At 44.4% G+C, this 136394-nt stretch overlaps 5 protein-coding genes and 1 pseudogene across 9 annotated transcripts in view; 3 read left to right on the forward strand and 3 right to left on the reverse strand.

Annotated features, from left to right (window-relative positions):
• LOC106612595 (eukaryotic translation initiation factor 3 subunit A) overlaps window positions 1-10532 on the reverse strand; it is a 17194-nt gene extending 6662 nt beyond the window's left edge. For 2 of the 3 annotated variants that reach the window (XM_045724445.1, XM_045724443.1), the window contains exons 1-13: window positions 10427-10532; window positions 9822-9879; window positions 9350-9454; window positions 6588-6749; window positions 4501-5355; window positions 4123-4206; window positions 3836-4003; window positions 3425-3609; window positions 2477-2541; window positions 1301-1421; window positions 1076-1220; window positions 409-946; window positions 1-200 (exon numbers count right to left, since the gene is read on the reverse strand). The exon at window positions 1-200 is cut by the window's left edge and continues 352 nt beyond it. In XM_045724445.1, the coding sequence (XP_045580401.1) occupies window positions 1-200; window positions 409-946; window positions 1076-1220; window positions 1301-1421; window positions 2477-2541; window positions 3425-3609; window positions 3836-4003; window positions 4123-4206; window positions 4501-5355; window positions 6588-6749; window positions 9350-9454; window positions 9822-9824 (2631 nt within the window). In that variant the 5' untranslated portion in view covers window positions 9825-9879; window positions 10427-10532. Of the gene's footprint in view, window positions 201-408; window positions 947-1075; window positions 1221-1300; window positions 1422-2476; window positions 2542-3424; window positions 3610-3835; window positions 4004-4122; window positions 4207-4500; window positions 5356-6587; window positions 6750-9349; window positions 9455-9821; window positions 9902-10426 lie in introns of all 3 variants that reach the window. The other variant, XM_045724444.1, reaches the window with a different exon arrangement.
• A 26727-nt stretch (window positions 10533-37259) lies between these two features.
• On the reverse strand, window positions 37260-59669 carry LOC106612594 (SUMO-activating enzyme subunit 1). Of its 2 annotated transcripts, none has more exons than XM_045724448.1 (9): window positions 59533-59669; window positions 50301-50412; window positions 49732-49905; window positions 42604-42749; window positions 42402-42501; window positions 42194-42299; window positions 40364-40508; window positions 38445-38514; window positions 37260-37702 (listed from the first exon to the last, which is right to left on the reverse strand). In XM_045724448.1, exons 1-9 carry the CDS (start codon window positions 59556-59558, stop codon window positions 37610-37612), a joined length of 972 nt encoding a protein of 323 aa, XP_045580404.1. In that variant the 5' UTR covers window positions 59559-59669; the 3' UTR covers window positions 37260-37609. The 2 variants fall into 2 exon arrangements, with proteins under 2 accessions (XP_045580404.1, XP_014069363.1); XM_014213888.2 differs by lacking the exon at window positions 59533-59669 and adding an exon at window positions 50640-50920.
• LOC106612521 (zinc finger CCCH domain-containing protein 4) lies at window positions 57854-75367 on the forward strand. Of its 2 annotated transcripts, none has more exons than XM_045724446.1 (14): window positions 57854-58154; window positions 63038-63329; window positions 63556-63663; window positions 63777-64056; window positions 64156-64325; window positions 64481-64565; window positions 64771-64916; window positions 65035-65136; window positions 65300-65411; window positions 65612-65721; window positions 67229-67659; window positions 67758-68038; window positions 68209-68457; window positions 72272-75367. In XM_045724446.1, exons 1-14 carry the CDS (start codon window positions 58075-58077, stop codon window positions 73945-73947), a joined length of 4122 nt encoding a protein of 1373 aa, XP_045580402.1. In that variant the 5' UTR covers window positions 57854-58074; the 3' UTR covers window positions 73948-75367. The 2 variants fall into 2 exon arrangements, with proteins under 2 accessions (XP_045580402.1, XP_045580403.1); XM_045724447.1 differs by having other exon boundaries at window positions 63777-64035.
• An 8540-nt stretch (window positions 75368-83907) lies between these two features.
• Window positions 83908-94687, forward strand: LOC106612592 (cdc42 effector protein 2). Its single transcript, XM_014213887.2, has 2 exons — window positions 83908-84084; window positions 92637-94687. The coding sequence occupies exon 2, from the start codon at window positions 92990-92992 to the stop codon at window positions 93851-93853; it is 864 nt and encodes a 287-aa protein (XP_014069362.1). The 5' UTR covers window positions 83908-84084; window positions 92637-92989; the 3' UTR covers window positions 93854-94687.
• A 2544-nt stretch (window positions 94688-97231) lies between these two features.
• On the forward strand, window positions 97232-106358 carry LOC106612593 (general transcription and DNA repair factor IIH helicase subunit XPD-like; annotated as a pseudogene).
• Window positions 106359-106444: 86 nt separating this feature from the next.
• On the reverse strand, window positions 106445-120587 carry LOC106612590 (kinesin light chain 1). Its single transcript, XM_045724449.1, has 12 exons — window positions 120353-120587; window positions 115605-115835; window positions 115144-115374; window positions 114770-114845; window positions 114282-114510; window positions 114069-114156; window positions 113679-113780; window positions 111323-111496; window positions 111006-111105; window positions 108769-108949; window positions 108612-108678; window positions 106445-108409 (listed from the first exon to the last, which is right to left on the reverse strand). Exons 2-12 carry the CDS (start codon window positions 115812-115814, stop codon window positions 108317-108319), a joined length of 1551 nt encoding a protein of 516 aa, XP_045580405.1. The 5' UTR covers window positions 115815-115835; window positions 120353-120587; the 3' UTR covers window positions 106445-108316.
• Between the last annotated feature and the right edge of the window lie 15807 nt (window positions 120588-136394).

Consider the following 136394-nt stretch of genomic DNA (forward strand, 5'->3'; position numbering starts at 1 on the left):
CTCCTGGGCTGGTGGACTGGTGGTGGTCTCCTCTTTCTCTGGGAGGTCAGTGGGGGTAGCAGGTATCTCCTGGGCTGGTGGACTGGTGGTGGTCTCCTCTTTCTCTGGGAGGTCAGTGGGGGTAGAGACAACCTCTAATGATGATGAAGGAGTTTTTTCCTGGATCAGAGTCTCCTCCGGTGGAGCAGCAGTGACCACAACTGTGAGTTATAGAGAACAACAGGGGGGGGGCATGAGTGTGGATGAAGAAAACCCAGAACAGACAACTGACAGACTGCTGAGCATCAAAATACACATTCTTCTGATCAACTTTGCTGGTTTATCCGGAATTAAAATGATAGCACATTCACCAAATGTACGTTATGCTCTTGCAATACAATTGTTAAACCAGTATATAAATATCTGTACCTGTCCCTGTGTCCCTCTCCTTCTCTGGCTCTGCTGGCTTGCTGGGACTGGGGGTTGGGCTGGAGGTGCGGTTCTCTTCTTGGACCTTAACCTGGGCAGCGCTTCCCTCAGTGCTGGGCGGTTTCAGGTGGTTCTCCCCCATACTGCTCCGGGGGGACTGCATCTCCATCTCCTCCCCCCAGTCTGTGACCGGCTGGTGGCCGTCCAGGGGAGAGAAGGGGCTGAGGGGCTTGGGGCCAGCAGGGGAGTCCTGAGCCTCCTGTTGGGAAGGGATGTAGACCTTGGGCCTCTGGGTGCGCTGCTCTTTAGGACTGGCTGCGGAGGGGGGAGTGGAGGGAGGAGGTGAGGTGGCGGCGGACTTCACTGCTGTGGTTTCTGGGCGAGGTGCCTTCGTCGGGGACTGTCCGTCTTTCCCTTCCTCATCCCCCTCATGGTCTCCCTCCGAGTCATCAACTCCGTCCATATCATCGTCCTCTTCGTCGCTGGCATCCTCCCACTCATCCTCATCCTCCTCTGCGTCACCACTCTTCTCCTCCATCTAAGAGGGAAAGAAACAGGCAAGACACCTCTTAATGTGGATCATGGAAAGAGATCATGTTCAAAAAGAAAACAGGCATACATGTGCTAAAACACAGACCCCAGTGTAAGGTGGTGGGAGACGACATACCTTTTGTGATGAGGGAGCTTTGGTCTTCGGTTCCTCCTTCTGAGTCTTCTCCTCCTTCTTGGGTTTGTCTTCCTTCTCTTTCTCCTCATCCTTCTCTTTCTCCCAGTCCTCCTCCTTCTCCGCCTCCCAGCGGTTATCGTGCATGCTGTCAAAGAGATCCAGTCATTGGAATGGAGAGGAACCAAAACAACAGATGCAGTCAGAGCCTTAGAAGAGGAGCTGTACCTGTAGCTCTGTTTCTGTCCTCGTCCCCTCCCCCGCTCTCCACGGCCCCCCTCCCTGGGTCCTCTACCCTGCCCCAGGAAGTCTCCGAACGTGGGCGCCTTGGGAGGCGCCTTCACCTCGTCTGCGGAAGTAAAGGATGAGGGAGGAAGAGAGTTCAGTTTAGAGGGGTTGGGGTGGAAGAACAGGTTTCAAGACCTTGAAAACAAATTAATGGCAGCCCCAGTACTGACACAGCAGCGCTGCTCTGAAATGGCATCATATTCCCTTTATAGTGAACTACTTTTGACCAGGACCCACCGGGCTCTAATTAAAAGTAGTGCACTAATAAGGGAATAGGGTGCCATTTGGGGGACACACAAGAGCTGCTGGGTTTCGAGGAAGGGATGGAGAAAGACTGCAACACATAGCAGCTCAGACGCCACTGAGCGACAACTGTGAGACAAACACACACGGACACACAGCCAAAGCAAGTGCATTCAATGAGGGAGGCTAGTTCCATCCTCGGGAGAGCATCTGAGGGGCAAGGCATATATTCAGACTACAGACACACTGGTATTCCAGGCTAGGTTGTGCTTGATCAACCCCAGTGGCGGCATTCCATGGTTGTCTGGAAGTCAGTCTAGAATAGGACTCAGTCCCAAATAGCACCTCTATAACCGATTTAGTGCACTACTTGGGAATCGGATGCCGTTCGGGATTCAACCTAACACACACCAGAATGCAGGGGGGGGGACGACACACAGAACACACACCAACTCAGTCCCATGCCATTGGCTAACCTGAGGCCCCGCCGCGAGGCTGCGTGCGGGAGCCACGCCCCCTGGCTGTGGGGAGGACACACACAGTGACATCACTCACATCACTACACACAGGGCCACCACAACAACCCTATCTACCATATACACACATAATACACTATGTTAACGGGGCCTGGATAAAAGTGTTCTTCAAATGAGAGTGTTGCTCCGACAAAGCATCAACGTGTCTAAGGGAAAGGTTTGAAGTGTTGTTAGTGTGCGTGCACTTATCCGTGAATGGATGAACGTGTTTGTTAGGGATAGAGAGGGAGAAAAGGTTGAGTAAAGTCTGCCGTCCTTGTCCGTCAGTGATTGTGGAACAGTGGTAACTAACAACGCCTTGTCGTCGGAGTCTGGGGGGGGCGGGGGTGTGACTTGCCTCTCCTTCTGCCTCCCTGGTCTGGCACCATGGCCTCTGCAGCCACAGCTGGGTCCTCCTTAAACCTGTGAAAGCACCGCAGGGTCAGACCTTCTCACCCTGTCACACTGCATCACCACTGGACCTGTCAATCCCTACCTGCCACCACCCCCACACCTATCGCACCTTCACAATAAACAAAGACATGCCTAAAGGGCAATCGGACTTGTGAACATATTCCCTAGCTGGGTGTTGCCGCTTTCCATGTTGTCTGTCTGTCTGTCTGTCTGTCTGTCTGTCTGTCTGTCTGTCTGTCTGTCTGTCTGTCTGTCTGTCTGTCTGTCTGTCTGTCTGTCTGTCTGTCTGTCTGTCTGTCTGTCTGTCTGTCACGTGTAGTTTGTCCTATGCTGCTCTGCATGTGCTCGCAGCTCATCGTTTATCTGTAGTCTTAATAACCTGCCCAGGGACTTGTGGTTGAAAATGTGTCGGCTGGCTAAAACTGGCACTTTTACTGAAACGTTGATGAATGTGCACTGTCCCTGTAAAAATAAACTCAAACGCAACCCCTGCTCACGGCCAAGCCTCTGACCAGCCTCCCCAACATGCACCTGTACGGACCTCCTAATCTCACATGGCCTCATGCTCTCATGACTAAAGAAAGAGCTAGAAAGAGGATGTGTTGAATGTGATTCATATTATTTAAATATGTCCTAATCCAGTCATCTTGCTCCTGTGTTTCTCCCTTTCTGGGCTGCATCTCAGGATGTACAGTAAACTGAACACAACATCTAAAACATCAAGTGTGGCATCCGGTAATAATGAGAGATTTAGGAGCGGTGTTGTCATTCTTGGGCTTCAGTATACACTGTCTGGTTTGGTTCACTGAATGCCTGCTGTTGTGGTGTTTTTGTGAATAAAGCCCTGGCCGTCTCCGTGGTGTTAGCGGTCCTCCTCCAGTCAGTCACTCACAAGCCGTCAGTCTTCTGGGCGTCCCATTCCCGTCTCCACTGGCCCGTGGCGTTCCTGTGCCTGGCCAGACGCTCCTCGTCAATCTCCTCACGCTCCTTCTTCCAGCGGAGGTACTCGGCACGCTCCCGCCCCGTCATAGACATGGTCATATCCATAGAGCCCTTAGGGCCCCCTGGTCTCCGACTCTGTTGGATGGATGGGGGGGGGGGGCAGAGACAGAGGAAATGTAAAGTAGCAGGATGTAAGAGAGAAGGGAATTAATAGCACGATGCAGAGAAAAAGGAAAGACATTATAAACGGATAAATCAAACTTTGTTCTAATTTTGAATAAAGGAATCGTTTCAACAAAAGACAAACCACACAGAACATTTGACCGATCATGTCTTCTACAAAACAGAACAGAGCACTCACTGTCCACTCCTTCTCCAGCTCAGATCCCGTCTTCACGTTGTCAAAGTCTACTCCGCCCCAGTTTCGGACGTGTCGGCGGCTGCCCTCCTTGCGGTCCATGTCCGGGACTGGGCCGGAGCGCCGCGGGTCATCCAGGAAGTTACGGATGGGCTTGTCTCCCTCGGCAGGCTGCAGAAGGATTCCAAAGACAGCACCCTTACACCATCTATTTCAGGTCTTCAACGCTAAACTGTCATCAAATAATCTGATTGTAATCCGATTTTTACAAAATGGCTTCCTGTACATACCCTTTGACCTCTTTCATACTCGGCAATCTTCTCCATCTCCTCGTTCATCTTCTCAATGTTCTGCCTCCTTTTCTCCTCCCACTCCTACAGAGAGGCACAATATTTTAGAAAGAATAAAGAGAAGTATGCCGTTCCAATTCGCTAAATTTCACACCTATATCTTCCTTCTAAATCTTGTTCAGTCTTTTTCTTCAATTACTATAGTATGTAGTCATCTTCCCATTACTCATGTCATTGCAAAGTAACCAACATCATCATCACCAAGATATACAGTACAACCATCATTATGGAGACTATACCCCTGGTAAACCTCAACCTGGCACATCTTCAGCAACATTGCTTCGCTAGTTATTAGCTGATATGATTTTGCTCACAGACCTTAGACTTCCTGTCACCACCCTGTGGTCCTCCTTCTTCTCTTTCTCGTCCTCCTCGGCCTCCTCTTCCTCTCCGTCCTCCGCGTGGAGCACGTTCACTGCGGCCGGGGCCCTCTCCTGGCCCCTCCATGACTGGACCCCTCTCCTCTCGTGGTGGTCTCTCCTCTCGTGGACCCCTGTCCTCTCGTGGACCCCTGTCCTCTCGTGGTGGTCTCTCCTCTCGAGGACCCCTGTCCTCTCGTGGTGGTCTCTCCTCTCGTGGACCCCTGTCCTCTCGTGGTGGTCTCTCCTCTCGTGGACCCCTGTCCTCTCGTGGTGGTCTCTCCTCTCGTGGACCCCTGTCCTCTCGTGGACCCCTGTCCTCTCGTGGAGGTCTGTCCTCTCGTGGACCCCTGTCCTCTCGTGGACCCCTGTCCTCTCGTGGTGGTCTCTCCTCTCGTGGACCCCTGTCCTCTCGTGGTGGTCTCTCCTCTCGTGGACCCCTGTCCTCTCGTGGTGGTCTCTCCTCTCGTGGACCCCTGTCCTCTCGTGGAGGTCTGTCCTCTCGTGGACCCCTGTCCTCTCGTGGAGGTCTGTCCTCTCGTGGACCCCTGTCCTCTCGTGGAGGTCTGTCCTCTCGTGGAGGTCTGTCCTCTCGTGGAGGTCTGTCATGGGCCTGGCGTGGGTCTGCTAGGGGTCTGTCAGGGCGTTGCTCTCTCCTCTCCTGCCGTGGTCCTCCTCCTCTCTGTCCACCCCTGCTGAGCCGCCCGGACCTCCGCGGAGGGCTTTCACCTTGGGCTCTGGGGCCGTCTCCCTCTTCAGAGTCCCGCCTGCCTCGATTTGGCCCTTGTTTCCAGTCATTGATCACCCGTTTCTCCTGCAGGGAGAACACATGTTATGATTAGACCCGCTTCACCCACTAAAAGACCGGAATAACCCTTGCATACATACAGTGCTATGTTGTCACTCCAAATTCCCAGACACACAACAGATGTCTCTGGAAAAAAAAGGTCAAAGATATAATAAAAGGTGTCGGAACTTTTAACTCTAAAACATATCCATATCATAACCCATTTAGGGAAATACCACAGCACCCTCAACAAGTCCCTTCTTGTCTGAATGAGTGACCTTTAGTGTGAAGAGTGGGGTGGATCACAGCTGTAGGGGCCATCTGAGACCCGAAAAAAACTTAACAGGCTTTGATTAAAATGCACTCCAGCCTGTCTCTCCAGTCCACAGGAGGCTGATTAAAAAACATACTGTCTGACAGGAGGTACTAGAATTACATTCAAGAGCAGCAATGGCTTGAGAGCATCCACTTCAGGTAGAAATACAGGGTGCTACCCAAATGGCACCCTATTCCCCCATAATGCACTACTTTTGACCAGAGCCTATGGGGGAATAGGGTGCCATTTGGGACAACCATAGCCAGGGATTTGCATTCACCTCTACCTATGTAGAATGGAATTATATAACTTACCCATCTGAATATACAATAGATGTATAATCATCAAGCTGAAGCAGGGGTATGAAGTTGGAACCAGACAATTTCCATGAGTGGTTTCAAAACATCTCTCTGTTCATGGTGTACGTCATTACTTTCCTGTTCTGTGTCAGGTGTACCACTCAGCTAGCATCATTTCACCCAGCTGCAGTTAGATATATGGCCCTCAAGTCAACCTCATTTCAACATCGTCCATTAGGTATCACTAATCTCATCCAGCTGCCACAGCAGGGGAATATGAATAGTTTGACTGACAGGAAATTGGATGTGAGCAGGCAAATAGATGGGCACCTGTTAAAGTCTGAGACTTGTTCTGGTAGAGGCCATCTTTCAGAGGTCAGGGCGTAATCTCCAAGCAAAGGTTTGAGAGTGCACATTGTCATGTTTTTGGTCTTCTTAAATCATGTTTGTTCAGTTGGCACAAACTGAATAAATTGTTTTCAAATGGGAAATGTGTGTTCTTATTGGACAGGTTCAGGTAGTAACTAGTCCATATCTCATTTTTGTGCCTAATGAACATGACTGATTTGGTCATTAGTTAGCTTGGTCTGATATAGTCTGGTACTACAGTATGTGCGGAGACAGAGCCCTCATCCTGGCCTCACCCCTGCAGGTTTGGAGAGGTCTACGGTGACAGTGAAGTTCTCCTTCTCTGTCCTCCATCTGTCTCCCTCTGGCGGGCCATCGTGAGAGCGGCCCTTCCTAGGTGGGTGCGTCTTCACGGCAATCCCCTCCTGCTCCGCCTTCTTTTTGTCCTCTTCTATTTCCTGCAGATAAAACAAAGGTTGGCTGATGATAGACTCACAAAGGAGCATCAGTGTCTCTCCCTAACCTGATAAATCAAGCATGAATTCAGGGAGATTCAACAGAAAAGTGACAAATGACCATATGAATATCCGAACAGTCAGAAAGCTATTTTGCGACGTGGTCGTGCAATTTACAGTACCAGTCAAAAGTTCGGACACAGCTACTCATTCAAGAGTTTTTCTTTATTTTTACTATTTTCTACATTGCAGAATAATAGTGAAGATGTCAAAGCTATGAAATAACACATGGAATCATGTAGTAACCAAAAAAACTAAAAGTAAGTCAAAATATATTTTATATTATTCAAAGTAGCCACCCTTTGCTAGTGGCGGAAAAAGTACACAATTGTCATACTTGAGCAAAGGTATAGATACCTTAATAGAAAGTACAAGTAAAAGTCTGCCAGTAAAGTACTACTTGAGTAAAAGTCTAAAAGCATTTGGTTTTAAATATACTTAAGTATCAAAAGTAAAAGTTATTTAAAATTCTTAATATTACCCAAAGCAGACGGCATCATTTTCTGTTTTTTTTAAATGTATGGATTGCCAGGGGCACACTCCAACACTGAGACATTATTTACAAAAGATGCATTTGTGTTTGGTGAGTCGCCAGGCCAGAGACAGTAGGGATGACCACATGTTCTCTTGATAAGTGCGTCAATTTAACCATTTTCCTGTCCTGCTAAGCATTCAAAATTTAATGAGTACTTTGGTTGTCAGGGAAAATGTATGGAGTAAAAAGTACAATATTTTCTTTAGGAATGTAGTGAAGTAAAAGTAAAAGCAGTCAAAAATATGAATAGTAAAGTACAGATACCCCCAAAAACTACGTAAGTAGTACTTTATAGTATTTTTTACACCACTGCCCTTTGTCTTGATGACAGCTTTGCACACTCTTGGCATTCTCTCAGCTTCACCTGGAATGCTATTCCAACTGTCTTGAAGGAGTTCCTACATATGCTGAACACTTGTTGGCTGTTGGCTGCTTTTCCTTCACTCTGCAGTCCAACTCATTCTAAACCATCTCAATTGGGTTGAGGTCAGGTGATTGTGGAGGCCAGGTCATCTGATGCAGCACTCCATCACTCTCCTTCTTGGTCAAATAGCCCTTACACAGCCTGGAGGTGTTGAGTCATTGTCCTGTTGAAAAACAAATGATAGTCCCACTAAGCCCAAACCAGATGGGATGGTGTATCACTGCAGAATGCTGTGGTAGCCATGCTGGTGATGTGTGCCTTGAATTCTAAATAAATCACAGACTGTGTCACCAGTAAAGCCCCCCTACACCATCACACATCCTCCTCCATGCTTCACGGTGGGAACCACACATGCGGAGATCCGTTCACCTACTCTGCGTCTCACAAAGACACTGCGGTTGGAACCAAAAATCTCAAATTTGGACTCATCAGACCAAAGGACAGATTTCCACCTATCTAATGTCCATTGCTCATGTTTCTTGGCCAGAGGCATCTCTTCTTATTATTGCTGTCTTTTAGTAGTGGTTTCTTTGCAGCAATTCGACCTCACATAGCCTCCTCTGAACAGTTGATGTTGAGATGTGTCTGTTACTTGAACTCTGTGAAGCATTTATTTGGGCTGCAATTTCTGAGGCTGGTAACTCTAATGAACTTATCCTCTACAGCAGAGGTAACTCTGGGTCTTCCTTTCCTGTGGCGGTCGTCATGAGAGCCAGTTTCATCATAGCGCTTGATGGTTTTTGCGACCTTTTGACTGACCTTCATGTCTTAATGTAATGATGGACTGTCATTTCTCTTTGCTTATTTGAGCTCTTCTTGTCATAATATGGACTTGGTCTTTTACCAAACAGGGCTATCTTCTGTATAACCCCTACCTTCTCACAACACAACAGATTGGCTCAAACGCATTAAGGAAAGAAATTCCACAAATGAACTTTTAACAAGGCACACCTGTTAATTGAAATGCATTCCAGGTGACTACCTCATGAAGCTGGTTGAGATAATGCCAAGAGTGTGCATTACATTTACATTTTAGTCATTTAGCAGACGCTCTTATCCAGAGCGACTTATAGTAGTGAATGCATACATTTCATGCATTTTTTTATTTATTTTTGTCCTGGCCCCCCGTGGGAATCGAACCCACAACCCTGGCATTGCAAACACCATGCTCTACCAACTGAGCCACAGGGAAGACCAAAGCTGTCATCAAGGCAAAGGGTGGCTACTTTAAAGAATTGTTTATGTTGAACACCTTTTTGGTTACTACATGATTCCATAGTTTTAATGTCTTCACTATTATTCTACAATGTAGAAAATAGTAGACAAACCTTTGAATGAGTAGGTGTGTCCAAACTTTTGACTGGTACTGTAGCTGTTTGATATAAGCTAATACAATAGGATATATTATTTAGCAGACACTTATCTGAAGCAAGTTATAGTGCGTACATACATTTTCGAATGGCTGGCCACAATGGGAATCGAACCCATGATCCTGACATCGCAAGTGCCATGCTCTACCAACTATGCCACACAGATAATGCTGCTGCTACAACAGACTACATCTCTGATCCTGTGGGAGCTCACCTGGTACCTCCGGACCAGAGCTTCATTCTTCTTGCGCAGAGCCTCGATCCGTCTGTCAAGCTCTGCATCCTTCTCCTCCTTTGTCTTGAGATCCACCACTGTAGACTGAGAAATGTAATGTGTATATATATTTAGAATAAGATTCTACAACGGGTCGGTCAAAACAAGCACAGTGATTTGTGTTGATCTACGGTACTCGGCGGACCGCAGCACAGCCGTGCTAAAACAGTTGTTTGGCACGCCCTCTCACGTACAATTGCTTTAGTATTGCATGTCATAGTTAACCAGCTGATAGTAGTATCAGCACATTTGATTCCCATTAAGGTTTGGTTTGCATTATCACATATTCTCAGAGAAGCTAGTATGTATGATTATGCAATGTTTGAATTAAGACTACAATAATATACCAGCCTAAACTAGTCAATCTGCAAAATTACAACACATAATATATAATTGCATTTCAGAAGCTCACCATGGCCTCTAGCCCGTCCTGATGCGCAGGTGGTGGGCTGAAATCCTGCCTCTTCCAGCTGATGTGGGTTTAAAAAAGGTCTGTGAGAAATGCAGCCTGGAGGGTTGGTTACACAATAACCACTGCGGTGCATAGAAGGGGGGTGCAAATGTGAAACAGCCGTATGTACAGCGTGAACGGACTACCAGAATGGAATTGGCCACTTAAAGACTATTAGTAGCCAATAATTACACAAAGCGAAGGTGTTGTAGCCTACGTGAATCCATAAATCCTTCATGAGTCCAAGCTGCGTTCTGTGAGAAAGCCTTCTTAAGCGTATTAGTGAGTGCACATAACCTAGAAAGGGGCTTAAAATGACACGCAAACCACATGTTATAGCAAATACCTTACACATTAGCCTCTCTTTACAAATTAAACAAGTAACCTTGGTTTTAATAGTTTTCTTTAGACACATGTGAGGTATGCACACCACACCGGGCCATGTCAACGCTATCAATAAGGAGTTGAAGCCCCCTGTCGGAAGTAACTGGATTAAAAATATGCAACATTGTTTATGAGGTTGGCGTAAAGATATAAAGTATCACAATACAGTCGAACTAGATTACCTTTATCAAAGCGAGTTGTGTTTACCGACAGTGTGATCAATACAATGTATCAGATCCAGCTCCACGACAATGTGTCCCCATATTCATTTCCTGTAATACAAATTCAACTTCCTGCCAAATTTGGAACCTTCACAGTTTTTAAAGAGACAGTAAGCATAGCATGCTATTTCAAACCTCCCTCCACAATGTGGGCTATGTTAACAGATAAATAGCCTATATATCTTGGAAATAAATGAACGGATAGCAGTTTATGTTTGATAATGATTTACATGAGTGAAAATGCATATAGTTTGCCTGCATCTGCCAAATCCACAAGGGGGCGACAATGTCTTCCAAAAAAAAATACATCAATAATCCTGCATTGTCTAGTCTGGTAGTCTACATCTATCAGTTATTATGGTTATTAAAAGGGTTCGGTTATTAGAGTCAGTGGCCTTATAATTAAGCTACGTAACTGGGTCAGGGACAGGGCAATATAACATATCAAATAGATCCTATGAACATATGAGATCTTCTGGCCACATGTTGCCAAATATTAATTATGGAAACAAAATATGTAATTGTGGTGAAATGGGAATATAACATTTTAAAATAACAATAATGTGTAGGTTTATAACAACTGAAACAATTTGGACAATTAAAACAATTGGTCCTTCCTTATAAAGTTTAAAAATAGGTGCATGTGTCACTATCCCCTGAATAGGCAGGCAGACAAATGGAAAACGGATGATGTTAAAAGCGAGTGACACAAACACTTCATTGCGTTACTGACATCCTCTCAACAGCTTCATTGCCACGCACAGTACCAACCAATCGCTCATGCCCTGCCACTGCTGCCCCTACGCTGTTTCCGGGCAGAAGAGATTTATCAAAGGAAAACAATCCGTGACAGATATGGTATCGCTCTCTCGCAAGCACTCTCTGTTGTAGGGACGCATAATTCGAGATTACCAATCATCACGTGGTGCATTCAGCAGATTCTTTATGAAGTCTTTTCCAGGGGTGTCATGCACCCCTTAAATCTGAAGGGGCACAAAGTATGTGAGGATGCCTGGAGGCTGGTCTGGAAAGGTGCTGTGCCCATAAATTGGAGACTGTTGTATTTTTGAAACACCTGAAACAAAATCTGAGGGGGCACAAAGTACAGGAAGATGGCTGGTGGCAGGTCCGGAGGGGTGCTATGCCCAGTCCATAAATTGGAGACTTTTTCAAACACGTGAAACAGCTTTCTCCTGCAAATAAAAAAAAAGGGTTCCAAAAGGGTTATTCGGCTGTCCCCATAGGAGAACCCTTTTTGGTTCAGTTCCAGGTAGAACCGTTTTGAGCTCCACGTAGAACCCTCTGTAGAAAGGGTTCTACATGGAACCCAAAAGGTTCTTCAAAGTTGTATTTTTTTAAAAGAAACTACATATGCTTCTCTGCATTTCTTCTAAAATCTGTGTAAAAGATTGAAAGTAATGTTAGTCTTATTCAGTATATTTAGTTATTGCTTGCTTTACTAAAATCTATCAACCTTGTCAGCAGGCATGCCAGCTAAAATAGACAAACTAGCTACTCTAACTTGATTGATAGCCTGAAATGACTTCTTGGTAGCTAGTTATGAAGGTTGTGACATTGGGAACCTATCTGGGCTAGCTAAAGCCAACTTCATAAAATTGCTATGTGGCTAGTAGTATTACAGGACAAATCTGAGGGGGCACGTGCCCCTGTGCCCCCTTGGGAATGACGTCTCTCGTATTTTCTATGGCAGAAAGGATGATAAAGGTGCAACAGGTTAGTCAGAGAGTTGTGTCAAGAAAGTGTAGCCTACAAGGAATTGTCAAGAAAGTGTAGCCTACAAAGAAACCGATGAGGTAAAACCCTAAATAACAATAAATGAACTATCTTACTCTCCATGGCTCATGCACTGATGTATTGAACACCAGGATGTAGGCCTATATTTCATTTACATTTTAGTCATTTAGCAGACGCTCTTATCCAGAGAAATTTCCAGTAAGTGCATTCATCTTAAAACAGCTAGATGGGACAACCACATATCTGTCATAGTAAGTACATTTATCCTCAATAAAGTAGCTATCATCAAAGTCAGTGTAAAACAAAAGTGAGTTGATCATTTAATCCACTATGAATTTGAGTTTTGTGAGCCCTGCGTGGCACATACACACAATCCCATTGTTAAGCAAAACAAACAATGCATGCAAGATTTGTGTATCAATCATTTTATAAGGCCACCATGCAACTTGATCCTGGTATCACTGCATCAACACTTCAAGAGAGTGAAGAGGAGAGGAATCAGTTACAGGTTTGTATTGACCGATCTGTTGACACAGACAATGACGTGTGGTCGAATTCTGTTACAGACCGTACTATTGTTTTTCCACCCACGGTCCAAGACCCTGGACCTGTCACTGAGCGAAAAGGTGTCCTATTAATGCTGTGCAATGGCCACCACCTCTCTGAGATCTGTAAACAGAGCAACCCAACAGAGACCTGGTGATGACCTAATTGTTTTGACAGGCAAACAACGGACCCCTGAGAGCCCATATGGGAACCCATGAGTCTACAGAGGGAGGAAAAAGTGCACTGGTTTGCATTGCTGGGCTGCTGATGAGGAGTATCCAAGATGCCATTTTAATTTAGTTTCTATTGCTAATCCTGGGTTTCAGCCTCGCTAGCGCATGGGAAAGCAGTGTGTGGATCTCGTGGATTGCTGAAAATGCACATTCCTTCACATTGTGTTCCACAGCCTTATGATAACAAGGCATTGTAGGACTAAAAGGAGTCAGATGAGGGTACGATGGGAACAGCTGACACCCCTCAGCCATGAGCCATCTGTCCAGCCAGCCCTGGGTGATGATGATGAGGTAATGGTTGTTCCTGAAGCATCACACCTCTTTATCACTAAAGCCCTGTTCAAACAGGAGCATCTCTTCACATATTTCATGAATTATCCTACAATGCAACAGGCCCTGTGACCTCAACATAAAGTCATGTCTGGGTTGGCCTTCACAAACAGTCATAAAAAAGTCACAGTCAATGTTTTTTGTGACATACATGAGATGGATTCAGAGATACAGTATAGAGGAGGGGTGCAACACTAGAAGAGCACCTGGTAATTTTGCCACGATATATCACATTTTAAAGAGAGAAAATATATATTTGTATAATTGATAATCATGAGCTGTACTGAATTCACACAGAATTTCACAATCCATTTAGCTGTTTTGTTTCTGATAGGGCCTAACTGAATTTGGTGTTTGCTGTCAAGGGGGCCAAGGTTTCTTCAACCTTATCCAATATGATAAGACTTTGCTGAATTTACTGCAGAGACTGCCATATGCACCATTCATTTGGGATGAGAGAGGATGTCATTGGTCCTGTCGATCTTTCTGTTAGCCTACATGTTTCATTTGTTAAGGTGGTTTATGCATCTGTAAAACCAAAACATAGGCTATACATTTCGTACACACAATATGTAAGAGATAATCAACGAGGGGCTATGAGTTCTATGGAAAATAATGAATGACATGGAAGATGTGTTCCAGAGTGGAACTAACCTTCCATGAAGTTTCCAATATATATACACTACCGTTCAAAAGTTTGGGGTCACTTGTTTTTGAAAGAAAAGCACATTTCTGTCCATTAAAATAACATCAAATTGATCAGAAATACAGTGTAGACATTGTAATGTTGTAAATGACTATTGTAGTTGGAAACGGCAGATTTTTAATGGAATATCTACATAGGCGTTGTCACGGCTGTTTGAAAGAGCAGACCAAGATGCAGCGTTTTCGTAGTTCCACATGTTTTACTTCAATCAGTGAAACTGAATGCAACAATTAACACTTTAAGTAAATACAAAAACAACCAACTGTGACGCTGGAGGAACATAAACCTCACAAAGAACAATCACCCACAAACACCTGTGGGACAAACCTAACCTTAAAACAAATGATCCTAACCTGCAACTTTAATTATCCTAACCTGCTGCACAAATTCTGCAACGAAATGTCAATTCTGACATAAACTGTATACCATCTAGTCAAAACTCTGTAGGAGGGCCAGAGGTAAAAGGTGTCTTTATGCGTCTTTGGGTCTCTGAAAAGCGCTATTTAAATCCCATGTAATATTATTATTGTAGGTGTTACAGGTGCTGAGAAGAGGTCCCTTTCTCCGGTGGGTAGGAGGGTGTTGGGGGGCAGCCTACTTGAATACCTCAACCTGATCAAGTCTGCCAGCCTTGTGAGGTGTGTGTGTGTGTGTGTGTGTGTGTGTGTGTGTGTGTGTGTGTGTGTGTGTGTGTGTGTGTGTGTGTGTGTGTGTGTGTGTGTGTGTGTGTGTGTGTGTGTGTGTGTGTGTGTGTGTGTGTGTGTGTGTGTGTGTATTTGTATCAGTCTGGTAGTAGTAACCAAAACAGAAGGCCACAGCACGTCTCCTAACACATTGTAAGACGAGCCAATGTTTGGGTTGCCACAATGACATCATCCATTATCCACCCCCCCCCCCCTCCTATTTTTTTCAACTCAGATGGGAGACTGCAGAACCCTCCTCCCCTCCCCCCCACCTCAATTTCACAAATTACTTTTCATTGTTGCTGCCTTAATTGGCTGCCAAACAGGCATAGTTGGGCCCACTGAGGTGGCACTGGGCAAACAGCTGCCTCCACAAACAAGGTAATGGCAGGGTGCTGAGAGACAGACCTGAGACCTGAGCAAACCATCAGCAGGTAGCACCCCTACCATGGGGTACCGTAGCAGCCGTGGTCTACACTATTGTGTAAGAGATAGCGCGTGATAAACAGGCTTTCCCGTGAGTTCTGTCTACAGTCATTGGTCTCCATAGAGTGGAGGCTAAGACTGTACATACTGTGTATCTATAGCAGAGTCTGAAACTATACATGACAAACATATATAAACATTATATGGCTGTAGTTATTACTGTATACAACACAGATAACTATTTATCTTAGTGTTCCATATATCAAACAACGTGCAAAACACCAGTCTCAAAGTCAACAGTGAAGAGGCAACTCCGGGATGCTGGCCTTCTAGGCAGTGTTCCTCTGTCCGGTATCTGTGTTCTTTTGACCATCTTAATCTTTTCTTTTTATTAGCCAGTCTAAGATATGGCTTTTTCTTTGCAACTCTTTCTAGAAGGCCAGCATCCCGGAGTCGCCTCTCCACTGTTGACGTTGAGACTGGTGTTTTGCGGATTCTATTTAATGAAGCTGCCAGTTGAGGACTTGTGAGGCATCTGTTTCTCAAACTAGACACTCTAATGTACTTGTCCTCTTGCTCAGTTGTGCACCGGGGCCTCCCACTCCTCTTTCTATTCTGGTTAGAGCCAGGTAGCGCTGTACTGTGAATAGAGTAGTATACAGCGTTGTACGAGATCTTCAGTTTCTTGGCAATTTCTCGCATGGTATAGTCTTCATTTCTCAGAACAAGAATAGACTGACGAGTTTCAGAATACATTTCTTTGTTTCTGTACATTTTGAGCCTGTAATCATACCCACAAATGCTGATGCTCCAGATACTCTACTAGTCTAATCAGCACAACAGTTTTCAGCTGTGCTAACATAATTGCAAAAGGGCTTTCTAATGATCAATTAGCCTTTTAAAATTATAAACTTGGATTAGCTAACACAACGTGCCATTGGAACACAGGAGTGATGGTTGCTGACAATGGGCCTCTGTACGCCTGTCACGTCCTGACCATAGTGAGTGTTATTTTCTATGGTAGATTAGGTCAGGGCGTGACCGGGGGTGTTTGTCTGGTTTTTGTATGTCTATGTTTTGGTTCTAGGTTTGTATTTCTATGTTGGTGTTATTTGTCATGACCTCCAATTAGAGGCAGCAGGTTGTCGTTGACTCTAATTGGAGGTCCTATTTAAGGTTAGGAAAAGGGTTATGATTAGGGTTAGCTCAAGTGCAAAAAATGACAACTTTTGAAGTAAATTTGACATCATCTATATCTTGTCATTTCAGCGAGCAAGCCTTTCTAATCGACCTGGCCCGGGTATCCTGGAAGGATATTGACCTCATCCCGTCAGTAGACGATGCATGGTTATTTTAAAAAAATGCCTTCCTCTCCATCTTAAATAAGCATGCCCCATTCAAGAAATTTAGAACCAAGAACAGATATAGCCCTTGGTTCTCTCCAGACCTGACTGCCCTTAACCAACACAAAAACATCCTGTGGTGTTCTGCATTAGCATCGAACAGCCCCCGTGATATGCAACTTTTCAGGGAAGTTAGAAACCAATATACACAGGCAGTTAGAAAAGCCAAGGCTAGCTTTTTCAAGCAGAAATTTGCTTCCTGCAACACAAACTCAAAAAAGTTCTGGGACACTGTAAAGTCCATGGAGAATAAGAACACCTCCTCCCAGCTGCCCACTGCATTGAGGATAGGAAACTCTATCACCACCAATAAACCCACTATAATTGAGAATTTCAAAAAGCATTTTTCTACGGCTGGCCATGCTTTCCACCTGGCTACCCCTACCGCAGTCAACAGCACTGCACCCCCCACAGCTACTCGCCCAAGCCTTCCCCATTTCTCCTTCTCCCAAATCTATTCAGCTGATGTTCTGAAAGAGCTGCAAAATCTGGACCCCTACAAATCAGCCGGGCTAGACAATCTGGATCCTTTCTTTCTAAAATTATCTGCCGAAATTGTTGCAACCCCTATTACTAGCATGTTCAACCTCTCTTTCGTGTCGTCTGAGATTCCCAAAGATTGGAATGCAGCTGCTGTCATCCCCCTCTTCAAAGGAGGGGACACTCTTGACCCAAACTGCTACAGACCTATATCTATCCTACTCTGCCTTTCTAAGGTATTCTAAAGCCAAGTCAACAAACAGATTACCGGCCATTTCGAATCTCACCGCACCTTCTCCGCTATGCAATCTGGTTTCAGAGCTGGTCATGGGTGCACCTCAGCCACGCTCAAGGTCCTAAACGATATCGTAACCGCCATTGATAAGAAACAATACTGTGCTGCCGTATTCATTGACCTGGCCAAAGCTTTCGACTCGGTCAATCACCACATCCTCATCGGCAGACTCAATAGCCTTGGTTTCTCAGATGATTGCCTCGACTGGTTCACCAACTACTTCTCTGATAGAGTTCAGTGTGTCAAATCGGAGGGCCTGTTGTCCGGACCTCTGGCAGTCTCTATGGGGGTGCCACAGGGTTCAATTCTTGGGCCAACTCTTTTCTCTGTATACATCAATGATGTCGCTCTTGCTGCTGGTGAGTCTCTGATCCACCTCTACGCAGACGACACCATTCTGTATACTTCTGGCCCTTCTTTGGACACTGTGTTAACAACCCTCCAGACGAGATTCAATGCCATACAACTCTCCTTCCGTGGCCTCCAATTGCTCTTAAATACAAGTAAAACTAAATGCATGCTCTTCAACCGATCGCTGCCTGCACCTGCCTGCCCGTCCAGCATCACTACTCTGGACGGTTCTGACTTAGAATATGTGGACAACTACAAATACCTAGGTGTCTGGTTAGACTGTAAACTCTCCTTCCAGACTCACATCAAACATCTCCAATCTAAAGTTACATCTAGAATTGGCTTCCTATTTCGCAACAAAGCATCCTTCACTCATGCTGCCAAACATACCCTCGTAAAACTGACCATCCTACCGATCCTCGACTTCGGCGATGTCATTTACAAAATAGCCTCCAATACCCTACTCAACAAACTGGATGCAGTCTATCACAGTGCCATCCATTTTGTCACCAAAGCCCCATATACTACCCACCACTGCGACCTGTACGCTCTCGTTGGCTGGCCCTCGCTTCATACTCGTCGCCAAACCCACTGGCTCCAGGTCATCTACAAGACCCTGTTAGGTAAAGTCCCCCCTTATCTCCGCTCACTGGTCACCATAGCAGCACTCACCTGTTGCATGCGCTCCAGCAGGTATATCTCTCTGGTCACCCCCAAAGCCAATTCCTCCTTTGGCCGTCTCTCCTTCCAGTTCTCTGCTGCCAATGACTAGAACGAACTACAAAAATCTCTGAAACTGGAAACACTTATCTCCCTCACTAGCTTTAAGCACCAGCTGTCAGAGCAGCTCACAGATCACTGCACCTGTACATAGCCCATCTATACTTTAGCCCAAAAACTACCTCTTCCCCTACTGTATTTATTTATTTATTTTGCTGCTTTGCACCCCATTATTTCTATTTCTACTTTGCACTTTCTTCTACTGCAAATCTACCATTCCAGTGTTTTACTTGCTATATTGTATTTACTTTGCCACCATGGCCTTTTTGCCTTTACCTCCCTTATCTCACCTCATTTGCTCACATTGTATATAGACTTATTTTTCTACTGTATTATTGACTGTATGTTTGTTTTTACTCCATGTGTAACTCTGTGTGTTGTCGAACTGCTTTGCTTTATCTTGGCCAGGTCACGATTGTTAATGAGAACTTGTTCTCAACTTGCCTACCTGGTTAAATAAAGGTGAAATAAATAAATAAAATAAAACTGTATCTTGTCTAGACATGACCCTCCTACAGGGGGACCTGATGATGATGCACAGAACAGAGGGCATGGAGAAAACAATCTGGAGACAACTCAGTACAAAGCAAATGATCTCATTTGCATGCTTGTCACTACCACAGAGGTGTAAATGACCTATTAGGGAGTGTGTATGTGCAGGTAAACAGACAGGGCAGATAAATTAGTGCATGTGGTTGTGGCGCTATCATGCCCTCATTTGAGTTGCATGGCCTCACTCAAATGATGTGCCCTCGTTTAACGCATGATGCAGCCATGAATAGAACACCAATCACATGACCAAGGGCGTAACTTCATCATCCACCATTAACGGCATCGTCAGTGTGGCACCGCACAGCATACAGCAGCAGCATTATGTAGTCCTACAATGAAATTGTTTCCAGCTTGGTGTCACATTTGATTTTGAGGGCTCAGTTCCCGAAAAGCATTCGCTGTGCATCACAGTGAAAATGTTCACTTTGTGTTCTGTATCAGAGCAATAGAGCCCTAGAGCAGGATTCACTGATGTGTGAATACATTAATGATTATGACTGACCAAGTGAGTGGCAAAATTAATAAATCATTCAGCATGAAATTAAAATGCTAGGCCATTTGGCTGTTTCTTATCTAAATATCACACCAAAGACGTTTAATTACTAGAGATGAACTAAAATATGTATGTATTTCATTCCTAGATATGCATACAGATAATGTCTCAATTAATTTAACGAGCTGTATGGCAAGGTGGGGAGAGTTGGTCGAGATTCATGTATATTGTATAGACCTTCTGTTCTGGTCTCTCGTGAGTCGTGTAAACTCACATGACGCCAAGCAAATTTGCCCATGATGGGATGTTCGCCCGGACATGTACCTGCGAGGGGATTCCCCTTTTTAGCGAGGACAATCTGTCATTTCCAGCCGATTAGGCACCGCAACAAAACCCGCACAGCGAGCACTCCGCAGCTGAATGGTTGGGGTCAATGGTCGCACAGTCACATGTTTCACATCTGAGGTTAAAGGACAAGACAAGGGGATTTCCAATGCTCAGTTTGTGGTTCTTTTGACTGCGTGTATAGGCTACATTATCATAATTAAACGTTTTAAATTAATGCATATATAGGCTATAGAGACATAGGCTATGAAATTGAGCCTGCAATGTAACCTAGGCTACAAACCCCTAGATCCTAAATCTGCAAAATGTTTGCAAACAACCACACACACAAAAAGCAAAGGCCTTGGGGGGTGTCATTTGAAAAGCACTTAAAGACTACAATTTAATATCTCTAATCCAGTATCGGCAAACAGGTTGAATATCCCAGGATTAGGCGATTTGTCATAACTGGATTTCAGACAAAACATGTCCTAATCCCATATTATAATTTGTGCATGTTTTCGTTTACGTGGGAGGTCATTTAAGGATTTGATTTAAAACATCAAAGCATTAGCTGCATAGGCCTAGTCATCATTTTGCATTTGGTGTCTTTAATGTAAGTGATTACAAATACCATTTTCAATTGCATCATTGCAATTATCCAAATGAGAAATGGAAAAATATACATTTTAGGGGTAAATCTTACCCTAAAAGGTTGTTTTTTCCCCACACAAATGAGAAATAAACATGATTTTTTTTTACAAATATATTTTTCCCCTATGTGTGATCATAAAAATATCTGATCTCGAATAACAAGCATGCAAATGATAAAGAAAAGGGGTGCAATAAGCCAATGGGTGACCACCCCTAACAATGTGACAGGTTATGAGTGTCATTCAAGCAATGTGCAATTGGCCTACTCTACAATTGTTCATGTATGTGTCTGTGAGCTTGTATCCTACAGCCCATGGTTATAACGAGGCTATAACCAATGACGTCATATATTACGTGTTATAATATGCAATGCAGAGGCACTTTGAACCCTTGTCATAGGCAGTCAATTGTCCTCATACCCCATCTCAACTTCACAGCACATCAAAAGAGACAAACATGATTTTTATGGTCTGAAAAATGCATGCATTGATAATGACGCTGCTGCTGCTGATTTACTATGCTGTTGACCATTCAATGTACACATAGGACAGGCTTAAATATATTACAGATTTTTGCACCCAGAGGCTCGAGGGACCAGCTACTATCCAACCAGGCTTTGTTGACCGTTAATATAAAAGGTGCAACAGACGTGGTAAACTCACAGGAAAGCAAAAGGGGCGGTTGGGCAAAAAGGTGTTTTGTTTCTTCCTTGAAAGTCTTGTCCGGGGTATTTAAACAGAGTAGCAGCATGTATCTTCAGTCGATGTGCATGTCAGGACTTGTTGTAATGCACCGAGGAGAGGGCGTGGCGAAACAGCCAACCGCGGGAGTGAAAGCAGAGTAATACCACTATGAAACAGTCTCCCCTGTTATCAACATTTAGACCATAGCTCGGTGATAACGTGTTGGATAAGCATCGTTTTCCATGGAATAAAAGAAGACTATACGGTTTGAATGGGCTGACTGTTTTGAGAATCGCAGCGGGAAACGTGGAATGTCACAAACTGCAAGTGGACTTTCTTCAACATCCAACGCAAGGACAACCCGCGAGTCAAACAGCTTGTTGGACACATATTCTGATGTCAACAAGCCGTCGACAGTGCCTCAACTACAGACAGATTTACAGTCACGAATCATCAGATAAATCAAGTAAGTCTTAAAAGTTAGCAAATATTTCGATGATGCTGCAGGACTTGGCTACAGCTGTACTGTACAGCAGAGTTTTGACAGGCTGCTAACGTTAGCTTTCAAGGTCGAGTTGTTACATATAGCTAGCTACACTAAAAAAAGGTGCTATCTAAAACCTCAGAGGGTTTTTCATCTGTGGATTTAGCTAGCTGTCAAAATAACTTGACACGTCAAATTAGGCTATTATAGCTAGCATGTTACATTGTAATCGTATTGTAGTAGTTTCAGAAGATAGTTTTCGAGGCAATCAATGATGTAAGTTAGCTATTTAATATTATGAAAATAAAGGATTCACGTGGTAGGAGTCAGCGGCATGGATGGGTTTCCCTGTAATGCAGAAAGTGTGTTTGTGTGAAATTCAAGTGGCATCATCTTGTTGGTTGCTGCTTTAGAAAGCGTTTGTGGTGTCTTGTTTTACACACTTGGCTGTCATGAGTTTGATGTGGGAACTTTGGTGGTTGTGTGGAGAGGAACAGATAAGATAACATATGACAAGCAGCCCAGTGATGCATTTCCACGTTCAACTTCAAGATATGGAATTCACGTGTTTTATTCCATGTTGAGCGTTTTTGTTTTCATCTTCAATTACATGACAGTCACAGGCAGTATTTCAACAAGTTGGGACCGAGGCAGACCCCTATCGCGTGGAACGGTTTATCCTGCGCAATCACAATCCACCTTCAATGATTCTTTTCCATACTTCATCATTTCCGTGTGAAACGTTTTATGTGTTTTGAGTCGGATGGGAATGTTACGACCTGTGTGTTACAACGCAAATACATGTTTTGCTTGAGCAAAAAATAATATCAAGCTTTGCAATAGTTAATGGAATGACAAGCGTTTGACAAAAAAAAAAAATACAATTTTACAACTGACAGAGTTTGGCGCGCTCAGTGATGTGAATGAGCGCGTGTCAACCCGCCGATGTCTGTGGATTTGTTGATAAATAAAGATCGTACACACGAGGGCGTAGTGGCTGCCATCTAGCGGCCACATAACATATGGGTCGGTAGGTCAAACTGTCTGTCGAGAAGTCACTGTTTGAAAACATACATACACATGCTAAGACAACCTGTATTTCCCATGGAACAAGGTATTTTAAGCTTGTACCTTTAAACCCAATTTAATGTACAATTTTGCTTGATATTTGGTTCTGAGGAATTTCTAACTCTGCGTTATGAACGACCACAGCACAGAGACCCCTAGGACATAGTTGTTCCTGACATGGTGTATTACCCAATGATGTATATAAACCTTGGATTTCTGATGCTTTGTATTGGCCATTGAGAGGCTTTGAAGCCACCGGTCGGCCATATTGGATCTCCCAGTAGGAGCAGTCCTCCATCAGTAGCGGTGCATGGGTAAAATCAGTGGTGAAGCCAGAAAAAACAACATCATTTATTACAACCTATGTGTTGTGATAATTGTGTTGTTTGCTTTATAACATGGTAGTTCATATGCCTTGCGACTGTGATATATAGGTCTAAGGCCGCGACAATAAGGCACAGTGGCAGAATAATTTCAACTGCACCTTTGTTTAATCATAAAACCGGAGAGCAACCTCTGTCCGCTGAAGTCCACAAAGCATATTGCATGTAACAAACAGTTACATGACCTTCAGCATGGTCAAGCAAGTTAATGTTGCCAACATTTTCAGACTATTGATTTAGAACCAGAGAGAGTTACCTCAAGTCGGAAAGATGGCTTATCTTACGGCTTAATTGTTTGCATACCTTTACACACAAACACACACTGCTCATAGTAAAAAGTTCCCCAATATCCACCAGGTGACAACAGTTTGTAAAAGGGGTGATCAGTCATGGTCTATTACAATTTTGTTATGCATTTGTAAACATCAACAGACTGCACCTGGTATGGCCCGCCCCCAGACAGAGAGTGGAGTGGACCACCATGGTCGGGGCAGACAACACACCTGCAGCATGCAAGTCCAGCGGCCAGACGCCTGGCCTGGTGGCAGCAACAACCCTCTCCAGGCTGCATACCACCAGCCCTGCCAACTGCTCCCCAACATGGACACCCAGCCCAGGCAGGGCTCTCCACCCCTCCAGCCCCAGAGAGAAGCCTCCCCACCCCCCAGTGCCCATCCACTGGACACCCCCACAAGAGCAAGCACAGGTAGGTTATTACTACTAGTTGCTGGATACTCTGATGTTTCATATAGTCTGTGTTGCTGCTAATACAGAGTTCTTATGCATTGGCCTAAATGGTAAGCCACTGAGGCAGAAACCATGGTCATGTTAGAATAGGATTACAAGTGGTAGCTGTGAATAGCTTACTGCTATGAGGAAATACTAGCATCAAAGGACATGCCAGTGCAGTGGCATTGGATGGGAAAGTTCCCCCTCAACTGTGTTTCGGAATGTGTGAGTCGATCGAAAAGGAAAGTTGATGAAATAGAGATGCATTGAATATGAAGCAATAGACTTCAATGTGATTGTTATTATACTTGTAAGACTCGTTGATGTTTGTACATCTAAGTGAAGTTCCTCATCTGCTAATGTTCCACCAAGTAGAAATGGGTAGGCTAGTAGTCATAAAACCGTTGTCATCACGTGTAGGATGTAAATACAAGCAGTGCAGAAAATGTGCCCTTTAAGCATCCTCCCTTATATAGCCTAAACCTAATGATGCTTTACCTAGATTGCCTTTAGTATGAACTTGCTTACTAAGAAGTTTGCCCCTGTCAATGGCATGGACCCCAGATAGAAAGCTCTCAACCGAATGTTACACATTTGCTACTGTTTTATTCAACCAGTTTGATCTGATGTGTCCATGCTTGTGGAAAGAGTAAACAAACCGCTAGACAATTGAGATGGGAACCAATGAGGGGAGGGGCCTGGAAGAAGGCAGTCAGAGTATTGCATCTCAAATAGGAACTTCACAGTCATTGACAGGTGTGAAAAGTTTAGCCTATGTTTTGACGGACACAAGCTACAGCATGTGGGGTATTGTCACTGTCATTTACTGCAATGGTAAGTGTGGATTAGGCTATTTCTCTAAATCTTGTCAGAGAAGAGCTCAGGGTTGTACTGATGTGGTGTGGTATTGGTGTGCATGTGAGGATTTTCGGGCTGCCGGCTTTGGTCTTCGGGCTATGGAGTTACTTAGGAGGTGAGGGAAGCATTTTGAGCATGTGGCTATGTAACTGAAAGGAATAGTTTGGAATAGTATCTCTCTCTCTCTCTGGCGCTCTCTCTCTCTTTCTGGCTGTAAATCAAACACTGTGGCTGGGGGCATGTCGAGACTTGTCCCTTGCTCATGGCTTCCCATAAAGAGAAGTCTGCTCGACTTCCTTCAGCTGGAGTTAAGTTCAACAAGCCAGTCGACCATCCATCCTGTCAATGCCCTCCCTGGTTAGAGGCACAGCCTACCCTCTCTCTCCCCGTTACCTTCCGCAGGGACCGCCGCTGGTACTACTTGACCATTTCTGTTTCTAATCCCTCTTTCAACCGCTCCCCTCCCTTGTGTTTCCTACTTTTGCGCTCTCTGGCTCTCACTGCCTCTTCCCCAGTCCCCGGGCAGACTGGTCCTTCCCCGCCCCTCAGCCTGTCCACCCTATCCCAGCCTAGCCCCTGAATCCGTCCGCCAATGGCTCCATTCCAGTTTATAGTTACCCTGGCAACAAGCCAGAGTTCCTCTCCATTCTCTCTCTCTCTCTCTCTCTCTCTCTCTCTCTCTCTCTCTCTCTCTCGCTGTCTAGTCACCTGCATCTTAAGGATCAGAAAATACTCAGGACAGCGACACAAATCCCGCGGTTGCCAGGAGCCTTGCTTCCTGTGGAGCGTTCTGTCAGGGTTGTGCACAAACACAGTGGGGTTCGGGAGGAAATTGGACGGAAACCATCCATAGAATGCACAGAGCTTTTTTTCTTCCACTTAATTTGAAGTGTCTACGAATCTTGACACAGCGCAGCAGTTTATAAACGGTCACTAAAGCATTTCATTGTACTGTGCACACCCCGGGTAGCCTGTGCATATGACAAATAAAGTTGACGTGATTTGATTTAAAACGTATTTTCTTGACCACTGTCGGCAGTGGCAGTGATGCGCACAGTCATTTCAGTGTCGTCAGTTTGCGTTGCAGTATCAGAGGGTAATAACTAATAACAAATTGGCTTTCTTATCCTCTTCTGAATCTGTACAGAGTAGACAGCAGCTCCTCCTTTCAACAAACACTGTAACACACGTATTCTAGATTTATTAAGCAGATTAAGAGATTACATTCTAACTTTGAAGGGGAAAATACGGGGTCGACGGTGGCAACCCCCCAAGATTTCAAAAAGTCTTCAAGACTAGCCTGAACAGTCTGACAGGGGTGGTGGAGGGAGGTGGGGGGGGGGGGCATTGTGAGGGTTGACTTTCAAAAGAGGGTTGCTTTGGGGGGAAGGGGGGGCACATGTTTACCCAATAAACAATGGGTCTGTGTTGCTAAGCAGCCTAGCCACCATTAAGAGTGTAGCCTATAAGGTTTAGACCAGACAACATGCTTGTTTCTAGACACCTAAGACTCTTACGGAGCCAGAGAAGTGAGGGGGGGGGGTTAGGGCGATGAAGGGGATGTTTTAGATCATATTTTTGTTGCTATACAGACAACAATAGACAGGGGCAGCAGGTAGCCTAGTGGTTAGAGCGTTGGGCCAGTAACCGAAAGGTTGCTAGATTGAATCCCCGAACTAACGAGGTAAAAATCTGTCGTTCTGCCCCTGAAAAAGGTAGTTAACCCACTGTTCCTAGGCTGTCATTGTAAATAAGAATTTGTTCTTAACTGACTTGCCTGGTTAAGTAAAGGTTAAATAAAAAAATACAGGAGACATGTTTTATGTGCCGGCATGCTATCCACAATCTGCCTCCTACCGAAACTTGACCTGATTCCGCCTGGTCTGCGCTGCCGTTGATGTTGTGTTTCAGAGATGGTCGTGGTGGGCTATGGAGGTCCAGCTGTCTGCCGGAGGCAGTAATGGCACGTGTTGTTTTTTCTCCCCAGACCCAGACAGAGAGCTCCAGGACACCACAGCCAGGGATCCCCTCCCTGACCTGCTGCCCCAGAGAGAGCGCTCTCCCCAGGCTTCTCCCCAGCACAGAGCCCCTGGAGTAGCGGACCCGCGGTTGGACGACGAGGTGGTGGAATTAGTGGCCAACCAGCTCAAGAGAATCGGCGACGATTTGAACACTACGATCCACCAGAGAATGGTAAGGACGAATTATCTGTTTATGAGATGGTGTATTGTTTGGTCTGTTCTGATAAATGTGTAGCGGCGTTATCATTTTAAATGTGCATGTGTAAGTCAGTGTGTGTATGTGTGAGTGTGTGTGTATATGTGAGTGTGTGTATGTGTGTGTGTGTGTATGTGTGTGTGTGTATATGTGTGTATGTGTGTGTGTATATGTGAGTGTGTGTATGTGTGTGTGTGTGTGTGTGTGTGTGTGTGTGTGTGTGTGTGTGTGTGTATATATGTGAGTGTGTGCACATGATTGAGCATGTGTGCATGTGCCAGTGGTGTGAATGGATCAATCTGATATCCATGAGCTGGGAGTGTTGTGACTTTAGTTGAGTTTCCAGTTGTTGGAAGTTGATGCCCTTCCCCCTCCCTCCGTTGTCTCTTTACCTCCCTTCCCCCTCCCTCCGTTGTCTCTTTACCTCCCTCCCTCCCTCCGTTGTCTCTTTACCTCCCTCCCTCCCTCCGTTGTCTCTTTACCTCCCTCCCTCCCTCCGTTGTCTCTTTACCTCCCTTCCCCCTCCCTCCGTTGTCTCTTTACCTCCCTCCCTCCCTCCGTTGTCTCTTTACCTCCCTCCCTCCCTCCGTTGTCTCTTTACCTCCCTCCCTCCCTCCGTTGTCTCTTTACCTCCCTCCCTCCCTCCGTTGTCTCTTTACCTCCCTCCCTCCCTCCGTTGTCTCTTTACCTCCCTCCCTCCCTCCCTCCGTTGTCTCTTTACCTCCCTCCCTCCCTCCGTTGTCTCTTTACCTCCCCTTCCCCCTCCGTTGTCTCTTTACCTCCCTTCCCCCCTCCCTCCGTTGTCTCTTTACCTCCCTCCTTCCCTCCGTTGTCTCTTTACCTCCTTCCCTCCCTCCGTTGTCTCTTTACCTCCCTCCCTCCCTCCGTTGTCTCTTTACCTCCCTCCCTCCCTCCGTTGTCTCTTTACCTCCCTCCCTCCCTCCCTCCGTTGTCTCTTTACCTCCCTCCCTCCCTCCGTTGTCTCTTTACCTCCCTCCCTCCCTCCCTCCCTCCGTTGTCTCTTTACCTCCCCTTCCCCCTCCGTTGTCTCTTTACCTCCCTTCCCCCTCCCTCCGTTGTCTCTTTACCTCCCTCCTTCCCTCCGTTGTCTCTTTACCTCCTTCCCTCCCTCCGTTGTCTCTTTACCTCCCTCCCTCCCTCCGTTGTCTCTTTACCTCCCTTCCCCCTCCCTCCGTTGTCTCTTTACCTCCCTCCCTCCCTCCGTTGTCTCTTTACCTCCCTCCCTCCCTCCGTTGTCTCTTTACCTCCCTCCCTCCCTCCCTCCGTTGTCTCTTTACCTCCCTCCCTCCCTCCGTTGTCTCTTTACCTCCCTCCCTCCCTCCGTTGTCTCTTTACCTCCCCTTCCCCCTCCGTTGTCTCTTTACCTCCCTTCCCCCTACCTCCGTTGTCTCTTTACCTCCCTCCTTCCCTCCGTTGTCTCTTTACCTCCTTCCCTCCCTCCGTTGTCTCTTTACCTCCCTCCCTCCCTCCGTTGTCTCTTTACCTCCCTTCCCCCTCCCTCCGTTGTCTCTTTACCTCCCTCCCTCCCTCCCTCCCTCCGTTGTCTCTTTACCTCCCTCCTTCCCTCCGTTGTCTCTTTACCGCCCTCCCTCCATCCGTTGTCTCTTTACCTCCCTCCCTCCCTCCCTCCGTTGTCTCTTTACCTCCCTCCCTCCCTCCGTTGTCTCTTTACCTCCCTTCCCCCTCCGTTGTTTCTTTACCTCCCTCCCTCCCTCCGTTGTCTCTTTACCTCCCTTCCCCCTCCCTCCGTTGTCTCTTTACCTCCCCTTCCCCCTCCGTTGTCTCTTTACCTCCCTTCCCCCTCCCTCCGTTGTCTCTTTACCTCCTTCCCTCCCTCCGTTGTCTCTTTACCTCCCTTCCCCCTCCCTCCGTTGTCTCTTTACCTCCCTCCCTCCCTCCGTTGTCTCTTTACCTCCCTCCTTCCCTCCGTTGTCTCTTTACCTCCCTCCCTCCCTCCGTTGTCTCTTTACCTCCCTCCTTCCCTCCGTTGTCTCTTTACCTCCCTCCCTCCCTCCGTTGTCTCTTTACCTCCCTCCCTCCCTCCGTTGTCTCTTTACCTCCCTCCCTCCCTCCGTTGTCTCTTTACCTCCCTCCCTCCCTCCGTTGTCTCTTTACCTCCCTTCCTCCCTCCGTTGTCTCTTTACCTCCCTCCCTCCCTCCGTTGTCTCTTTACCTCCCTTCCCCCTCCCTCCGTTGTCTCTTTACCTCCCTCCCTCCCTCCGTTGTCTCTTTACCTCCCTCCTTCCCTCCGTTGTCTCTTTACCTCCCTCCCTCCCTCCCTCCATCCGTTGTCTCTTTACCTCCCTCCCTCCCTCCGTTGTCTCTTTACCTCCCTTCCCCCTCCGTTGTCTCTTTACCTCCCTTCCCCCTCCCTCCGTTGTCTCTTTACCTCCCTTCCCCCTCCCTCCGTTGTCTCTTTACCTCCCTCCCTCCCTCCGTTGTCTCTTTACCTCCTTCCCTCCCTCCGTTGTCTCTTTACCTCCCTTCCCCCTCCCTCCGTTGTCTCTTTACCTCCCTCCCTCCCTCCGTTGTCTCTTTACCTCCCTCCTTCCCTCCGTTGTCTCTTTACCTCCCTCCCTCCCTCCGTTGTCTCTTTACCTCCCTCCTTCCCTCCGTTGTCTCTTTACCTCCCTCCCTCCCTCCGTTGTCTCTTTACCTCCCTCCCTCCCTCCGTTGTCTCTTTACCTCCCTCCCTCCCTCCGTTGTCTCTTTACCTCCCTCCCTCCCTCCGTTGTCTCTTTACCTCCCTCCCTCCCTCTGTTGTCTCTTTACCTCCCTCCCTCCGTTGTCTCTTTCCTCCCTTCCTCCCTCCGTTGTCTCTTTACCTCCCTCCCTCCCTCCGTTGTCTCTTTACCTCCCTTCCCCTTCCCTCCGTTGTCTCTTTACCTCCCTCCCTCCCTCCGTTGTCTCTTTACCTCCTACCCTCCCTCCGTTGTCTCTTTACCTCCCTCCCACCCTCCGTTGTCTCTTTACCTCCCTCCCTCCCTCCGTTGTCTCTTTACCTCCCTCCCTCCCTCCGTTGTCTCTTTACCTCCCTCCCTCCCTCCGTTGTCTCTTTACCTCCCTTCCCCCTCCCTCCGTTGTCTCTTTACCTCCCTCCCTCTTTCCCCCTGGGGGCTCTGCTGGGCTGTATTGCGTGAGGAGCCAGTCAGTGAGGCAGCCGCAGGGGTAAACACAGGCTAATCCCTCCCCCCCGGCAACCTGCCTCCCCCTCTGCAGACAAACACAGCTGACGTCACCCTACTCCAGCGCTCGCTCGCTCGCTCACTCACTCACTCACTCACTCACTCACTCACTCACTCACTCACTCACTCACTCACACAGATTTACTACGCGCACTCGCGGACATAGACACAAATGCTCGCACACCCACGCAGACATAATAAACTGTCAAGTTTATTACAGTATAATAAAGCCCTTGGTCTGTGGAGCAGGTTGGCGATGTATTGTGTGCCCTGGTTAAACTGGATCTTGTCCTACTGTCTGGTATCAGTGGAAGGATAGGGGATTTTCAGAAACATGGTTTACAGTGAGGATACCTCAAAGAACAGGGGCTTCCTGAGCACGAGTAACAACAAAAGGGCACACACACACACACACACACACACACACACACACACACACACACACACACACACACACACACACACACACACACACACACCACTCTACTGTTTCTCTTGTTCAGAGTTATTTGTCCGTATCTTGTCTTGTGACCTCCCCTACTGTGCCCCTCTTTCTCTGCATGGTCAGTGGTTTTCTATCTTCTCTTACCCTGTATCCTCCCCTACTCTATTTTTCTCTCTCCCCACCTCTCAATCTCTCCTCTCTCTCTCCCTCCCTCTCTCTTTGAGTCTGAGCGGTAACTCTCTCACTCTCTTTCGTTGTGTATTATAAGCTTTCTGCTAGCATCTCTCTGTCTGTCAGTGTCTGGTTTTCACTACTTCTCTCTGTCTCTTTCCCACATTCTCTCACTCTCTCTCTCACTCTCTTTTTCACTTCTCTCTCTCTCTCACTAAGGAGCGGGGTTATTTTTAGTGGGTGACTCAAAGCAGCTGTTGACGGGCGATGTGCCGCCTCTCCTGGCTCTGTTTTGCAGCCAGTGTCTGTCTGGGACTTCCTAACTCCACCCAGTTGCACGGCATACACACACACACACACACACACACGCACACACACACACAGACTCACATGCGGTGAAAGCTCACCTGTTCCAGTAAGGGGATATTAAAGTCCATTAAAAAGTATAGAATCTAGAAGGTACGAGACTGTGTAGTAGTGGTTGCACAGAGCCTATGTCATAATGATAGGATGTTGTGAATTTCTCTTAAAGCAGGGAACAGTGGATGCTATCCTATGGCATTTCTAAATGAATCTCTTGGTGAAATTGTGGATGTTTGTAAAGACCCAAGCTATTCTAAATAGATCTTAAGAGCTAAGTCAATTCAGTGTTGTCCAGAATTAGGTCACTTACGTCCGTGTAGTCTTACACTGCAATCATCAACAATGTAACCTCTATCCCTTATTTACTGCTGCCGACTGTCAACAAGCGTTCATTTGAACGAGCATCAAGACTGAAAGGGCAACAGTAAAAGACACAATTGTTTTGGGGCTGACCACAAATTTTCCCTCTCTCTCCTTCTCTCCCTATTTCTCTCTCTCTGTCTCTCTCGCTCTCTCTCAGGGTGGCATCCCCCAACGGCAGGGCTGGAGAGGCCTGTGTCTAGGAGTCCTCCGTTTCCTCTCGGATACCCTCAGCACTCTGCACCGACTGAGATAAACTGACTCTGGATCGGGATTGGATGCGCCGGAGCTCCCTACTGGACGAATCACAGACTGCTTCAGAATGGACTCAGTCCGCTGGAACGGACGGACCCCTTTTCTTTTGTCTCTTTTGTACATCTATATTATTTTTGTTCAATCTCTCGTTGGGACAGCTATTGATGTAGCATTCTGACCCAGGTGGGTCTCCCAGACCGTGTGGACTTATGTGTGTGTGTGTGTTGCTATCCTTCCTTGTAAACTGTGAAGCACAGTGCTGGGTATGGTGGCCACACGAGGGCTTTACTTGGTGAAGAGGCTATGGCTCCTGTATGTGTGTGTACAACTTCTTCCAACTGAGGCTATGCTTGAATGAGCAATTTAACTGCCCTTGACAGTGTGGATTGATGCGGCTACTGAGGGGCCCGTGTAGAATCCCCTGTAAGTCACATTATGGCCTGAATAATAAGCTTACTTCTGCGATAAGTTATAGTGATATAGTATATGGGATCTGATGTAGAGACACACTTGCGCTATACAATCATTACTGTCTAGCACTAGGATTTCCTCACTCCAAGAGCTCGGCCTATAGTTTCAGACAAGACCAACTTGACTTGGTAAAAAATGCCAGTACACTCTTAGAAAAAAAGAGTTATTCAGTTGTCCCCATAGGAGAACCATTTTTGGTTTAAGGTTGAACCCTTTTTGGTTCCAAGTAGAACCCTTTCCACGGAGGGTTCAACCTGGAACCAAGAAGGGTTCTTCAAAAGGTTCTCCTACGGGGACAGCCGAAGAACCCTTTTAGTTTCTAGATTGCACTTAGTTTTTTTAAAGTGTAGTGGTATATATAAATTGATATGTTTGCTACTCTTCCCTTCAAACCTGAATACATTTCATTGACTTTTCTATCACTCCCTCCAGAATGGCCTACTCTATCACCGGGACAATCAGCACCGGGACCCTGGATAGAGCAGTGGTTGACACCCTCACACACACATTCCTTACGCACACACACCCACACTGGAACTGAACACTGTATGCGTCAGTTACCAGACCATCACCTCTATTGGAGGCGCTGAGTTGAGCAGTAGCACTGTCGGACAATCCCACTATTATTACCAGTGTTAAATTGTTTGTATATATTTGTTTTGGGAGATGATGGCATGGTTTGGAGGTTGATAGTAGGAGCCAGTAACAAGCCATCATGGTTATTTCGCTGTCTGAAGACCTGTTATTATTGGATGAGAGTCAATGAGCTTTAAAAGTACTTAAATTGTAAGTTCTCTGTGTTTGAAATCTGCCACGTGTGCAGGTGTTTTTGTCTTTGGACCGACAGTTGGAAGCAGTTAGTGTATTTAAATCCAGTGGATTTGAGATGGTATTTCTGGTTAAAACATGATTTGGATCTGTATCTTTTCATGATTACTAAAGGTGATCAAATGATGATCAAATTGCCCTTAATTGTATGATACATGTATTGTAGTTTTGGGAGAAGAAACTGAAGACCTTCATTTATCGTGACGGTAGCCACGTTCTGTAGCATTTTGTTTTGTTTTGAAAAAATGTGTGATAAAATTAAGTTATTTTTACTTTTCATTCCTAATAAAAGATGATTCCAAAATGTATTTAAAAGCCAAGAACCAATAAAATGAGGATTGAAAAAGCTGACAGATAAATATCTGACAATAGACTGAACTAACTGGACCCAAGTCAGTTCATCCCCAGTTACACGAAGGCTGAACCGTCAGCTGTGTTAGAGCATTGATATGTCTTTGCCAAGGCATTCCATTTAAAAGTGGCGTAGTATGACTTTTTCCATAATCAGTTTGTACATAAAGTTTTATTTCAAAGCGTCCAGGAAAGCAGGCCTTAAGAAACACATACAATTTCTGTAAACCAACTTACTCCCTATCATTCCAAAGCATTACAATGAGGAGCAAAGTTGGTCTAAATATCTAGAAAGAGGTCACAACAACAAGCAATGTAGTGATGGAAATGGGTTGAGAACGTTTGCATGTCAGTGGGAGAAACTGAGCCTTCAGTGTAGCCAGCAGTTTAACCTTGAACCCAAGAGGTTAACACAGTCCCAACTTGCCATGTAAACCTGAAATACACATTCTGATGGATACAACTGTGATCATCCTATTTTCTGTGTTGCCATACTGTATCACTTATATGGCCTTAACATTACTGCAGTCTGCTTTCTTTTCAGTTCAGGGCTTTTTTTTAAGAGCCCCTTTTTGCAGTGTTATTACACTTGTACGCAAAGAACCTGTGAGAATACCCAACCACTTTTTTCTGTGGGTGACTGGGCGTCCCCATAGCGTTCTGAGCATGTGTAGTTCATTTCCTGACTGGCTCACAACATCCTGTGGTGTGTGCTGTGGCGTGGTCCACTTCCTGTGGCGACTATGTGACTTCTAGTGGTTCCGTTCTCCAATGCACTCCCTCACAGAGGGACGGCTCTACTGAAGGTACTGTAAAGTAGCTCTGCATTTTTTTGTAATCTCAATCTGTTTCATGCAGTGTAGATGTGCTATTTTTTACTCTTTTTTTGTATTATGAACTTTCTACATGCATTTTTTGTACAGAGTTTTTCCTTTTTTACAATAAAGATTTGAAATCTATTCACTTGTTCTGACATGTATTTTTGAGTAAGATAATCAGAGGTTATGATTTTTATTAAAAGCCCAGTGCAGTCAAAAATGTGATTTTTATGTGTTTTATGTATATTTCCACACTATGAGGTTGGAATAATATGATAATGCCCTTCTAGTTTAAGAGCTGTTTAAAAAGACCGCCCAAAATGTCTGCCTGTTTTGGTGTGATGGATATTTTGCCTGCCAGGTGACATCACCAGATGGTTAATTAGTTAATAGATCAATAAGAAAAATAGTTCCAAACCTGCTTGCCAATAACACCTAGTTTTCAGCTGTCCCCTCCCGACTCAGAACACTCCCAGACAGTCCTAGCAAAACATTTCCTTGAGAAATTGCTCTTTGCTAAGACGTGATTTGTTTCTTTCTGACCATTTTAATTGAAAATAATTACAGTAAGGTACTCAATTGTTACCCAGAAGTGATTTGATATTGAGATAAAAAGAGCTGCGTTTGACCTTTAAAATAAAGATTCTAATAGAATAATATGATTGTCTGTGATAAAATTGAGTGAACCTTTACAGCGCAATATTAATATAATACAATTACTTTTGTTGGTTCACAAGTACTTTATCCTCATGGCCCTGGATTAAAGAACAATCTCAGGTTATGTTCTTTTACTCGTCTCCTGTTTCTGCTACTCTATTATACTGGTAAGATCTTATCACACCAATGACTCTTTGTAGTCAGTCACCTGATTCCTTGTGGTGGATGAATGGGGGACTGTGATTCAACTGTGGCTAGCGTGTGATGGTCAGTGTGGTGGTCTGGACTGGCGGTGCGTGACAAACAGAAACACTACATACAGTATATGGAGAACATGTCGGGGATTACCAGATAACATGAACACAGACATCTTGAGTAACTACACAGTAAGGCAAGCTTAAAAACATGTACGTGTGTGATGCTCTGATGTTGGCTGCTAATGATATTATGTGGGAATGTTTGGAGATTGTTGTACTGTAGGCAATGTCCTCTCTATTCAGGAAGGCTTTGTTGTTCTCAAAGTTCTAAACACGGCCTAGATTGCACATTGATTCCAAAACAAGAAGAATGACACCTACTTATAATGAATAAGACCCCCCGTTGAACACGCAGTCAAGACGTGTTGGAATGAGTCAACAGACAACATCTGGACCAGAGGACCTCACCTGCACTTTGTGCCACATATGAACCAATTGAATCCCTCCGTGTCAGTGGCAGAATGAGGTCCCCATTGTGATTGGTGTCTGGGATGACCGCTTGGTCCTTTGCTGCTCAGTCGGGGGTCTTTACAAAATGAATGACCACACCATAGTGCTGGAGGGGGTAGCTTTTTTTGAGAGTGGGGGTTGGGGGGGGCAGTCAGGGAGAGGAGATAAGAGATTTGCTTTAATTAAAAGGATGGGCTTAAAGCGATGTCAGTAATTAATCCTGCATTTTCCTAATCCCTGGAAAAGAGCAGTGACTCCTTATGGGGCTTAATCAGCCATGGTTTCATTTCAAGGCTCTGGCTGTTTTCCTTTTCATGAATCCCCACTGCAGGCGAAAAACAATACATTTATTTTCCACCAAGGTGCTTTTCCCCTCCCCGTTCTCTCTTTAATACGTCACAAACAGATACTCACACAAACATGATAAACTATGTGGAATTTCATGCTGTTTTGTGCCTCTGGCTTGAAAAGACTTCTCTGCATGTAGTTTTATGGTCAAGGACAAAAATACTTTTTGTGGAAGAAGCATAATTTACATTGACGTTTCACCATACAGGTTGTCATTTCTCGCAAGGTCGTTAAATGCAAAGAATAGTAGTCTACACAGCCAAGAAAACAGTGCCACGTTCAGCATGCCTAGAGATGTCCCATGTGGCTCAGTTGGTAGAGCATGGCGCTTGAGGTTGTGAGTTCGACTCCATACGGGGCACCAGTAAATGAGAAGTCAGTCACGTGTCAATGTCAAAAGCTCAACACTAATTTATCTGATGTACAGTACCAGTCAAACAAGTTGACACACCAAGTCATTTAAGGGTTTTTCTTTATCACTTTAAGACCATCATGTCATAAAGTAATGATGGACTGTTGTTTCTCAGCTTATTTGAGCTGTTCTTGCCATATTATGGACTTGGGTCTTTTACCAAATAGGACTATCTTCTGTATACCACCCTTACCTTGTCACAACACAACTGATTGGCTCAAACACATTAAGGAAAGAAATTCCACAAATTAACATTTAACAAGGCATCGCTGTTAATTGAAATGCATTTCAGGTGACTACCTCATGAAGCTGATTGAGAGAATGTCAACAGTGTGCAAAGCTGTCATCAAGGGCAAAGGGTGGCTACCTTGAAGAATCTCAAATATATTTTTATTTAAAACGTTTGGTTACTACATGATACTTTATTTAGTAAATATTTTAAATGTTTCTTGAACTGCATTGTGGGTTAAGGGCTTGTAAGCATTTCACAGTAATGTATTCAGCACATTTGATTCCATGTGTGTTATTTCATAGTTTTGATGTCTTCACTATTATTCTACAACGTAGAAAATAGTCAAAATAAAAACCCTTGAATGAGTAGGTGTCCAAACGTTTGACTGGTGCTGTACATACACTCAGTCTAGGGGGTTGCCCCTCCCTCTATATACACATACCTACAGACCAATTCTACAGGTCCAACCACCTAATGCTGATGAGGGAGAGATCCCCTGTTTGGGTGACTGAAGAGTAAACTATGATGCTCATGATTGGCCTGTTTGGCATGTCTTGGAAGCACCTGGAAAAAATCCCTGTATTTTGCTGCTGCGGGGAACCGATACCTGCTCTTTCACCCACATGCCGCCGGATATCCACTCATTTGAACATTTATGATCCACTGCTAAACAACCATTGAGTCATTCAAAATGTCACTACTTTTCATTTCCAAATAACCCCTCAAAAGGCAAATAATTTTGATCACAATATTTTTATTACAAAATGTAAAAATACCTCTGTGCTAGAAACATAAAATGGACAGTCTGACAACAGCAAACAAGAAAATAGAAATTCCAGAAGGTGTGCTGCAAACACCGTCTATTAGATGTGTTGTTGGTAGGTATAAAAGGAGAACATGTATAATGACAAATCCTTTTCGCCTATTGAAACACTTGTTGAACGTTCAGCTGGAGGTGAATGGTTACATTGATAAGTAGTCTGACTGGCAAAAAGAATGACAAAACTCAAAACGTATTGAGTATGTGAGTGTAGGCCTTAATGTACCATGCACACACCTCTCCCTCCTCTGGTGGGAATATGGTCGATCACTTTGGGCCAAAGTAGTCCACCACCCCACTGCCCTTCATACCGTCAAAGAAGAAGAAGTTCTTGTGCGGTGCGTCTCTCTGGGAAAGAGCCTGTAGAAACAAACAGAGACGTTAATACCAGCCAACAACACACACTCACTACCTGACCATCTCTCAAACTAAACCCACCATAGATAAGGATAGCTTTGCTGTGGGAGTTTCACCAGCTTTCCCTGCATTGCATACATGTGGTGTCCTCTAGTGTCCGCTTCATTGCGTGAGCGTCGGGTGCACTGTCCGTTGTGTGATCGCTTGACTTCACCCAGTGAGATGTCAGGCCGGTCGCAGGCCGTTTCATCCGGTTTCATCATTACATCATATCGTGGAGACAGACAGCCTGGCGCAGTGCCATCATCCTGCTGAGAGGGTTGTCGTCTGTACTGACTGACATTACCTCTTCTCACCTGGCTCCCTCAACTCTCAAACATAGGTAGGACTGTGACACTTCCCTTATTCTCCAATACTCAGGTCATATCCAAAACAGCCACACTGTCCGACTCAATCTCCCCAAAAGCCCCACAGGACTGAAACATATCACTGGGTATTTCTGGATTGGACCCAGAATCAAGTGGAGCGGCCTGCTGTCAAGTGTTTAGCTTTCTGCCTCCCCAAAATATAACATGGCATCTTTCTCCCCAGTGAAAGCTGCACAACAGTAACTGTGGTGCAGACAGTCTGTGATGTGTGGTGGTTGACATTAGTTTAGAGCCAGGATGGACAGTACAGTAAGAATGATTTAAAGTCACAGAAACTATTGAAAAGTCAATAATACAAAAACAAACTGACAACCAACCTTGACAACCTCCTGTCCCAGCACTCCTCCCACCACAGCACACACAGGGGCCATCTCAGAGAAGCAGTAGCTGATGACAACACAAAACAACAACGTGAGTGTCACCAACAGAAACAAACTCTCCAGTTCATAAGGATGAATTAACAACTGTCTTATCTCTGGAAAAACTGAAATAGCTCAGAATGGAGCAGCCAGTTACAGATGATCTTTGATACATCTAATAACTACCATCACTGGCAAATGCAAAACCCCTACAAACCTACAGTGCAGTTGGAAAGTATTCAGATCCCTTGACCTTTTTCCACATTTTGTTATGTTACAGCCTTATTCTGAAATTGAATAAATTGTTTTTTCCCCCCTCATCAAACTACACACAATACCCCATATTGAAAAAGAGAAAACAATTTATAAAAAACAGAAATACCTTATTTACATAAGTATTCAGACCCTTTGCTATGAGACGCAAAATTGAGCTCAGCTCCATTCTGTTTCCATTGTTCATCCATCAGATGTTTCTATAACTTGATTGGAGTCCACCTGTGGTAAATTCAATAGATTGGACATGATTTGGAAAGGCACACACCTGTCTATATAAGGTCCCACAGCTGACAGTGCACGTCAGAGCAAAAACCAAGCCATGAGGTCGAAGGAATTGTCCATAGAGCTCTGAGACAGGATTGTGTCAAGGTACAGATCTGGGGAAGGGTTCCAAAACATTTCTGCAGCATTGAAGGTCCCCAAGAATGCAGTGGCCTCAATCATTTTTAAATGGAAAAAGTTTGGAACCACCAAGACACTTCCTAGAGCTGGCCGCCCGGCCAAACTGTGCAATCGAAATCGGGGGAGAAGGGCTTTGGTCAGGGAGGTGACCAAGAACCCGATGGTCACTCTGACAGAGCCCGAGAGTTCCTCTGTGGAGATGGGAGAACCTTCCAGAAGGACAACCATCTCTGCAGCACTCCACCAAATCAGGCCTTTATGGTAGTGGCCAGACGGAAGCCACTCCTCAGTAAAAGGCACATGACAACCCACTTGGAGTTTGCCAAAAGGCACCTAAAGGACTCCATGAGAAACAAGATTCTCTGGTCTGATGAAACCAAGATTGAACTCTTTGGCCTGAATGCCAAGCGTCACGTCTGGAGGAAACCTGGCACCATCCCTACTGTGAAGCATGGTGGTGGCAGCATCATGCTGTGGGGATGTTTTTCAGCAGCAGGGACTGGAAGACTAGTCAGGATCAAGGGAAAGATTAACAGAGCAAAGTACAGAGAGGTCCTTGATGAAAACCTGCTCCAGAGTGCTCAGGTCCTCAGACTGGGGTGAAGGTTCACCTTGTAACAGGACAACAACCCTAAGCACACAGCCAAGACTACGCAGGAGTGGCTTCGGGACAAGACTCTGAATGTCCTTGAGTGGCCCAGCCAGAGCTGGACTTGAACCCGATCGAACATCTTTGGAGACCCAAAATTAACTGTGCAGCAACGCTCCCCATCCAACCTGACAGAGCTTGAGAGGATCTGCAGAGAAGAATGGGAGAAACTCCCCAAATACAGGTGTGCCAAGCTTGTAGCATCATACCTAAGAAGACTCCAGGCTGAAATCGCTGCCAAAGGTACTTTAACAAAGTACTGAGTAAAGGGTCTGAATACTTATGTAAATGTTATATTTAAGTTTTTTATTTTTAATACACTTGCAAAAATGTAAAATAAATCCGTTTTTGCTTTGTCATTATGGGGTATTGTGTGTAGATTGATTTATTCCATTTTAGAATAAGGCTGTAACGTAACAAAATGTGGAAAAAGTCAAAGGGTCTGAATACTTTCCTAATGCACTGTTTAACTAACAGTCCAGCTTAATATGTGAACGGATGTCAAGTGATGCACCATGTGGTGAAATCTGGGTTGAATTGAGCCAGTCACCTGACGAAGTCGTGAGGCAGCAGCTCGCTACTCAGCCCCATGGCCTCCAGGACATCATCCCGGATCTGTCTCAGGAGCATGGCGTCTGCCTCAAAGCTTTCTGGGTGGGGGTCGCGACCTTTGTCTGTACGGAACTTCAGCAGTACTGTGGGAAAGAAGAGAGGAACACACGGAGAGAGAACAATAGAACGAGTGGTGGAGAAGTGCTGGAAACCATAGACGACACAGAGGAAGCTCTGATTTTATGGGTTACATTGCTACATATACTGAGCTGCATTTCCATACAACACAGAATATGTTACAAAGGAAATGTTGGTGGAGTTGTGATTCTATCACTTGCTGGAATGACACCGGCTGGCAAAAAAAAAAAAAAGTTTAAAAAAATGGAAACACTTCCAATTACATACTGATCATCTTGTGGAAACAGTGTGCAATCAGATCTTTATCTGTGTTGTACCACAGATGATTGAAAGTGGCAATCAACGCGCCACAAGTGTTGCGCCAACAAACCTCTTCATCTGATAATGGCTTTGAATGAAGAGCAGTTTTTGATCAGTTTGACAGGGCCGTGATCAGACATCTATGACTCATGTCCTTGTTCTGTCAGCACGCGCCACTAGTACTACACCCATCCTGTGTGAGACCGTGGGCAGATGTGTCAATATGAGCAGGATGTGGTTTGGAGTCGGAATATTACTAAAAGGGAAATAATAAAAAAAGGGGAGATGGACGTACCGTTGCAACGGAGACGTTTTAGGTTGTAAACCCCCCTTTAAGCCTGGCAGCTCTACTCGCCCCCTCAGTGTTAAAACAGGTGTCATAACTTCCTCTCTTTAGCTGTCCATCAAACACATCATGGAGCCCAGTCCGCCCACGGCTATTTCCACTAGAATGACACCTCGCACGCTCGCAAAAATAAATAAATAAAAGAAAATCATAAATCACCATCATCACATGAATCATCACCCTCAACGAAATATTCTCTCACCAATTGAATTATCTCAACCTGGCACAATATGTAAGTGTACAAAGACATCTGTGCAAAGTAAACATTGTCTTAAGAGAGTAGTCTGGAACATTCTTGATTAGATTCAAACAGGGATGAACCAAAAACAAACACATTCAAATTACATTGACTAAATCAAAGTTGAGGGAAAACAGTCCTGTGCCCCCCCACCTGTGCTGCCTTCCATTCCTCCAGAGTTGTTATGGTGGCATACAGTAAGCTAACCCCCACCCCTGACACACAGAGGAGCTGTAACAGAGGAAGCACCACTTCCTCAAGAGCAGCTCAGTCGAGAGATACCACTACGTCTAGACATAATTATAGAAACCCAAATGCTGTAAGACACCTCTGAAAACGACAAAAACAAACAAATGAACAGCTTATTTTCCTTTCCGGCTGTAATTTTAATATTAGCCAACAACAAGGGCTAGAGTACGCAGCCCTGCAGGTGAAATGTCGTGGGTGGTGGCTAGCTGTTTGTTTCTCTGTTCTAAAGTCACACACGACTGGCCATGGAGAGCCTGTGATGGAAACAGAGCCACGTTAAGAAGGTCAATGAAACCAGGTGAAGGCTATTAAAGGGACCAAATCAGACTAGAAGGAACAGGGTGCAATGCTACAACAACCAAAACAGGAAGGGGGGGGTATGGTGGTGGGCGATATCATTGGAGCTGCAGACGTTCACGTGTAGAGGGCATCAACATATAGCTTCGCTGTTTCGTATGTCAGAAGAACAAAAGACGTGATGACAGCCAGTTAGTGATCTAACTCTCTTTTATCAGATAGATATTTATATCCAATGGCTTTGTGGAAGGAGCAGGTACCATGTAGCAGGAAGTAGTCCACGGGGGTGTGCTTCAGGCTGCTCTTGGCCTTCTCATTGGTCCAATCCACTTCCAGAGCCAGTTTTAAGGAGCAGAAGCAGGCCGTCTGTTCAGTTGGGATAGAGAGAGCGCCAAAGGGCAAGGAACATGACATCATTAGATGTGGAGGTGGATAACTCTAATTGAGATATTATAATACAACGCTCACCTTTTTGATCATGGTGGTCTCATTGGGGTCAATCTTTGTTTTTTTGGCCTCAGGTCCATCATTGGACTCTGTTTTGGGCTTGACTACTTTGGGCTTCTCCCTGGACGGGGGCATCAAAACAAGGGACAGATGAGCATAAGTATAACTGGTGAATAATCAAGACAAGTAATTTAGACACGACAATCACACACACAACACTTACTCAACATAGTTGTGCTCCTGGCCAAGGTCGGAGAACATGTATCCGTGGTAACCGAAGACGTCGCCACAGAAGACCTTGATGTTGTGCCGGACACAGAGTTGGTCCACGCGTACCATCAGATCTCTGGAGCAGCCGGTCAGACACACCTGAGAGAAACAAGGGAGGGCAGGACAAAGTCAGAGAGAGCAGCTAAAACTACAGCTCCCATTGCGCTAACTACACAACATGACCAGAAGTATGTCGACACCTGCTCGTCAAACTTCTCATTCCAAAATAATGGGCATTAATATGGAGTTGGTCCCCCCTTTGCTGTTATAACAGCCTCCACTCTTCTGGGAAGGCTTTCTATTAGATGCTGGAATATTGCTGTGGGGACTCCATTCAGCCACAAGTGCATTATTCAGGTCAGGCACTGAAGTTGGGCGATTAGGCCTGGCTCACATTCAGTGTTCCAATTCATCCCAAAGGTGTTTGAGGTCAGGGCTCTGTGCAGGCCAGTCAAGCTCTTCCACACCGATCTCAACAAACCATTTCTGTATGGACCTCGCTTTGTGCAAGGGGGCATTGTCATGCTGAAACAGGAAAGGTCCTTCCCCAAACTGTTGCCAAAAAAATTGGAAGCACAGAATCAACTAGAATGTCATTGTATGCTGTAGCCTTAAGATGTCCCTTCACTGGAACTAAGGGCCCTAGCCCAGATCATGAAAAACAACCCAAGACCATTATTCCTCTTCCACCAAACTTTACAGTAGGCACTATGCATTAGGGCAGGTAGCGTTCTCCTGGCATCTGCCAAACCCAGATTTGTCAGCGATTCATCACTCCAGAGTACGCATTTCCACTGCTCCAAAGTCCAATGGCGGCGAGCTTTGGAGCCGACGCTTGGCATTGCGCATGGTGATCTTAGACTTGTGTGTGTCTGCTCGGCCATGGAAACCCACTTCATGAAGCTCCCAACGAACAGTTCTTGTGCTAACATTGCTTCCAGAAGCAGTTTGGAACTCGGTAGAGCGCTGCAACTAAGGACAGACGATTTTTACGCGCTATGCTCTTCAGCGGTCACATTCTGTGAGCTTGTGTGGCCTACCACTTCACGGCTGAGCCGTTGTTGCTCCTAGACATGTCCACTTCACGATAACAGCACTTACAGTTGACCGGGGCAATTCTAGCAGGGCAGAAATTTGACGAACTGACTTGTTGGAAAGGTGGCATCCTTTGACGGTGCCACATTGAAAGTCACTGAGCTCTTCAGTAAGGCCATTCTATTGCTAATGTTTTTCTATGGAGATTGCATAGTTGTTTGCTCAATTTGATATACTTGTCAGCAACAGGTGTGGCTGAAATAGCTGAATCCACTAACTTGAAGGGGTGTCCACATATTTTTTTGAATTTATTTAACCAGGTAGGCTAGTTGAGAACAAGTTCTCATTTACAACTGCGACCTGGCCAAGATAAAGCAAAGCAGTTCGACACATACAACAACACAGTTACACATGGAATAACCAAACATACAGTCAATAATACAGTAGGGAAAAAAGTACATATACAGTGTGTGCAAATGAGGTAAGATAAGGGAGGTAAGGCAATAAAATAAGCCATAGCGGCGAGCTAATTACGATATAGCAATTAAACACTGGTGTGATAGATGTGCAGAAGACGAATGTGCAAGTAGAGATACTGGGATGCAAAGGAGCAAAATAAATACAGTATGGGGATGAGGTAGTTGGATGGGCTATGTACAGGTGCAGTGATCTGTGAGCTGCTCTGACAGCTGGTGCTTGAAGTTAGTGAAGGAGATAAGAGTCTCCAGCTTCAGCGATTTTTGCAGTTCGTCCCAGTCATTGGCAGCAGAGAACTGGAAGGAAAGGCGGCCAAAGGAGGAATTGGCTTTGGTGGTGATCAGTGAAATATACCTGCTGGAGCGTGTGCTGCGGGTGGGTGCTGCTATGGTGACCAGTGAGCTGAGATAAGGCGGGGCTTTACCTAGCAAAGACTTGTAGATGACCTGGAGCCAGTGGGTTTGGCGACGAGTATGAAGCGAGGGCCAGACAACGAGAGCGCACACGTCGCAGTGGTGGGTAGTATATGGGGCTTTGGTGACAAAACGGATGGCACTGTGATAGACTGCATCCAATTTGCTGAGTAGAGTGTTGGAGGCTATTTTGTAAATGACATCGCCGAAGTCGAGGATCGGTAGGATAGTCAGTTTTACGAGGGCATGTTTGGCAGCATGAGTGAAGGATGCTTTGTTGCGAAATAGGAAGCCGATTCTAGATTTAATTTTGGATTGGAGATGTTTGATGTGAGTCTGGAAGGAGAGTTTACAGTCTAACCAGACACCTAGGTATTTGTAGTTGTCCACATATTCTAGGTCAGAACCGTCCAGAGTAGTGATGCTGGACGGGCAGGCAGGTGCGGGCAGCGATCGGTTTAAGAGCATGCATTTAGTTTTACTTGCATTTAAGAGCAGTTGGAGGCCACGGAAGGAGAGTTTTATGGCATTGAAGCTCGTCTGGAGGTTAGTTAGCACAGTGTCCAAAGAAGGGCCAGAAGTGTACAGAATGGTGTTGTCTGCGTAGAGGTGGATCAGAGAATCACCAGCAGCAAGAGCAACATCATTGATGTATACAGAGAAGAGTCGGCCCAAGAATTGAACCCTGTGGCACCCCCATAGAGACTGCCAGAGGTCCGGACAACAGGCCCTCCGATTTGATACACTGAACTCTATCAGAGAAGTAGTTGGTGAACCAGGCAAGGCAGTCATTTGAGAAACCAAGGCTGTTAAGTCTGCCGATAAGAATGTGGTGATTAACAGAGTCGAAAACCTTGGCCAGGTCGATGAGTACGGCTGCACAGTCTTGTCTCTTATCGATGGCAGTTATGATATCGTTTAGGACCTTGAGCGTGGCTGAGGTGCACCCATGACCAGCTCTGAAACCAGATTGCATAGCGGAGAAGGTACGGTGGGGTTCGAAATGGTCGGTGATCTGTTAGTTAACTTGGCTTTCGAAGACCTTAGAAAGACAGGGTAGGATAGATATAGGTCTGTAGCAGTTTGGGTCTAGAGTGTCTCCTCCTTTGAAGAGGGGGATGACCGCAGCTGCTTTCCAATTTCAATTATACAGTGTACATGTTCATTGAGAGACCTTGAGGGGAATGTGATGACAAAGTACTTGATGATGAGCAAGTAGGCCTAACTCTGCATTTACACGCACACTTACACACCTTTTGGATAGATTCCACCATAGCCATTCTTAAACAACCTACTCCTTTAGTTAACCCCCTTGAACAACACACCCACCAGCTTCTATAACAGACACCCCGTCCTTCTGACACAAAACATGTTCAAGTAAACAAAATCTGTTATTCAGTCAAAGAATCAACTAGTTTGTTTTGGCCAGTTTGTTTTATCTGAACAGGGTGGGAAAAGAAAATTGGCCTTAATAAACAACTGACCCTTGGGCTGGGTCCATCTTATCCTTCAGACCAAACCCAGCACACTCCACACTTGGCTAGAGATAAGGGGCTGTCTGGCAGCTGACGGGCATCTGTCTGTGGCGTCGCTGACATGGGTGAGTGGTACACGCTGTTCCCTCCCAGAACACAAAGTACCACAATGTTGGGAGGTGCCAGCATCGAGTTGACTACACGCGCCAGTGTTTTTCCAAGGGAAGCTTATTGACGTGTGACTGTGTGTTTGAAGTTGTTTTAAATTGCTGTGCCCTCATCTAACGCAAAATGGCGCCGATAGAGATGGCAACTTCGCTTCAAGTCCTTCGGAAACTGTGCAGTATTTTTTTTAATGTATTATTTAGTACATTGTTAGCCCAGAAAACCGAAATGCTGAAATTCTCCACGCACACAGTGTGGTGAAGAAGGCACAGCAGCGCCTCTTCAACCTCAGGAGGCTGAAAAAATGTGGCTTGTAAACGAAAACCCTCAAACTTTTACAGGTGCACAATTGAGAGCATCCTGTCGGGCTGTATCACCGCCTTGTACAGCAACGGCACCGCCCACAACCGCAGGGCTCTCCAGAGGGTGGTGATGCACAATGCATCACCGGGTGCAAACTACCTGCCCTCCAGGACACCTACAACACCTAATGTCACAGGAAGGCCAAAAAGATCATCAAGGACAACAACCACCCGAACCACTGCCTGTTCACCCAGCTACCATCCAGAAGGCGAGGTCAGTACAGGTGCATGAAAGCTGGGACCGAGAGACTGAAAAACAGCTTCTATCTCAAGGCCATCAGACTGTTAAACAGCCATCACTAGCACAGAGAGGTTGCTGCCTACCTACAGACTAGTCACTTTAATAATGCCACTTTAAAAATGTTTACATATCTCGCATTACTCATCTCATATGTATATGCTGTATCCTTCACTATCTATTCTATACTATCTATTGCATCTTGGGTGCTCTGTCACTGCTCATCCATATATTTTATACTTACATATTCTCATCCCATTCCTTTACTAGATTGTGTGTATTAGGTGTTGTTGTGGAATTGTTAGATATTACCTGTTAGATACTGCTGCACTGTCGGATCTAGAAGCATAAGCATTTAGCTACACTCGCAATAACATCTGCTAACCATGTGTATGTGACCAATAACATTTGATTTGAAGATTGATAGACTAATCATCAATGCTGGGTGCATGCTTGATGATTGAAAAATGGACTGGAAATCTTCCTTAAACCACACCTCAACAGGAAGTAGGTCTTATGGGGGAAGGGGAACCCTTACAGACTACTATGGAAGTCCTATTCGCTTTAGTTGCCAGCTACTAAAAGGCAAGCCCTCTGTTGTGGCACTGGCAACAGATACTGAGAGAGACCCTGGCTGGACATGTTGGGCTACTGCTGCTGGTCTAGTTCATTAGAGGGGATTGGCAGTGGGAACTGAGATTGCTGGCACTGGCAGGCCGGAGGGGACAGGGCTTTTTAACAGCCTGGCCAGCCGTACTGTCTGTCTACAGAGCCTCCCACCCTTTGAAGGAGGCGTGCAACTCGGGCGCCTCCTCCTGATGGCCTCCGGCAAGGGCTTTGTGAAGAGGGACACTGAGCTGGATTGTTTGAGAGGTGAGGGAGAGAGTGAAAAGAAGGAAGCGAGGAAATGGGGGGGTGGGGGGGGGTTATATAGCTTATCTGTACAATGGAACCTAACAACAGAGAATTGGTCTGGTAGGAGGTGAAGGGAGAAGTGAAGTGATAGACATGCAGAGAATGAGTGGTTATGATTGACTCAATGAGAGTACATGAGTGAGAATTGGGAGAGTATACCAGTGTGCTGAGTGAAGTAAATGAGAGAGTGAGTTTGTTTGTTGTGGGTGAGAATTGTTGCCTCAAATGATCTCTATAAGACAAAAACACCTGCAAACACTCTCTCGGGATCAAAGTTATAATCTAGACATATCAATCCCTCAGTCCAAAACACAGTGACTAAAAAGAGCAGCCCCTTGTCATGTATTCCAGCGAATTTCAACCAGTTCCGGTTTCCCAGTGCTACACCACACAGACAAGACAGATCCGTAGCTAGCAGATAAGAGTCTACAGCACAGCCCAGTCCGCCTCCCCCTCCTCCTGAACTCCCATTAGCACTCCCCCTGGGACGCTTCCGCCGTTCCTCCACCACAGTCAGACTGGGGAAGCGGCTCGTTTACGCTTTGAAAATCCCTGAGCATCTGATGAGGAGCCTCTTCAAACCCCCGCCCCGCTACATGATTCAGAGCAGGGCACTTCAGACAGCTTGTGTTGCAGTGTGTCTGGAACCAAACGCCACAGGAAAGCTACGTTTCTACTTGTAAGCCGTGCAGACATAAGTTAGATAAACGCATTTATCTCCAAACTCGAGGGTCTTTAATGTTCATGCTATTCTTTTCCCACTACTGGCACCTGTCAATTCCCTCACTCTGTCAGTGTATAAATTATATTTATATGCATCATATTATGAAGCCCTTTATCTACTTTCAGTCAGATGAACTTGTGGATACCATTTTTATGTTTGAAGGAAGTTGCTAAATAGCATTAGCGCAATTACTGGAAGTCTGTGGTAACTTCTAGCATGCTAGGGAGGAGGTAATGCTAGTTAGCATTGGCTCATGAAACTACCTCGAACTTCCTTCATATTGGATGCAGAGACATAAAAGTTGATGAAGGGCTTAATTAATCTGACTCTGGGGAAGCAGATAAAGGGCTTAATTGCCAAAATCCCAAAGTACCCTTTTAACAGGGATATCCAATGAAAAACACTTGTTATCCCTAAGTTCTATGAAGATTCCTTTTGTGATCAAAGTGCAACTACATACAATGGAACTCATCAGTCAAAAACAGCTTAAATCTGCAGAAAATAAGAAAAAAACATATGTACAAAACAGGTGCTATACTGGCATTGGTCTGCTGCTGAGTGTGGTATGGTCTGCCCAACACATCACTGGGGGCGCACTGCCTGCCCTCCAGGACACCTACAGCACCCTATGTCACAGGAACTATCAAAAAGATCATCAAGGACATCAACCACCCGAGCCACGGCCTGTTCACCCCGCTGTCATCCAGAAGGCGAGGTCAGTACAGGTGCATCAAAGCCGGGACAGAGAGACTGAAAAACAGCTTCTATCTCAAGGCCATCAGACTGTTAAATAGCCATCACTAGCCAGCTACCACCAACCTACTCAACCCTGCACCTTAGAGGCTGCTGCCCTATATACATAAAATCGCTTGCCACTTTAATAATGGAACACTAGTCACTTTAATAATGTGTACATACTGCTTTACTCATCTCATATGTATATACTGTATTCTTTTCCACTGTATTTAATCAATGCCACTCCGAAATTGCTTGTCCTAATATTTATATTTTTTAATTCCATGATTTTACTTTTAGATTTGTGTATTGTTAGATACCACTGCACTGTTGGAGTTAGGAACACAAGCATTTCACTACACCCGCAATAACATCTGCTAAATATGTGTATGTGACAAAAAATGTTTTGATTTGATTTGCCCAGAGCAACTTGTGGTAAGAAGTATGGTGTAAATGCAACACCTAGTGGCCATTTAAGGTAACAGAAAATTATGCACAAAAGTAATCTTGATAATAGGCCGGTCCTGCACTACTGTACTCACTGCCTCAAATTGTAGGAAGAATTCATCTGGTTTGGTCTCCACCCTGTCTGTGTCTGCCTTCACCTCTACCATGGGGTTGAGGTACTGGGCCCGCTCCAGGGAGGCCTGGGCTCGATTCTGGCCCTGATTGCTCACTGGAATCAGGAACTGGGCTCGGCATGACTCCTCTGTCACCTGGGAAGCAAGAGAGCAGACATAGTTAGCAATTTGTAGCATTCATTTCTATTGTCCTGCAATTTTCTCAGTGTTTATCCAACCATTAGCCTACTTGGGAAGGTTCCCTCTCACCTAGCCTCTGCCGAGTCCCCAACAACGGAAAGAGCCTGTGACGCTACTTCCGCTATTAGACGTTAACAAGGCAAAACTCCATCTGAACTCCTCCTCCACATTTACTGGTTTGGTTGGACAGTGTAAAAGAGTACCTCCCCCAACAGTTTTTTTCCTTCTCGTCAAGACCAGTATATAGTGGATCTAGTTTCTGGTGTTTATTTTACACCTGATACTTTAGGTTACCTCTGTTCTGACCTAACTCTGTTACAACCCCCCCTCTTTGTGTTTGTGGTCTATACCAGTTCGTGGTCCAGCATGGTCAGCCCCTTCACTCCAGCCAGGATGAGATTTTTGGCCACCTCAGCCCCCAGGCCCCTGAGCCCCACCAGGAGCACACGAGAACCCCGCAGTCTGGAACAGAAGCAGATGGCAAAAACCTTAATTAGCTATGTGGCGCCATCATACAATAACGGGTAGAAAGTCTTAAAGACAAAATATGCATGCCTCGTGCAGATTGATAAATTATGTAAACATCAACATTTTCAGTGTTTTCCAATCCATTCTTGCTGTGGGACCCCATTTTATCCCAGAACGAACAGATCTGATTAAAGCTAGCTAGATGGTTAGCTAATAGCTACCTCTTTTGTGCATCCAGACCCCATAGTCGGATCTGCCGGTCATACTGAGCAGCTTCTTCCTCGCTAATGATAGAATCTTCCTTCTCAATCATGTCTATCATCTCAAACTGGTTTATTTGTCTAGTTTAACAGTAATGGGATTAATATGCCCTTTTTAAAATTCGGGTAGGGTACCGCTATCGCTGATTTGAACGGACGCTGGAAGATGACGTTTTCTTCTTCTTTGGTATTATGCGGTCCTCAAACAAATGTTACAGGTGCATGCCGCCATCTACTGTATTGGCTGTGTATCAGCCTACTATGCTGTAGTATCAATTCATTACACTTCGTGAAAAAATTATCCTAACAACTAACCCTACGCCCATCATCACTATTCCACTACTTTGGTCCCATCTGATCCTGCTCCTGGCCAGCAGCCTGGGAGTACGGGACACTGTCATTCAAAACACCTTGTAACTCTTCTGCAGTAAAATTTTGTACGCCAAGTACTTCTCTGCAGCTGCCACCACAACATCTATCCTCTGTGATTTACATTCTATTCCTGCGGTACAGTTGACCACCATGGCCATCTACGCCAAAAAAACAACCTTACCAAAGCACGTTATTCCTGTCACTCTCTATTGACCTCGTCCTACTCACAGGGATCCTCTTAGGATCTGTCACCCTTACAAAAAAGATTGCTGTTTTGAAACTGCAGTAAAAGTGTAGTAACTGCAGTCGACTGTAGTATTTTGGACGCAGTAATTGCAGAATAACTGCAGTGTATTGCAATTGAACTGCTGTTATACTACTGCAGTTAAAAAAAAGTGTTCTTTTGGACGCAGTATGTGCAGCATACTGCAGTCATAGATGCACAATTGAGAGCATCCTGTCGGGCTGTATCACTACCTGGTACGGAAACTGCACCGCCCACAACCACAGGGCTCTCCAGAGGGTGGTGCAGTCTGCCCAACACATCACCAGGGGCAAACTGCCTGCCCTCCAGGACACCTACAGCACCCGATGTCACAGGAAGGCCAAAAAGATCATCAAGGATAACAACCACTCGAGCCACTGCCTGTTCACCCACTACCATCCAGAAAGCGAGGTCAGTACTGCTGCATCAAAGCTGGGACAGAGAGATTGAAAAATAGCTTTGATCTCAAGGCCATCAGACTGTTAAACAGCCATCACTAACACAGAGAGGCTGCTGCCAACATACAGACTTCAAATCATTGGCCACTCTAACAAATGGATCACTTTATTAATGCCACTTTAATAATGATGTTCACATACCTTGCATTACTCATCCCATATGTATATACTGTATTTTATTCCATCTATTGCATCTTGCCTATGCCGCTCTGTCATTGCTCATCCATATATACTGCTCAAAAAAATAAAGGGAACACTTAAACAACACATCCTCGATCTGAATGAAAGAAATAATCTTATTAAATACTTTTTTCTTTACATAGTTGAATGTGCTGACAACAAAATCACACAAAAATAATCAATGGAAATCCAATTTATCAACCCATGGAGGTCTGGATTTGGAGTCAGACTCAAAATTAAAGTGGAAAACCACACTACAGGCTGATCCAACTTTGATGGAATGTCCTTAAAACAAGTCAAAATGAGGCTCAGTAGTGTGTGTGGCCTCCACGTGCCTGTATGACCTCCCTACAATGCCTGGGCATGCTCCTGATGAGGTGGCGGATGGTCTCCTGAGGGATCTCCTCCCAGACCTGGACTAAAGCATCCGCCAACTCCTGGACAGTCTGTGGTGCAACGTGGCGTTGGTGGATGGAGCGAGACATGATGTCCCAGATGTGCTCAATTGGATTCAGGTCTGGGGAACGGGTGGGCCAGTCCATAGCATCAATGCCTTCCTCTTGCAGGAACTGCTGACACACTCCAGCCACACGAGGTCTAGCATTGCCTTGCATTAGGAGGAACCCAGGGCCAACCGCACCAGCATATGGTCTCACAAGGGGTCTGAGGATCTCATCTCGGTACCTAATGGCAGTCAGGCTACCTCTGGCGAGCACATGGAGGGCTGTGCGGCCCCCCCAAAGAAATGCCACCCCACACCATGACTGACCCACCGCCAAACCGGTCATGCTGGAGGATGTTGCAGGCAGCAGAACGTTCTCCACGGCGTCTCCAGACTCTGTCACATCTGTCACGTGCTCAGTGTGAACCTGCTTTCATCTGTGAAGAGCACAGGGCGCCAGTGGCGAATTTGCCAATCTAGGTGTTCTCTGGCAAATGCCAAACGTCCTGCACGGTGTTGAGCTGTAAGCACAACCCCCACCTGTGGACGTCGGGCCCTCATACCACCCTCATGGAGTCTGTTTCTGACCGTTTGAGCAGACACATGCACATTTGTGGCCTGCTGGAGGTCATTTTGCAGGGCTATGGCAGTGCTCCTCCTTGCACAAAGGCAGAGGTAGCGGTCCTGCTGCTGGGTTGTTGCCCTCCTACGGCCTCCTCCACGTCTCCTGATGTACTGGCCTGTCTCCTGGTAGCGCCTCCATGCTCTGGACACTACGCTGACAGACACAACAAACCTTCTTGCCACAGCTCGCATTGATGTGCCATCCTGGATGAGCTGCGCTACCTGAGCCACTTGTGTGGGTTGTAGACTCTGTCTCATGCTACCACTAGAGTGAAAGCACCGCCAGCATTCAAAAGTGACCAAAACATCAGCCAGGAAGCATAGGAACTGAGAAGTGGTCTGTGGTCCCCACCTGCAGAACCACTCGTTTATTGGGGGTGTCTTGCTAATTGCCTATAATTTCTACCTGTTGTCTATTCCATTTGCACAACAGCATGTGAAATGTATTGTCAATCAGTGTTGCTTCCTAAGTGGACAGTTTGATTTCACAGAAGTATGATTGACTTGGAGTTACATTGTGTTGTTTAAGTGTTCCCTTTATTTTTTTGAGCAGTGTATTTATATGTACATATTCTTATTCCATCCCTTTACTTAGATTTGTGTGTATTAGGTAGTTGTTGTGGAATTGTTATATTACTTGTTAGCTATTGCTGCACTGTCTGAACTAGAAGCACAAGCACTTCACTACACTCGCAATAACATCTGCTAACCATGCATCTGTGACCAATACAATTTGATTTGATACGGTCGTTATACTGCACTTTGACAGCAATCTTTTTCCGTAAGGGTGTACTCATCTTCCTCTTCTACTCTCTTTAGTGCCTCAGCATATGACACCTCATTACTCTGATCCTGGCAACCTCAACCTGCATTTCTCTCACCAGACACGTCTGATCTCCAGCACCATGGGTACCCCTACTGTTTCCACACACAACCTTTTCCACCGATACTACACAATCCTTTGTCTTATGTCCTCCTGCACACTGCTCACGTCTAGGAATCTCCCTCCTACACACTACTGTCACATGACCATAAGCTTGAAACCTAAAACACCATAATGGGTTCTGTTCAAAAGCTCTCATGGTATAACCGACACATCCTAACTTGCCTTTATCTGGTAAAAACTCTGCATCAAAACTCAGAAGTACAGACAGTGTCATCTCTGTTTCACCACCCTCTCCACCGGGGGTCTGCGTTGCGCCAAATGGTGGGCGTCACAGACACCAGGAATCATAAACTTCAGTTGAGCCTCCTCAACACTAACGTCACTCCAGTTATCACTCCTTTCAATGGCACCCTGCTCTGGAGAGGTTAGCAAGTCACAGTTCTTCTCCCCAGTCAGGTGGTGCAGAGCGCATGTTCCTCTGGACAGCTGAAATATACAAAAATAAACAAGATTCCACTTTCACCGACCCACAATTACCCAAACTCTTCTCCACCCAACCTGACACCACATATGAATCACCCAGAAGGCAAGGATCCATTCTCTCCAAAAATCTCACTCCCACTGGGCAAAAACATCTATCACCATCTGGACGAGGCGCAAACTCTGCGTTCTTCACCGCACCTGCCAACGCAGTTAATTCATCCTCACTAGTCATGTTAAATTTTCTTCTGTTGCACTCAATATTTACTCTTAATATGTTCCACTTTCTTCCTTTTTCCCTGCCCACAGACGTCAGTTTCTTCTGTAGCGAACATAGAGTATCTTAAGAATTCCGTTTGATTCGTCAGGCAAACTTTCTGCATACACAGTCTGAATTAAAGCACTGGAAAAACTTGGAAAGTTTCCTTACAATCCAGAATGTAGAATAGAATTGCATTTGGACTTACTCTACCGGTTGTCTGTGTGATTGGTCCGTATTCGGGTCAAAATCTGAGAAAAAATATCCACAATATTATTCACCAGACCTTTTAGAGTAACGATACTGCCGTTGAGATTTTTCTATCACCTGGCACATGCACAAAACCTTGTAAACACCTGCAAGACTTTGGTTAGTATGCATGCATTGCATGAATGTACTTCCGTCTTGTGCACATCCCTTAGGTGATGAGCAAACAAATTGTGACAGCCATACAGAGACCCGCGTTTAGAAGTCGATTTAATAATACTTTCCTGTGGATATTTTGTCTCAAATTCTACCAGCAGAACGAAATCAGTGGACAACAGGTAAAGTTCAAATTAAGTTTATTCTACATTTTGACTTGTAAAGGGACTGTTTGGAATTGTTTCATCTATATGTGAAGAGAGTGGACCTATTTACACTCAGATTCGTAGAGGTATGTACTTTATCAAAGGAATAGCCATCTCGTGTTTTTTTTCTCCCCCTTCTCTCACTGTAAGACATACAGTGGCAAGAAAAAGTATGTGAACACTTTGGAAATACCTGGATTTCTGCATAAATTGGTCATAACATTTGATCTGATCTTCATCTAGGTCACAACAATAGACAAACACAGTCTGCTTAAACTAATAACACACAAACAATAATACGTTATCATGTCTTTATTGAACACACCGTGTAAACATTCACAGTGCAGGGTTGAAAAAGTATGTGAACCCAGCCATAACCTCAACCAAACGTTTTCTGTAGTTGCGGATCAGACCTGCACAACAGACAGGAGGAATTTTGGACCATTCCTCTTCACAAAACTGTTTCAGTTCAGCAATATTCTTGGGATGTCTGGTGTGAACTGCTCTCGAGGTCATGCCACATCTCAATCAGGTTGAGGTCAGGACTCTGACTTTTTTTTAAAAGTCAAGTCGATGAAGAACAAATTCTTATTTTCAATGATGGCCTAGGAACAGTGGGTTAACTGCCTTGTTCAGGGGCAGAACGACAGATTTGTACCTTGTCAGTTCAGGGATTTGAACTTGCAACCTTCCAGTTACTAGTCCAACACTCTAACCACTAGGCTACGCTGACTGAGCCACTCCATAAGGCACATTTTCTTCTGTTGAAGCCATTCTGTTGTTGATTTACTTCTGTGTTTTGAGTCACTGTCCTGTTGCATCACCAAACCTCTGTTGAGCTTCAATTGGTGGACAGATAGCCTAACATTCTCCTCCAAAATGTCTTGATGAACTTGGAAATAAATGTTTCTGCCGATGATAGCAAGCTGTCCAGGCCCTGAGGCAGCCCCAAACCACGATGTGCCCTCCACCATACTTTACAGTTGGGATGAGGTTTTGATGTTGGCGTGCTGTGCCTTTATTTCTCCACACAGTGTTGTGTGTTCCTTCCAAACAACTCAACTTTAGTTTCATCTCTCCACAGAATATTTGGCCAGTAGCACTGTGGAACATCCAGATGCACTTTTGTAAACTTCAGACGTGCAGCAATGTTTTCTTTGGACAGCAGGGGCTTCTTCCGTGGTGTCCTCCCATGAACACCATTCTTGTTCAGTGTTTCACATATCGTAGACTCGTCATCAGAGATGTTAGCATGTTCCAGATATTTCTGTAAGTCTTTAGCTGACGCGCTAGGATTCTTCTTAACCTCATTGAGAATTCTGCGCTGTGCTCTTGCAGTCATCTTTGTAGGACGGCCACTCCTAGAGTAGCAACGGTGCTGAACTTTCTACATTTATAGACAATTTATCTTACAGTGGACTGAGGAACATCAATGTTTTTAGAGATACTTTTGTAACCATTTTCAGCTTTATGCAAGCCAACAATTGTTAATCTTAGGTCTTTTGCAATCTCTTTAGTTCAAAGCATGGTTCACATCAGGCAATGTTTCTTGTGAATAGCAAACTCAAATTTTGTGAGTGTTTTTTATAGGTTAAGGCAGCTCTAACCAACATCTCCAATCTCATCTCATTGATTGGACTCCAGGTTAGCTGACACCTGACTCTAATTAGCTTTTGGAGAAGTCATTAGCCTAGGAGGTCACATACTTTTTCCAACCTACACTGTGAATGTTTAAATTATGTATTCAATATAGACAAGAAAAATACAATAATTTGTGTGTTATTATTTTAAGCACACTGTGTTTGTCTATTGATGTAACTTAGATGAAGATCAGATCAAATTTGATTACCAATTTATGTAGAAATCCAGGTAATTCCAAAGGGTTCACATATTTTTTCTTTCCACTGTATGCATACCATCATAGCACAGGCCTACCAACAAAAATGTAACAGTGGAATACTACTATTTTTTCAAATGCAGTGCTCAGACATTCTGTGAGAGGAAATTACTTTTAAAACATGATATGAAGCTATAAATCAAAGTTCCCCATGGCAACAAAAACAAAAAATGGAGCCTATACCTGGTCCTTGGTTTGTATTTTATTGTGATATTCCTTAATTATGTTATTTTTTTTCTTAACTGCATTGTTGGTTAAAGGGCTTGTAAGTAAGCATTTCACTGTACAGTTGGTTCACCTGTTGTATTCGGTGTATGTGACAAATACAATTTGATATGACAAAACAGTTGAACCAACCAATTAGTGAAATATATTTGGGGAGTTGAAATTTTACTGTGGCTATAATAGTAAATTATAATTAGTACAGGACAGGCTCCGACACACACGTCACCGTTCACAGCTACCACCAATATAGTCATTCCAAGGAGAGGGAACTGAGGGCCAACTAAGAGAAAAGTAAAGTGAACTTGTTCAAATTACTGAACAAGCAGCAGAATACCTCAACGTGCCCTAAAACCCAGTCCCCTAGGCTGCAGATATGCATATACACATGCCAAAGAATGATCTTTCACAACTGTTGAACGAAAAAATGTCGGGTACTTCGGTGACAAACGTATGAGAACGTAATGTTTATGTCGTCATATTCGGAATATCCCACCCCTTCTCTTTGGAGGAGACAGTCAGCCATTTTAAGTGGATGAGTTTCATTTTACAGCGCAACTGTAGGACGGAGAATCTCAGGACACAATTTCAACCTATTTCTCTAACAACTGTTAGTGGGGAATTGACTACTATGAACTGAAACTCTTCCTTAAACCATTAACAAGTACTGTAGATCCAAGTTAAGTGACGCATAAGCCAGTAGAGTTGTAATTTTTTTTGCACCTAAATGTAGCTAGAGGAAATGGCTGTGGAAAGCATGACTGTCCATCCAAACTCCCCAACAACAACCAACCACGAACACAGTCTTCTCACTGACGAAAGGTCGAGTAATTCTACAATCATATTTCTATCAAACTATTTATTTGTCCTGTGCTTTTTAGGTATAAAAAGCCCGGGTTTCTTTTTCAATTTTTTCTTTCAAAGGGATTAAAGTCGCCTTTTTCTGGGGAACAAGTACAGAGGTAACGAACGCCATCTTGAAACGTTGCTCAGCGCAAACTGGAAGGTCAAATATGAACCTGGGATCTGATCAGTTTGAATAAGTATTTCAAGGAGTTATTTTATGAAGAAAAAAGACCATCAGTTCAAATAACTGATCCATCAAAGTTGCATCCCCACCAAAGTAGAGTGAATGAAGAAAAATATTATTTTTGCTTGCTAATTGTCCACCATTAACTTAACTAGCAAAAATGTATTTCTGAATAGATTTCCAATTAGCTATATGTCCAAAACGTTTTTGAACACAAAAGCTTTGCAAAATTGCATCGCAAAGACAGGGCTAGCTAACGTTCCAACTCGCTAGCTAGCTGGCTGCCCTTCGTGGAAAAAAGACAGTTTGCTAACTATCCGCCAAGCCAATAGGGCGAATTTTAACAGTTTCATAATTAATCATTACATTCTAGGTTTTTCAGGTCAGACAAAGACTTGATTGCAATGGATTAATAGCCATTAGTTGGACATTGGAGGTATTTCCTTTATTAGCACTCATGCTAAGTAACGAAGTTGCTAGCTAGTTACGTTAGCTAACTACGCAGTTAATTTTTTGCTAGCTAGCTTGCCAGACCAATCTAGCTAGTAAGCAAAGGCCGCAATTGTGCCTGCCTTTTTTTTTTTTAGCAACTAGATAGTTGTGTTGAAAGCATTTGTCATTGGAATTGATGCAGCTGTTCACTTGTCACCCTATATATAGACAGAGCCCTCTTAAATCGGCGAATAAAATGAATTGGTTCGATTAGTTAACGCTGGCTACCTATGAAGTTAACTATTGGTCCACGGGTAATGGTAACTAAGCCAACTAGCTAGGGATTAATATAGCGTTTAATCACTAACAATTAACAAATTGATACATTTCCAAGGCGTGAAATTGATCATACTAACTAGTGAGCAAAAATGTAACAAACGTGATTGCGCAATTGTTTTAGCATGCTCATCCACTTTAATGTTTGTGCCACACTTGTTTTTTTTGGTTTTTTTTACAGTTTATACTAGATCTGTACATAAATGGATTTAACATTTTCTTCCTTTGCAAGTTCAGGAAAATTGCCAAATTTTGTACCCTTATAAAGTTTCTATCTTCTCAGGACAGACTGCTATATTACTTTAGATTGTTATCCCGAACACCCACCAAATCCCAGAACTGTGTTGAACGTTTGCAAAGCATTTCAGATGTCTAAAAAGTCAAGTAAACCACAAATGTTACCTGATTTCCCTGTCTGTCTTCAGCATCCCCCTCCCCAGACAACCCAAGTTATACCATTTCCACAAACCCTAATAATAAAGTGGGGAGACCACTATTATGTTCCGAAAACTTTTTTTTGGGGGGGGGGGCAATGGTCATACCAGTGTTTGAGTGCAGAATGTGAAGAAAACCTCTCACAGTAAGTACTTCCCATCATTTTGATTTAAGGCCCATTGTTTGTAGTTTTATTGATTATTCGGGAACTTTTTGACCTTTTTAATTAAGCTGTAATGTTGTTGTGATGATGCATGAATAGTATTGTAAAATGTATTTTTAAGCGAAAGCATAAGTTTACATGACTGATTGTACCTAGTACTTTCAGCATTAACTCAGTTTATGCTCTTGGAACTACATAGGTTGTGTCCAGTGCACACACACAACTTTATAGCAACTGTAAAGGTTGTCTTGTTTGAAGTGTGATTATCCTTAGACTCCAGATTATTTATTTTTATTAGGCTATATATTTGGATCCAAGTGTAACTTTTTTTCTGTTCATAGTTCCTTGGGGTAGAGTAGACTAGAGCCTTATCTAATTGGCTGTAGTGGGTGCTATCATTTCCTGACCCCTCTGTTATTGGAGTGATACATCATTTTTTTATGCAAAGTCTTTGTGATGTGGGCTATAAAACCCAGAGGAGGCTGTTGACAGGTGCTTTGCATTTGCCATTTAACACATTTGTCAGGACATCTAACCAGCCTGACAATATACTTTTTTTTACTGTAATGTTAATAAACCAAAACACCTGTAACCTCAGTTTGAAATAGGCTACTACATAATGTTGTAAGAGTAAGTTTTCATTCAGGGCAAGACAAGATAGGTTTGGCTAGACCCTAAGGTCTCTTTACACAGCTAAATGGTTTGGCAAACTCCCAGCCAATGGGAGTGGCACACCTCTGTAGAAGTATAGGTTGGCTTGACTGGCATCTGAACTGCGCAAAATCATGATTAAGTGTTTTGCTTGTCCGCAGAATCCTGAATACTTGTACCTGGCACCCCACTAGAGAAAGAGGCAGTGCTATGTCAGTAGAGCCTTTGTTCTGTGTACGTGCCCATGTCAGTCCATAGAACCCCCAGCAATGCAAAGTTCTGCGCTCATCAAGAAGGGCCTCATTGTGCCTCTTGAAGGACGTGAGTGATCTTGATTCAAGGGTTGGCTGTGCTGAGTTAAATTAGGTTGACTCGATTGTTTTATGCCAGGTGGTAATACCATGCCATTGACAATGAAGGAAAAAATGTATCAACTTGCAGTTTTAGATGAATTTGGTTTATTTAAGAGTGACTAGATCTATATCTCATTCATCCCTCTCTGGCTGAGAGTAGACTTAGGATAACTAAATGTAAGGAGGAGCAGGAGACTTTAGTAAGACCCAGCAACCCTCGGGCCCAGGAGGAAAGTCATGTCCTACATAGGAAGTTAGTATGTTGAGGATGTGGTGTGGACTGTGTTGGTGTGAGTATAAAGAGAGATCAGTCAACATTTATTTGTGTCAATTGACCTATAGGCCTATGTCCACAGATTGGGTCTGTATGCTCAGAGTAAAGTCTATTCTATAGCCTACATCGAACTCATTGTTTTACTACCGAAACCATTTCTGTGTACTTTGGCCAAAAGTCAGAATTCTAATCTGTATTTGAATAATCAAATAAAGGCCTAACCTGTACCATTTCGAAGTTAGGTTATACCAGACACTTAAAGCGAGACTGTTACTCAAGCCTGCTCTGATCAGTGTCAGCAAATATCCGTTCACTCTGTAGGCTGGACTCTGGCTATAGTGTCGCTTCAAATGGACATAGTGGTCATATCCTACTTATCACCCATAGGGCGGCGCACAATTGGCCCAGCGTCGTCCGGGTTAGGGTTTGGCTGAGGTAGGCCGTCAATTGTAAATACAAAATAGTTCTTAACTGACTTGCCTAGTTAAATAAAGGTTAAATAAATAAAAAATACAAATCACCACCACCACAGATGCCTTATTGTCACGCCAGTGTATTTCTGTAAATCATGTAATGCCTCTGTGAAACTACACCTTGAAAGCTGGCAGGGGGAAAAGGTATCTGTGTCTAATTTCTTGTTGTCTGTGTTCTCTAGCCACATTTAGGCCCAGCTATTCCAGTTTTAGTAGTTTTAACCATTGCAGTTTCCTGTGTAACGTTTGAGATTTGTATTGGTTGTTGGTTAAATATTTTCATCTTCTAAGCAAGCATATTGCATGCTGTTGAGGACTGTTGACAGATGAAATTCACTGATCTTCACTGATAAATAGCAGACTGTTTAAGATCATTTTTGTTATGTAAACACTGATCTCCCCGCACAGGAATGACTAGCTCGATTTAGTGATGGGCCTATTGCTTTCAAAATGTCCTTGAAATGAATGTTGATGTTGAATCCACCCTGTATAATGAAGGCCAACGGATTACGCATGTCCAGCAGTACTGAATCCCCCTCCCCCACCAGTTGCATCATCAGAGTTGCATCACTCTCAACTTTTCCCAGTCCAAAGAGACAAAACAATAAAGCTCAAAGTGTCCACATTACACACACATGGAAATGTCATACCTATAGCGAAATGCAGAGAAACTTGCTGTTACTGATTGCTGTCCCATATATTAACTGCCATATAATTTGTTTACCACAGAGGACACCCACCTTATCCCTGTCCTCCTCACGATAACTCCGCTTGTTTTGCCACAGAAATAACACACGGCCTTTACACCCTAGCAGTCCTATCCCCAGCATACAGTCAGTAGGCCTATGTGTTCAATCTAAGAAAAACATGATCTGGCCCTCTGACTCTCAGCAGACGCTAGGTCCTTTATGTCACCCACAATAACAGCCAATCGTCAACCCAGTCACCCAAACACTCATAACTCATCAGAATGTTACAGTAGAGCAGCCTACGTTGTGTCATGGTTTGTGGGTGAACGGTGGTGTGATTAATGTTTGACGAGTTCAGAGAAACGCAGCTCTCAGACATTATCACAGGATAGGATAACAACAGCTGATTGGCCCTGAGGATAACCGCATTATCTCCACTGTCAAAACAAATGTACAGAAACGCACAAGGAAACGCCGAAATTAGTGACTGAAACCCAGAAATTAAATTACTCACGTTAGAAAATGAGGGAAGTGACTCCCTCGGGCTATACAAGTCATCAATGTGTAGAACGGGTACACCTGAATTTTGCAATGTTACCTCGACCATGAAAAAGGAATTATCCAAATTCCCAACCTAGCAGTCGCAGTTGTTAATGCCATTTTATTCCACTTTACTTTTTCCCAGACAAAAAGCTTTGATCCCTTATTATTATAGTCTGGTGGTGGTGTCTAGGAATGTAATGTTCACCACCCAGGAACCATCCACCTGTCCCATACTGGGAGTCCAAACATGAACTACGCGTTTAAGACTGGAGTGTGGTTTGAACAGCATTTTGATGACCTGTCTATCTGTTCTCTGTTTGTCACAGATGTGAGGATGGTGAGCTGGAAGAGGGGGAGCTGGAGGATGATGGTGGAGAGGTGGAGATGGCTGAGGAGCCCAGCACCGGGGGAGGAGGAGAAGATGGAGGTGAAGGTGAAGAAGCAACAGCAGCAGAGGCGGCCCCCCCAGAGAAAATTCACCGTAGCAAAGAGCGCCACGCCAGCGGCGACGAGAAGGACGACGAGAAGGCCCGCCGCCACAAGAGGAAGAGGAAAAAAGAGAGGGAGCGGGAGAAGGAGAAGAGGAGAGCCAAGAAGAGACGCAAATCCAAGCACAAAGTAAGAGAGAGTGTGTGTGTGTGTGTGTGTGTGTGTGTGTGTGTGTGTGTGTGTGTGTGTGTGTGTGTGTGTGTGTGTGTGTTTCACATCCAGCTCAGCTCTGGCTTTCATCGTCCTATACAGACCCTTCAGATCAGGGATGTTATTGCTTTCCTACTGTTTAGTCTAAAGATGTTTCTTCGTACTTTGTTACTCAACCTCTCACTCTTTCTGTGTGGTGTTACAGCGTCATGCCTCCTCCAGTGATGACCACTCAGACTTTAGCGATGACTCTGACTACAGCCCAAGTGAGAAGAGGAAGTATCGGGACTATAGCCCTACGTACCCCCCTTCTGTAAGTTACCCCATGGTGGCACTCTAAATCACATGATACTTGCAGCGGAGTTGCTACTCTGTTTGTCACCTTGTAATTGCAGTGGTCTAACAATGATTTTGTTTCCTACCCAGTCCCTTGGAGGTTACCCACCAGCCCCGTCCTCTGGCCACGGGGGCCCCATGCCTAAGAAGGGCAGCTACGTAAAGATGGACAAGCAAAGCTACGGGGGCTACGGCGATTATGAAGAGGAGAACTACGAGGGGGAGGAGGATGAGGAGATGGGCGATGAAGACTACGATGACTTCACCAAGGAGCTCAACCAGTACCGCAAGGCCAAGGAGGGAGGCAGCGGCGATGGGGGTGGAAGGGGCAACTGTCGCGGGGGCAGAGGTAGAAAAAATGGGGTCAGAGGTGAATTGAACGACCCTTACTAGTTTGCTTGCAGGTCCCCGCATGCCGTGGAGATGCTGACACAAGGTGCTGACAGTGTTTATTTTTCTTTCTCCACAGGAGGTAAAGGTCGTATGAAGAACCAGAGAGGTCGAGGAGGCATGAGAGGAGGAGGGCGTGGAGGTAGAGGAAGAGGAGGGAGCAGGGGTCGGGGACGAGGGGGCAAGATGGGCGGAGACAATGAGGATGGAGAAGGGATGATGTATGGAGGAGGAGGAGACGAGATGGAGGTGAGTCAAAGACAGTCATCCTCTGGCCCCAGATGCACAGATCATTTCACATTGTTTATCAATGATACTGGTGTGCTTGCTAAATTATATTGTTTTGGGAAAGTATATTGTTTTGTTTCTGAATTGTTCCTCACCCAGTTGATGTTGTGTTCTAGTATGGAGATGATGACTATGACCACATGGGTGAAGATGACTATGATGAATACTCTCAGTACAGGAAGTCCAAAGACCGTGGAAGGGGTGAGTTGGCTGTCAGAATGTGAAGGATTACCACTATTATTCATACTACACAATACTTAGTCATGCTACAGTAATACAGACATGCTAGGTTAGCTGTTCTGATGTCCTTCCTAAGTAAACATTCTTTGCACCCGATCCAAAATGGTTGCCTGTCTTGTTCCATTGTAGCCCACTGATGAAGTGTCTCTCTCTCTGCTCCAACCAGGTGGTAAAGGTGGGCGTGGCCGGGGCCGGGGGAAACAGGGGCGTGGTATGAACCGGGGAGGCCGAGGGAGGAACCGGGGGAGAGGCCGAGGGGGCGGAGACCAGGGTCACGATGAGGACAACAATGGAGACAATGGGGACATGGGGGTGAGAATAAAACCAACTACAACACCTTACAGACCTGCTCGCTCATCTGAATGAATACTCAACCTGTACAAGTTTCTGATAATGCTCTGAAACTAGTAATGCTTGTGTTGTGGTGCAGGATGGAGGAGGAGGCCAGCACAACAAGCACCAGGGGGACAAGCATCAAGACAAGAAAGGGAAAGCCATCTGCAAGTACTACATGGAGGGCCGCTGTACTTGGGTAAGAAGGAAATCATGGAATTTGAGCGGAGATAATGTTCTTGCCAGGCATTCTCAATAGAATGTCAAATCATTCTTCTTCTAACATATGTTACCGTCAACTGCTTTTTAAAATCTTGTCCAAACGTGATTTTTATTGTTTTATTGCTTTGCCAACTTTCCAGGGGGAACATTGCAACTTCAGCCACGACATTGAGCTGCCCAAGAAGAAAGAACTCTGCAAGTTCTACATCACTGGCTTCTGCGCACGGGCTGAAAACTGCCCCTACATGCATGATATCCTTTACCTGCAGTCCACTTTGTATCAGATTGGACATTTCCTATAATTTCTTCAGTGTGTGTTTCCAGCTAGCATAGCTAGAACGGCCATACTAGTTGTCAAGTTTAGTATAGCCTATATCAGTGCTACCCCCGAGACAGTCTTTGAGTGAGTTCAGTCCATCCAGGCCTTCCATAGTTCCTTAACTCCCCAGCACGTGATTTCCCCTGCAAGTTGTTCCACACCACCGGGAGCTGTGTGAATGGAGACGAATGCATGTTCTCCCACGAGCCTCTCACCGACGACACCCAAGACCTGCTAAACAAGGTTAGCCATCCTCAAGTGGATTTAGACACCAATTCTCTCTGTTTCTTTAACCTCTCTGGGGTATGTGGGACGCTAGCGGGACACACTATTCAACAGCCAGTGAAATAGCAGGGCGGCAAATTCAAAACAACAAAATTCTCATAATTCAAATTTCTCAAACATACAACTATTATATCCCATTTTAAAGATAAAGTTCTCATTAATCCAACCACATTGTCCGATTTCAAAAAGGCTTTACGGCGAAAGCATAACATTAGATTATGTTAGGACAGCGCCGAGACAAGAAAAACCACACAGCCATTTTCCAAGCAAGGAGAGGCGTCACAAAAACCAGAAATACAGCTAAAATGAAACATTAACCTTTGATGATCTTCATCAGATGGCACTCATAGGACTTCATGTTACACAATACATGTATGTTTTGCTCGATAAAGTTCATATTTATATCCAAAAACCACATTTAACATTGGCGTGTAATGTTCAGAAATGTTTTGCCTCCCAAAACTCCCGGTGAATGAGCACATCAATTTACAGAAATACTGATCATAAACGTTGATCAAATATTCAACAGTTATTCAAAGAATTATAGATACACTTCTCCTTAATGCAACCGCTGTGTCAGATTTCAAAAAAGCTTTATGGCGAAAGCAAATTTTGCAATAATCTGATTACAGCACTCAGATATCAAAACAAGCCATACAGATACCCGCCATTTTGGAGTCAACAGAAATGACAAAAATGTCATTATAAATATTCACTTACCTTTGATGATCTTCATCGGAATGCACTCCCAGGAATCCCAGTTCCAGAATAAATGTTAGTTTTGTTCGATAAAGTTCATCGTTATGTCCAAATACCTCCATTTTGTTGGCGCGTTAGGTTCACTATTCCAAATGTAAAGCACGCGCTTACTAAGTCAAACGATGTATAGAATCAATCTTTAGGATGTTTTTATCATAAATCTTCCATAATATTCCAACCGGACGATTCCTTTGTCTTCAAAAAAAGAAAAGGAACAGCTAACTTTCACGTGAGTGCGCGCCACTGAGCTCATGTCATTTTCTCACTCATCTACTTCCAGGAGCTCTTATTCTCTCCCTATTCACAGTAGAAGCATGGAACAACGTTCTAAAGACTGTTGACATCTAGTGGAAGCCTTAGGAAGTGCAAAATGAACCCCAAGTCACTGTATACTGTATAGGCAATCACTTGAAAAACTACAAACCTCAGATTTCCACACTTCCTGGTTGGATTTTTCTCCGTTTTTTGCCTGCCATATGAGTTCTGTTATACTCACAGACATCATTCAAACAGTTTTAGAAACTTCAGAGTGTTTTCTATCCAAATCTACTAATAATATGCATATCCTACCTTCTGAGCCTGAGTAGCAGGCAGTTTACTACTTGGACGTCAAAATACTGCCCCCTACCCTAGAGAAGTTAACTCACTCACTCTCCTCTGTGTTAGTCTGTTAACCCCTTTTGACCACCTTTTCATCTGTTTGTAGATGCTGGCGGAGGATGCCGAGGCTGGAGCTGAGGATGAGAAGGAGGTGGAGGAGCTAAAGAAGCAGGGGATCAACCCCCTTCCCAAGCCTCCTCCTGGGGTGGGCCTGCTCCCGACACCGCCCAGACCAGGGCCGCCCGACAACTCTGGCCCTGGGGACTTTGGATCTCCTGGACCACCACAGGGCCCCATGTCCCCCAACGGCCTACCCGGCCCAGGGCCTAACCAAGGGCCCAGTCCCTGTCCTGGTCCCCTTCCCGCCTACCCAGACAGTGGCTCCTACCAGGGCCCTCCCAATCCCAATGGTCCCGCACCCCCATCCATGGGCCCCCCACCCCCTTGTCCTGGCAATGGAGGGAAGAAGATCCCCTCGTTGTTTGAGATCAAGGTGCAGCCTACGGGACAGCTAGCTCAGAAACTAGCTAATCACAGGTGAGCTTTTCACATCCATCCAAACCTATTTATGTGGCTTTTATAGTTTGAGTATGCACTAGGAACATGGTATAACTCAATGATCTTTCTCTCTACAGAGGTCAGACCCCAGGAACTGCCACAGGCCAAGCTGGTGCCACTGGCCCCCAAGGACACCCTGGTGGGCCTCCGCCTCGGTTCCCTCCACCTGGCATGATGCCCCCAGACATGTCCATGGGTCCTCCCCCACCCATGGGCCCTGGAGGACCGCCCATGATGCCAGGCTTTGGCCCAGAAGGGGGGCCTATGATGCCCCCCGGACCTCCTCCAGGGGGTAACTTCTTTGATAACTTCTTCAACCAGCAGCAAGACATGAATATGGATGGGGTGGTGGAGGAAGGTGAGCTGATATCGTATTGCATCATGAACGAAGCATACAATCACTGTTCGCATCAGAGACTAATGTTGGCCCCTCCAATATCATTTCAGATTGAATCTAAACCTGTGCTGTTATGTGTCTCTGAGAGTGTTGTATATTGTAGTTGTCAACCTTCCTCCTATACCTTTCAGGTGATCACTTCCAGGGCTTTGTAGGGATGGAGGTGAAAGAAGCAAGAGGATCGGGAGGAAACCAGAGCTCCGTGGGAGGCCCCGACGTCCCCGCAAACGGAGGCTCGGCCAATCAGCAGGCGGGGATGGGAGTGCCTGACTTTCTGCCGCCGGCCCAACGCATGCTGTTCATGAGAATTCAGCAGAAACAGCAGGAGGACGAGGAGAGGGCCAGACTTGCCAAGGGGGTAGGAGAGAGGGACGCGGAAGGTACGCTCTATATATACACACACACACACACACACACACACACACACACACACAGACTGTAGACCAGGGGTGGGCAACATGCGTTCAATGTTCTTCTTATACCTAAAGGGGTCCTAAAATTCTAAATCACATATCTAAATGATCCTTGGTATGACCATTTTAAAACAATTCTATATGTTAGCTTAGTAGACCCCCCCCAGGCATAGACACTCCAGGCCACTCTTTAAAAAAAAAAAAAAAAAATGTGATTGGATAGAGAGAGGGGGGAAAGGTAGAGGAGAGAGTTGCTGAAATAGCAGTGGGCCGGATTCGAATCCATGCTGCAGCAGTACACTGGAGGCAGCGACCTAGACCGTTACACCACTCTAGGCCACCCAGGCCACTCTTGAATGTCTAAAACTAGATAGAAAGTACACTACATGACCAAAAGTCTGTGGACACCTGCTCGTCGAACATCTCATTCCAAAATCATGGGCTTTAATATGGAGTTTGTACCCTTTTTGGTGCTATAACAGCCCCTACTCTTCTGGGAAGGCTTTCCACTAGATGTTGGAACATTGCTGCGGGACTTGCTTCCATTCAGCTACAAGAGCATTAGTGAGGTCTGACACAAAAGGTGTTCGATGGGGTTGAGGTCAGGGCTCTGTGCAGGCCAGTTAAGTTCTTCCACATCGATCTTGACAAATCATTTCTGTATGGACCTCACTTTGTGCAAGGGGGCATTGTCATGGTTAAACAGGAAAGGGCCTTCCCCAAACTGTTGCCAAAACTGTACAGTTGGCACTATGCATTGGGGCAGGCAGCGTTCTCCTGCCTGGCATCCGTCAAACCTTGATTTGTCCATCGGACTGCCAGATGGTGAAGCGTGATTCATCACTCTAGAGAATGCATTTCCACTGCTCCAGAGTCCAATGGCGGCGAGCTTTAAACACTCCAGCCGACGCTTGGCATTGCACATAGTGATCTTAGGCTTGTGTGAGGCTGATTGGCCATAGAATCTCCTTTCATGTAGCTCCCAATGAACAGTTATTGTGCTGATGTTGCTTCCAGAGGCAGTTTGGAACTTGGTAGTGAATGTTGCAACTGAGGACAGACGCTTCAACACTCGGCGGTTCCGTTCTGTGAGCTTGTGTGGCCTACCACTTCACGGCTGAGCCGTTGTTGCTCCTAGACATTTCCACTTCAAAATAACAGCACTTACAGTTGACCGGTGCAGCTCTCGCAGGTCAGAAATTTGACGAACTGACTTGTTGGAAAGGTGGCATCCTGTGACGATGCCACGTTGAGTGTGATGAAAGAAATTAAAGCTGAAATAAATCATTCTCTACTATTATTCTGACATTTCACATACTTAAAATAAAGTGGTGATCTTAACTGACCTAAAACAGGGAATTATTACTAGGATTAAATGTCAGGAATTGTGAAAAACTGAGTTCAAATGTGTTTGGCTAAGGTGTATGTAAACTTCCGACTTCAACTGTATGTTCCCAAGTATTCCCACGCATAATAGAGATACATGTGATCGTATACAAATGTAATCAAGGTTTGAAATTATTATGTTTTAGTTAAATATTATATGTTTGGTATTCTTGTGTTCCGGCCACCTGACCATCCGCTCAAGAAACAATCAGCCCGCGGCTAAATCTAGTTGATGATCCCTGATTTAGGTGGTTTTCATTAGGGATGTGAGAAATTGACAATTTTGCTTTACGTTTAACCTCTATGGGCTAGGTGGGACGCAAGCGTCCCACCCATGGTGCACTCCATCAACAGCAGGTGCATTTCAAGAGCGGCAAATTTGAATCCAAATAAATGTCAAAATTCAAATTTTTCAAACATACATATATTTTACACCCTTTGAAAGATAAACATCTCCTTAATCTAACCACGTTTTACGATTTCAAAAAGGTTTTACGGCGAAAGCATAAATTTAGAGTATGTTAGGACAGTACATTTACAAGAGTTGTGTGTAATGTTTTGTCAATTCAAAGACAGGGTCACCAAAACCATAAAACCAGCTAAAATGATGCACTAACCTTTTACAATCTCCATCACATGACACTCCTAGGACATTATGTTAGACAATGCATGCATTTTTAGTTCTATCAAGTTCATATTTATATCCAAAAACAGCGTTTTACTATGGCATTGATGTTGAGGAAATCGTTTCCCTCCAATAACCGGCAGTCAAGTCAGCACCACAAATTAAATAATTAAAATTAGAAAACATTGGTAAAATATTATATTGTCATTTAAAGAATTATAGATTTACATCTCTTGAACGCAATCAACTTGCCAGATTTAAAAATAACCTTACTGGGAAATCACACTTTGCAATAATCTGAGCACTGCGCCCAGAAAAATACGCGTTGCGATACAGACTAGCCGTCATGTTGGGGAGATCTAAAATCGAAAATACTATGTAAATAATCCATTACCTTTGATTCTCTTCATCCAAAAAAGCTCATCATTTATGTCCAAAAATCTCCGTCTTGTTAGCACATGATCTAAGCCCGCCGGACTTCACTTCATGAACGAGGGGAAAAAATATATTTACGTTCGTTCAAACATGTCAAACGTTGTATAGCATAAATCATTAGGGCCTTTTTAACCAGAACATGAATAATATTCAAGGTGGACGAATGCATTCTCTTTTATAACGTATTGGAACGAGGGTACCCAACATGAACTCGCGCGCCAGGTGTCTAATGGGCCATCATCGTTCCATGGCTCTTGTTCGGTCAGATCTCCCTCCAGAAGACTCAAAACACTTTGTAAAGGCTGGTGACATCTAGTGGAAGCAATAGGAAGTGCCAAAATATTCCTCAGCCCCTGTGTTTTTCAATGGCATAGGTTTAAAGGTAATACAACACATCAGGTATCCACTTCCTGTCAGAAAATGTCTCAGGGTTTTTCCTGCCAAATGAGTTCTGTTATACTCACTCACAGATACCATTCAAACAGTTTTAGAAACGTTAGGGTGTTTTCTATCCATATATAATAAGTATATGCATATTCTAGTTACTGGGTAGGATTAGTAACCAGATTAAATCGGGTACATTTTTTTATCCAGCCGTGCAAATACTGCCCCCTAGCCCTAACAGGTTAAATGGCTTTTTTTTAAATCGGTTTTCCATTAAAACGATTTTTTTTAAATCATACAATTCCACATCAATGCAGAATGATAGTCTTATTACCTTTGTATGGCCACTAGGGAATGGCAATGCAGTTACATCTACCGCAGTCATATACCCATGAAAGGGCCTCGGCTAAGGCTGTAAGGGGTCAGTCACCAGGCAGACCGTCAGAACCGTGCACTAGGCCTTTATACCAGCAATCAAAAGCTGTATCTCGCAATGGAATGCTGAATCTTGCAATTTCTTTGCTTGCAACATCTCGCAAAGTCAGTAAAGCAGGGCCTGTCATCAATGAAATAGGCTAGGATATTTTACACACTACAGACCGAAGACTGATTCTGGGTCAGAGTTTTGTGCGTAACAGAGCAGCGCACTGGCTGCGATCTATTGAAAGTCAGACTTCGATCCAAGCTTTTGTCGGGACGGAAGGCGTCTTCCTCCACCTCCCCCCTCAGTCTCATCATTAGCAAAGAGCAGGCGAGCCAGCTGCACTGTGATAAAAAAAAATTGTGGGGGGGAAACATTCTTCTCAATGTTAAGGATCCCAATTTGGTTTAAAAGTTTGAATGTTTAAATGTTCACACCCCTGGTTTTCACTGGTTGTGGTTCTACTTTATACCTTACAGACCATCAGTACGGTTGACTATGTCACTGATTCCTGTTGCTTTATCTCCTAGGTGACTCAGCTAACTGGTACTCCAGTGAGGATGAGGATGGAGGCGGCAGTGTCACATCTATCCTGAAGACGCTCCGCCAGCAGAGCCAGGGGCCCCCCAAACCTGAGGGTCCCCCCAGCGACCCCCGCCTCCAGAAAGGCTCCCCAGCGCACCCCTCCATCCGACCGGCGGACTCCCGTCCGGGGGACCCCCGGCTGGCTCGCGACCCCCGCCTCTCCCGGGCCACAGACTCTGCCCAGGCGTTGGACTCTCCCAACCCCTCCTTGGCCTCCACCGTCACCCCTGCAGACCCCCGCCTGGCACGGCTCGCTACCGCCACCCTCACCCCCAAACCAGACGCCCCCCTGGTGTACAAGCCCCCGCCCCTCACGGCTCCCCCTGCGGAGGAGGAGGAGACGGAGAGGGTTCTGAGGGACAAGCCTGTGCCCATCCCCCTGGACCCCCTGATGGGCATGGCCCTGAGGGACCCGCGCTCCCAGCTGAAGCAGTTCAGCCACATCAAGAAGGACATTCTCCTGCACATGCCCCCATACGCTAAGACAGTGACATGGAACCCTGAGGACCTCATCCCCATCCCAATCCCTAAACAGGACCTCCTCCCCCTCCCCCCAGGCATCCCCCCTGTCTCAGCCCTGGACCCCCGCCTCTCACGCAGCCAGCAGCGAATCCACACGGCCCTCCCCCCTACCCCACCCGTCCCCCCTCCCTCCTTAGAACCCCCCACCCCAGCCTCCTCCTCCTCCCTCCCAGACTTTGAACTGCTCTCTCGCATCCTCAAGACTGTTAACGCCTCATCCGGCCCTTCCCAGTCATCCCCTTCTCTCCCCCTTGTCCCTCCACCGGCCTTATTGCCGGCGCCTCCTGCTTTGTTGCCCACCCCTGTCGACAAGCCCGTCGATCCTCGAATGGCCCGCAAAGCTCCCGCTGACCCCCGGCTCCAGCCGCAGAAATCTGTTCTGAAGCAGCCTTCAGAGTCCCCAGTCCCCCCTCTGACGGTCACCCCGGCAGCCCCTCCACCCACCTCCGGCGCCTCCTCCCCCACCATCGCCCCCTACGACCCTCGGCTACTGTCTGCAGGTGGAGTGGGTCGTGGAGGGGGAGCGGGTGTAGCTGGTGGCAGCAGTGTGCTGAGTGGTATCAGTCTTTATGATCCCCGGACTCCTAGTGCAGGTAAACTTGAGGGCCCTGGTGCCGCCACAAACACTACCCCCAGCAGCGGCCCCACAGAGCCCAAACTCAGTGAGGCGGCACCAGCCAAGCCCAAGGCCAAGGAGCCCCTGTTTGTCCGTAAGTCTGCCCTGGACCAGCCGGAGCCAGAGAAGAGCAGCGAACAGTCCACTGACCGATACAACAGCTATAACCGGCCCAGGCCGAAGCCTGCACCCTCGCCCTCCACCGGGCCCCCCGGAGGTCCTGCTGCCTCTGGCTCCTCCACGGCCGGACAGGGCCCCCATGGTGGTGCTGAGCAGGCCCCGGCGGGCGTCCACAACCTGCCTGTGTCCTCGCTCTTCAGCATGGTGAAACAGGCCAGCAAGCCCAGCGGGTCCGGCAGCCCCTTTGGTGGGAACAGCCCTGCCCAGCCTGGCGACACCACCACCACCACAGAGCAGGACAATGCTTCTCTGAAGGAGGTTTTCAAAGGCTTTGACCCCACGGCATCACCCTTCTGCCAGTGATATCTGAGCCTATCCTGGTCGAACATTGTTTTAGAGACGAACACTGAACGCATCAGCAAGGAGCGCACTGAGGCAGAAGTTGGACTGGCCACAGACTGAACGTTTGAACGTGTTGCTCAGGCGTCACACCTGCAGTGTTTGCTAATCAGATTCTATAACAGACTTTGGGGCCAGGGAGGAAGGGTTTAGGGTGGGTATGTCGGAGTCTGGGAAAGAGCGAACTCTATTTTAAAACAAACAGATGTATAAATAAATCTATTCCCTTTACGAGAGTCCCTCCCTACTTTAAGAGAAAACAATTATAGGACAACAAAAACGAGTCCACAGATTTAAATGGGCTGTACTCCTAGTCCTGTTCATTTTCCTTTGCATTTGTTTGTAACTCCAGTCTCCAAGCTCTCCCTTTTATCATCCATTCTGTCCATATCCCACCAACCCTTTCACGTCACTAGCTTCCACTGTGTCGCCGTCAGAAGAATACTTGTCAATCATTGTAGCTTTTCTAGTACAATCACAGGCAACGATAACACATAGAGAACATTCACTGCCACTCCCTCTGCCTGTTGTGTTATAACAGTACAGTATATTATATATGAATACAACTCTTTTGTTGCTTGATTTGAAGTAATTTCTTTGCACTGTCCGTCTGTTATCTGCCAGTCTTTCCCCTCTGTTGGCTCTCTTCTTTTTTAATATTTGAGCCCTCTGCTCTGTCAGCACTGTTATCTCTAACCTATTCTGTCTGTCTGTTGTGTGTCGGGGTGAAGCCTATGACTATGTCGGCCATGTTGGTCCCACTACCCCACACACCGCTGCTTGAGGTTCCACTTACACCTCTCTGCCACTGAGTCAGAACTGTGAATTGAAAACCACATTGTCCATCTGTCACGTGAGATATGATCATTTTAATTTATTTTATATACTTGAGATATCTGCCTCTCCCTTCTCCTCCCTATGTCACATGACAGTTAATTCAAATCATTTGATATTGTGTGTGTGTGTGTGTGTGTATATATGTATATATGTATATATGTATGTATATATATGTATGTGTATATATATATATATATATTGTGTGTGTGTGTGTCTATATTATATATATATATAATTAGAAAGAAATACATTTATTTCCCCTGCATTTAAGTGGGATGCAGCCTGTAACCGTGAGAGGAGAAACAGACACTGACATTCTTGTTTTGTTGAAGGTTCAAACAAATAAAATAAACTCAATTCCATAGAGGTATGAAAGCCTGGCTACACAAGCATCTAGTTGTTTCTACTTTTGTTTTGCCCTTTGCAAAAAGTGACTGCTTTATAAATAGAACAGTGTCCTGTTTGACGAGAGGTAACATTTTGTAACCGTTCACTGTAGGGGAAGTTGTGAAGTATTTAATAAAGGCGATACGTGATCAACCAGTAACTGACCAGTGTTTCTCGTAGTTTGGTGGGCAGCCTAGACGGTAGGGCAGGCAAGCGTCTCTGTGGTAGTATGTCATCAACCTGTCATCCTAGTGTTTCCTGCTAACCATGATCCCTGTGTGACTCATTTCTTTACATCTCTTGGCTCCAGGAAGTCATGTCACCATCCATCACAGATCTCTTTAGCTAATGGTGGATGTCCACTGAGGATTTACCCTGGTGTTTTACCCAAAAGGCTCAGACTATTTTGTTTCCATCTATGCAGGCCGGAACCTGTGTCTCACTGGGCCATGGCTCCAGCGGACCTGCTCTGACTTGGAGCCAAGGCAAGTCCCTGGGTACTTTTTTAGCTTGCATTTACATACACAGTAACAATGGCTAACTGAACTTTAACACCTCACAAAGCAACCGTCTTGAATGATGCAGAGGTTGTTGATTCTGCCCGCCACAAGTCTTTAGCGTCACGCTACTGATGGAAACACATTGGGCTTGTTCGACGTTGCAGGCGACTGCCGACTGACTGATGTACGAAGAACCTTTCATTATAAATAACTACTCATTATTATTTGTACTGTAGATCAGTCAGTCACAATTTACCCATGATACATTACAGTTTTGATACTCAAACATGGCCAAACACTACGCCACGCCCACGAACGTTAGCTTCTTCTCTGCAATGAGTCTGGATCTGAGTACCTCTCTGACCCCTCACCGACTGCGAAAACATTCGAGGCCATCTGATTGGTCCAGAAACTTATGGCTTGGTCCAGAGCCAGTACACACATGGGTAAAGCGCGGTTTGAAAATTCGGCATTGGCTTTGATAGTCTGGTTAGAGACGATCCAATCGCTGATTTCTTTGTTTTGTTCTTTGTTTTGTTCCCCTCGTCCCCACAAACGACTTCAATGATTGCAGTCTCAGACTAAATTATGTTGCGAATGACAGAGCAGTGGAAGAATTTAGTGTGAGTCATCAGGCTAGGTGACACCCTGGTGTGGAGGTAAGTCTATATAGGAAACCACCATAATGGTTCCTACCTTACACAGGATCTCAAACAGATGGGTTAAAAACCTGACATAACCTTTTGTTGGTTTGATATGGTTTAGTGTCACTTTGAGTTTCAGGCATGGTTGGCTGCTGAAGAACTTCTAAGAGTGACTTATTCTTAAAACATGTATGTGAATGTTGAGGTAGTGAGTATTCAGGCCACTGATTCCATACTGTATTGGGAAATTCTTGGGCTGCACCCAGTTCTTTTATGACAGGAATGCCTTTAGTTTTTGGCATTCAGGACAGGGAGTGTTACTTAGGCCTGATCCTAAAACTGCTCATGACCTTCCTCATGATCCCCCTGACAACGAACAAATCTGCAACAGTACCCCAGGAATGAACATACCAGAAAAAGATCATTACGAAATCCTACTACAGTAGTGTTTGTTTTTGGTTTTATATTTAGATTTTTTTTTTTACCACGTCCTCTTAAATCTATATGAAGTGAAGGTACCTGCTCCTGGTGTGTGTGTGTGTGTGTATATATATATATATATATATATATATATATATATATATATACTGCTCAAAAAAATAAAGGGAACACTTAAACAACACAATGTAACTCCAAGTCAATCACACTTCTGTGAAATCAAACTGTCCACTTAGGAAGCAACACTGATTGACAAATTTCACATGCTGTTGTGCAAATGGAATAGACAACAGGTGGAAATTATAGGCAATTAGCAAGACACCCCCAATAAAGGAGTGGTTCTGCAGGTGGGGACCACAGACCACTTCTCAGTTCCTATGCTTCCTGGCTGATGTTTTGGTCACTTTTGAATGCTGGCGGTGCTTTCACTCTAGTGGTAGCATGAGACGGAGTCTACAACCCACACAAGTGGCTCAGGTAGTGCAGCTCATCCAGGATGGCACATCAATGCGAGCTGTGGCAAGAAGGTTTGCTGTGTCTGTCAGCGTAGTGTCCAGAGCATGGAGGCGCTACCAGGAGACAGGCCAGTACATCAGGAGACGTGGAGGAGGCCGTAGAAGGGCAACAACCCAGCAGCAGGACCACTACCTCCGCCTTTGTGCAAGGAGGAGCACTGCCAGAGCCCTGCAAAATGACCTCCAGCAGGCCACAAATGTGCATGTGTCTGCTCAAACGGTCAGAAACAGACTCCATGAGGGTGGTATGAGGGCCCGACGTCCACAGGTGGGGGTTGTGCTTACAGCCCAACACCGTGCAGGACGTTTGGCATTTGCCAGAGAACACCAAGAGTGGCAAATTCGCCACTGGCGCCCTGTGCTCTTCACAGATGAAAGCAGGTTCACACTGAGCACGTGACAGACGTGACAGAGTCTGGAGACGCCGTGGAGAACGTTCTGCTGCCTGCAACATCCTCCAGCATGACCGGTTTGGCGGTGGGTCAGTCATGGTGTGGGGTGGCATTTCTTTGAGGGGCCGCACAGCCCTCCATGTGCTCGCCAGAGGTAGCCTGACTGCCATTAGGTACCGAGATGAGATCCTCAGACCCCTTGTTAGACCATATGCTGGTGCGGTTGGCCCTGGGTTCCTCCTAATGCAAGACAATGCTAGACCTCATGTGGCTGGAGTGTGTCGGCAGTTCCTGCAAGAGGAAGGCATTGATGCTATGGACTGGCCTGCCTGTTCCCCAGACCTGAATCCAATTGAGCACATCTGGGACATCATGTCTCGCTCCATCCACCAACGCCACGTTGCACCACAGACTGTCCAGGAGTTGGCGGATGCTTTAGTCCAGGTCTGGGAGGAGATCCCTCAGGAGACCATCCGCCACCTCATCAGGAGCATGCCCAGGCATTGTAGGGAGGTCATACAGGCACGTGGAGGCCACACACACTACTGAGCCTCATTTTGACTTGTTTTAAGGACATTCCATCAAAGTTGGATCAGCCTGTAGTGTGGTTTTCCACTTTAATTTTGAGTGTGACTCCAAATCCAGACCTCCATGGGTTGATAAATTGGATTTCCATTGATTTATTTTTGTGTGATTTTGTTGTCAGCACATTCAACTATGTAAAGAAAAAAGTATTTAATAAGATTATTTCTTTCATTCAGATCTAGGATGTGTTGTTTAAGTGTTCCCTTTATTTTTTTGAGCAGTATATATATATATATATATAGCATCCCTGATCTCCTTAAAGACCCAGTGCAGTCAAAAACGTGAATATCCTGTATTTGACATATATTTCCACACTATGAGGTTGGAAAAATACTATGAAAATGATAATGCCCTTTTAGTGTACGAGCTGTTTGAAAAGACAGCCTGAAATTTCAGCCTGTTTTGGTGGGATTGAGTTTTGGCCTGCTTGGTGACATCGCCAGGCGGTAAATTAGTTAGTAGACCAATAAAAAAGAGAGTTCCAATCCTCTCTGCCAATAACAGCTAATGTTCCGTTTTCCCCTCCCTACTCAGATCACTCCCAGACAATCCTAGCAAAATTCTTGCTTGAGAAATTGTTCTTTGCTAAGCTATTTTTGTTTGTTTTCAATTAAAATGGTCAAAAATAATCACAGTAAGGTAATTCATTATTACCCAGAAATTATTTGATATTGAGATAAAAATGGCTGCATTGGACATTTAATTATGGGTTAAAATAGGTCAGGATTGGAAGGCACCTGAGACTTGTAGTACTGCCATCAGCTGGGGGCTCCTTCTGTGTATTCAGAATTCTACCAACAGTCCTGCTTGATCACTGATCAACATCAGCTGAATCCTTCTAAACTCCGGTCTGAGCTGCTTTACTGGAGGAGTCAGCTGCAGAAAACATTAACCGTCATAAAAAAAAGGTTATTTTCCCAGACACAGATTAAGCCTAATCCTGGACTAAAGAGTATTCTCAATTGAGAATCCTAATTCAAAGCCCTAATAAATCCAGGACTAGGCTTAATCTGGGAAATCGGCCCTTAAAGTTGCACAACACTGTCATGCCATCTTCTTTTCATCTTCTTATGCATCAGATATGCAAACATTTTCAGGGCCAAACATTGGAGAAAATAGGATTTATTTTATTGGCTCCCACGAACAATGTACTTTAGCATTTTCTCAGCATCAGTGACGTTATTGTATATTTGGATGAACAGACTGACCTCAACCCCTTGGTATGTATCTGGTGGAGATATGACACAAGAGCTTTCTGGTATAGACAATGTTGTTGTGTTTGGTGGAGTAGGCCCATGTTGCATGCCAGTGAATATCTCCCTGTGGACAATGAATGCACACATCTCAAAATGCTGATAATATCCAAAACAATAAAACGGCCACAGTCTGGAGTGAGGCAAATTATAGAAAAATGTACCGCTCTTGATGTATACATGGGAAGCTTACCCACATGGGGTCGGTGGGGGGCTAAGGAGGGTTTTTCTATTCCTCCTCTGTGTGAACAGCATGTACCACTCCAAAGTGTTGTGCCAAACGTCTGGGACCGTCAAGTTTGCGATTCTCGTGGGACTTCAATCCCAGCTTGTACCCCCCCCCCCATTTCCTCTGCCCTTTGGAAGAATTCCACGGAACACTTGCCTTTCATGAGAATACTCCGGTCTGCGTACGGTAGAGACAACTTTGCTCCTCCACGCCACAGTGACCGTTTAAGAAACTTCAAAACAAAGCTCTGGCTTCCTTTGGAAATAACAGAGTGAAACGTCCAGTCCTCTTTAGCAGGCCCCTTCCCCTTGACTCACTACTTTATAGGTTGATGCTTTGAAGTACTAAAATAGGTTATTATGCAGTGATCTATTATGGGTGTTCAGGAACAAATGTTTTCCTTTTTTTTACTGCCATGAAGCATATTCACAGATATGTTTTGTTTTAGCACCTGCATTTCTTTTAAGGCTCTTATGAACTGATAGTCTGAGAAAGTAATATCTATATCAACAGGGAAATAGGATGCAGGTGTCTCTACTCTGACTCAACTGGCATTATCATCTACAATACAACCAAGACAAGCGGCACTGATTTAGGGTGATTAAGAAAACAAACGTGTTGTCAATTAATAAGGCCTTCGTCCTCCCCATGCCACCAACATTCAACATGGACATCTCCCAATCCTGTTGTGGTCAAAAGCACACAAACTCAGAATCCATCTGTGGAACAGGAGAAAGATTTATTCCAACTGTCTAAAAGTCGCCTGTAGTGCCCTTGAGTCGCACCCAAACTCCAACATGCCCCTCTGCTCCAAAAACATGTTTTTCAGGGTAGACTTTGGCATGAGAAATTGTGAAAAGGCCCTCTGGGTTCTCACTGTGTGAACTTGCCTCCCCACTCACTGTGAAGTATTGTGCCCTCCATCCCCTTGAGACTTGGTCACAATCAATGAGTCGTGAGCTCTGTTTATTTATCTTACTGCTCAGCTGTAGTGTTTCCCAGGTTCACTTTTAGTAGTGTATGTTTATTAGGTTCAAAATGTTCCAGCCCAATGGACCATCTACCAATCATTGATGAGTAGCCATCCGCCCAGGTTTGGCAGTGTAGTGTTTAGTCCCTTCCTCTCTTTCCTTGTTGTTGACTATTTTGGTTTGTTTGTTCTAGCGTGCCCTTATCCATGACCCACAAATCCACCCTGGCCCTGTCGTGGGGGGGACAGAGAGAATGATGGGAAAGGGAGGAGACAGGGATGGCTGGCCTTCCTTAAAGGGAAGTGTGTGTGTGTGCGTGTGTGTGAAGAGTGAGAGTGGGTGGGAAAGAAAAAAGAGAAATAGGGAGAAGAAACAGAGAGTGACTGGCTGTCTAACCGCCTGTGTGTACAGTAGCGTGGAGGACTGCTACTTTTTCAGCATCCTTCCTTCACCCTCTGCTATTTTCATCTGCCTCACCCCCTCCTGTTTTATCATTCATTATGTCTTTCACAGGCCTATACACCCAATGAAAAAAGTGTGTGGAAAAAGTGACCACAAATTAATTTTACAAGTTCATTCAATAAAGCATTCTATAATAAATGTTTATTGTCTCCTTGTTTTATTTGACAGAAATCTTTTAGTTGTCCGTCAACAAGACTGTCTGTCTTTTTACGACACGTTTTAAATTAGACTGGAAATAAATGAAATACACCAACACATAAGCATTTGGTGGCCATTCTCCTTCCTTACCCATTTCTATTGATGCAAAAGTGTCCAGTAGTTTTTCACTATGAGTTTATAACCATAACTGACTTGCACATCCTACTCTAAACTGGGTAGACAGTTGCAGTTGATTTGTGAGTGATTGAGTCAGGGTTACTGCTGCTTCACACTCTGACACTGAGTAGAACTTGACTGCCTGACTATTTCATCTCCTTCTCGCTTTGAGTCTTTCCAAATGGAGATTCTCAGCCCAACTTCCCCCCCTGAGTTTAGCTGAAGCACTCGGAGTAGTCTATAATGGAAACCACATGACATGAACACACACACATCCCAGAATTCCCAGGATTCCTGCTTGTGAGGTCACTCTGTTGCTCAGCTGTCCATTGTCCATGACTTTCACTGCCCAAATTCGCTCAATTTAATACTGTATGATTGTCAGTGTTCTCTGATCAACAATGGAGCCCTTGATGGATTTAGGTAGCCATCTGAGACTTTCTACGGGGTCGTGAGGGGAACCAAGATTGGGAGGGGTCATTGTAGCTGTGACCAGGCCCACATAGCCCTATTCAGCTCTGTGCTGTGAGAACTGGCCAGCTGTTGAACCCACACAGCAATGAAGGACCGCAGCATATGATAAACCCAGCAGCACAGGCAGAGAAAGTCCACAGCACGCCAGACAGATTAGAGGCAGGGTCGGGGTTGGAGGTGGAGGATGGAGTGACAGGACCCCCACAACCTTTCAGGGGGTCCTCTTGACTTCACCCCACCCTGTCTGTGTCCCCAATTACTCAACCGTTTTCATAACTCTCTCCCGTTTTGTAGAGTGCTTGTACTCTCTTTGATCTATCCACATTTATTATCAGTCTATTGCTCTGGCCTGTGTCATTTCTTATCTTGTGTACAGATTCTCTCAGCACTTCAAATGCTGGAATTGTATGGTGTGTGTGTGTGTGTGTGTGTGTGTGTGTGTGTGTGTGTGTGTGTGTGTGTGTGTGTGTGTGTGTGTGTGTGAGAGAGAGAGAGAGAGTGTCTGTGTGTTGGAACCTGTAAACAATTCCACTGTCAAGTTCTTGGGTTTAACTTTAATGAGCATTTAAACTACAAGACCATAAAAGTTAAATTAAGATTTCTTTTGTAGAAGGTTTTGGGGTTGTTCTGCCTGCATGTAATTTTACAGTCTGAAATCAATTCAGTGAAAAAAATGTCTGTCTTGCAGACCCGCCCAAAGAACAACACTGAACGTGAAACAAATATTTCTAATCTACCTTGCACGCATAATGCAAGGACCGTAAATCAGTTATTGCTCTGTTGTCAGTATGACTCCTGAAGACCTAACGTTTCAGACTGGTCTCAAAGCAAAACATATTATATTTTATTAAGATGAAAGGAGGGAAGTTGGTCGGGGTGGATGGGCGTATAATGCAAATGTCTAGCAACCCAAAGGTTGCGTGTTGGAATCTCCTCACTGACAACTTTAGCATTTTAGGTAATTAGCAACTTTTCAAATACTTACTACTTTTTTTTAGCATCTTTGCAGCTACTTAGCATGTTAGCTAACCCTTCCCTTAAACCTAACCTTAACCCTTTAACCTAACCTCTAATCTTAACCCTAACTTTAACCCCTGACCTACTGTAGCATATCACACTAAAGCAGTCGAAGGTAGCATATCATACTAAAGCAGTAGAACTTAATATATCATACTACACTGAACAAAAATATAATTTCAGGTCTTTGGACTGCGTCCACTTTTTGTGCATGGGGCCATCAGGTAAAGTTTGGGGAACAGTGCTGTCACATCACTTTCAGAGTTAACCACCGAGCCATTGGATGATTAATTATCTTGCGGGACAGTAGGCCTGCCTAGGTACTTCTTGGACATCATGACAGTTCCCCAGAGATGGGAAAAGCAATGACAGATCCATTTTAAATGCTGACTTTCACAATAACACATACTCAAAACCAGGGTCGCAACTTTCACTGTCCCGCCAGATTCTGAAATTGCATTTTTGTCCCCCCCCAGTTTTATCATTGGAATGTGATACAAAACAAGGCAACAGTGTGCTTTAGGACCATACGGACGCCTCCGAGCCGTCGGGTAGGCTGTTTAGAGTGTTTATCTGACTGGATAAAAAAATTTAATAAAAAATTATGTCCCCCCCCACTCCTAAAACCAAACTTGCGCCCCTGCTCAAAACTATTAGGCCTATGCTTAATTGGTTGGCCCATATGCAGAATGTGCGCATCAACTGTGTTTGTGCTTCACTGAACTTTAAAACCTGCTGTTTTATGCTTAGCCAAAGATTTAATAGACTGTGTGATGAATTTACTTTTAATTTGTTTTTGAATAATCTGTTGCTGCATGATATTTAGCCTACAATACATTATCAAGAGTTAATTGCGCCCAAGAGGGCGCCTCACAGGATCCCCTTTCACTTTCTTCATTCACAACCATCACGTCCCCGCCCTTCTCCGACCAGACTGTTTGCGAGGCTCCTCGACTCCAGAAACAGTTCGCAGTAAGAGGTTTACCTGTTCTTATACTAACGAGAGAAGCTGACGCCTTAACGGTGGACTATAGACAGCGCCGTGATTCTTCCTTATGGAAATCTAGCTATTCCTCTACAAGGTAGGCAAGTAATATTTACTTCTGTTAGACTATTATTAGGAAATTAAAACAGTTATTTTACAAGTAATTTTGTCTCTTGTCCGTTCTGTGTCCGAATATCTCTCACCTAAATTATAATAATATATCGGTTCTATTTCACCAGCCTGCATGCCTGAAATTAGAAAACAGTTTATACCGCTGTTTGTTTGCTAATACCAAAATCAAAATGTGTTGAAATGACTTCTTCACATGAGATGAGCAGCTTAAATGTGTAATTTGGTAACATGGATACAATTCGATATTGGAACCGCTGATTATGATGGATCTAATATTTTAAGAAGATTACAAGCTTATATATAACAGGGTTTTCCATTTCCAAAGCTATCCAGTATGAGCCACGCGACCCGCACAAAATGAGTCGGTGTGAAGGCCACTTTAAACTCAGTTGTTTGCTATAAACGTGTTCGTACTTTTGTTTGGGTATATTCCTTATAATCATAATACTGTAGCCTACATCATCCCATTATTTACAGCCTTATATAGTAGTCCTCTGTTATACCCTAATCAATGGCCTCTTGAATAAACTTGAACGGCGACTCCTTCAAGCGTGTGTCCTATAGGCCTACAAACGTAAACCGTTTGTAGGCTTATGTATTGCTCTCTTGGAAAATAATCGCGTTTAAAATAGCCGAGTTGTGTGTGTGGATTATCAGGTCTACAGTGGTAGCCTACCAAATAGTTAACTGGGGGATGTCCGGGAATTGGATGATCTCAGAGCCTAAATATTACATAAGGCTTGTGTCCGTACAACCCACCCACTGGACACATACGTCAAAATCAACGTCAATTCCCCTATTACTAGCCTGTTCAACTTCTCTTTCGTATCGTCTGAGATTCCCAAAGATTGGAAAGCTGCCGTGGTCATCCCCCTCTTCAAAGGGGGTGACACTCTAGACCCAAACTGCTACAGACCTATATCTATCCTACCCTGCCTTTCTAAGGTCTTCGAAAGCCAAGTTAACAAACAGATTACCGACCATTTCGAATCCCGCCGTACCTTCTCCGCTATGCAATCTGGTTTCAGAGCTGGTCATGGGTGCACCTCAGCCACGCTCAAGGTCCTAAACAACATCATGACCGCCATCGATAAGAGACATTACTGTGCAGCCGTATTCATCGACCTGGCCAAGGCTTTCGACTCTGTCAATCACCACATTCTTATTGGCAGACTCGACAGCCTTGGTTTCTCAGATGACTGCCTTGCCTGGTTTACCAACTACTTCTCTGATAGAGTTCAGTGTGTCAAATCGGAGGGCCTGTTGTCCGGACCTCTGGCAGTCTGTATGGGGGTGCCACAGGGTTCAATTCTCTGCCGACTCTCTTCTCTGTATACAGAGAAGAAGAGATGTTGCTCTTGCTGCTGGTGATTCTCTGATCAACCTCTACGCAGATGACACCATTCTGTATACTTCTGGCCCCTCTTTGGACACTGTGTTAACTAACCTCCAGAGGAGCTTCAATGCCAGACAACTCTCCTTCCGTGGCCTCCAACTGCTCTTAAATACAAGTAAAACTAAATGCATGCTATTCAATCGATCACTGCCCGCATCTGCTCGCCCGTCCAGCATCACTACTCTGGACGGTTCTGACTTAGAATATGTGGACAACTACAAATACCTGGGTGTCTGGTTAGACTGTAAACTCTCCTTCCAGACTCACATTAAGCATCTCCGATCCAAAATTAAATCTAGAATCGGCTTCCTATATCGCAACAAAGCATCCTTCACTCATGCTGCCAAACATACCCTCATAAAACTGACCATCCTACCTATCCTCGACTTCAGTGATGTCATCTATAAAATAGTCTCCAACACTCTACTCAACAAATTGGATGCAGTCTATCACAGTGCCATCCGTTTTGTCACCAAAGCCCCATACACTACCCACCATTGCGACGTGTACGCTCTTGTTGGTTGGCCCTCGCTTCATACTCATCGCCAAACCCACTGGCTCCAGGTCACCTACAAGTCTCTGTTAGGTAAAGCCCCGCCTTATCTCAGCTCACTGGTCACCATAGCAGCACCCACCCGTATCACGCGCTCCAGCAGGTATATCTCACTGGTCACCCCCAAAGACAATTCCTCCTTTGGTCGTCTTTCCTTCCAGTTCTCTGCTGCCAATGACTGGAACGAACTGCAAAAATCTCTGAAGCTGGAGACTCATATCTCCCTCACTAGCTTTAAGCACCAGCTGTCAGAGCAGCTCACAGATCACTGCACCTGTACATAGCCATGCTGTAAACAGATGATCTATCTACCTACCTCATCCCCATACTATATTTATTTATTTATCTTGCTCCTTTGCACCCCAGTATCTCTAATTGCACATTCCTCTTCTGCACATCTACCATTCCAGTGTTTAATTGCTATATTGTAATTACTTTGCCACCATGGCCTATTTATTGCCTTAACTTACCTCATTTGCACTCACTGTATATAGACTTTTTATTTTATTTTGTTCTAGTGTATTATTGACTGTATGTTTTGTTTATTCCATGTGTAACTCTGTGTTGTTGTATGTGTCGAATTGGCCAGGTCGCAGTTGCAAATGAGAACTTGTTCTCAACTAGCCTACCTGGTTTAATAAAGGTGAAATGAAAAAAAAAATCCCCCCCAAAATTTCAAAACAAATTTCACGTTGATTCAACATAATTTCAATGACGTGGAAACAACGTTGATTCAACCAGTATGTGCCCAGGGGGCAGGAACAAATGGGTCTGAGTGAGACTCTGTTACTCAAGGTCACAAGAACCTGGAACCTTAATCACGACAATAAATCAGAGCCTGTCTCGCTGCAAGCACAAGCATTTCACTACACTCGCATTAACATCTGCTAACCAATACAATTTGATTTGATTTGCAATCTAATTTCAAACCCAGAAATCTGTTTTCCACAAACCAGATGACAAATTACATTGGCCATACATTTAGATGTTTACGCATTACCCTCATCAACATTGAAGGGATTGAATTCACTGCTGGCATGAGTAAATTATACGGTCTAGGTAGACTACAGAATATACACAACAATATGCACAACATAGATGAATGTTGCTAAAATTGACAGGGAATACATTTGCGCAATAGCCTGAGTATTCCCTTTTCCAAAAACGTCTGGATAATGTCTTACGCCCACTGCAAAATACACTATTAGCATTATTTAATAGATTGGGCGTTGGGTTATTTTGTTGGTCTGGTTTTATGGCAAAAACACATTGGTCACCAGAAGAGAGAGAAACTAAGCAAAAGGTCAACCACATTACGCATGACGCAAAACGCATTCTGATTAGTGGAAGTACGTGCCATTAGGATGGCCAAATTAGGAATTTCAGGACAAGGAATGATTCACAATTTCTTAATAGGCACCTTCCTTGGTCGACTAGAGATGTAACAAGGAGTGCTGAACTGGCGGTATAATGGTATAACCTTCTGATACACAACGCAAATTGAGACCATATGTGGCGGAAAGAAACTACAAACAGATGTTTGACTTGAATAACTATGTTACATATGTGTCCAGGAAAATAATAACAAAATATATCATAAAAAAATATATTTTAAAAATATATTTCTGCAGTCAGAAATGTGATTTCCTGTGTTTTATATCTATTTACACACTATGAGTTTAGAAATTGTGAAAAGGATGATAATGTCATTTTAGTGTAATAGCTGTTTGAAAAGAACACGTGAAATTTCAGCCTGTTTTGGTGGGATGGAGTTTTGGCTTGCCTAATGACATCACCAGGCGACAAATGAGTTAATTGACCAATAAGAAAGAGCGTTCCAAACCTCTTTGCCAATTACAGCTAGTTTTCAGTTTTCCCCTCCCCACTCAACCCACTCCCCAAATTCTTGCTTGAGAAATTGTGTGATTAGTAAATATTTTTGGGGGTCAGTTTTCACCTATTTATGGTGACAGACTAACCCTAATTCCATCACAGAGGAAATTGTATCACACACACACACACACACACACACACACACACACACACACACAACTGATAAAACAGTAGTGTGTGTGTGTAATAAAATTTCCTCTGTGATGGAATTAGGGTAAGTCTGTCACCATAAATAGGTGAGGGGCAGGGCATGAATGCAGGCCCTAGGACTCCTGAGTGGCGCAGCTGTCTGAGGCACTGCATTTCAGGGCAAGAGGAGTCACTTCAGTCCCTGGTTCAAATCCAGGTTGAATCACATCCGGCTGTGATTGGGAGTCCCATAGGGCGACGCACAATTTGTCCGGGGTAGGCCGGCATTGTAAACAAGCATTTGTCCTTAACTGACTTGCCTAGTTAAATAAAGGTTAAAAAGAGTGGAGCAGGACATTATTGTCATGCAGCGCCAGGACTGTCAGAATGCATGGGTCAGCCCAACACTTTATCCCTATTGTGTTTGACAAACGGCATGTTTATAGATTCACTTCCCTGCATACAATCTGACAGACACATAATGTAGAGATATAAGGGTGAAACATTGTTTACTTCCAACTCAAGGAGGATTCAATCTCTCTGTCTCAGAGAATAGTAGGCTGTTTGTATCTTATCTGATGGTGTGTCGCAGAAATGGTATAGTGCTTTCACGATCAGCGCCCATCTGATTTCTCTACCCAGTGACACAATACCTTGTCACAATGTGGCCAATGACTCTGCGGTCAATTAACACTGTGAAAATCATCACCAACAAGTCTCAACACCTCTCCCCTTACAAAGATCTCAAGCAGCTTTATATGTGAAGCTAATGTGTTAAAATTCACATGACGGTTAGAGATGCCAGGAGTCGACTGGCTGCGGTAGAAAATGTGTAACATTTCAACACATATCAAGTGAGACAATAGTACTATAACTCATACAGGATATGATTCATACACAAATCCCCTCAATTTTTTTTAGACATTCACATTGTTTTAACTTTTAAACACGTGACTCATGATGAAGAAGATTTTCAGAAGTCCTAGGATTGGTGGGGATTCCATTAACTGAGATGACTAACAATAATGACATCAGCTGAATGCAGTAAGCAGTATCATTAGTGAGTCAGCTTAGAGCACAGCCACGAACTACACTAAATGACCAAAAGTATGTGGACACCCGCTCGTCGAACATCTCATTCCAAAATCATGGGCATTAATATGGAGTTGGTCCCCCCTTTGCTGCTATAACAGACCCACTCTTCTTTGAAGGCTTTCCACTAGATGTTGGAACATTGCTGCGGGACTTGCTTCCATTCAGCCACGAGCATTAGTGAGGTCAGACACTGATATTGGGCGATTAGGCCTTGCTCGCAGTCAGCGTTCCAATTCATCCCAAAGGTATTCGATGGGGTTGAGGTCAGGGCTCTGTGCAGGCCAGTTAAATTATTCCACACCGATCTCGACAAACCCTTTCTGTATGGACCTCGCTTTGTGCACAAGGGCATTGTCATGCTGAAACAGGAAAGGGCCTTCCCCAAACTGTTGCCACAAAGTTGGAAGCACAGAATCATCTAAAATGTCACTGTATACTGTAGCGTTAGGATTTCCTTTCACTGCAACTAAGAGCCCTATCCTGAAATATGAAAAACAGTCCCAGACCATTATTCCTCCTACCGCCAAACTTTACAGTAGCGTTTCCCGGCATCCGCCAAACCCAGATTCGTCTGTCGGACTGCCAGATGGTGAAGCTTGATTCATCACTCCAGAGAACGCTTTTGCATTGCTCCAGAGTCCAATTACGGCTAGCTTTACAGGCATTACACATGATTGTCTTAGGCTTGTGTGCGGCTGCTCGGCCATGAGAACCCATTTCGTGAAGCTCCCGACAAACAGTTCAGCACTCGGCAGCCCAGTTCTATGAGCTTGTGTGGCCTACCACTTCGCGGCTGAGCCATTGTTGCTCATAGCCGTTTCCACTTCACAATAACAGCACTTACAGTTGACATCGACAGCTCAAGCAGAGCAGAAATTTGACTGACTTGTTGGAAAGGTGGCATCCTATGACGGTTCCACGTTGAAAGTCACTGAGCTCTTCGGTGACGCCATTCGACTGCCAATGTTTGTCTATGGAGATTGCATGGCTATGTGCTCGATTTTATACACCTGTAAGCAACTGGTGTGGCTGTAATAGCCGCAATCATTTTTAAAGGGGTGTCCACATACTTTTGTATCTACAGTGCCTTCGGAAAATATTCAGACCCCTTGACTTTTTCCACATTTTGTTACAGCCTGATTCTAAAATTGATTAAATAAAACAATTTCCTCAGCAATCTATGCACAATACCCCATAATGACAAAGCAAAAACAGGTTTTAGGAAATTTTAACAAATGTATTAAAAACAAAAAACAGAAATACCTTCTTTACATAAGTATTCAGACCCTTTGCTATGAGACTTGAAATTGAGCTCAGGTGCATCCTGTTAACATTGATCAACCTTGAGATGTTTTACAACTTTATTGGAGTCCACCTGTGGTAAATTTCATTGATTGGACATGATTTGGAAAGGCACAAACCTGTCTATATACGGTCCCACAGTTGACAGTGTATGTCAGAGCAAAAACCAAGCCATGAGGTCGAAGGAATTGTCGGTAGAGCTCCGAGACAGGATTTAAAACATGTATTTAACCTTTATTTAACTAGACAAGTCAGTTAATAACAAATTCTTATTTACAATGCCGGCCTATCCCAGATGACACTGGGCGCCGCCCTATGGGACTCCCAATCACAGCCGGATGTGATGCAGCCTGGATTCAAACCAGGTACTGCAGTGATGCCTTGCACTGAGATGCAGTGTCTTAGACAACTGCGCCACTTGGGAGCCCCCAATTTCCTCAATTGTGTTGAGGCACAGATCTGGAGAAGGGTACCAAAAAAATTCTGCAGCATTGCAGGTCCCCAAGAACGCAGTGACCTCCATCATTCTTAAATGGAAGAAGTTTGGAACCACCAAGACTCGTCCTAGAGCTGGCCGCCCAGCAAAACTGAGCAATCGGGGGAGAAGGGCCTTGCACAGGGAGGAAACCAAGAATCCGATGTTCACTCTGACAAGGCTCTAGGGTTCCTGTGTGGAGATGGGAGAACCTTCCAGAAGGACAACCATCTCTGCAGCACTCCACCAATTAGGCCTTTATGGTAGAGTGGCCAGACGGAAGTCACTCCTCAGTAAAAGGCACAGGACAGCCTGCTATGAGTTTGCCAAAAGGTACCTAATGACTCTCAAACCATGAGAAACAAGATTCTCTGGTCTGATGAAACCAAGATTGAACTCTTTGGCCTGAATGCCAAGCGTCACGTCTGGAGAAAACCTGGCACCATCCCTACGGTGAAGCATGGTTGTGGCAGCATCATGCTGTGGGGATGTTTTTCAGCGGCAGGGACTGGGAGACTTGTCAGGATCGAGGCAAAGATGAACGGAGCAAAGTACAGAGAGATCCTTGATGAAAACCTGCTCCAGAGCGCTCAGGACCTCAGACTGGGGCAAAGGTTCACCTTCCAACAGGACAACGACCCTAAGCACACAGCCAAGACAACACAGGAGTGGCTTCAGGACAAGTGTCTGAATGTCCTTGAGTGGCCCAGCCAGAACATCTCTGGAGAGACCTGAAAATAGCTGTGCAGCAATGCTCCCAATCCAACCTGACAGAGCTTGAGAGGATCTGCAGAGAAGAATGGGAGAAACTCCCCAAATACAGTTGTGCCAAGCTTGTAGCTTCATACTCAAGGCTGTAATCGCTGCCAAAGGTGCTTCAACAAAGTACTGAGTAAAGGGTCTGAATACTTTATGTAAATGTAATATCTGTTTATTTAATTTTTATAAATTAGCAAAAATCTCTACACTTTGTCATTGTGGGGTATTGTGTGTAGATTGATGAGGAAAACAACTATTTCACACATTTTAGAATATGGCTGTAACGTAACAAAATGTGGAAATAAGGATGCTATGCAAAAGCCAACAGATCATGATGATCGTGATTTGTTTTATGTCTGTTATCCAAATGGGCTTTGAAGAAAAAGTCTACAGTTAACTTGCATTTAAATGCTTCTTAGTGTAATGTGCATACAGCTCTGGAGAAGAAAAGTGTTAATTTTGTATGCAAAGTGTTAGTTTTGTATGTAAAGTGTTAGTTTAGAAGGATAATCTCTCTTGCTCCCTCAGCAGCTGTATAATACGCAATCTTTGTCTCAGCATCGGAACCACAAAGAGGCCCTGATAACAGGTTACCACACAGGGAGACGCACACAAAATCTTTTGAACAAACAACTTCCTTGGCAAATTGTGTTTCCACAAAAGTCTAGCAAGTCTTTGGAATGTGCAATGAATTCCTGAGGGTGTATGATTTAATGTGTGATTCACTGCAACACCCCACACAAACCTCAAATCAGCACACATCATCTGCCATGTTAAACTAAAGGCATTTTTGGGCGGTTTCAGCCAGTCCCCCTCAGCAAACACACATATTCTTGAAGTGTTTCCCCTTATATTTCTGTCCTCTGGCTCCAAGGGTGTAAATCTTTCTCTGTATTTCTCTCTGTGTCTCCACAGACCCTCAGGCCTAGCGTTTTGGTGTCACATTCCCAAAGCAACTGAGCCCCGTCAGAGAATCAGCAGACATAAAGGCAGCCAAAGGATTCTTCATCTTCAGAGGCCAAAAGATAAGGAAGAAAGGAGGCGTTGAAGCTGGAACACCCACCATTCTTACTGAATAATGGTGACTATTTGAGAGTGCGTTGATCTCCGGTCAAGGCCTACATGCCACTGTGATCACCAGGAAGTGGACAAAGTAAGGACAACGATAAAAAAATAAAAAACACTTTTGTCTGGCATATCATTAAAAGGAGGTGCAAATCTTATCACTGAGAGACGATCCCCTCACACACTGAATTCTGGGAAACAGAATGCCAGCCAAGACGCCCATGTACTTAAAGACTACCACACCCAAGCGGGGGAAGAAGCTCAAGCTGCGAGACGTCTTGTCCAGTGACATGATTAGCCCCCCGCTAGGGGACATGCGCCACAGTGCCCATGTCGGGCCGGAGGGAGAGGGCGACATGTTCGGAGACGTGGGCTTTTTGCAGGGCAAGATAGACATGTTGCCCGCCCTGAACGGCTTACCGCGCTCCCACAGTATGGAGAGGCAGCTGGAAGAGGCTTACCCCATGAACGACAAAGGATCCAACCACTCTTGTAACAACCACTGCAACCCCTACCACCACTCCACCAGCATGCTGAAGAGCACCATCTCCATGCCTGTGTTCATCGCCCACGAGCAGGCCCCGCCCAAGCCTCCTCGGCTTCACTTGGAGGACTCAACCGTCCCGTCCCAGCAGCAACAGTACCAACCTCAGCCAAACAACCATAACCAAAACCAGCAGAAGCATTACTCTATTTCTGTGTGTGACCAGGGTGTCGGCTGCTACATGGACCCCTGCCACAACCTTAGCTACTCTGCCTCCTTCAGGCACCTGGTGCCCTCCTCCGGCTCCTTCTCAGAGGTTTCCTCAGAGGACTCCATGTCAGAGAGCTGTGGCCCCCTGGACCCTCGGAGGGGGCTGAGCCTGGATTCAGACGCTGGCCTGAGCAATGAGGACCTTGGGAGCGAGCGGAGTGAGTCGCCCACCGTGTGCCCTAGGTTCTCTCCCGGCGTCTCCCGCTCAGAGTCCCTGATGGGCTTGGATCTGGACCTGGGGCCGTCCATCCTGGAGGACGTGCTGAGGATCATGGACCGCTACAAGAGCATTGATGACCGCTGTGAGTTGTGAGCAGAGGGAGGAAAGGGGCTTAGACACTGCTGTGCAGAGAGTTGTCTGGGACACTTTAATTGCCATCCTGCATATAGCCTAATGATGATTGGGCTGGTCCAACAAACAGGCAGAGACAGAGGATAGTGCCAGGACTGACGGGCACAAACGCTGGGACTGGGACTATATAATATCCAGACTGGATACACAGCAGCTTCAGAACCAACCATTTGTCTTTTGATATTCAGATTCACAATGGTGGAGAGACAATAATTTCTCCCACCCAAATGCTGCCTACGTTTTCACAGACTATAATTTTACATGTTTTTCAGCATTTCACTATTGTTAGGGTACATAAATCATACTTCACTAACTCCCTAAGTAAGCTCTGTAGTTTTCTGATAGGATGAAACGTAGTTGCCTAAAAATACAATTTATGTGCTTTTGATATTCTTCCAGGCACACATTTAAAAAAATTCTGTGTGTACCTCTGTGAGGAATTTTACTGTTTTATGTCAGGACAACACTGTCAAGAATGGAGTATTCTATGTATTAGGTTGCCATCTAGTGGCAGAAGTAATGACATCCAAAATGCAACCGTTCTAGCAGGGCAAAAAGGTCAATGTTTTTTTTGTGCATTAGAATCAAAGTATCAGAAATGTGCAGCTTCTTCAAAATCCTTTAAATATAGTGGGATGACCAGAGAAAGTTCATATTTTGTAACAGCGGTGCAATTTCTGGACTTGCATCAAATCCTTCAGCATTTTATTATATTGTGTTGATATATTACATTGTATTTCAAATTGTTATGTACTGTATATTACTGTAATGTATTAAATAAATATGTAAATTAGATGCTGTACCATCCCTTTTTTATATACAGTACCAGTCAAAAGTTTGGACACACCTACTCATTCAAGTGTTCTTCTTTATTTGTACTATTTTCTACATTGTAGAACAATAGTGAAGACATCAAAACTATGAAATAACACATATGGAATCATGTAGTAACCAAAAAAGTGTCAGACAAATCAAAATATATTTTATATTTGAGATTCTTCAAAGTAGCCACCCTTGGCCTTGATGACAGCTTTGCACACTCTTGGCATTCTCTCAACCAGATTCATGAGGAATGCTTTTCCAACAGTCTTGGAGGAGTTCCCACATATGCTGAGCACTTGTTTGCTGCTTTTCCTTCACTCTGTGGTCTAACTCATCCGAAACCATCTCAATTGGGTTGAGGTCAGGTGATTGTGGAGGCCAGGTCATCTGATGCAGCACTCCATCACTCTCCTTCTTGGTCAAATAGCCCTTACATAGCCTGGAGGTGTGTTTTGGGTCATTGTCCTGTTGAAAAACAAATGATAGTCCCACTAAGCGCAAACCAGATGGGATGGCGTATCGCTGCAGAATGCTGTGGTAGCCATGCTGGTTAAGTGTGCCTTGAATTCTAAATAAATCACAGACAGTGTCACCAGCAAAGCACTCCCACATTATCTCACCTCCTCCATGCTTCACGGTGGGAACCACACATGTGGAGATCATCCATTCACCAACTTTGCGTCTCACAAAGACACGACGGTTGGAACCAAAAATCTCAAATTTGGACTCATCAGATCAAAGGACAGATTTCCACAGGTCTAATGTCCATTGCTTGTGTTTCTTGTCACAAACAAGTCTCTTATTCTTATTGGTGTCCTTTAGTAGTGGTTTCTTTGCAGCAAATTGACCTTGAAGGCCTGATTCACGCATTTATTTGGGCTGTAATCTGAGGTGAAGTTAACTCTAATGAACTTGCCGTCTGCAGCCGTCTGCAGCAGAGGGAACTCTGGGTCTTCCTTTCCTGTGGCAGTCCTCATGAGATCCAGTTTCATCATATTGCTTGATGGTTTTTGCAACGGCACTTGAAGAAACTTTCAAAGTTCTTGAAATTTTCCGGATTGACTGACCTTCATGTCTTAACGTAATGATGGACTGTCGTTTCTCTTTGCTTATTTGAGCTGGACTTGGTATTTGACCAAATAGGGCTATCTTCTGTATACCACCCTACCTTATCACAACACAACTAATTGGCTCAAACGCATTAAGAAGGAAAGAAATTCCACAAATGAACTTTTAACAAAGCACCCCTGTTAATTGGGGTCCTGAGTGGCGCAGTGGTGCAAGGCACTGCATCTCAGTACTAGAGGTGTCACTACAGACCCTGGTTCAATTCCAGACTGTATCACAACTGGCCGTGATTGGGAGTACTATAGGGTGGCACACAATTGACCCAGGGTAGGCCATCATTGTAAATAAGAATTTGTTCTTAACTGACTTGCCAAATAAAATCATTGAAATGCATTCCAGGTGACTACCTCATGAAGCTGGTTGAGAGAATACCAAGAGTGTGCAAAGCTGTCATCAAGGTAAAGGGTGGCTACTTTGAAGAATCTCAAATGTATTTGTTTATCACTTTTTTGGTTACTACATGATTCCATATGTGTTAGTTCATAGTTTGGATGTCTTCACTATTATTCGACAATGTAGAAAATAGTAAAAATAAAGAAAAACCCTTGAATGAGTCGGTGTGTCCAAACTTTTGACTGGTACTGTATGTGTATTTTTACATTCTTCAGAGGCTGTGCATCTCAACCCTGGGCCGGGGACCCAAAGGGGTACACCTTGAGAGGCTCTACTTACCCCATTCCCGGGTAAGTTGTGCCAAGAGACCAGTCTTTTTGGACAAAGGACAGTATGTTTTCAAACTGTAAAGTTGACATGAATTTTGATTATCTCCAGGGATACAAAGGCCTGAAATATATGTAGATATCTTTGTTAGAAATAATACCATATTTCCCTTGATGGAGTGATACTTAATGTAAAAAAAAAAAAATATCCCACTCTATCAAATGAAAAACATAGGCTAACAGTACAGTACCTTTACTACTATTAAGACAATACCTTCTGCTCATGTTGAATATAAATATAATGTTCTGCTCAGGTAAATCTTTTTTTTTTGTCTGCAGTACTTCAGTTTTCTTTTTGCTTCGTTTTATGAAGTTCTCTGAACCTCCCTGGCTGGCTGCATCGCATTAGTGGATACCCACACTGCTCTCAGGCAGGTCTGCCGGTTTTGACAAGCAGAAGTATCGTAGTAGGTTAGGAAAATTAACTTGGCAGGTTTAGTACAATTAAGTTAAGGTTAGCTAAAATACTAAAATTATCCCCGACGTGACTCGAAAATATCCAGCCACAACCAGGTCTGATCTGAAAACAGTCTTGTTTTCCACAAATGCAATTCAGGTCAAAATTGAACTCGATATTTGACTAGTTAGGTCTGATTAAAGAAACGGTACGTACTTCACTTGAGGAACGCATACAAAACCCAATCAGAGAAGACCAAACGACTAGCTCACAATTCTGCAACCAATCAGAGAAGCAAAAGGTGGGCTTTTGTGTAGAAGTGTAGATGGAGAACGTCTGAATAAATCTAACGTGTGGGACATAGCTAGCTAATTGAATGGTTTTGTTTTGCCAATAAGTTAGCTAGGCATCTATTTATTGTAAAAAATGAAAAAAAGTGCCTGACCCAAAGATGCTGCTTGCCATCGCTGCAAGAAATCCTATCGAAATGAAGTGAGTGTTCGTGGCAGAGAGATTCTCAGACAGGGCAAAGTTAGCTAGCTAGCGCACGTAACGTTAGTAAACGTTACTAAGTCCGCTCTCTGCTAACATAGCTATCAGTTGGCTATCATAAGCTAGCTAGCTGGTTAAACTGTAAACATTACACCATGTAATGTCTGTTGGAACGAACCTAGCCACAGATGAATAGGGGCGTTAGCTAGGTAGTTATAGGTTTCTTTGATTTAGCTAATGGTACGTGTTGTCACAGCTCTGTTTTGCTAGCTAACGTTACCTGGCTAAAATGCCCTTACTATTTCACTTGTATGCATGTTTTTGTAATACCTTTTATTCTAGGCTCAACATCGAAGGCCATGTTAGTCTATTTTCCTTATGACTACATTTACCCAGAGCAATATTCCTACATACTGGAACTCAAGAGGACCCTGGATGCCAAGGTAACTAGAGAGACCCAGCAACATGCCAGTTGTTGTAGATCTATCCTAATGTTATGGCCCTATGCATGTTGGTAACACATTGCTTATCCAAAGGGTGTTCTGGAAATGCCATCGGGAACTGAGAAGAGAGATGGTTTTCCGTCATTGATTGTTGCATATCAGCGGGTGAGTCAAGATATGTCAGTTTCTCCGTCAGGACTCCATTGGACCATTTTGACAGTAGACTTATACAGTGATCTCTCCTCTCTTTGACAGGAGTATCCCCTTGAAGTCACAGTATCCCCTTGAAGTCACAAAACTGATCTACTGTTCCTGAGATGGAGAAGGTGATCTCTCTCTTCTCCTACACCTCTGTGTGTGCTCCCCTGTCCTTGAACATCTGTTTCTCATCCCCTTCTCTGATGCCATGTTGCTCCCTTCTCCATCAGCACATTTTATAGACCTCAATCAATGGAGGTCTATGGGCTGCGGTGCCCAGGAAATAATTAAATCCAATTATTAGATGCTACTACTATCACCCCTCCAAATCAAACATGGATTCCATTAGGGATGTGAACATGTAAACAAAGTTGGAATCCTTAACATTAAGAAGAACAAACCAAAAATTCCCCCCACATAATTAAAATCATAGTGCAGTTATCATAAAACATAATATTTTTGTGGTATAGCCTAACTACATTTATATGGCTATAAAGACCTGGGCAAGGTTGTGTAATTTTTAAATAAAACCAGAGAGGAAGAGACTAACTTTAGGCTACTTTGGTGAATTTGCGAGGCATGCAAGACAAGACATTGCAAGATGCAGATTACCAAGACATATGCTCATGGCCCCTCCTGTCTTTCCCTTGCGCTGGCCTACCTGCTCTTTCTCTTTGCTAATGACCCGTGTGTGTGTTTGCTCTGTTGCGTGTAGAATTTCTTAGTTTAGGCTATTCATGGGACCAATGTCGCTGGGATACAGGGGTATCTTGAGGCCAGTCTTGCGGGCACGGGGTAGGCTACTCTTCGTTTATGAGTAGGTGGGGGTGTTTTTGTCTCATGATATGAAATGACAGTAGGCTTCCAGTTTAGCCTGTATCGATGACCCTTTTCAGATATAATGGCTAGTGGCCCCTTAAAAGCACCTCTGCTACGACAAGTTTGTTTGTCTGTTAGGGTAGGCTACACTACAGCTTTTTAAACGCTGACACAAAACCTTCTTTGGAGACATGAATGGTATTTTATCTGTCTGTAAAGTAATGTCGCTTCGGAAGCGAGACTGACTTCCATCAGTAGGTGACCAGAACAGTCAATCCTAGCCTGCCTGCTGCCCACACATAGATCATTCTTTCCCCAAAAAATTGTACTTTTAAAGTTCGTTAAATATTGCAACTTACCTAGACATTTAGTTGAAAGAAAGCACATCTATCCACCCTAACATAAATGGCAACGTTTGTTGTCAGGGAAACAATGGAACATTATATGCAGGAGCAGAATTCTACAATCTGAAAAGGTACAGACGCTTCTGAAAAGTGATCAGTTATCGACATGTTACTGTACTGCGTTCTATATCTGTAAAAGGTCACGGTAGACAACTTTATTGCCCGTCCCTAGCAGTCAGTATACTGCCGACAGTGTATCTTCACGATGACACCCACTAACCATGGTCCTGTAACACTCTTCAAACACATTTGTGTGTGGTCAAAATAGCAAATATTTTTCTGTCCATGTCATGGTCCAAATTGCATGATTCTTTGTGTTCAGGTGTGCTCGTTACGCTTTGGGAAGGAGGTGGATGGGAAATGTCACAGCCTGACGGCGTCATACATCCGCACCCAACGGCACAGCGACCCAAGCCTGCCTTCCTGCCGTTTCTATGAGGTGAGGGGCTTGGGATTGTGACAAAGAGAGTGATCTGGAGACTTCCATACCTCTGTCTGTCTGTCTGACAATCTGCTTTAGGAGTTTGACGCTATGGGAAAGCAGGTGCCCCTCCCAGCTGGAGTCTACAACCTGGACGATATGAAGGACATTTGTTGCGGAGGAAAGGCTGGTGCCCCTACTACCTAGCACGATATTCGGTAAGAGTAGCCCTTTGTCATAGCTTCTGATGTTTTTCTTTTACAATTGTTTTTGTAGCATGTTATATTTGACAGCATTACTAAAGACGGTACAGTATGAAGATGGGCAGAAACTGATTCTCCAATAGAAATCCCCGATTACGCTTTTAGGCAATATACTTTCGATATGAAGTTGTTTTTGACAAAAATGAAAATGTGTCAGTTTACTTTTATAAGGTTGGAGTAATAACATTTAACTACTTAAGGCATTGGCTCGGATCTAGGTTGTGCCTTTTAGATTTTGAGAAAATGAACAAGTAAGGAAGAATTTTTCACTTCTCTCATTGACTTCTCAAACACTGGCCTGGTCTGCTTGGTCTGTTTCGCAAGCGTTCCCGGAAGTCTTGCTATGTTGCGCCTCTGGGTTTAGAAACTCTCTGGCATTACTGTATGAAGGAGATGGACAAGTGAGGATGTTTTTCCCTTTTTGCTTCTTTCCTTAACACATACAGATCCTCCATGCCAACATTATAGTTTACAGTTACCACTACCTCCTGGACCCAAAGATTGCAGATCTAGTCTCAAAGAACCTCTCCAAGAAATCGGTGGTTGTTTTTTGACGACGCACATAACATTGGTAAGGACATCCACCTGTTTCTTTCCCATTTCTTTAAGTAACCCACTGTTTCAAGCCTCCACAAGCTGATATTCCATCCTCTTCCTCAGACAACGTGTGCATCCACTCCATGAGTGTCAACATCACCAGGAGGACTCTGGACCGCAGTCAGGCCAACGTGGAGACCCACCATTCTCAAGTAAGGTCATCCCCTCAGGGGTCTAGTGGAGAGCAGCACTAGATGCACTAACATTTTCTTTGTACAAAGGAGAATGTACAAGGAGTCTATAATGAGACCGACTCAACCAGTTTGTTGTTCTTGCCCCAGAAGTGAAGAGTCTTGTGATGTCATCTCAACCGCTTGTCCTCTGCTGTAGGATAAAGGAGACAGACGCAGCCAAACTGAAAGAGGAATACAGACGATTGGTGGAAGGCCTGAAAGAGGCCAATGTTGCCAGGGAGACCGACATCTACATGTCCAATCCCGTGTTGCCAGATGAGATCCTCCAAGGTTAGCCCTCTGGAGTCCAGTTGGAAACAACCCAGTTATTGAATATTTGTTCATATTTGTATGGATTTATGCTCAAACACGGTTTCATGTATCTATCTTTCCCTTTCTATATCCTGTCCTCCCTCCCCGCATTGTCTTTTTTTACGTCTTTCCCCCCTCCGCCTCCAGAGGCTGTGCCTGGCAGCATCCGCACGGCAGAGCACTTTGTGGGCTTCATGAAGCGTTTCCTGGAGTACCTGAAGTCCAGGCTGAGGATTCACCATGTAGTGCAGGAGCACTCTCCCCAGTTCCTCAGACATCTTTGAGAAGGTCTGCATTGACCGCAAGCCCCTCAGGTGACTTCTACAGTACTTTTGTGTTAGTTTTGTATAGCCTGGTGCCCTTGGTTGGTGGAGATTTCCAGTTTAGGACCATGGAGATTTCCATTTTAGGGCCATTCCATTGGTCCTAACATGTGCAAACTCTGTCCACCAGGGCACCAGGCAATGCAATTGGAATGCTCCTAGACTTAAGACTCCATCGTGGATTATGTCTCTTGGGAACATCAAAATAAGTTTCTAGTAACTCCTCACTCCTTAATTCTTATATGGCATATCTATTTGTTTCTCTAGAGTCTGTGCCGAGAGGTTGCGTTCGTTGCTGAGGACTTTAGAGATAGCGGACATCGCAGACTTCTCAGCCATCACCCTCACCTCATTTCTTTGCACTTACAGCAAAGGTACTGAACCTCCCTAGCCTGACTGTGTCTGTTACCTCTACACGGCTACAGCTCTGTGGCTATTTACTTTCCGTTCCTTGCCATCTTGCACCCTCAGGCTTCACCATCATCATTAAACCCTTTGAAGACCGAACCCCCACCATTGCTAACCCCGTTCTGCACTTCAGGTGAGTTTCATGTTTTGTTTTGCCAGCAGAACGGTGTGTTATTGATGGATGAGATGTTGTACCACTGCAAGAGCCAAGGGTGAAATAATCCATTAGGATGGAAGTGAATGACTCCTGTATACACTCTGCTTAGTTACTCATTGTGCCATTGGATCGTTTAAATGCATCATAAGAATTGATTTGGCATTCATCTTATCTGGGATCTAGTTGAGAGAAACAGGAACAATTTATATTATATGTAGCATAAGTCCAGGTCCAGGCATTCATGTAGTTTCAGATATTAAGCAGCCTTTTATTTTATGGGCTAGTGCATTAAAAAACACCAACGTGTGTCGATTTACGCTTTTTATCTGGGATCTACTTCTAACCCTGGCTCTGATCTCCCTTCAGCTGAATGGACCCTTCCATTGCCATCAAGCATGTGTTTGAGCGCTACCAGTCTGTCATCGTTACGTCAGGGGTAATCTCTCTCTCGCTTTCTCTCTCTCTCCTTTTCCTAGATTACCTGTGACCTAGCCACTAATCAGGGATTATAAGCCACCTGCTGATGGTCTCATCTGTCCAAGATGTGGCCACTCACGTTCCAATGCAGTCAGGCTCGGGTGCTATTTGTAAACTTAGTGCTGTATCTTTTCCATGTAGATGTGTTAATGAAGGACAAATGCCTTTTCTTTGTTTCTCAGTACTTTATCAACAGGGCATTCCCCCTTAAATCTGCAGCTTTTTAATGATTTATTTTTTACCACCATTCAGAATGACAGCTTCTCTATGGATTTGCTTGCGATGCAGACAAATGTAAAGAAGTATGATAGTTGATATTATTTTGCCTGTAGGTGTCTTCAGCAGTCAGTTCAGGAGTATGATCATCATCTCACGCCATTGATCCGCACACTAGATCCCTTGGCTGTGTGTTGGCTCGGCTGTCCTACCCTGTGGCTGTCTACTTCTGATCATGTTTCTATCCAGAGACCCTTTCACCGTTGGACATTTACCCCCGAATCCTGGACTTCCGGCCTGTTACCGTGGCATCCTTCACCATGACGCTGGCACGGACCTGCCTCTGCCCTCTTGTGAGTAACCTCAGAAACACTCTACATGATATGACCTGAGTGGTTAATTCAAGCTATGCTGAGCTTCAGAAAGGATGCAAGGGGGTGACACTGAGCTCTTCGTCTTTCAGGTGGTGGGGAGGGGAACGACCAGGTGGCCATGACCTCCAAGTTTGAGACACGTGAAGATTTTGGTTAGTGATTGTTACATTGTATCGAAATAATTTGTGAGCTTAGACTCTCCTTTCCTTAGTTGTGATAAAACAAAACATTGGAATAAACCTGGTCTGGTGTCTATTTTTCAGCTGTCATCCGTAACTATGGCAACCTGCTGCTGGAGATGTCTGCGATCGTGCCCGATGGCATCGTGGCCTTCTTTACCAGCAACTACATGGAGAACATTGTGGCGTCGTGGTATGAGCAGGTGTGTACACACGGTCCACAAATTGAAGTGAGAATAAATGTTAAAAGTGAATATCGTGTGGTTCTGTTTGTACTGTTATGGCAATAGACATAGCTACACTGAACAAAAAATACAAACACAACATGTAAAGTGTTGGTCCCATGTTTCATGAGCTGAGGTAAAAGATCCCAGATATTTTCCATATGCACAAAAATGTTATTTCTCTCAAATTTTGTGCACATTTTTTTTTTTTATATCCCTGTTAGTGAGCATTTCTCCTTTTCCAAGATAATCCATGACAAGTGTGGCATATCAAGAAGCTGATTAAACAGCATGATCATTACACAGGTTCACCTTGTGCTGGGGACAATAAAAGGCTACTCTAAAATGTGCATTTTTGTCACACAAAACAATGCCACAGATGTCTCAAGTTGAGGGAGTGTGCAATTGGCATGCTGACTGCAGGAATGTCCACCAGAGCTGTTTCCAGTGAATTGAATGTTAATTTCTCTACCATAAGCCTCCTCTAACGTTGTTTTTGAGAATTTGGCAGTACGTCCAACCGGCCTCACAACCGCAGACCATGTGTATGGCGTCGTGTGGGCGAGCGGTTTGCTGATAACGTTGTGAACAAAGTGCCCCATGGTGGGGTTATGGTATGGGCAGGCATGAGCTACAGACAACAAAGAGAAATTGCATTTTATCGATGGCAGTTTGAATGCACAGAGACACCGTGACGAGATCCTGAGGCCCGTTGTCGTGACATTCATCCCCGCCATCACCTTGTTTCAGCATGGCCCCATATCGCAAGGATCTGTACACAATTCCTGGAAGCTGAAAATGTCCCAGTTCTTCCATGGCCTGCACACTCACCAGACAGCGTGTTCCAGTTTTCCTGCCAATATCCAGCAACTATGCACAGCCATAGAAGAGGAGTGGGACTACATTCCACAGGCCACAATCAACAGCCTGATGAACTCTATGTGAAGGAGATTTGCCTCATGCAGTGCGACACATGGTCACACCAGATACTGACTGGTTTTCTGATCCACACCACTACCTTTTTTGGTGGGGGTGTCTGTGACCAACTAATTATCTGTATTCCCAGTCATGTGAAATCCATAGATTAGGGCCTAAGGAATTTATTTCATTGTTGCGTTTTAGATTTTTGTTCAGTATAAAGTATGTTAGCATTTTATTGGCAGCAGCTAGAATTGTGCCCAATGTTGATATTGGTGATAGATTCCTGAGTTGGAGAAATATAATTTTTTGAAGGGTAGTATCTGGAAGTTGAGTAAGCATTGTCCTCGTCCTGTCCCGGTGTGTCTCTGTAGGGCATCTTGGAGAACGTCCAGAGGAACAAGCTGATCTTCATCGAGACCCCAGACGCAGCAGAGACCAGCATGGCTCTGGAGAAATACCAGGAGGTCAGGAGACCCTTTCTTTGATTGTCTTAGGTTGTCTTCTGTCGTTGTGTCTGTGACCTCTTATCTGTTGTGCCCCAGGCCTGTGAGAACGGCAGAGGAGCCATCCTGCTGTCTGTGGCCAGGGGGAAGGTGTCACGAGGGAATCGACTTTGGTGAGTGTTTTAGTTCCTGTAGCACAGTAGGATAGCCTCCTTCAGGCTCATTTGCAAAACAAAATGGCCGCCAAAGTTACAACACAGGTCATGTACAGTGAGTTGTTCATTGTAGTTATTTGAAGAGATGAGTGATGTGATACTGTCTCCCTCAGTCCACCATTTTGGCCGTGCAGTGATCATGTTCGGAGTGCCTTACGTTTACACACACAGCCGGATCCTGATGGTCAGTCTAATTCCTCTGTTCATCATCCTTCCCTTGTTCTTCTCTTCTGCTTTATTCACTGTTTTGGTCTGTTCCTCTCTTCTGTTCCGTGTATGTCTTCCTCACCCCTCTCTTGTCTTTCACTTTACTTCCTTTAATCCTAATGGGCTGTTTGTCCAAAATAGTTATCCTTCTCCTCCTCTGTCCATCCCTACCAGGCTCGTCTGGAGTACCTGCGGGGCCAGTTCCAGATTAGAGAGAATGACTTCCTGACGTTTGACACCATGCGGCGCGCAGCACAGTGTGTGGGCCGCGCCATCAGGGGCAAGACGGACTACGGCTTGATGATCTTCGCAGACAAGGTAAGGGCCTTTGGAACTTGGTGTGTCAAAGGTTTGAGAGGAATTGTTGGACCATTTCTTACCACTCTGATCATTGATACAGACTCGACCCTGATCATTTTTTAAATTTATTTTGTCTGTAATGTCTACGTAAATACATGTTTAATGTATTTATAGTTCTGTGTTGGACCCCAGGAAGATTAGCTGACGTTATGGCGTCAACTAATGGGGATCCTAATAAAAATTCTAAATTCCTCTTGGAATTAAAAATATCAGTGGATTTCTAGAAGCTGAAAGCCATAATGGACTGAGGTCACAGCAGGTTGTTCCATAATGCTGTTAGCGACCTAGTTCCTTCACATCAGTATTGAAGAGAATTGGAACAAAGCCTAAGATCCTTTTTCTCTCGTGTTGCAGCGCTATGCCCGGGCTGACAAGCGAGGGAAGCTGCCCCAGTGGATTCAGGGGCACCTCACTGACGGCAGCCTCAACCTGACCATCGACGAGACGGTACAGCTGTCCAAACACTTCCTACGCCAGATGGCCCAGCCCTTCAGACAGGTACTGCACATCACAGTGCAGTACCCCAGGAGGACCAGTTGGGCCTGTCTCTGCTGACACTGGAGCAGCTGCAGTCAGAGGACATGCTGCAAGAGATCGCCCAGATTGCTCACCAAGCCTAAGAGGAAATGTCATCACCCAGTCAAACCCACATGTCATACAGACAAGGTCACTGTTTCAATACTGTCCTACTGTACATAGAGCATCTGTTCTTCCAAAGTGTATATTTGCATAAGCCTGGAGGCCGAAAAAGAAATGTTTACAGTTTCTACCATGCAGTGGGCATGTTTTTTTGTCTTCTAAATATTTGCACATGTACATCATGAAACATACACAGACAAGGCTAGTATGAACACAGTGGATTGAAGAGACTCAATATACTTTATTTGACATTTGTCTGCTATGGTTTCCAGATATAAAATACATTTGTCATTTTCAATAACATTGACAATCTGCAAAGAAAGCTCTCCATAACATAAATAAGTAGGATTCTATTTAATCTGGACCACTGAAGTTCAGTGTTTCAGCGTGATTCAAATTTAAAGGCAATGTTCCCGTGTTGGCGAAGACTGCATTCATGGTAAACACTGCATATGTCGGCTCAATTGGAAATTACCTTCATTTCTATTGCGCAATCTGAAACGCTTGATACAGATTGAATAGAGCCCTTATTGTGCTTTGTCAGTTTATATCCCCGGTACTAACATGCATTCTGTGTCCTAATCGGATTGTGACCTTCTGGTCCCTATCCCAGTTCCTAGTCCACTGCAGCAGCATGAGGCAGGGTGCCACACGTTTCCCACATTTATAAAGATGTTCAGTCAATTAGTCATTTAGAAGGTCAAATGAGAAATGTGATTGGTTAAGGTTGGAAAGCAAGACTCATTGGGATTCGAACCTTGTCGCAATCTGCATTTAACGCCTTCAATCCATCTTAATGGGGGTTAACAATCTAGGTTTTCTACATTAGTGACTCCTCTACAGCTCTCAATGATCACGTGGCAATACCGCCACAGTTAATTAAATCACTTTTTGTCCCTCAAATTGCATATATTTACTCTTGACTTGCTAACATCCTGAATAAGATGCATAGGCTACATCAACAAAATCAAATAATTTTTAACATGTTCCAGAAGGAATTTAAATTAGAGCTAGCTACCCCAAAAAATGTAAATGTATCCCAAACTGAGACAAATTTAAAAATACAGGCACATGCTTTAACTTTTGGGCCATCAAAATAGTTTTATTTTATTTAACTAGGCAAGTCAGTTAAGAACAAATTCTTATTGACAAACCCTAACGACGCCCTATGGGACTCCCAATCACGGCTGGTTGTGATACAGCCTGGAATCGAACCAGGGTCTGTAGTGACACCTCTAGCACTGAGATGCAGCGCCTTAGACTGTGCCACTTGGGAGCCCCTTATGCTTTTTATATCTGCTCATAATGAAATCGGCAAAACATAGTTCAAACATATTTCACAGAATGCCAAGCCTTAGACAATAATTACATAGCATTCTACAGCTGGACTGGGAAGTAAAGATTTTGCTCTAATATTGTGGACTAAGAAGAGTCCTTTACCGTAACCTAATACGGATTGTGCATCACATTCACTAGATATATTAGTAAATCTTTGTTTTAATTGTGCTTGTGCAGATCAGCGTTTTGGAATTAAAATCATCTAGTGCCAAAAACACGAGAACCGCTGGTAAACATGAACACAAGAAGATAAAATCAGAATGTAACACATTTTAAAAAACACATTGTATAAATAAGATTTGTTTTCTTGCATAGCTACAGTCATTTAGATAATATCCAATAGCTTCAGACGCTACCTTAATAGAAATATCAACATGTTCATAATTGTGAACAATCATTGAAGAATACAAGCATTTCCCTCCTTGTACAGTAAGTCACAACAGAGCATTACTAAATCATTATAAAAAAGCTAAATGGATTGTCATTTCATTTCCAGATTAAACTGGTCTGAAATGGATACAATCTGCATCACTCAAAACCAGTCCTCATTGCTGTGTGTATTCTAATCTACCAGGGGCCTCCACCCGCTACAACATAATGCAGTAAACAAACCTCAACTGATAACTGATCAGTGTTCGATTTAAACAGGGAAGGGGTGGAGTAACCCATGTAGGCGCAAGAGGCCAATCCACAGACGGAGAGTGGAGTAGGGGCCAGAGCTGTATGAGAGTACTTCCTGGATGTTGGGAGGGGGGCTAGTGTTCAGAGGTGTAGCTGAGGGACCCTCGCCGTGCAAGGCTCTGGGTGCTGGAGCTCAGGGTTCGGTTCTCTGTTAGGTCGCTGGTGCCCTGGAAGAACATACAAAACACTTGACTAGTCTGACCGTATGTGTATAACAATGACATACACAGTACATTGATTTTGATGACACACAGCCAGAGAAATGCCTTAGGAGATGAAGCACATAAAATGAAAGGTGATGAATAAACACTAACAATCATATTGTACAGAAATGTGAGAAAAAGCCAGAAAGTAGAAACGGATGCTCACCCTTGCCGCTTCTTGACGCTCCCTCGCACCCACGTTCAGCACATTCAGAGAATTAGCCCTTTTCATCCTGAGAGAGAACAAGAAAGAGAGAGTGAGAGTAACAAATTGAACATCATTTTGAGAGCTAACACATGCAGAATGCGGACTTGGTCTTTACCCAGGAGTCGGAGGGGTGGTATCCTGAGTTCCGACTCCTTTCAGCTTCCTGACCAGCTTCTCGCTGCTCCTGCGTATCGACTCGCGGAGCTTGGTGAACGAGCCGCTGCGCTTCAGACTGCCCAGCCCATCCTGCATGGAGCCCTCCTCTCCCGTGTGGGTGCAGATATCCCGCACCTCACCTGAGACATCAACATCACAGAGGATACACATCAGTGGCATCATTCCAGTAAGATTAGCTATTTACAGTACATAAAGTTGAAGTCGGAAGTTTACATACACCTTAGCCAAATACATTTAAACTCAGTTTTTCACAATTCCTGACATTTAATCCTAGTAACAAGGTCAGTTAGGATCACCACTTTATTTTAAGAATGTGAAATGTCAGAATAATAGTAGAGAGAATGATTTCAGCTTTAATTTCTTTCATCACATTCCCAGTGGGTCAGAAGTTTACATACACTCAATTAGTATTTGGTAGCATTGCCTTTAAATTGTTTAACTTGGGTCAAACGTTTCGGGTAGCCTTCCACAAGGTTCCCACAATAAGTTGGGTGAATTTTGGCCCAATCCTCCTGACAGAGCTGGTGTAACTGAGTCAGGTTTGTAGGCCTCCTTGCTCGCACATGCTTTTTCAGTCCTGCCCACACATTTTCTATAGGATTGAGGTCAGGGCTTTGTGATGTCCACTCCAATACCTTGACTTTGTCCTTGAGCCATTTTGCCACAACTTTGGAAGTATGCTTGGTGTCATTGTCCATTTGGAAGACACATTTGTGACCAAGCTTTAACTTCCTGACGGATGTCTTGAGATGTTGCTTCAATATATCCACATAATTTTCCTTCCTCATGATGTCATCTATTTTGTGAAGCGCACCAGTCCCTCCTGCAGGAAAGGACCCCCACAACATGATGCTGCCATCCCCGTGCTTCACGGTTGGGATGGTGTTCTTCGGCTTGCAAGCCTCCCCCCTTTTCCTCCAAACATAACGATGGTCATTATGGCCAAACAGTTCTATTTTTGTTTCATCAGACCAGAGGACATTTCTCCAAAAAGTACGATCTTTGTCCCCATGTGCAGTTGCAAACCGTAGTCTGGCTTTTTTATGGTGGTTTTGGAGCAGTGGCTTCTTCATTGCTGAGCAGCCTTTCAGGTTATGTCGATATAGGACTCGTTTTACTGTGGATGTAGATACTTTTGTACCTGTTTCCTCCAGCATCTTCACAAGGTCCTTTGCTGTTGTTCTGGGATTGATTTTCACTTTTCGCACCAAAGTACGTTCATCTCCAGGAGACAGAACGCGTCTCCTTCCTGAGCGGTATGATGGCTGAGTGGTCCCATGGTGTTTATACTTGCGTACTATTTGTACGGTTTGAACAGATGAACGTGGTACCTTCAGGCGTTTGGAAATTGCTCCCAAGGGTAAACCAAACTTGTGGAGGTCTACAATTTTTTTTCTGAGGTCTTGGATGATTTCTTTTGATTTTCCAATGATGTCAAGCAAAGGAGGCACTGAGTTTGAAGGTTGGCCTTGAAATACATCCACAGGTACACCTCCAATTGACTCAAATTATGTCAATTAGCCTATCAGAAGCTTCTAAAGCCATGACATAATTTTCTGGAATTTTCCAAGCTGTTTAAAGGCACAGTCAACCTAGTGTATGTAAACTTCTGACCCACTGGAACTGTGATACAGTGAATTTTAAGTGAAATAATCTGTCTGTAAACAATTGTTGAAAAAATTACTGGTGTCATGCACAAACTAGATGTCCTAACCGACTTGCCAAAACTCTTGTTTGTTAACAAGAAATTTGTGAAGTGGTTGAAAAACGAGTTTTAATGACTCCAACCTAAGTGTATGTAAACTTCCAACTTCAACTGTATCAGAGATACATTTTTACTCCAATGCATATGTAACAGTCTAGGTTCCGTCCCTCTCTTCGAACCAGGGACCCTTGCACACATCAACAACTGACACCCCACGAAGCATCGTTACCCATCGCGCCACAAAAGCCGTGGCCCTTGCAACGCAAGGGGAAACCCTACTTCAAGTCTCAGAGCGAGTGACGTCACTGATTGAAACGCTATTAGCGCGCACCACCGTTAACTAACTAGCCATTTCACATCGGTTACACTCACCCCCCTTTTGACCTCCTCCTTTTTCCGCAGCAACCCTTTTAGGATCAAAATGCTAGTGAACCTAGGTTTCAAAGATCATACTATGACTTTGCTCTCACCATCCACAGATCCAAACTCTTTTTCATGGGCCAGGGTCAGGATCTCTTTATACAGAGCCTCAGCTTGTCTGTACTTTCCTTGTTTCAGGTAACATGAAGCCTGTAGCCAGAAATACAGCAATACTAGTCACAAATAGCGCAATCACACCTCAGATATATAGACACACGCATGCAGCTTGGGTCAATGTCCCCCACTTCTACCCAATTATAGCATATTATACACACAAATAATATGGTATCATCTAGCCCAGTGACCATGCCAACCATGTCCACTCCCCCTTTTTACACCTCCCTCCATCTCCCTCTCCATCCCTCACCAGGTTATTCTTGGTCTTGGCCACGTTGGTGTCGTCGGGGCCCAGCCTGCTCTGGTAGATGTGCAGGGCACGCTCGTAGTACTGCTCCACTTCCTGGTACTTGCCCTGGTTCTGACACAGCAGCGCCAGGTTGTTCAGCTGCTTTGCCACGTCAGGGTGGTTCGTGCCTAACACCTGCCCACGACAACAAGAGAGGAGGGGGGTGAAGGGAGATCAACAGGCAGGTTTTGGTAATAAGCATTGTTAGGGGTATCGCATTACAAAGTAACGCGTTACAGTAATGAAATTACTTTTTGCGGTAACGAGTAATATAACCTCTATGGGCTAGGTGGCACGTCACAGTGGAAGAGCGTGGCGCGAAATACTAAACCTCAAAAATGCAATAATTTCAATTTTTCAAACATACGACTAAAGACAAGACTCTCGTTAATCTAACCAATTGTCCGATTTCAAAAAGGCTTTAGAGCGAAAGCAAAACATTAGATTAGGTTAGGAGAGTACATAGCCACAAATAATCACACAGCCATTTTCCAAGCAAGCATATATGTCACATAAACCCAAAACACAGCTAAATGAAGCACTAACCTTTGATGATCTTCATCAGATGACACTCCTAGGACATTATGTTATACAATACATGCATGTTTTGTTCAATCAAGTTCATATTTATATCCAAAAACAGCTTTTTACATTGGCATGTGATGTTCAGAACATGCATTCCCACCCAAAACTTCCGGTGAATTTACTAAATTACTCACCATAAACGTTGACAAAATACATAACAATTATTTTAAGAATTATAGATACAGAACTCCTTTATGCAATCGCTATGTCAGATTTTAAAATAGCTTTTCGGCGAAAGCACATTTTGCAATATTCTGAGTACATAGCTCAGCCATCACGACTAGCTATTTTGACACCCGCCAACTTCGGGGCTCACTAAACTCAGAATTACTATTAGAAAAATTGTATTACCTTTGCTGATCTTTGTCAGAATGCACTCCCAGGACTGCTACTTCCACAAGAAATGTTGTTTTTGTTCCAAATAATCCATAGTTATGTCCAAATACCTCCGTTTTGTTCGTGCGTTCAGGTCACTATCCAAACGGTAACGCGCGAGCGCATTTCGAGACCAAAAAATTCTAAATGTTCCTTTACCGTACTTAGAAGCATGTCAAACACTGTTTAAAATCTATTTTTATGGTATTTTTCTCGTAAAATAGCGATAATATTCCAACCGGACAATAGTGTTTTCATTCAAAGAGGAAAAGAAAAAACAGCATGGTCGCGGGACAGCGCATCTCCAATCTCTTTGTCACTAGGCAGACCACTGACAAACTGTGCTAGTATACTCTGCCCAGAGACAGGAGACGCCTCAATCCGCTTTCTGAAGGCTTTAGAGAGCCAATGGAAGCCTTAGAAAGTGCAACGTAACCCCAGAGATACTGTAGTTTCGAAAGGGACTAGAATTTCTGACAGGCCACTTCCTGCTTTGAATTTTCTCAGGTTTTTGCCTGCCATATGTGTTCTGTTATACTCACAGACACCATTCAAACAGTTTTAGAAACTTCAGAGTGTTTTCTATCCAAATCTACTAATAATATGCATATTGTCGTTTCTGGGAAAGAGTAGTAACCAGTTTAAATCGGGTACGTTTTTTATCCGGCCGTGAAAATACTGCCCCCTAGCCCAATTTAAATAATACAGTTACTGATCATTTTTTGTTGTTGTTACTTGTGTTATCATTAATTTCCTATTACAGTTACTGATCCAAATAAGTATTTGTGACGGCGCAAATGTTCTTTTTTAAATCCCCCCGCCCCAGATTCTAATTGTTTTCATCTGACGCCCTCTCACAAAGTTCCTGTTAACGTACGCACGCACGCACACATGCGCACACACGCACTACTACTAACTGCTTTAGTGAGGGAGATGGAAAATGGTAAAAGCATCTTAAACATTGAGTTTCTCAGCATGGAAGTACTCCCATTACTTTGATTTGGTAGGATACAATTACAAGAATATAACAGTAAAATGTAAACTGTGCCCAGGCGAGAAACACCTCTCCACTGCTAGAAACACAACATTGTTTACATTGAGTGAGAATGTGCAACGTTTTGGGGTGTAACGCAAAAGTAATATAACAAATTACTTTCCCCAGGGAGTAGTAAGTAATTATTTATTGTTTAAAGAAGTAATGAGTTATAGGTAATATTCCTTTTTTAGAGTAACGACCCCAATGTTTTATGTATTATGGTTGCAGTGCTATGTAGTACAGAATTCTTGCAGAGTTGCCATTGGTCCATCAGAGGGCAGGGTTTCTAGTCACGGTGCTGCTAGGTTACTGCCTCATTACCTTCTCTCTGATCTCCAGGGCTCTCTTACACAGTGGCTCAGCCTCCTTGTACTTCCCTCTCTTTCCATACAGTACAGCAAGATTGTTGAGTGTGGCTGCCACCTATAAACAAATACAGTACTGTTAGTTACATACAGTGATGTAGTGGTAAAAAAAAGGGGGGGGTAAACTCTGATTGCCGGTCGCAGTGAAAAAAGAAACACTCCCTATATTTTCATTTCATTTTTCCACAAAAGGTGGGTTACCCTCCACTACACCACTGGTTACATATTGTAGCATATCCATTGAGCTGGGGAAAGCCATTAGCTATGCATGTTTTAGACATCTTATTTAGCTGTTTGTCCATTTTGGTGACCCTTGACCTTCACTATAGACTATAGAGGAACATACCGCAGGATGATCTATGCCCAGGGTCTTCTCCCGGATGGCCAATGCGTCATTCAGGAGGTTCGCCGCCTCTTTGTACTTGTTCTGGTCTCTGCAGAGAAGAGCGAAACAGCCTTTAGCTTTAGCACACGGCTAACTTAACTAGCCACACTATGGAAATCCCCCACAGATAGACCTAGCATTGAGGCTATGCTAGGCTAACGTGGCTCCAATCACCTGTAGACCAGGGCCAGTATGTTGAGCATGGTGGCCACGTCAGGGTGGCTGTGGCCCGAGGACTTCTCCAGGTCCTCCAGGGCCTGTTTGCAGAGGGGCACGGCCACCTCATAGCGGCCCTGGGAGGCGTACTGGATCACCAGGTTATGAAGGGTCCTCAGGCGGGCCGGGATCTCATAGCCTCCCTGCTGGGCCGCTGCTGCCGCACTGCTACCGTGGGGCTGAGATACTGGGGGACAGGAGAGGGAGGTAGAGTCATTCATACAGACACACAAATATACATGAACACAGACATACATGGACACATATGCTCACTGGCAAATATATTGTGAATGTGCATATACGCATACACAAACAAACACACAGCGAGTGACAGACTATGCAACACAGAGAGACACATCGAGACACCGGCACACATACATGCATAGCTCGTCTGCACAGCAGATAGATAGACAAGAATAGCCGGCTCATTTGACGAGTGCACGTACTCTGTGACTGTTCCTCCTCGTCCGTGGGAAAAAGATCATCTAGGGACTCCTTGGTGGAGCCCATCTCTTTGTCTTCCTGTCGACATAGTAAACATAACTAGATTTATAGTACAGAGCTGAGGGGAGTAATTATATGAACTTTACAGAGAAACACACATCAACCTGTTCTGATAAGCCACCAACAGCTTAGCTTTAGTCATAACATAAACGATGAGGCAAACACATGCACCATGTACTGGGTCAAATATTCATTAGGACACACCATAGCGAAACATTTCTCATTAGACAAGTTTTGGTAGTTCCTCACTGTATCAGTCTTTTTCCCGTTTGGTGCCTAATGAATATGACCCTGATTGTGGTGGTCTGTGACATACCGGTGGGAGCTCCTCCTGGTCGTACTTGCGGATGCTGCTCATGAACTGCAGGTGTCTGTTCTGTTCCTCCAGGGTGACCACCTCCTGCTCCCTGTCCTGCAGCCTCTGCTGGGCCCCGGCCAGCTCATCCCTCAGCCACTGGTTCTCCTGGCACAGCCTCCGTACCTGGGTCCGCAGCTTCTGCTTCTCTGCTTCCAGGGAGCCCAGGTGGGCCGACAGAGCCATCATCACCTGGGGAGGAGGAGGGAGAGGGAGGAGGGAGAGGGAAAGAAAGATAGAGAGTGAAAGAGAGTGGAGTAGGTGTGCATATATACACATGTACAGATACAACACAGCCAATATACAGCCAAAATACAGCCAAAATACAGCCAAAATACAGCCAAAGGACAAGTTCACCCATTATGCGGTCTTCATGCATTCTACTATCTCCATACATTCCCTCATCTCCAGTATGATCCCACCTGTGCCTCTCCCAGGCCCAGCTCTATCCTCTCCAGAGACTGGCGGATGATGCCACTCTTCTCCTGCTCCACACTGCCACTGTCGGCCACCGGCCGGCCCTCCAGCGCCTTCTGCAGGTCGTCCAGGAGGGTGTGGTTCTCGCCACGAAGCGCCTCCAGGCCCGCTATCACTTGCCGCGTGCTGCACAGAATCTCCTCACCCGACAACATGGTGCCAATCTCAGTTCAACCCTGGATGGAGGAGGAGGAAGGGGAGGGTCCACCATTTTAAAATACTTGTACATGGTCATATGGACTATACAAGGTGTCGAAAGCGTTCCACAGGGATGCGGGCCCATGTTGACTCCAATGCTTCCCACAGTTATGTCAAGTTGTCCAGATGTCCTTTGGATAGTGGACCATTCTTGATACACACAGGAAACTGTTGAGTGTGAAAAACCCAGCAGCGTTCCAGTTCTTAACACAAACCACAGCGCCTGACACTTACTACTTCACCCACTGAATGGCACACATAGAAAATCCATGTCTCAATTCTCTTAAGGCTTAAAAGTCCTTCTTTAACCTGTCTCCTTCCCTTCATCTACACGGATTGAAGTGGATTTAACAAGTGACATCAATAAGGGATCATAGCTTTCATCTGAGTTCACCTGGTCAGTCTGTCATGGAAAGAGCAGGTGTTCTTAATGTTTTGTACACTCAGTGTATATGCATGGAACACACAAAGTGAATAAAGGTCCAACAGCGGTGTTCAATGGCAGCATGGAATTATGCACTGGTGGTAATATGGCTAATGGCAACATTCCACAGTAAACAATGTTGTGTTGGACTATGACAATGTGCTGGCTAACCAACTAGCTTTACAAATACAACTATAATTTTACCACTGCCAGTACACTAAAGAGACTTGTGACCAGTGATTTACAGTAAAATACAGCTGGTACTGAACTGAGATGTCTCACAAACAGCAGCCCCTAGACACACAAAGACAAACACACAGAGGAGAAAGGAGAGGGGATAAATCACTTCTAACCAAACTAATAACACACAAGCCTACCATAATGACAACAATCCATTTGATCTGTCCTATAGCTGTTTTACAAAACATCTTATCAGAACATAAAATGATGCTCCGAGTTCCGTGCAAAGTGCACAACTACAAGTGTAGCCTATGTTTACCACTGCAGGGGGGTCACCAATGACAACAGCATGCTGACCTGACAGCCTGCCAGAGCCTTTGAAACTGTAAAGTGATCTGCCTGGGTATTTTTATGCAAACTTTCATAACCACAATCACTATGCATTCTGGGAGCCAAAGGAAACAGTGAATAGCCAATACACACACCAATGGGACTGTACTGTATGTAAAACACATCCTGGGACAACGGTGTAATGTTGCTCTGTGAGCCCGAAGGCATAAAGCCTGGTGCCGACTCAAGTCATAAAACATGATGTAGGCTACTTCCTGGTCAGTGGGCCTTCATGCCACATTGAGGGGTTGGAGTGGGATGTGTAGTACAATGAGAACAGGCCCAGAGAGAAAAGGTCTGATCATATGGTTGGAGTGCAGTTCTGACATTAAATGAAAACCCATAACAATATCAACCCTGACCTGGTACAGATACAAATAAAACATTAAAGTGGGCGTTCTATTTCTGGTTGGGTGTTCTATTTCACGGTCCTTGCTCTCTGTGGTAATAACATGTTGATGCATCTTGCAGCACGGCTACAGGGGATGGCCTCAAAAAAGAAATAAAAAACATTTGGCTTCTCAAAGACCAGATGGGCAGCCTGAGCATAAAAGACCTCTGATCACCCTTACACCATACCAATATTAATTGGAGTACAGGACAGGAGGTTTGCGCTGTGAAGCCAAGCGCCTAAGAGGAGAAACAGGTGTCTTTGGGGAACAAGAGAGTGAGCTATGCTGGGCCTGAGCACGAGGCTGCATCAGCATAACACCAAAAGGCAGGCCAGCTGCAGCAGACCATACATTAACACAAGGATATCGGTTTACTCGTGACTTCTGGGAGGAGGGCAGCGTATGGCAGTTGTGAACAACAGTGGTCATTGGAATTGATTGGGACTCATGCTGCAGTCAGTTTATAAAGGACCTATAATGGATCTAAAGTTGAAAAGAGTGGTGATCTTATTTCATATTTGGGTAAATCCATTTCAATTCAATCACTTTTTTGACAGCATCACTTTTGATTTAAACATACAGTACATTTCCATAAATGTTTGCCAATGGAAGAAGTGGTCAGAAAGTGACTTTTTGAATTTGAATGCTAAAACATTCAGGAGATAAAAGTACTCAAAGTTGGCCCATTTTGCATACTCCACCATACCTTGAGACATCAATGTCTTCATCACTGGAAAAGATAAACGTTTGAGTTCGAGATAATTTAAAAGCTTACTAATAGTGTTGTCAAACTATACTGAACAAAAATATAAATACAACATATAAAGTGTTCATCCCATGTTTCATGAGCTGAGATAAAAGATCCCAGAACTGTTCCATACGCACAAAAAGCTTATTTCTCTCAAATTCTGTGCACAAATTTGTATACATCCCTGTCTGCCAAGATAATCCATCCTTTGCCAAGATAATCCATCCACTTGACAGTATTTCTGTCTATAATAAAGCCCTTTGGTGGGGGAAAACTCATTCTGATTGGCTAGGCCTGGCTCCCCAGTGGTTGGACCTATGCCCTCCCAGGCTGGCCCATGGCTGCGCCCTTGCTCAGTCTTGAAATTCATAAACTAGGGCCTAATGAATTTATTTCAATTGACTGATTTCCTTATAAGTAACTCAGTAAAATCTTAGTAATTCTTGCATGTTGCATTTATATTTTTGTTCAATTTATTTGATTATTTATTTAAAAAAAAAATATATATATATATATATATATATATATAATTTTTTGGGTAATTTTAAACATTTAACATCAATTATCTAAAAACACATAAACTCCATGTTTGTCTTCATTTTTGCATAGGTTGTAGCTTAGACCCTACCTTACATCATCTGAGGTTTTTGTGTTGAGCCTACCATCGGTTGAGAAACAACATGCTCTTGAATACAGGGTGGGTGTCATTTCATTAATTGAAAAAATGTTTCAGAGAATGGACCTATCCCTTCAGACCACTGTAATTTAGCTGGTACACCACTGACATTTTAATTGGATTGAAATGTTTACTTCTAATTACTACCACAAAGACGACCGCCGGTCCACCCACCATCGAATGTCAACTTAAATGTCTATTATATTATCTATATTTCTATGATTTCAATAGGATTATTATAAAGGATTGAGAGTATAATTTAAAACAACAGATATTCCCATTCAAGTCAACATTCTCTAATATGTGGAACTCCAACCATCTTTGTGGTACTATCTGAAAGTTGAAATTTAAATTGTATTCCCATTTTAGTACATTTATCAGCCAAAACATGGTTGAGCATATTGTGTCTCAACCAATGCTGGCACAACACAAAAACCTTAAATTATGTAAAATAGGGTCTAAGCTGCCCCCCAAAAAAATCAACCTTTATGTGTTTTTAGATAATTGACGTTAATTGTTAAAAAAAATCTCAACTGTTGGTCTTTTCCAGTGATGAAAACATGGATGTCTCATGTTATGGTATGCAAAATTGGTCTATTTTGAGCACCTTTATCTCTTGAATGTTTTGGCATTCAGGTCCAAAAAGTCACTTTCTGAGCACTTCTGCAATGGGCAAATATGTATGGAAGGGTTTGTTCAAATCAAAAAGGCTGCTGTCAAACAGTGCTGGAATTCAAATAGATTTACCCATTTCTTTCTGAGAAAGTGATCTTAAGGCACTATATCTTGAATTACTGACTTAACAATGACTCACCCTGTCATTTACATAAGAGATTGAATCATGTCAGTCATAGGTAGATACTTCAATACAATGCTCTGGATTACAACATCTTCCTCATTTAAACCAGCACTATTGTCACCAACCTTTGTCCAGTCTTTTGGGAGAGCTGAAATTCTATACCATTAAAAGTGGCGGTCAGATTCAGGAGGGCCTACCCGCCTCCCCCTTCCCACAGTATGCCACAAATCAAGCTTACTTTACATACTTTATTGTGTGCAAAACAAATGAGTTAATGTCATATTTTATGGATGAATAGGCCTATTAAATCGGATAATATAATTTTTATAATGCATTATTTTGTCCTTGACCATTTTATACACTCACTAAGACACTTTGACAGGTCAGTAGACCTAAATAAAAAAGAGTGAAACAGTATTAAGATAGGCCTACAGAGGAGCATCCTCTAGGGAGAAATGCAACACCTGTCAGAGAAACAACATGTGCGCGTGTACAGGAGGACTTGTGCCATAGGCTACTACTGTGTTGCCTTCACGGTTTTATATGGATTACGAATTTGAATTTGTATAACATTAGACAATAACAACAGATGGTTAGGCCGATGTATTGTTGTGGTTTTGTCAACGCGTTTAAAATGGTATAGGAAAAAGTATACTGCGTAGGCTACGACAAATAAAGACAAAAATATATGCATCAAAATAAATGAATTCATTTTGTCAAATAAATGTATTGATGACATACTATAATCATGCAGAAGAAAATAAAGACCATTGGGATATAATGCAGCCATCGAAACTACAAAAGTATGATCCACATGTCAAAGAACAAATTGATGTTAACACTATCAAGAGTACTATCAACAAAGTTATTTTTAACCTAACGTTACCTGCTGCTAATTCCAGGCTTTTGGCGAGTTGTCGACCTCTTTTAGTCGCGTATCTCCGATTTTTATTTGCGCTCCCATTAAAGTTAATTGGACCGCTCGCGTCAAAACATCCACTATTTGTTTATTATGGAACCAAGATAACGGATATATTTAGACGACGGCATTAACAGTAGTCCTACAGTAATTCAGTAATCATTCACCTGTTCTTGCGGCTCAGACTCTCATTTCAGCTTACCTGATCTGATCATTCCCACCATGCACCGCGGTAGATGGATGTCATCTCTGTCTGGGGACAAGGCCATCTATCTGTGGGTGCTCTGAACTGCGAGGGACGGGACAAACCAGCACAGACAGGACCGCAAGGCTGACTGTCACCGAGATGAACTGTTCTATTCACATTTAATGTTAAATAAATGCATTAAAAAGTGTATATATTCAAACAATATATTATGTATTTAATATTATATAAATTATATTTATCTATGACAGGCTCTCAATTTATTAGGTTGTGATGGAATGAGATTTTAGTTTTCAAATGCTACATACCAGAACTGGTATTCTGATGATATGGACAAATTTGTGGCTATTTCTCCATGAAATATGTTTTTGTTGTGGTATTCTTTTGGAATATGCAACATGCTTGTGTGCACAGTGTTACTGCTATTGTAAGTAATGAATTGGTATGTGCATAATACTTTTTCTGAGTCAGTGGTTATTATCCATAAGTCAGTTACATTGTAACCAACACAACACAACACACAAACATGCCCAGTGGCACCACACATCACTGCATGGTGTTGTGTTTATCATGCAGACTATGAAATAGCCAGCAATAACAGAAAGGTGGGGGCCGGTGTGTGTGGGACTAGGGTGTGTTCGGGTGGAGTAAAAGGGGTAGTGGAACCCTGAGGGGACTTAATATAACTTGACAAGTTTTCAACAAAGCAGATTAAAAGGGTAGGATGGGATGGAGGGATAGCCCAGGGAGAATAATAAACATTAGGAGTAGCAGTATTAGTTGAGACAGTGGTGATGGCAGGGTTGTACAAGGCATCAACATTAGTTACAGTAAGAGAGCAATGACTTAATGGCTAAGATATAGGAGTGAAAAAGAGAATGTAAGTAAACTAAAAGGTATTGATGTCTGTGGATATTGGACAACATATCTGATGTGCAGGCCTCCCAAAATGAATGAATTACAACATTCATGTAAAAATGTTCATTGCAAAGAATTGGGAGGAAAGACAGAGTGATGGGAAAGATGGCAAGAGCAGGAGCAATCTGAGAAACAAATTGCAAGGCTATAGAGACCAACATGGACTACAGAACACAGTGGCATCATCTACAGAGATGAAGAGAGAGGGAGACAGAGAGCAGATCACACTGTGTGTTTCTGTAGACAGTTATACGATCTGGGTGATTGATGGTTCAGCTGCTGGGCTTGTGTGGCTACTGAGGCAGACCCATACCTTATAAGGGAAGCCAGGCCTGAGCGCTAGGCCTCAATACTCCTCATGTCAAATAAAATAAAATAAAATCTGATTGGTCACATACACATGATTAGCAGATGTTATTGCGAGTATAGTAAAAATGCTTGTGCTTCTAGTTCTGACAGTGCAGCAATAGCTAACAAGTAATATTCAACAATTCCACAACAAATACCTAATACGCACAAATCTAAGTAAAGGAACAGAATATATAAATATAAATGTAAATATATGGATGAGCAATGACAGAGCGGCATAGGCTAAGATGCAATAGATGGTATAGAATACAGTATATACATATGAGATGAGTAATGCAAGATATGTAAACATTATTAAAGTAGTATTATTAAAGTGACAAGTGTTCCATGTATTAAAGTGGCCAATGATTCTTCAAGTCTGTATGTAGGAGCAGCCTCTCTGTGCTAGTGATGGCTGTTTAACAGTCTGATGGCCTTGAGATAGAAGCTGTTTTTCAGTCTCTCGGTCCCAGCTTTGATGCACCTGTACTGACCTCGCCTTCTGGATGGTAGCTGGGTGAACAGGCAGTGGCTCGGGTGGTTGTTGTCCTTGATGATCTTTTTGGCCTTCCTGTGACATTGGGTGCTATAGGCGTCCTGGAGGGCAGGTAGTTTGCCCCAGGTGATGCGTTGTGCAGATCGCACCACCCTCTGCCGTACCAGGCCATGATACAGCCCGACAAGATGCTCTCAATTGCACATCTGTAAAAGTTTGTGACGGTGTTAGGTGACAAGCCACATTTATTCAGCCTCCTGATGTTGAAGAGGCGCTGTTGAGCCTTCTTCACCACACTGTCTGCGTGGGTGGACCATTTCAGTTTGTCCGTGATGTGTACGCAGAGGAACTTAAAAATGTCCACCTTATCCACTGCAGTCCTGTCGATGTGGATAGGGTGCTCCCTCTGCTGTTTCCTGAAGTCCATGATGATCATGTCCTAGGTGAACACTGCTCAGGGGTCAGATCAGGTCACCTGCTTGGCAGCATCAGTGACTCTGCAATGCACTCCGCACCCAATTCAAAATTCAGTGGCGTGGACCAGAATGTTTATTTGTTTGTCCATCTGTGGCAATACGTTTGCCAGTTGGCCTTATTTTTGACACTTATGTGATTTCAATTTTACTTAGGTCTGCAAATGCTATCCTTTTCCCTTTGAGCCAGACCCAGTAAGTACAAAAAAAATAAACAAAAAAAAGCAAGATGCAATTCATATAATATAAAATGTTAATAACAATACAATATTGTTCTACATTTATCTCTCTGGCAATGTAATAAAGTGCACCCTCCCTTTCTAGTGTGATGTCAATGTTAAAAATAATATACTGCTCAAAAAAATAAAGGGAACACTTAAACAACACATCCTAGATCTGAATGAAAGAAATAATCTTATTAAATACTTTTTTCTTTACATAGTTGAATGTGCTGACAACAAAATCACACAAAAATAATCAATGGAAATCCAATTTATCAACCCATGGAGGTCTGGATTTGGAGTCACACTCAAAATTAAAGTGGAAAACCACACTACAGGCTGAACCAACTTTGATGTAATGTCCTTAAAACAAGTCAAAATGAGGCTCAGTAGTGTGTGTGGCCTCCACTTGCCTGTATGACCTCCCTACAACGCCTGGGCATGCTCCTGATGAGGTGGCGGATGGTCTCCTGAGGGATCTCCTCCCAGACCTGGACAAAAGCATCCGCCAACTCCTGGACAGTCTGTGGTGCAATGTGGCGTTGGTGGATGGAGCGAGACATGATGTCCCAGATGTGCTCAATTGGATTCAGGTCTGGGGAACGGGCGGGCCAGTCCATAGCATCAATACATTCCTCTTGCAGGAACTGCCGACACACTCCAGCCACATGAGGTCTAGCATTGTCTTGCATTAGGAGGAACCCAGGGCCAACCGCACCAGCATATGGTCTCACAAGGGGTCTGAGGATCTCATCTCGGTACCTAATGGCAGTCAGGCTACCTCTGGCGAGCACATGGAGGGCTGTGCGGCCCCCCAAAGAAATGCCACCCCACACCATGACTGACCCACCGCCAAACCGGTCATGCTGGAGGATGTTGCAGGCAGCAGAACATTCTCCACGGCGTCTCCAGACTCTGTCACGTCTGTCATGTGCTCAGTGTGAACCTGCTTTCATCTGTGAAGAGCACAGGGCGCCAGTGGCGAATTTGCCAATCTTTGTGTTCTCTGGCAAATGCGAAACGTCCTGCACGGTGTTGGGCTGTAAGCACAACCCCCACCTGTGGACGTCGGGCCCTCATACCACCCTCATGGAGTCTGTTTCTGACCGTTTGAGCAGACACATGCACATTTGTGGCCTGCTGGAGGTCATTTTGCAGGGCTCTGGCAGTGCTTCTCCTGCTCCTCCTTGCACAAAGGCGGAGGTAGCGGTCCTGCTGCTGGGTTGTTGCCCTCTTACGGCCTCCTCCACATCTCCTGATGTACTGACCTGTCTCCTGGTAGCGCCTCCATGCTCTGAACACTACGCTGACAGACACAGCAAACCTTCTTGCCACAGCTCGCATTGATGTGCCACCCTGGATGAGCTGCACTACCTGAGCCACTTGTGTGGGTTGTAGACTCCGTCTCATGCTAGCACTAGAGTGAAAGCACCGCTAGCATTCAAAAGTGACCAAAACATCAGCCAGGAAGCATAGGAACTGAGAAGTGGTCTGTGGTCCCCACCTGCAGAACCACTCCTTTATTGGGGGTGTCTTGCTAATTGCCTATAATTTCCACCTGTTGTCTGTTCCATTTGCACAACAGCATGTGAAATGTATTGTCAATCAGTGTTGCTTCCTAAGTGGACAGTTTGATTTCACAGAAGTGTGATTGACTTGGAGTTACATTGTGTTGTTTAAGTGTTCCCTTTAATTTTTTGAGCAGTGTATATAATGATGCTTATCAAATTATTTCCCAAATGTCAGTGGTTTGAACTGTCCTGGTTTATGCCATGACATCCCGTCATTCCTTTATATAATAACGCGAGCCAGAGTCCATGTAGTCCTGCAGAGTGGATGGTCCATTCAATATTGTAAGAGGACATTATGTGTGTTTTCCCATAGCTCATTGTTTGCAGTGGGGCTTAAGGCTCCAGAAGATATGGGTTTGTGGAAAGCCTGTGTTAATCGCAGGGAATGTGATCAATGCGTCTGTGTCCAGGGGGTTTGGCAAATGGTACAAGCGAACGTTACACCAACTGACGCCCACTGGACAGCTGTCTCTGTGCATACTGGCCATGCCTGAGGGGGGGAATCATAGGACAGCTGGATGACTGCGTATCAGTCAGTGTATGGAGGTTAGTGTGTGCTTGGGGGTGGGCATTATGCAATGTTTTCGTGGCAACATGTAAAGCAAGTAAGCAATGAAACAAATAATTGGTGACCCTCAGAAATAGAACATGAATGTAAACAAGTGTACATGAACAGGCTAATATAGTGGACACACTGTAACATGTACATCGGGGGTTCCCAGTCGTTTTTGGCCAATGACCACCCATGTGAAAAAAAGTATGGAAGTAACAGCCAATGTTTACTTTTTTATTTGGGGCAATGGCAGTCAATTGAAAAACCTTCTAGCAGTATTTCTGATTGTCTTCTCAATTCACCATCACATACTTTTAATGTGGGGCAGTCAATTGCAAATTAGTCTGACATAATGTCTCTAATCTCACCACCACAGTGAGCATCTCATCTCTCCTTTCACATCTAACCTGTATCGGTATTTGGTTTTATTGCAGACGAGAGCACTGAATCCAGCTTCACACATATATGAGCTGGTGAAGTGTTGCCTACCATGAATTTTATGGTGCTTTCAAGACAACTGGGAACTCTGAAAAATACGAGGTCAAATCATGACATCAGTGATCATTAGGTCTGAAAGTCAGAGCTCCAGAAAGAGGCCAGCGTTCCCGAGTTGGAATTCCAAGTTGGATGACCGTTCAAAACTATTTTTCCCAGTCAGAGCTCATTTCTTTACGACGTCCCAGTTGTCTTGAACGCACTGAAGTCGGAATTTGAGATTTCCCAGTTCTCAGTTCCGAGTTCTCAGTTGTTTTGAACGCAGCATTTAATACTCAGAGGGCGACGGCAGGGTATTCCCTTTGAGTCCCTTGGGCCTGCCCGCCGTCCCGTGATAGATGGAGCCATCTGTGCAAAAGCCCACAATTTTTTGTCAATATAGCCACGTTGTACACTGAACATCCCATTTGCCGTTTCATGCTCAGGAATCGTGAGACAGAACAATATATCCTTGTGAAGAGCATCCCCTGACATGTATAGCGAACAAAAGTCAATGCATGGGAATCTCGGCCCTCACAGACTATGTCCATTTGGAGAGCATAAGCAGGGGTGTTTGAGTCATTCAGTCAGTTTTATCGATTGCTTGCAATAGCATACCTTCGTTTAACAGTGTTATCTGACAAAGGTATTGATGTGAGTTTCAGTGTATATACAGTACCAGCCAAAAGTTTGGACACTCATTCCAGGGTTTTTCTTTATTTTTACTATTATCTAATACTTTAAGACAAGAACTTACGAAAGTTTCTTTAAGGGCAGTCGCAAAAACCATCAATCGCTATGATGATACTGGCTCTCATGAAGACCGCCACAGGAATGGATGACCCAGAGTTACCTCTGCTGCAGAGGATAAGTTCATTAGAGTTACCAGCCTCAGAAATTACAGCCCAAATAAATGCTTCACAGAGTTGGGGGCGGACCGTCAGGAAGTCCAGGATCCAGTTGCAGAGGGCGGTGTTTAGTCCCAGGATCCTTAGCTTAGTGATGAGCTTTGAGGGTACTATGGTGTTGAACCCTGAGCTGTAGTCAATGAATAGCATTCTCACGTAGGTGTTCCTTTTGTCCAGGTGGGAAAGGGCAGTGTGGAGTGCAATAGAGATTGCATCATCTGTGGATCTGTTTGTGCGGTATGCAAATTGGAGTGGGACACCAATAAGAAGAAAAGAAAAGACTTGCAATGGACATTAGACCAGTGGAAATTTGTCCTTTGGTCTGGAGTCCAAATTGGAGATTTTTGGTTCCAACCACCGTGTCTTTGTGAGACGCGGTGTGGGTGAACGGACGATCTCCGCATGTGTATTTCCCACCGTAAAACATGGAGGAGGAGGTGTTATGGTGTGAGGGTGCTTTGCTGGTGACACTGTCTGTGATTTATTTAGAATTCAAGGCACACTTAACCAGCATGGCTACCACAGCATTCTGCAGCAATACACCATCCCATCTGGTTTGGGCAAAGTGGGATTATCATTTGTTTTCCAACAGGACAATGACCCAACACACCTCCAGGCTGTGTAAGGGCTATTTGACCAAGAAGGAGAGTGGTGGAGTGCTGCATCAGATGACCTGGTCTCTACAATCCCCAGACCTCAACCCAATTGAAATGGTTTGGGATGAGTCGGACCGCAGAGTGAAGGAAAAGCAACATACAAGTGCTCAGCATGTGGGAACTCCTTCAAGACTGTTGGAAAAGCATTCCAGGTGAAACTGGTTGAGAGAATGCCAAGAGTGTGCAAAGCTGCCATCAAGGCAAAGGGTGGCTATTTGAAGAATCTCAAATATAAAATATATTTAGATTTTCTTTTTGGTTACTACATGATTCCATATGTTATTTCATAGTTTAGATGTCTTCACTACTATTCTACAATGTAGAAAATAGTAAAAATAAAGAAAAACCCTTGAATGAATAGCTGTTCCAAAACTTTTGACCGGTAATGTATAAACAGTAAACAAAATATGTCTTTGGAAACGGGTCCATTAAAATAATGACTCTCCGTTTGGGTGTGTTGTGTGTCTGGTGATGAAATTGCATCCATTGAAACCAGAGCCAGTTCAGTCACTTGTGCTGGAGGGGCTATATTTAGTGCCACAGTGTAAAGTTCTCCGTCCACCAGTGCCAGATTGGCTGATTAAATTGCATCGACTCAGCTGTCAGTCTGTCTGTCTTTCTGTCTATAGTCTCTTTACCCATACCTCCACTCCTCCCCGTGACATGTGACTTTAGAACAGTGGATTTCTACTGACCAGAATTTCCGCTCAGGTTATGGATGTGTCAATGCAACCTTAAAAGTCCTAAGTGATGTCACCATTGCCCTTGATTCTAAGCAATGTTGTACTGCTATTTTTATTGATTTGGCCAAAGCTTTTGATACGGTGGACCATTCCATTCTTGTGGGCCGGCTAAGGAGTATTGGTGTCTCTGAGGGGTCTTTGACCTGGTTTGCTAACTACCTCTCTCAAAGTGTGCAGTGTATCAAGTCAGAACATCTGCTGTCTCAGCCACTGCCTGTCACCAAGGGAGTAACCCAAGGCTTGATCCTAGTCCCCACACTCTTCTCAAATTACATCAACAACAGCTCCCAAGTGGCGCAGCGGTCTGAGGCGTCACTACAGACCCTGGTTCGATCCCGGGCTGTATCACAACCGGCTGTGATCGGGAGTCCCATAGGAAGGCGCACAATTGTCCCAGCGTCGTCCGGGTTAGGGTTTGGGCCGGGGTAGGCCGTCATTGTAAATAAGGATTTGTTCTTAACTGACTTGCCTAGTTAAATAAAGGTTATATAAAAAAAATATTACGTAGCCTAGATGGGGGAATGGCTGAGTGGGTTGTCTATTTACATCAGCGGTTCCCAAAGTAGGGGTCGCCTGATATGAAAATGGGGTCTCAGAGAATTTCCAAAATCTTGAGAGAAAAACATATAGGGCCTGTACAAAACAATATACACTGCTCAAAAAAATAAAGGGAACACTTAAACAACACAATGTAACTCCAAGTCAATCACACTTCTGTGAAATCAAACTGTCCACTTAGGAAGCAACACTGATTGACAATACATTTCACATGCTGTTGTGCAAATGGAATAGACAACAGGTGGAAATTATAGGCAATTAGCAAGACACCCCCAATAAAGGAGTGGTTCTGCAGGTGGGGACCACAGACCACTTCTCAGTTCCTATGCTTCCTGGCTGATGTTTTGGTCACTTTTGAATGCTGGCGGTGCTTTCACTCTAGTGGTAGCATGAGACGGAGTCTACAACCCACACAAGTGGCTCAGGTAGTGCAGCTCATCCAGGATGGCACATCAATGCAAGCTGTGTCTGTCAGCGTAGTGTCCAGAGCATGGAGGCGCTACCAGGAGACATGCCAGTACATCAGGAGACGTGGAGGAGGCCGTAGGAGGGCAACAACCCAGCAGCAGGACCGCTACCTCCGCCTTTGTGCAAGGAGGAGCAGGAGAAGCACTGCCAGAGCCCTGCAAAATGACCTCCAGCAGGCCATAAATGTGCATGTGTCTGCTCAAACGGTCAGAAACAGACTCCATAAGGGTGGTATGAGGGCCCGACGTCCACAGGTGGGGGTTGTGCTTACAGCCCAACACTGTGCAGGACGTTTGGCATTTGCCAGAGAACACCAAGATTGGCAAATTCGCCACTGGCGCCCTGTGCTCTTCACAGATGAAAGCAGGTTCACACTGAGCACGTGACAGACGTGACGGAGTCTGGAGACGCCGTGGAGAACGTTCTGCTGCCTGCAACATCCTCCAGCATGACCGGTTTGGCGGTGGGTCAGTCATGGTGTGGGGTGGCATTTCTTTGGGGGGCCGCACAGCCCTCCATGTGCTCGCCAGAGGTAGCCTGACTGCCATTAGGTACCGAGATGAGATCCTCAGACCCCTTGTGAGACCATATGCTGGTGCGGTTGGCCCTGGGTTCCTCCTAATGCAAGACAATGCTAGACCTCATGTGGCTGGAGTGTGTCGGCAGTTCCTGCAAGAGGAAGGCATTGATGCTATGGACGGATGCTTCAGCTGATCCAGGCATCTGGGAGGAGATCCATCACGAACACCACTTGCGCCACAGACTGTCCTCATCAGGAGCATGCCCAGGCGTTGTAGGGAGGTCATACAGGCACGTGGAGGCCACACACACTACTGAGCCTCATTTTGACTTGTTTTAAGGACATTACATCAAAGTTGGATCAGCCTGTAGTGTGGTTTTCCACTTTAATTTTGAGTGTGACTCCAAATCCAGACCTCCATGGGTTGATAAATTGGATTTCCATTGATTATTTTTGTGTGATTTTGTTGTCAGCACATTCAACTATGTAAAGAAAAAAGTATTTAATAAGATTATTTCTTTCATTCAGCTCTAGGATGTGTTGTTTAAGTGTTCCCTTTATTTTTTTGAGCAGTATATATATAAAAGAGACTCAAACTTTTAGGGGGGAACATTGGGAAGGCAGAAGGGCAACACAGAAAGCCTTAATGATGAAGGATTTTCTCTCTCTCCCACACACACACACACACGTTGTCTCGTTGTGCCTCAACTAGTCAGGATTGAGGGAAAGATGAACAGAGCAATGTACAGAGAGGTCCTTGATGAAAACCTGATCCAGAGCGCTCAGGATCTCAGACTGGGCCGAAGGTTCACCTTCCTCCAACAGGACAACGACCCTAAGCACACAGCCAAGACAACGCAGGAGTGGCTTCAGGACAAGTCTTGAATGTCCTTGAGGGGCCCAGCCGGAGCCCGGACTTGAACCCGATCGAACATCCCTGGAGAGACCTGAAAATAGCTGTGCAGCGACGCTCCCCATCCAACCTGACAGAGCTTGAGAGGATCTGCAGAGAAGAATGGGAGAAACTCCCCAAATACAGGTGGGCCAAGCTTGTAGCGTCGTAACCAAGAAGACCAGAGGCTGCAATCGCTACCAAAGGTGCTTCAACAAAGTACTGAGTAAAGGGTCTGAATACTTATGTAAATGTGATACTTCAGTTTTATATTTTTTATAAATTTGCAAAACATTTTAAAAACCTGTTTTTGCTTTGTCATTGTGGGGTATTGAGTGTAGATTGATGAGGGGGAAAAAATATTTAGTCAATTTTAGAATAAGGCTGTAACATAACAAAATGTGGAAAAAGTCAAGGGGTTTGAATACTTTCCAAATGCACTGTAAACCTGTAGTATAGCTAGCCCCTACCCTTTGACATATTCTGATGTTGCCATATACTGTTGCCATACCTATTTGATCCTTTTAGATCTAAGCTACGGCTACCAAGAAGTATCTAGGGCAGTGGTATTCAAAGTCGGGGTCCCGACCCCTAGTGGAGGGGAACTGCAGTGGGGTCGGCAATTTAATGTCATTTTTGTATGATTTATTTAGGGGGGTACAGATCATTGTATTTGACAATATACACATGTTTTTGAGAAAGATCATTTGAAAAATAAAATTTTATTGAGTAAATGTATTTATCGGTTTATTTTCATTTTGATAAATAATGAATTTAAGGTTATATGTTGCTGTAAAAATCTAAATGTATAGACTTTAAGGTTGTGTCATTAGATTTGGTGTGGGGTGGGGTCGTGAGAAATTCTTGATAGCAGGCTCCTAGCTTGCTGCTAATTTTGACCATGGCTGGTAAGCTGTGGTGCAGACAGCACGACAATGATATGATATTCCTCAACTCAACCAGAATATTACATAATGTGTATGAGTCATATATACATTATGTACAAGTCACGTGTACAGTACACATTTTGTACCATTTTTTTATATAGGGCCCTGAGATGCTTTCCATTGCCATTCACTAACATTAAAACATGTTTTTGAATAGCAACAGCAATCCACACATAATCTGCCAAGTTTATTTATATTCTGTAATGTGTGAAAGTATTCAAATAGTGATGGTAATGGGAAGCTGCTGTACTGTGGTGAGGCTTTGACACCTCTATGTGAAATTGAATGTTAAACACATTGTAGTGCTTTGCAAATATCTATACGATCTAGTTGTACATGGTACTACAATGCTACCCGATATCTTAGAAGGCATCTGAAACTCAGACAGTGAGACCTTACCTATACAACACCAACCCCCACTTCTCTGCCTAGTCTTTAGAATTCCACTTCAGTCTATTCCACTTTGCAACAAATGCAACATAGTCACATATGTTGATGGAGTCCCATTTCAAAGGCTGGATCTATTTGTAGGGTCTGCAAACTGCTAACACGCTTTTTTTCTACATAGGTATACATGTTTGACACTGGCCGCTCAGAGGTCAAACCATGTGTGGATTCCAAAGAAGGTGTCACTGTAGACCAGCGTTAACTTCCTGTCTCATATTCTATGTTGCATGTAGTACAGCCATCATCGCTTCTAGGGGAGTTCTCTGCTCTTTCAGCCTCTTCCAGGCCTCTTCTACCCTCTAACCTTCTAGGCTTTCTTTAAAAGTAGCCTATTTAAGAAGCCAATGTATTATCCCTCAGTGCATGTGTAACGGAGTTGGATTTGTATCCTTACTCCCCAGCTTGAAATGTCTACACATGCTCTATCAAATTGCTAGATTTTCAGTAGCGTAGTTGGAAAAAACATTTTCAAGAGGGCGGTCACGTGAGTTTGTGAAGCTGAGGATTCAGGACCACGCCCATTAGCGGACGTGGAAGGAAGCTAAACTGTTACGCAAGCACAGTGACACCTGTTACTCGTGCTTTACTTTCAATAAGCAACAAGTTGGTCGTTGGCGGTCGTCCTGACCAATTGTGCTATTTTATGTTGTTTTTTTTGCGCTGATCATTTCCTATGACCGAAAAGAGATTCTGGACTTCAGAACAGCTATCACTAACCTCTATTTGGACAAGGACTTCTATTTCAATGAGTCAGAGGCGAAAGACATTGATTATCGCGGACCAGACCCAAATCCCTGACACTCGGAGGAGACGGCGCTATAGAGGCCGACGTGAGAGCAAGTTAGAGAGTTGATAAATCACCTTTACCCTCTGTTCTATTGGCAAACGTGCAATCACTGGAGAATAAACTGGATGAGCTCCGTTCGAGACTATCCTATCAATGTGATCTGAAGAACTTTAATATCCTATGTTTCTCAGAGTAGTGGCTTAACAAGGATATTATAAATATAAATCTAGCTAGTTTTCTATACATCGGTAGGACAGTATTGCTGCGTCAGGGAATCTCAGAAGAGGGAGTGTCTCTTTGGAAGTGTCTCTCTAATATCACAGGCGTCAAACTCATTCCATGGAGGGCCGAGTGGCTGTGGGTTTTCACTCCTCTCTTGTACTTGATTGATGAATTAAGGTCACTAATTATTAAGGAACTTCCCACACCTGGTTGTCTAGGGCTTAATTGAAAAAAACAAAAACCTGCAGACACTATGTCATGATTCTCTAAAGCTGTACCCAGAAGCAGACCAAGACAAGGTGAGTAAAATGAAGGTGAGTATTTATTTACAGTCTTGATGTGAAAATAGAATAATCCAGGAGACAGAGCAGCAGCGGAGGTGAGTTGATGAGAGTGAATGGGCAGATCCAATGATGTCACTGAATCCACCGACGGCCAGGCAAGGGGGGTGAATGTTCCGGGAGGATGACTGTAGACAGAGTAAACGGGGGTGAGTAACCGGCAAAAGTACAGAACAACAAAACTAACTCTGGAAACATGAGGCTGATACGCTGACACAACATACTGTTCATTGCTAACGATCCGGCAGGGAATGGATGTCAGGTCAGGGCTTATGAAGAGAAGAGGTGATGATCAGGACCAGGTGTGCAGATGGCTGATGAGATGCAGGTGCGGGTAATCAAGAGTTCTCCCGCCTAGCTTCGTCGCCTGGCAACCAGACAGGGTGCGTTCAGGAACCTCAGGAAACAGACTCCAAATAAAAAAAACAGTCAGCTCAGGCAGAAAACAGACTCAGGAAGTGGGATTCCTGACACACTAGGCCCAGAGGCAGAGCCAGAGGGCTGAGAGAATATTGACGTTGGTTGCGACATACAGAAGAAGAAGAGAGAATAGTTCCACAGCTCCACAAGCTCTTTTCATGATTGGCAAAAGCATCATATTTGAAGTAAGTTTTAAGGTTTAGCATCGGGTTTAAGTTTCCTGAATAACTTTTACGAAAGTTGAATCGCTGTGTACAGTCGTGGCCAAAAGTTTTGAGAATGACACAAATATACATTTTCACAAAGTCTGCTGCCTCAGTTTGTATGATGGCAATTTGCATATACTCCAGAATGTTATGAAGAGTGATCAGATTAATAGAAATTTATTGCAAAGTCCCTCTTTGCCATGGAAATGAATTGAATCCCAAAAAAGCATTTCCACTGCATTTCAGCCCTGCCACAAAAGGACCAGCTGACATCATGTCAGTGATTCTCTCGTTAACACAGATGTGAGTGTTGACGAGGACAAGGCTGGAGATCACTCTGTCATGCTGATTGAGTTCGAATAACAGACTGGAAGCTTCAAAAGGAGGGTGGTGCTTGGAATCATTGTTCTTCCTCTGTCATCCATGGTTACCTGCAAGGAAACACGTGCCGTCATCATTGCTTTGCACAAAAAGGGCTTCACAGGCAAGGATATTGCTGCCAGTAAGATTGCACCTAAATCAACCATTTATCGGATCATCAACAACTTCAAGGAGAGCGGTTCAATTGTTGTGAAGAAGGCTTCAGGGCACCCAAGGAAGTCCAGCAAGCGCCAGGACCGTCTCCTAAAGTTGATTCAGCTGCGGGATCGGGGCACCACCAGTACAGAGCTTGCTCAGGAATGGCAGCAGCCAGGTGTGAGTGCATCTGCACGCACAGTGAGGCGAAGACTTTTGGAGGATGGCCTGGTGTCAAGAAGGGCAGCAAAGAAGCAAAGAATGAGTGTACATTCTGAACCTTGTTTGAAGTCAGCAGGTCACGTGACCAAGGAGCTATTGAAATTTTACATTTGGTAAAATGAATGTAAAATCTTGTGAGATGAAAATGGACAAACTAAAGGGTGTGCAATGTGTAGGCCAACTGAGTGGACATTCTGAACCTTGTTTGAAGTCAGTAGGTCACATGACCAAGGAGCTATTGACATTTTAAATAAATAAAATTCATGTAAAATCTTGTCAGATGAAAATGGACAAACTAAAGGGTGTGCAATGTGTAGGCCCACTGAGTGGACATTCTGCACCTTGTTTGAAGTCAGTAGGTCATATGACCAATGAGCTATTGAAATTCAAAAACGTAAATAAATAATTTAAAACAGTGTGAGATGTAAATCGACAAAAAAAAGTGTGTTCAATGTGTGTCTATGCCATCGGGTTAGCTACAACCAGTGTTGAAAGTTTTAGGAGTAATGGATAAAGAGCTATTGAAATGAGAAAAATGTGATTTGTCACTATGCTGATGGTCCCTAACTGCTGTTGGTGAACTACAGGCGAATATCTGTCAAATATCCAACCTGAAACTGTCTTTACCTCTGTGATTTTAAGGTACAGTTATGATAATTGTGATTTGAGATTGGACTAAAATGTGGATAATTGGATGCTTCGATGCAACCATAGACTGATTTATTTTTGCATAGGGTCAATTAAACATGAAAAGAAAGAGAGAGATCCGACTTCATTTTAAAGAAGCACAAACAGGCAGATCAGGTGCAAACAGACCCCAGACCTTGCATCACCACTGGACCCCAGAACAGCTCGCTAGCTGAGGCTAGTCAGAGTCCGTGTGATCAGACTTCACAAGGACCCTGTCTACCACCACCAGGTCAGTTCAGATTTTAAGTTTAGCTTCAGCTTGTAATAGATGATTCTGTCAGATTAAGCCTCACTTTAAAATGTTGGTTGTTGATTCATGTGTGTTCTTGTTTTGATGGCTGTGGCTATTTTATTGTGATTATACACTAATGGTTCTTGTGTTATTTTAATGTAATAGATGTATCAAGGGATGACACAGAGACCTCTGAGCAAGACAGTGGGCCAGAGCTGCTGGGAGATGTCGTCGAGCCCCTCCCAACTGCATCAAGCACCAGATATGCTGTTCCAAAAGGACCCAATGGTAGGCCAGGCCTATACTTTAAACTACACATTTTAGTTAGCAGCTGTTAGTATCTAATCTTGTGGATCCCTTATTTATACATTTCCATAGAGATATGACACATTATTTAACGTGTATTTCAGACATTTCAAGATCCAGAGGAGAGGGTCCTGTACAGCCAGAACTCAGCATGGTACTAGGAAAAGGGCTTTCAACAGCAGTACTTACATTAACTAAAAATATAGTGCAGCGAGGTCATCGAGAGTCTGATGACTCTCACAACAAGGGTCATTTTTTGACAATCTTAGAAGAAATAGCAAAGCATGACCTTCTCATAGAGAAAAGGATGAATGCATGTGGCAATGCTAAGTAGACAAGCCACCAAATCCAGAACAAAGTTCTTGAGGGCTGAGCTGAGATGGTACAAAGGGAAGTAATAAGAGAAGTAAAAGAAAGTGACGTTTGTAGTGTAATTGCAGATGAAACCAAAGATTTAAAGGAAAAATAACAAATGTCTTTAGTTGTCAGGTACTATTACAACGGGGCCATCCATTAAAGCTTTTTACGCTTTCAGTCAGCTGAAAGCTTAGATGCAGCAGGTCTCACAAAAATCATAATTGATTTCCTTAAAAAACATGGTCTGGAATACAGAAATAATCTTGTGGGGCAAGGCTATGACGGTGCATCCGTCATGAGCGGAAAGCATTC

The sequence above is a fragment of the Salmo salar genome, chromosome ssa09 (genome assembly GCF_905237065.1).
Source record: "Salmo salar chromosome ssa09, Ssal_v3.1, whole genome shotgun sequence".
Lineage (NCBI taxonomy): Eukaryota > Metazoa > Chordata > Actinopteri > Salmoniformes > Salmonidae > Salmo > Salmo salar.

Bases quoted from the DNA above. Each gene is read 5' to 3' on its own strand.
- LOC106612594 (XM_014213888.2), bottom strand. From the start codon at position 50,740: ATGATAGACATGATTGAGAAGGAAGATTCTATCATTAGCGAGGAAGAA. The intron at 42,300-42,401 runs GTGAGCGTTGTA...CCAACTGAACAG, and splicing joins AGACCACCATGATCAAAAAG to ACGGCCTGCTTCTGCTCCTT. The intron at 38,515-40,363 runs GTGACTGGCTCA...TGTTGTCATCAG, and splicing joins CTGCCTCACGACTTCGTCAG to CTACTGCTTCTCTGAGATGG.
- LOC106612521 (XM_045724446.1), top strand. From the start codon at position 58,075: ATGGCTGTGGAAAGCATGACTGTCCATCCAAACTCCCCAACAACAACC. The intron at 63,664-63,776 runs GTAAGTTACCCC...TTTCCTACCCAG, and splicing joins GCCCTACGTACCCCCCTTCT to TCCCTTGGAGGTTACCCACC. The intron at 67,660-67,757 runs GTGAGCTTTTCA...TTCTCTCTACAG, and splicing joins CAGAAACTAGCTAATCACAG to AGGTCAGACCCCAGGAACTG.
- LOC106612592 (XM_014213887.2), top strand. From the start codon at position 92,990: ATGCCAGCCAAGACGCCCATGTACTTAAAGACTACCACACCCAAGCGG.
- LOC106612590 (XM_045724449.1), bottom strand. From the start codon at position 115,814: ATGTTGTCGGGTGAGGAGATTCTGTGCAGCACGCGGCAAGTGATAGCG. The intron at 114,846-115,143 runs GTATGTCACAGA...CTATGTCGACAG, and splicing joins ACCAGGAGGAGCTCCCACCG to GAAGACAAAGAGATGGGCTC. The intron at 108,410-108,611 runs GTGAGCATCCGT...ATGTTCTTCCAG, and splicing joins AGCGTCAAGAAGCGGCAAGG to GGCACCAGCGACCTAACAGA.